General features: G+C 39.7%; 1 protein-coding gene across 6 annotated transcripts; it reads left to right on the forward strand.

Annotated features, from left to right (window-relative positions):
• The first annotated feature begins 2044 nt into the window (after positions 1-2044).
• Positions 2045-109505, forward strand: MEGF10 (multiple EGF like domains 10). 6 transcript variants are annotated; one of them, XM_049796460.1, is made up of 26 exons: positions 2045-2094; positions 4390-4616; positions 28112-28243; positions 31052-31153; positions 32498-32598; positions 42370-42462; positions 56957-57203; positions 57822-57942; positions 59821-59957; positions 63414-63626; positions 69692-69866; positions 70726-70846; positions 73191-73354; positions 75787-75889; positions 85629-85775; positions 88013-88147; positions 88519-88647; positions 96794-96922; positions 98623-98751; positions 101171-101299; positions 101830-102066; positions 103403-103530; positions 103695-103818; positions 105782-105826; positions 107354-107560; positions 108529-109505. In XM_049796460.1, exons 3-26 carry the CDS (start codon positions 28128-28130, stop codon positions 108687-108689), a joined length of 3393 nt encoding a protein of 1130 aa, XP_049652417.1. In that variant the 5' UTR covers positions 2045-2094; positions 4390-4616; positions 28112-28127; the 3' UTR covers positions 108690-109505. The 6 variants fall into 6 exon arrangements, with proteins under 6 accessions (XP_049652417.1, XP_049652422.1, XP_049652418.1 ...); XM_049796465.1 differs by lacking the exon at positions 105782-105826; XM_049796461.1 differs by lacking the exon at positions 4390-4616 and having other exon boundaries at positions 2051-2094.
• Positions 109506-115732: the final 6227 nt, after the last annotated feature.

Below are 115732 nucleotides of genomic sequence, written 5' to 3' on the forward strand. Positions count from 1 at the left end.
AATCTTCTAAAATAGTTCCTTATTCTTCTACAACTTCCCTTAAAGAAAATGAGACAGTTCACAGAAGAATGTTGTTCTCGGTGCAAAAGAGGATGAAAAATATAAATATATTCTCTTACTATTTCACATTTTTATGCATACATTACAGATGAACAAATGATTAAAAGAAACAGGGAGGAACTTCTTCAAGTTGTAAGAGACGTCAAAAAGGACTAAAATACAATTGGCATAACTTCATTTGATATGTTAACTGGGGATCTGAGAATGAGAGTGTCTGACACCAAAACTGGAGGATCAGTGACGTGCAACTAAATTACAAACTTACTGCTTTGGAGAAACTGTAGTGTTTTAAAACACTAGTAAGTCTTAAGGCACACACATTGAGAGGGAGAAAAACAGATTGTGCTCGCGTGAAAGGTAATGAAGTTAACCAAATTTAAGCAGCAAGCATACAACCGACGCCAGTGATCTTCAGTTGGCTAGATCAACTCCTTTTACAGACAATTACCATGCGGTTCTGTATTGCCTTAAAAAATCTGGCTGTAATTAGGATACTTAATTTGAATCAGCTTTGAAAATTTTAATTTTTTTTGTTTGGTCTTTACCATCTTAGTGCTATTTAGTGTTTTTTAATCATTTGGTCTTGAGATCAGAGCAAAACTGCCATTAGTTTTGATAGGGTTACCTACAGGGATTAGCAATAGATGTGACAAGAAAATTTGGGTTATTCTCCCCCCTCCCCCCCTCCCCGGTAAATCGAAGATGTTATCTACAGAGAGTACCACAGCTATTACAGCTGTGTAGCTGCCGGACTGTGCTTGAACGAGTTTCTCGGACCCCGAGGCCCGCAGCGACAGCAGGTGTCTCTGCTTTCCAGCACATGCCGCCGCAGCCCAACCCGCCCCACACCCCCCCGCACCGCCCGCCCGCTCGGCCCCATCTCCCCTCCCGCCCTGCCCAAACCGGGCGCTGCTGTCGCACCCCGGCCGGAGCTGTCAGCAGCAATGAAACCTACTGTGAAGAAAAAGAATAGAGTAAAACCTTTCTGTAAAGAAAAAGATGCTTTAATGGCGCAACTTCCTAGTATGTGAAGTGCGAAGAGCAAAATTCCGTCTACAGGCGAAATAATATTTAGCAGTTATGCAAGGCAGATTTCCCTTTGCAAAAGCTAATTTGGTAGATTAGCTACTGTCCTCATTATTTATGATCGCTTTGCATGTTCGAAACATGCTAACATTTGTTTACCGTGCAGAGGCTGTGTTACAAGGGCGGGGGGAAGGGACGGACGACACTCGACACCTGCCAGTCTCTTTTGGGCGCTCCTTTGTATAAAGACACAAGTAGCGGTTGCTTAGTTTCAGAAAACATTTTCCTTCCCGTGCTCCATGATGCACCAAAGCAGGCTCGCAGGTCTGATTTACCTGAAATATTTGGGGAATACCAAGTATCTCCACTCACATACGCAAAAATGTATAGATGTGGAAAAGTAATGATGCCCTTCCTTTCTCAAGCAGTACCGGAGGGGAGCACATGACGTTTGTTCTTCTGTGGATTTGGGTCTCCTGACGGAGCCTAGGACCAGCTCCCGCACACGGGACCTAAGGAGCTTTGACGATTTTATTTCTCGGTCACCTGCAGGGTAGGTACCCATCCTTCACCGGGCTGAACGACATGACCGCTGAGGCCCCGACGCAGCTTTCAGTTTGCCCGCCAGCGACTGGAGGGAGGCTATTTCGGGGCGAGGGGGGTGAAGGCAGCATCCGCGCCGGGGAGCGCCCAGAGGCCGACACCAGCCCGGAAAGCGTCGAAGGGGTCAAGTGTCTGTCCGTCCGTCCGTCTGTCCGTCCGTCCGTCGCGCCTACATGCCGCGGCTCGGTCGCCACCACCCGCCCCGGCGGCGGGGCCGGGGGCCGGGGGGCGGGGGCCGGGGGCCGGGGGGCGGGCCGGGCCGGGCCGGGCCAGGCCGGGCGGAGGAGGGGCTGCGCCCCGCCGGCCCCGCCGCACACACCGCCCCTCGCTCGGCGCGGCGGCGGCGGCGGCACCGGGCGGCGGCTCCCGACGCCCACTCGGACGGGGAGGGCGCCCGTGGGACAGGTAGGCAGCGACCCGACCCGACCCGACCCGACCCGTCCCGTCCCTCCGCGCCACGCAGGTGCGGCGCCGGGAAGCCGCGGTGCCGGTCGCGGGTGCGGCGGGGCAGGGCGGCGGCATCCCGGGTGGGTCGGCGGCATCGCTCCCGGAGCGGAGCGGGGGTTGCCCTCGGCAAAGGTGTCCCCGGGACAGCGGTGGGACACGCCGGCCAGGCGCCCGCGCGTGTTTCTCTCCGCCTTGTCGCTGGTGGGTGACCGGGCTGGTGGGGCGGCTCCGGGGCTCCGGGAAGGCTCAGCTCGCTCTCCCCAGCTCGCATCGCCTCCCTCTCCCGCGCTAGCGCTCCGGAGCCGGGACGGGTCAGTTCGGGCTCTCCGTAGAGCCGAGGGTTTGCGCGGAAGATCTTTTTTTAAAGCTCACTGTTCGCTTTCACGGAAAGCTTTTGTGGGTCCTAAAGAGCGACTGGCACGAGGGTACATACCGAGATGGAGAGATGTTTGTGTATGCATGCAGATAAGCATGACCTGCACGTGAAAATGCACATCTGTTTAATAACTTGACTTCGTTCCAGCGCACGGCTTTCAGCAGAAGCTGCCTAGAGAAATTCTCGGTTGTGTGGTATCCTGTACAGATTTTCTTTTGGCGACAGTCATAGTAGTGTAAATATTTCCTATTTTGTGTTTCAGCCAAGAAGCAGGCTCAATCTGGAAATGTGGGCACAAATCAATTAGGAGAAATAAGCAGCTGCTTTTCCTAGAATGAGCTGGGAATGCAGGGCTTTTCGGTAATCCTACACATTACTTAAGTGTTGCTGCCAGTCATTGAGTATTTAAATGTAGTCAAAGCAGACATGTATTTCCCAGAATCGTGTACAGCTCTGAAGTTTTTCTCAAGTACTAACTTTTGATTATGGAGTGAGTTTAAAACCTCAGTTTGGAACATGCAGTCAGTACTGATAATGTTGCACGGCATACTTTCTCAGGTTTGTAGTTGAGTTTTGGCAGCGGCAGTTTGGAAAGCAGATTAACATAATGACTCTATTTAGGAAAAATGTTTTTATCCAGCAACTTGGAAGAGAAAAAAAAAAAAAAAAAAAAAATTCCAAGTCTGGAGAGTGATATTATTTGTTTCCCAGCAGATAAACTACAGACCTAAGCTGAAAAGTCTTAGATGCTTTGACTGAGCAGCATGTCAGATGTGAACTGAAACTGAAAGCTGGCTTCAGTCTTCAGTTTTCTTGTCAACATCTCTAAGTGGCATTTGTGCCCAATAACACAATTCCAGGAGGAAAGCATATGTAATTAGGTATGAGTGTTCTTCTTGAATTGCAGGGGAGTGTGCAACTTTCTGAGCTGGAGAGAGAATTTAGGCAAATAACAGCCTGGGTGGCCAAATTATCTGTCTCAGTTGCTACTCAATGGCCCTGCAGATGAAATGGTATTAGGAAGCCTATTTTATTTTCCATCTCAAGGCAAAAAGGCCAGCTGGGCAGGTGTGCTCCAGATTTTTACTAAGCTGGACAAACAATGTAATTCAGGCCCAAGTTCCTACTTGTTTGCTCATATAACTCATGCACCTGCACAGCATCAAAGCATGGGACCTTATATAGTAAAATTTATTTAATTTTTTTCTTACCCAGGCAACTGTAATCACCACGTGGCCTTGTCATACAATCAAATTTAAACATGTATGGCTCCCACAAGAGGTGGATCAGTTGCGTTATGTTAGTATTGATTGTTAATATAGTGTGGAGATGGCATGGCTTTGCATTTGCCTTCTCAAGATGGTGCAGTTTTAAGTCTGGAGCGTTACAAGTCTGTGCTAGAAGATGAGCACTTCACAGGATTTGCAATGAATTTTCTGTGTCTTGCTCACTGATTACAATCCATATCTTGCAAAAAAATTCTCAACTACTGGCTGCTTAGTGACCTGGGTGAAGTAAGCTGGTTGTATCTGTTTAATTCCCCTGGAAATCACTTACCAGAGTTCTCGTTTTGAGTATCAGGTGGTGAAATGGTCCAGAGTCTACACTGTCCTCCATGGGCAGGGCTGTGCATGCCAGTTTCCACTCCCCACAGACAGCCGCAGTAGACAGAAACTGTACTGCCTTTGCCTCAATAGCATGGTGCTTTAGCCCTTTGTATACCATTTTTACCATTTAGCTGCTCTAGGTAAAAAATGCATAGCTAATGCCAACACTTTAAATGTGACTGGAGGTGGGGGGGTTGTGTCCTCAGAGGGTGGGCACCGGGAGGACCTGTCCAGGGTTTACAGTATTAAATGAGCTGTTCTGCCCTGCAGGTGAACAGAAGAGTTTGACCGAGTGAACAGTTCTCAGGTGACTCTCAGAACCACGTTTTCCACAAAAGGATGTATTCTGCTGTATGGGGGCATACACCTAGGGAAGCAAATGCGGTTTAACAGAAGCAGTTAATTCATCTATGCAAAGAACACAGGAACCGTGCACTAACATACTTAAGTTTGATTAACATCTAACAGAATTTGGAGTGGGCTTTTGACTGCAGCTGGTAAGGATCCCTTGAATTTATATTCAGATTACTTGGCAGGAGTTTTGCACCGTGTCCCTACATACCTTTTTCTTGTCTCAGCATTTTCATTTCTCATTAGGGGAAGTAAGTGGCTTTTGAGGAAGGAAAAAAATAAAACAGGTTCTTTGCATATGTGCTACAATTTTAGTAAAAACAAAGATATGTTGATTCTTGCATAGAGAATACTGTAACATGGATGTGATCCAGTATATTAATTTTTTAAATGGAACATGTTGTAGAGCATTAAAAATCCACTATAAGCCTTCCTTTAGATGTGGAGTGGAATGGTGTAGTGGAGTTACAGCCAAAGTTCTTACATCCTCATTCCCATTAGGCAGTGTCTTCCTTGGTGAATGATGCCAGTGGCACCAGATTTCACTATATAGTAGTTATGTTACCAACTCATTGTCACCAATGGAATTTGACGCTGAATTTTAATATTAAGAGATTAGTTTCCCAGTAATGGGTACTCATATTCCCCTTTGAAGATTTGAAACAGATGCTAGAATCAGCATATTGTGAACTTAGGTGAAACTGCATTATTTTTTCATGTATGAGAAAAATCTGTGTCTTGATATTCCAAATGTTTTTCTTATGAAAAGAGTATGTATCACCTAAAGCCATCTGTCAGAAAAATAGGAGTAGTATTCTGGAGAGGGATTGGCTTTACTGGAAGAGCTTTATTGATTGTGTCAGCATTCTTGTTAATTAACCCATTCAAATTGTCTGGTCTTTAATTGATATTTTGCTTGTGTAAGGATTTGTGGTTCATGCCTTTGGATGTACACATTAGGTTTATATTCAAATGTAGACAGCCAGCTCTTCATGTTTTATCTGTGTTTTGTATCTGACGATTGTCAGAGAAATTAGCCCATAGTCAGCAATGAGGTACTAATTCTGAGCCCTTTTGATGTGCAAGACAACAAAAGAATATAGATTGGGAACCAGAAAGCATAATTTTAACTTTGACACTGACTTGCTGTGTGACCTCAGGAAAGAAACTTAATCTTTCTTCTGCTGTGTAAAAGAACACTCTTCTAAGCCTACCAAATTATTTTTGTTGAACACACTGAGATGCAAGTTAACTCTTGCAAAGAAACTTGAATATAAAAACTTCATATTAATGTATCTTCTATTTAAAATAAAAACACCAGAACTAACAGCTGTAGGTTGTGGCTCTAGTGTCCCACCACTCCAGTCACAGGAGCTGTACAACAGCACAAAAACAATAGCAAAAATAATCTTGCCTTTATAATCCAAAATTTAAGACAAAAGACAAAAGGAAATAAGGAAGGACAATGAAATAATGAAAAGAGCTGTCAAGCCACAGTCATATTATTATTAATCAAAAATCATGGAACTTAAAATGTTTAAAGGGATTAATGAGAAATTTTTTCAGGTGAGAGTCTTCAAATAGGAGACAGTGTAGAACTACTTCTCTGAAACACCAGTATATTACCAATGAGGGCTGGTACCATGGCTCTGCCAAAGAAGAGGTCAACATCTTCTTAAGTATCAGAAATGTTGGGCATGGGAAGAGACCATGGAAGGCAAGGGGAGGCTCAGAGGAGTCATGACATTAAGGCAAGGCAGAAGGTGGATTTGTCAGGCTGGGCAAGAGAAGACCAGCAGGGGTTTGTGGTGTGCGTGAAGTTGTCCAGACATGAGATTGGGGGGCCCTGACCCAGCCCAATGGTGTCTCTCACGGACAGTGCTGGTCTGGGAGGGTGTGCTCAAAACAGTGGTGGAGGATGTAGAGATGAAAGGAGGGCTGGTCAAGGCTGCTCAAGAAAGAAAAATGGTCAAGAGAGAGATAATGTGTGTTCAGGGTGACCGACACGTCTATGAGCAGTAGCAGGGTGGAATGCCAAACCAGAGTTTAGCAGAAGATACGTTACTTAGATGGACAGCAAAGGAAGGAAAAATCAACTGGACAGAAAACAATAAGCAAGCTGGTATTTTGTTGTCCCATGCATACCCCCATTTCTTTTGGAAAGAAGCCATTGCTTTGTAAAGTTTTCTGTACATCGCAAGCATTACGCTGTAAGTTTTTGCCACATCACGCTTATCTCCTTCAAGGGTAGATCCTGTAAGCCCTCTTCAAAGTGAGTAGTGCTGTATTCCATGTAACTGTATGAGACAAACAAGTGCAGCACAAAATGATTCAGAGAAACAGTAAGGGCAGAGGATGTCATTCTTACCATACTTTGGTCTTAGCCCTAGGAGAATATTTTTCATCAATGAAAACAAAGACATCTGTGCAGGGTTTCAGTGAGTTTAGCGTGTTCACAGCATCTTTTGAAGTTTCTTCTATAGAGTAATCTTCTCTAATTTTCAGGACTTTTTGGGGGTACTTGGTGAATTTAAAGGATTTATACAGCAAGTAATAACATTGTCACCTGGTAAGTTACTCATATTTGTCTTGTGGACATGATTTTACCTTGCAGACATTTTTCTGAAGTACAGGAGAAAAATATTCAAGGTGGAGATAACTTTGACTTGGGATTTTTCCCATCCCCAATTGTTACTTGGAACGAAATACTCTGCTGTCAGAGGCCTTAGGAAAAGTCATGATGAGATCCTCATCCGTGGTTCGCAGAGGACCTGGCAGTGCCGTGCACCGCCTATTCTCTGCAGTCACGCTGCAGCTCTGCAGCAGTGCCAGCCTAGGGTGTGGGAGATGCCCGAGAGCTCCCCAGCTCCGGCTCTGCCCGTGCGTTGGGGTTTCCCATGGGGAGCCAGCACGTGCTGGAGGAAGCTATACGCCGCAGTCTCGTTTTGACACACAGATGTGACCGTAATAATTCATATCTAAAGATCAGGGCTACAGAGTGCATCTGCCTGGCATTGTAGATGCAGGCGGGAACAGCGAGATTGTTAGCTGCTGGAACAAAGGGGAGGAATTTGCAGCTGTGATGCTGTGCTTGTCTTCTCCTAAAATGGGTTTTAGGGGGATCCCACTACCCTGCTGGAATCCTTCTGACCTCACATACTGCAAAGGTGAACTAAATCAAACTTTTTTCTATGTTTTCACTATTGTTGGCTTCATTCAGACCTTTGGTGCTACGGCAGCCTATTTTTATTAACTATGTTGCTCAACACTTGAGTTTGGTGTTGATTCATGCATAGTGATTTAGATGATGGCTATTTTATGTTACTTGTCCCTTTCTTCATGTGACCCACAGGGAAGTTTCAGAATCAGTTGATTTGGATGGGAGCTTTTGAATCCTGACTTTTAAAGTTTCGGCATTGCTGAACTGATTAACTAAAGAAGAGCGTAAGAGTTTCAATCACAGGGCTCTGCCAAAAAGAGCCCCCAAAGTGAATATTTTGTGTGAAAGCATGCCTTGCGGTTTAAGCCCAGAGTGACAATGATTGTAACACAACGCTGTTCATGTGACAGCCAGACAAAGAGGCCATTATGCACGGCTGGCTGGCATCAGATCCTCCCAAAGCCAGTAGTCAGACTAAGCTTGGTGGCCCTGAAAATGTGAATACAGTGGAAGCTCTTGCATGTTAAAAAAGAAGAAAAAGATGTATGTGAGTGTGGGCGCGTACATGCATGTGTGTGTGCGCCAAGGTCCAGTTAAGTTGTAAGTACAAAATTACATAATTGATTTGTGTATGATTTTTGGAAAGTTGCTGTCAGGAATCAGCAAAAAACATGTAACAGCACTGAGGACAGACATGGTGGGAATAAGACAGAGCGTCAACAGACCAAGTAGATCTTATAGTTCCTTTGCTCCATGCTGCAAGATTGCTTCCTACAGTGTGCTTTTGAGCACGTATAACTGAATTTTAGTTTCCTCTAAAGTGTTTACAAATTTTGAACTGCACTGATCTGCCAACACACACGTGTTATGATCATTGGAACTTCAGCACAAATAAAGCTTATGTGTGGTTGTGGGAAGCATTTGTTTGGTGACTGACAAACCATCTTCAAAGGGTTGAAGCCCACCGGCAAGAATCAGAGCACTTGATACTCCAAATGTCCCTGACAACTTGTAAGCTGCAGCAATCTTGGCCCCAAAGGCAGCATACTTGACTTGCGTCAGCTATTGTAAATCTACTTAAAAAATAGGATACAGCAGCTGGAGTGGAAAGCTCTTCAATTAGAAATGTATTTGCTTAAAAACAACTGTTTCGCCTTTGCTGCCCTGAGGGCTGGATTGTCTTCTCTAGTGCACAGGATTTGGCACCCAGTGATGACCGGAGTCACTGGTGACCACACCTGGCAAAGGCGCTTTGGCCTCATTCCCTAGCTACTGCTGTACATTACTTTTTAAAAATATTTTTCCCTTTTTTATATTTTTTTTCTCCTTTTAATTTTTTTCCTTCCCCCCCCCCCCCCCTTTTTCTTCCTCTCTCCTCTTTCCCTCTCTTATTCTTTTTTCTTGAGGTCCTTCTTAAACTAGTGTTTGCTTTTGAGTGATATTTGCTCCTAAATACTTCACTTAAGGGAAGCACATAATTTATGGAGCGGTCTGCCTGTTTGTTGGTATATTGGTACTGGTTTAAAAACAAAGCACCAGTTAGTTCAATTTCTTTAATTCCACAAAGGTTCAAATATTTTTTTTCATTTTGCTCTGTTAACACTTTCAGAATACAGAAATTAAAAATATAAAATTATTTCATATTCTGCAGTTGTGTTTTATTTATACTGACACATTTTCCTAGTTTGTTTACACTTTACCAGTGAATATTTTCCTTTAGAGAAGCTTTTGAAGTGCAAAGAGGAACAGAAAGCATTTTTTGCAGCTGGTGACAGAGTATTAAATAATTCATCTTTTAATTTATTCAGTTCTCCATCATTATGCTTGTCTTTGGAGGGTTTTTCGTCTATACTTTTGGGAGACACTATCACCAAAATTACTTATGCCTATATAAGAATTTTGTGTCATCAAGAATTAATCTGAAGAGGGTCAGGCTGTATCTTGTGTTTGGGGTAGAAATTATAAATCATGGAGCAATGGTATATTGGTAGCTCTATTTAAATACACCATACAAGTGCCTGAAGAGCTAGTGATTTTGTTACTCTCTCATGCACCAACGAAGGGCCAAGCTCAGTCCTGCTCCATCCAGCATGTGCTGAGAGTCTGCCCCAGGCAGCCAGCCCTTCCCCTCCCCCTGGGCCAGCCTCACCCCCCTCGCTCCAAAAACATAACTCTGAGGAGTTGTTGCAGTCTCTGTATGAACTTGGCAGTTCTGCTCACAAATTCCTTTTTATGCCAAGTTGCTTGTGTTTGAGGATCAAAACTACAGAGCTTAATGGTTTTGTCTGAATTTTACATGTCAGTAAAAATCCCAGCCAATTTTGCCCTGACACTTGGATTTTTTTTTTGTGGTTGTTGCTCGTTCTTTTACCTTAGTGTGCTTGAAGAGTCTCACTGCTCCTCAGAAAAAAACAGGTGTTTGGTTTGGGGAGCAAGGTTGGCATAGTTAGACTCCTGACCAGCTTCTTCCTCCAGTGTTTACCTTACATGTTTGAGTAAATCTTTTTAGTAGAAAGAAATACTGAGAATACAGCCCAGCTGGTGTCAGAGGGAGACTGAGCTGTCAGTCTAAGAAATTCAGTGATGTCTCTGGGTAGGTCAGGTGAGTAAATACTTGTTGAGGGTAAAGCTGGGCTAGACGGGCTGTTTTTTTTTCAAACAGTCCTCAAGAAAAGGATCGCTACTTATTAATTTTTTTTTAAACTGCATTAGAAGGGTGCCAGATTGCATAGAAGTTAGGATTTCCTTTTCTCGTGCAAGCACTATGGAAATTATGCTTGTGATTTCTGTATGTGCTGCCATTAAAGGATGTTTCTAGGCCTCGGCACAGCCTCGTTGACAGCAGTGGATTTTAATTATCCATATAAGAATCTCTTCAATTGTAATGTCACTATGAATGTCCTAAAAGTGTGTGTCATGTGAAACAGCATATTGTTTGTCTCCTGAAGACAGCAAAGCAAACACCCTCCATAAGAATCTCTTTTGTGCATAAGAATCTCTTCAATTGTAATGTCACTATGAATGTCCTAAAAGTGTGTGTCATGTGAAACAGCATATTGTTTGTCTCCTGAAGACAGCAAAGCAAACACCCTCCCCAAATCTGAAATCACATCTCTACATGTGGCCCTTTTACTCAATGAAAGGAAAGTATTACTTCCAAATACTAATGTTTGGATTTGTACCAATGAACTCATGTTGCAGGTGTGCTTTAGTGTTCAAATCGCATCCTCCTGTACCATGTTTGGGTTTGGGACCACAAAAGACAAGAACATTTGAGTATGTATTTTAAAAATTATTGGTAGGGCTTAACACAGAGATGGTGCTGTATGATTCTTGCCTGCTATGTATGGTTTGGTATAGGTGTCGCTCTCTCTCATGATGTAAGCTGTCACGGTCCTGTTCGATGTTGTCAGGTCCTCCCATGCTTTTGGTGTTTTCTGATACGTTGGAAGTGTCCAAATTACTGTATTCAGTGACATTAAAATACAGGAACTTTGAAACTTGTGAAATTTTGGGTTTTTATGATGGAACTAGGAGACTTCCAGGATTCTAAACACCTCAGGAAGATTTCATGGAAAGATGGGAAGGAGATTTGTCAGTTGTGTTCAACAAGTCTTAGTTTATATTCTCTGTAGAGTGGTGTTTACTTTCACAGAAAATCTGGGTAATTGTAGTAGGAATAAACAGGCATTTAAGTGTAAACAGAGTTTTTGTGGATTCCTAAATGCAAGTCCCATTTGCCAATTTGTACCATTGTCCCACTTGCCCCGAATTTTGTGATGCTGCTTCTAGGGCGGTTACTCAGGTGCTTTCTGAGTTCTCATGTGCTTTGTGAGTGAACAAGTGAATATCCACAAACCCTGGGCAGTTCTTCCTCAGAGACTTCCCAGTCTGTTCTCCCAGACAAAGGCCACATTCCTCGAAGCAGCAAAGGTGAAGCAGTTAACTGATTAATACCTGTCCACCTTGGCTGTGTGTTGGTTGGAGAGCATGGAAGAGAGGAAGAATAAAATGCCTGGTGCCATTATTCCCTCAGGGTGGTGTTGCTTTGCCTGTTGGTGGGAGTTTGTGATATACTGCAGCTGAGGAGTGTTTCACAGGCTGCAGTGCATTATCATTATTATTATCATATCATCATAATTATTTTATTTATTTATTTATTTAAATGGAATCTGTTTAACCACATGATTGCTTTTTATGCATAACAATGCTAATTAAGAAATTTATTTTTTTCCTGCCATGACAAAGATCTGGGCACCAGCGGCCAGATGGCGACTGCTGCTGCTTTGCACTGGTGTTGTCTTCCTGGCATGACCCATAGGAAAGAAGAAATACATAACAATCTGGAGTTTCTCAATGTCCTGTTTGTGAAGAAAGGAACTGTAAGTCCAGGAGCAAAAAATCTACCTCCCCGGCCTTGCTGGCTGTTTTGCTTGCCTGCTGAGGTGCAGGAAGGCTGTTTGTCTACTGATTATAACAGCCCTGATAAAAACTGTTTCCTTCCCTTCTTGTGCAGGGGACGGATGTCTTAAACCTTGGCCAGGGCATGGGCTTCGTGTGGGCTTTGTCGCTCCGGCTGTAGCCTGCCTGGGCGCTGAGGCATGAGCTCTGCCTTTCCAGTGGGTTGAGGGGGCATCCCTGTACGGGGATACTCTGCACCATGTACTCAGGTGTTCGACACGGGGACTGCGCCTTCCTCTGGTTTTCAGATTTGACAGCGGTGTTTCTAAAGAAAATTTCACAGTTTGCACAGGCTGCCTGACTCCATTGCTCCATCACCACCAAAATCATAGGCTGCCTCTACACCATCCTCTTTTTGCCTACAAAAACCTCTCTTAACATACTTGTCTCCTTTCCTCCTACTTCATTCTGCTTAGAAAGTGAAAACGTAAAAGTAGAGAAAATCGCTTGGGACCTTTTTTCCGCCCCGGCCGTGGACCATGCGAGAGCTGTGCGTGGGCTCCTCTGGGCGCTGGGTGAGACCCCTCGGGGCAGAGTGCAGGACGGGGGCATTTACCAGCGGCACCGCCGGCTTGTGTGTTTCACTCACAGCTCCGCCTGCTCTGTAATGGAGTTTTAGTGCTGCTTTAATCCATGCCACATGCGGGTGACCCGAGCAAACCCTGTGGGAAGACAGAAGCCCTGTTGTGTGTTTGTGGAGCAGTTGCTCGGAAGCTGATGTACAGCTGTGGCTGGGCTTGTTTGGAAGTGAAGAGTAACTTGATCTTTTAATCTTTTTTTTTCTTTTTTTTTTCTTCCTCACCCGACTGATATTGTAAATAACAACTGTTTCTGAAGGCCAGTGAGATTGAAATACGTATTTTAAATTGAGGGATAGATTTCATGAAGGTTTTAGCTCTGTGCAAAGAATGTGTTTGGTTTTTTTTATAAATTAATTTTAGCTAGTTTAATGTCTTTTAAAATAAAAGACATAAGAGAACAGAGGGCCCCAATTTTCTTACTTGCATTGAGTAAATCAGGACTAACTCAAGTGAAATCAGTGACTTCCAGAGTAACTGAGGTGAGGTGCATGAACACAGATCTCTTGTGCATTGTAGGATCTGTGAACACATGTACACGTCTGTGTTGTCCAGCTATCCCAAACCTGCCTCCACCAAAGTCAGAAAAATTGGCCTCTTTTAATAGATTCTTAAATTTTCTTTTAGAAAAAAGCTGAATTGCCAGCTCTGTAATAGACTCAGCTGAGAATGCACAGCAACATTAATGCTTTTTATGCTTTAGGGTTGTTTCAGATTAAAGGCACTACACATTGCAAATACCAATATGCAGGTATGCCACAGGGCTTCATCACTGCAAGACAGAAGATAGTACTGAATGGAAGTGAGTTTCACTAGTTTCCGGGAAGTTGTTTAAACTCTGAAAGCACAAAAAGTTCTTTTTTTAATTACTGACTAAGAAGGTCAGGTGAGTAGTTGTTGAAAAATCTCTCACAGCAGGAGAGATCCTTCCCTGCTTTAAGTATCCCCACTGCTGTCAGTAGATTTTTCCACCTCCGTAACCCATTTCAGAGAGCTGGGAGACTTGATGTCATCTCTGGAACAATATTGTTCCTCTGCAACTTTAATGCACTTTTAAGATATGTTCCGTTCTTTCTTGCTGAACACTAGTTCATGCCAATTTGCATTATGTATGAATAACAACAGCCAGGATATGCATTCATAGTAAGTGAACCTCAAAGGATGCAGTGATTTGGGGGTCTGGTCTGCACCATTAAAACACAGAAGATTTTCTTCCTGTCTTTGCAGACTGTCAATCTTTCTGTGTGTACCACACCCTTTTACATGTCAAAAATAGATTTTGGAAAATAGATTTTTGTTTTCTTTGGTTTGGTTTGCTGAAGTAGTGCTGTGATGCATGAAGGAAATGCTCTTTCTCATCTAGCGATGAGAGAAAATGTGAAAAAAGTCTGAGGTTGCTGTCTGTCAGTCTTCAGTATTAAGTTTTTTGGAATTATGTAGAAATCCATTGCAGTTACTCCAAAAATGTCTAGTGGCATTCAGAAATATCTCTGGAGGCTGCATCCTAGGGTGTACTTTAAGTGCCCTCTTCCTCTCCTGTGGGAGTCTCTCACTACAATCCAAAAAATTACCATGCTTTCTGTTGTATTGCCTCTCTCCAGGAAAATACCAAAGTTTTAGGACATTGAGGTTTTCTCTTAGGCATATTGGTGTGTTTTTCTTCGTTGCAGTTTACAAAAAGAATACCAATGGGAAAATTAAAGAATGAAAAAGCAGATAGACAAGAGGGCATTATTGGCCCCTTCAGAGGTGACCCAAATCTGTTAAAAATTCTCTCAGTCATGGTATTGTGTGTGGTGATTCCTTTGTAAATGTCTAAGACCCAAAAGTCTGTATTGCATGATTCTGATGCTATATCCACAGTAAGGACTGTAAGCACTATGTGCATGTTATTGCCACTGTGCCAAAATATGGAGCTGGAGGCATGTGTCCTAAGGGTAGGCTGAAAATGGAGGCTAGCAGACCTAAATTTTGTTTTCAGCTCTGCTGTTGATTTTTTTTAATGAAACGAGAGAAAACATTTAGACAGGACTCTACATACTTTCCATATATAGTGTGGTTATTAAAAGGAGCCTTAAGAACAAAAAGCCTTACAGTGTTAGAAAAAGTGTTGTAGGTCTTATAGGGAGTCATGTTGATAAAAATACTGTACGTGAGATTATTACATAACATATACCTGAAAACAAGTGTGCTTAAGTAAGCGAATCCCATCTTTTGCTATATTAAAGAGGCTGAGGGAGATCAGGTATTTGCAAAAGGCTCATGAGAAGAAAGAGACCCCAGAAACAGAACGCCACATGGAAACTTGCTGGAACCTCTTGCAGCATGGAGCAGCCTTGGACTCCTGAGAGCACAACAAAGACCTTCAGATGGTGACAGAGAGCATCTGCCCTGGCTCATCTCACCTGTTGGGGTAGACTCTTTCAAAAAAATGGTCACTTGCTGTCCTGGAGGGAGGGAATTGGGTGTCCCAATCTGCCCTCCAGAGAGAAGAAACTATTCATGGATTAGTTCACTGGGCAGCTGATCGGTTGGGTCAGATGAAACGCCCATCGCTTGCCCCAGGTCTTGGACGACAGCTTTGCTTTAGCTTTCAACACAAGGGCATCCTTCTGCCTTTCAGGAGCGGATGCAATGGATATCGGTACAGTTTTCGTTGCTCTTCTACACATTCCTACCTTTCTTCTCACTCTCTTGAGCAGTGTAGAAAATCGGTAGGGAAGGTCAGATAATCCCTTGCTCCTTACTGGATGAAATGGATGAAAAGAAGTACTTTTAAGCAATATGGCAGCTGGCCTGTCCATCTTCCTTGCTGACAATAGCAACATACATTTCTGTGCTCTTAGTAGAAAGCCTGTGTGAAATTGGAAAGTAGCAGTTAGTCAAGGGAGAGAGTGCCTGCAAGCTCAGCGTTGTTATACTATGTCAGGACTGGTGGATGCTAAGAGCTTGGGTTTTAGAGCCAAAAGAAGATCAGCTGGTAGTAAAAACAAATGTAATAGCAGTTATTGGCCAGCCCAAGCCTGGAGTTTTCACCAGGTGTCGTGACAGTGAATCTGAGTCTTTAGTCATCAGAAGTCAGTCAGCACCACCCCATGTAAGGCCATGGACAGGAGGAAGGATGTGCTTCCTCCCAGTGTCCTGCGATCCCTCGGGGCAGCTCCTCTGATCTCTCCGTTTTACGCGGGCTTTGCTTTCCCCTACTCATTTGCATTGTCTGCTCCCAGGGAGCTGCAGTCAGGTTTGCTATCTGTGCATGGAATGTCCTGCTAAGCTGCCTGGAGCGTCCCTGCTGCAGCCAGCGAGGTTGACCTGGCAGATGCTGGCAGCATTGAGCTGTTGGGCTGCTCTGGATTTCAGGGAGAACAAGCAGTTTTGTGGGTGAGTTCAGGTTTCGTCCCAAATTTCCACGCAGATCAGAAGAGAATGTCCATTCCATTTTCACTCTTCCCAGAAGCTCCCTCACACTGTGATCATCCAGTCCCTCTGCAACTGCTGTGCTGTTTTTCACTGTCCTCTCAGCTGTTTGCTCTCCTGCTAGCAAAATAAAGCAGCAGATACACTACTGAATGTGAACTTTCATCCTGTGCAGTTTCCAAACTCTGGATTGCTTATGTCTCTCATCCGTTAAAGAGAGACAACACATTCAGACATTCAGATGACCACTGCATTTCCTTCTGAAAATAGTGAATGCTTTTAATTTCCCTTTAGAAAAACACCATGCACAATTCGCAATACTTCTTTTTATTTTTAATGAATGACTGAACCAAGGCCAACGTTCCTGTAGTTTTAGCTGAGTGGCAGCAGAAGTTGTAACAGAGATGCTTCTAATACCAGTTGGGCTATATGTTATAAGTCTACTTGCAAAGTTTGCCTTTTTTCTAGCACGGTCTCTGACACATACACTCCAGTCAATCACAGTAAAGTGCCTAATAACAGATGTGGCAATTAAGCTGAAGAATTCTGTCTCTCTCTTTTAATTTTTATTACACAGAATAACAAAGTACCTCATTAAACCCACCATCACAGAGATTTTTTTTTAATTTGGCATACAAATGTCTGCAAAAATTAGATCTCTGAATAGGGTGCCTCGTTACTAAAGGTGCTTTGTCAGACAATGCTATGAATAGACCATTTTTGTAATGACAGATATGTGCTCGTGCTACTGTTGTCCTTTTACAACCCATACTGCAAAGAGGTGCAGGTTTAAAGAAAGCAACATATGTCCTGAAGGATAACATTTTGAGGGATTTAGGGCCTTGTGGTCAAGTTAATAAAAATGTGGTCTTGATTTTTCTGGGTTCAAATTACACAGCCTTCAGCTGGAATTAGCAGCAGACATTTAGGAAGGTTTCAGATAACCAGTAACCAAAATAAATTAACATATTTTAATATGAGAAATTATCTTAAAAAAAGATATTAATTGCAACCAAAAAAATCTCCTTTTGATTGTTAGAGCTTCTAAGGCGTTTGCCTTCATTAGTTTCTTTTAATGATGTACCAGGCACTCTTTGTAAAGGAGAATCTGATTCATCATTAAAAGAAATTAATTTAAGAATTTAATGATTTTAGTTGTCTTAGAAATTATGGTAAGAGAAAACGGAAACTGATATAAATTAGTACTGGAAACTTTGATACGAAATTACTCTTTTAGTATCAAGGTGGTTTTATGCATAAAATACACAGTTGTTTACTCTGCCGTTGTTGGAAAGAACATGTTTTTTTAACTGCCCATCAGGAGTGTTGGGAGCAGTTTTATTTCTTAGAGGTATTATTTATTCACCAAAGCACAGCATCTTGTCTTACAGCTTCAACTATTTATCTAGGAGTATACTGCATCTGTCTGTGTCTGTGTACATTTACCTGGATGTATATATATGCACCAGCATGAATGTGTCTGTGCTTGCATAGACACACACACAAACTCATGAAAGAGTGAAAATGTGCAGACACCACTGGCACTTGGCAAGCTGAATTTCTTCCTAAGAATATATTTTTTTCTCTGCTGACAGATAGGGAAGCGAAGTACTAAAAAAACCTGCAAAAATTATATTAAGTTTGTAATATTTTTAAAAAAGAATGTAATGTTGAGTTTGTCTTAAATGTTCAGCTATTCCTTAACCTGTTGTTCATATTATGTCTGTAGGTATTACAGACCACAGATGGGATAATGAGACCAAATTGTCACCCTGTAATGTCAAGGAGCAGTGCAAATCAAACAAACTAGCAAGTAAAGGTCAGGGAGAAGGCTCATGGATATAAGCATTGTTTCCATAACTGCATATGCTTACAAGCATTATGAAAGGTATAGTTAGAATAAAACATAAGTCTTGCCCCAGTTCTCCTGGGGCAGTAGCAATGATATACAGCTGCCACCAGTATAAATGGACACAGTATGATCACTTGGTGGCATCTTGTTAGGGCCTTCAGCATTAGTAAATTAACTGTGGTGGAGAGAAGCAGGGAGACAGGTGTGAAATGAAATGAGTAGGTGGGAAAATGGGTCTGGTCTTGCACATGTTGGTCTATAGAGCTCCTTCCATTTATTCCAGCTAGTAGCAGCTCCGAAAGATGCACTGAAAGTATGTCCCAATGTTGTTGAGCCAGTTTACTGCGAAAATCACAGTCTTACATGTTGTTCACTCTACAAGATGGCCTGCTCAGGTTATATTGTAGTGTCACTGAAAGCTGTTTGGGGCAGAATTCCCTTTGACTTTAATGGAAATAGGATTTGTCCCTTTAATTGTGGTTCTGTTAAAAACCTGAAATTAACCAGTCTCTTTTGGTTTTGCATTATGGTCTTCCATTTTCCCCTTTGAGGAAAGAATGCAGGAGTACTACATCCATTCTAACCTTTGCAAACACCAAAAGGTGGAAGAAGTGAATGAATGAAGTGTCAAAGGAAACACTTCTGGGTTCCCAATTGTTCTACCAGAATGTTTTGGATTTACTTTGTGGGGGGAGGGTGGGGAGTGTGGGAGGCTTGTGCGATGAATCGTAGACGCTTTGAACTTGACTGCTGGAGGTGAAAAAGAAAAGCTGGTAAGTAATGCATTGAAATGTTCAGAAGCTGTTAAAATGAGGTGCCATCAGAGTTAATTAACTTTTTTTTTAAAAAAAGCAGATAATTTGAAAATTGACGTCTATAACAGAGTACTGTGAATGAGGATTTACAGGAGCAAAATGCTTAGTCTAAATCATGAAAACAGGAGCTAACTGGAGTGACAACTTTATTTTCTGTAGAGCATTACATGCAAAATGCCATTTCCTGGTATGATTTACAAAGGTAAGTGTACTGAAGCAGTATTACCAACAAATTTGTTCACAAATTGTAACAACTGGTTAGCATATAGAAGATATGAACAAATGAGGGTGTTCATATGTCTGATTTTCATGATGAAAGGGTCCAGTGAAAGGCTGTGACAAGTGTGGGGAGCTGCAGACTGAAGAATTTTGCCAGTGATAACAGAGGCTGTGTCTGAGAAAGGGAAGAATCTAATGTATGATGGAAATGTATGTGGTAAAAGAGAACATGCATGTAATGGGGAAAGGAAAGAAACAGAGGCAGTCTTTGAAAAGGGCTGAAACAAGAAAGCAGAAGACTTTTAAAGGAAGGGGGGCATATTTGAAATGGATCTTAAATTGCAGAGGAAGCTAAAGGAATAGTCCGAGTCCTGTGATTGTATTCTTTTATACCCCAGCAAAAAACTGGAAGTGACAAAGTGTCTGGAAGGCTGATACTTGAGATAATAGGAAAAGAGGGGTCACAAAACTACAGTTGAGAGAGGGTAAAACCATGAATGAGAATTTCCGCAGCAGTGGAATCAGGGCATTGGTGTATTTAGGAAACCACAGGATTGTCCCAGGCAACTTGTCGGTAACCACAAAGTTTTCACAGTTGCATCCATGAATACAATATCCTTTCTTATGATTCCCATTAGAAAAAAATGAAATATCAGATGTCTGGTGATGCTGTCTGCTTAAGTGACTATGTTAAAAATTCGATACAGATTTCTTACCACGTTATTCTGTAATAAACAGAGCTTTCATACATTGCACTAACATTTAACTTGAGAAGAAACTTTTCCTTAAACACATTCATCCAGCCATTTTTACTCTTAGCCTTGTAGCTTTCACCTCTACTATTAAAACAGCCCTAGCATGAATATACAGGCTGATGGTTCAGTAAGGAACACATTATTTGACTGAAAAAAGGAAAGGGGAAGAGGAGGGAAAGGAAGTCTGTCTGTGTGGATATGACTTTTGTATCAAGCCCTATACCGTGCAGCCTGTCTTAAAATATGTGCTGTTTGCTTTCACTACTGTTAACTGTCAACATCCACCCAGGGAAAGATGCCCAGGGCTGATAGGTGCCATCTGTGTACAGACTGAAAGCTGCCAGTCCCTGCGTCAGTAGCCTCCTCAACGTCACCAGCCACACCCTGGCTTCTGCGTGTCTCTGCATCCCACCACTGTTTTCTTCCAAAACTTGGCCTGTGGCTTCCCTGGGGGCAGCTGGCCAGCCCTGGGGTAATCTGCAGCTGTGGAGAGGGGATGGAAGGGGAGGACGAAGACCTTGAAGGTCTGGCTGGAGGGTGCAGGCAACAAACAGCTGCAATAGCTTGCTCAGAAATGGGCAGTAAGCTGGGAAACGGCAACCTCTGAAGATCTATCTCCACACGCTTAAGAGAAAGAGGTGGTGGTTGGGGGTGGCCTTTCTAAAACCAGGCTTCTGCGTGCCCTTCCCTATGTGTGGAAGGGGGAGCTACTCTTGGTCCTGAATTGTCCCCTGGTGAGAAGCTGCACCTTGCCATTATCCAAAAATAGGACCCTGAGACAGTGCTACCATCAACAGTACAGACACACTCCGTGAAGATTTTCGGTGGTCTGTGATTACAAAATCGGTTTATTATAAATTCTTTTTAGAAACAACTTCCTTTTCTCTGTCGTTCCTCATCTCACATATAGCTTCTCTGTCCATTGCTTACTCTTGTTTCATTATTTGGCTTGGGATGAAAGAGCATTAAGCATCTGGAGGAATTTTCCCTTTTTATTTTTTGGTATGAGAGCCTGAAAAAGCAATAAATTATTGCCCACTAGTGCCCAGACCAGAAATAGATAACAAGTATACTTACCTGGCATAGTTTTATACAGTTCACTCGAAGTGTCTTGTGTAAAAGTATATCGGGGTTTATGTTCTAGTTGCTATTTCACCTTCTGAAAATGTGCCTTTCAGATACTTTGGTTTATGTTCTACTTCAGATACATAAAGACAATTTTCACTGTCCTTACTTGGTAACTCTTCATCTGGGTGGAAAATAACTGGACAGCACATTTAGCCAATCTATTCTTGTTAACAGTTCATCTTGTGGACTTCCTGTGTGAATAATCTTTAAACATACAGTATTATGTGTTGTAGGTAACCTTAGTGATCACAGGTTTACATGTTCAAGATGTGTAATTGTTATCTGCCTGAAAAAAAGAAAATAATCTTTTAATGTGAACAGTGTTCTGATTTAGTGGACAATGACAGCTACAGTGAAGTGACCCCATCCTTGTGATGTTAGGCAGGCTGCCTCTGAGGAAAAATAATGAGACAATCTGCAAAGGATCTGGCATGCTGGTATTTATCTTTACCATCCCTCCTTGCCTTATGCAAACTTGACTTCCACTGAACTTTCTTTTACTCTCCTTTTAATACTGATTTGAGGGAGAAGAGGACTGATAAATGGATATATCATCCCTGCCAGCTTTGTGGCTATGGAAACTCTCACTGTATGGTGAGAGTGTTGCATGGCAGTAAGTGAAGTTGGTGGACCAAAAAGAGTCTTACTTTTTCAAGAGCCCAGAAGATCCTAGGGAAACTCTCATCTGATCTTTTACAGTAAGAACGAATCTTGTAAAGATACTGCTGAGTGACTCGCCTGGAAATACAAAGTCCTCAAGGACCCAGTTTATGCTGGTGATGGAATAGCGCTGTGCTTTTGGGTCTGTACGGCAGCGTGATGCTGGGGCATGCAGCGCTATGGAGGGGCCAGCCACCTGGCACTGTGCCGTGGCACTGGGTGGCATTGCTAGTATAAGGCTAGAAGTTTGCTGAGAGTTAAAGGCTTCTGTTTCCTCTAATGTTCGTAATAAACTTACTTCATTCTGGAAATGGAACTGTCCTTATAATTGCAGTCCAAGAGATTGTTTGACCATTATAAAACAATGTGCAGTGTGACAGCTCCCAATCTCTCCAGGCTTCCACCTCAAAGTTTTTGTGTTTAAGTAGAAGGTGCCTACTCCAAAATACAGTTTAACAGGAGCTTTCTGTTATTTAAGATCAGATTATGTATTACTGCATTTATATTTAGAAGGAATGGTACAGATATGCAGCCTGTGAAATGATAACGTTACTTAAAGGATCGTGGTGCCATAGATTTCAAAACAGGTATTTCCATGATTTATGGGCAAATAAAGCTTGGTTTCCTCCAGACTTGTGGGTTATCAGTGGATTCTCTGGAAATTGATAATTCAAGATTTCCTCACTTCTGTTAACTCCAGTTTAAATGACCAATGGATTTAGAAGGTATTGGGCATGAGACCAGAACACACACACAAACACTGTGATTACATAAACCTCATTTTCCTAGAAATCTCTGATAGTTAAAGAGAGACAGAAAAATAAAAATGATCTAATCTATTAACTGAGGAAAAATGGCAATTCATTAATGATTTCTTTTTCTTAATAACATGGCACTTGAAAAAAAACCAGTGCTATGTCTGTCCCCAGAAAGGAGACTTGTTCCAGCACACTCAGACTCTGATTTGATTATTCTTCAGGTACCAGTTTAAATTGATTATTTTTCCATTTCACACACTTTGTCTTAAACACCTTTGGACTCTTCAAATGTACCAGTTTGTTTCACTTTGAATCTTAGATACTAATTCAAATTTGAGATTTTGTCTGCGGTGTAACTGTTTTTGTGTGACGTAGGGGTACTCACTTTTTCATGCAAGTTCTGCTAGCGTACGAGGAGGAATGCAGCTGCCTTGGCTTGTAGGCCTAAATTGGCATAAATGGCTGGGCTGCCAACCCCAGAGGGACCTTGGGAGTGACAAAGCTTGCAGAAGAATAAACTTGTAAAGAGAAAAACTGGAGAGGCTGTTACTTTTGTGTGCTAGGGTATGAAATAAAGAAATTAATACTGCGTTTTGAGGGAGGGCTTAGTGATTGAGTTAGTACGGTTTATGGCTAGTCATATATTTTGCAAATTCATCCGGCGGAGTCAGTCTGTCTGAGAGTGCATGGCTAAGGCAATACCTGTCAGTTAGCACATGTTCAAATGGGAAGTGAGGTTTAAAAGTAAAGAAGCATGAGCTAAGAGGGTCAGATTTGATTAAGCTGTATCAAGAAGGGCTCTTGTTATCTCTGATCATGGAGGGTGTGAAAAGGTCATGCAGTTTAGGGCACTACTGCGTTATCATTTAGCAAACTGTCATATTAGCTGTCTAGATCCCACACATTTTGTGTCAAGCAGAGTCTCAGCCTTGCCAGATGGGTTGCATGTCGGTCCCTTCTGAGCTCTGCTAACCGGCGATGTTGCCTTTGGAGTGACATATTTGGAGGATTAGAGAAAAGACCAGTCTTTTTATTTACATTTTCTGTGATTGTACTTCTTCAGCCAGTCTAGGGTCTGTGTGGTAATGCTCCTATTCAGATTAATTTGTATTTGGTTTATGAGTGAAGTTTCATGTCACACAGCATCAAACTGATTTACTGATTTCCAAAGGAAAAACGCCTTCTGCTCTTAACCAATTAGTTCTCTAATGTAATCAATAAAAGCAATCAGGTTTTTTTTTTCACAGAAGTTAACATGGGACTAATCATTATTGACAAGATTAGGTCAGGTTCAAATTTTGCTTTGCCTGACATTGGTAGTGTAAGAGATTATTTTATAAACAAATTGTGCCCCTGGCAGAGGAGCTGAACCTCAGGAGTGAGGAGGGTATAATGTTACAAAAAATGCTACGTAGGAAGTGAAGGACCAAACAATTCTCCATCGGCAAATCTTTAGAAAAAGTCTTTATCTTGTCTGAAGCTGTGATTTCCAATTGCAGGTAGCAGTCACCAAGTCTCTTATGGGGTGCTGGCTTTGTCATGCTCTGGAAAATGTGAAGGCAGAGGCACCAGCAAGGGACTCTAGTAATGGCTGTGTGTTTTACTGTTCAGGCTGAAAATTTAACTATGATGGACAGAATGAAGATTTTTTTTAAAATGGGATTTGGTGTACATGCAGGTTAATGCAATGTAAGTGTAATTACAAACAGCCCATGGGATTACAGCCCAGAGAACAGTTCAACATACCTGTGCCGTGTCACTGCAGAAAGGCAGAAATGAGTGTTGTAAAACCTTAGAGATACCGTGACAGAGTACGAAAAGCTCCTACTATTCTAAAGTTTGTCTTCTAACTAAATGGCATGTTCCTGCTTCATTTTTTATGTTGCAGTAGTAAAAACGCTTTTGCAACAGTAATGAGAAGGCTACATCAGCAGTTCTCTTGGTCTTGGGTCCATTATGTCGTGTTAGCAACTGTATCATACTATTCTCTGTTGCTCATGCAGTTCTAATCCTGCTTAATTCATCGGCAGCACTCGATTTTGCTGACCAAAAAATGCTTGTTCACAGCCTTGAGCAACCTTCACTTCTTTTATGTTTGGAATTGTGTTACCTTCCCCTGCTCCCCCCCCATTCCATTCTTATTTGTTTATCTCTTGTTATGACAAATCTGAAGGGGAGCTGTGTGCCCTGAGTTTTGCTTGGGGCTCTGCTCCGGGTGGGTGGAGAGATTAATCTGTAATCATGTCTCAACTTTCACTACATAGAGGAGAAGCATTTGTTTGCCTTTTTTAGTTACTTATTCTTTCTCTGAATTTGAGTGCGAACTCTATAGGAAAAAAACCCCAAACCAAAGCAAAACGTGTGCAAAACTGTCAACACAGTTGGTAGTGGCAAAGAAAGTGCCTACAAATATCAGATGATGGGTAGTAATGGTTAACTGTCTGTGTTTATATGGTGCACATACTGGCTTTTTCACCTGCTTACTAGTGAGATGAATGTAGTTTGTGTAGTTGCTCACATTAAAATGTATTTTAGGGGAGTACCTGTAATTTATGGGAGTATTTTTCTGGGATACTTGTACACCTGTTACACCATTTTAAAACGAGCTTGTTAGTGATGGTAATATACCTTGGGATGATCAGGTTAATTTTTTAATATGACTATTATTGATGACTATTAATATCTTACTTTGATATAATAAATGTATAATGAGCTAATTTTCCCTAATTAGATTACAGAAACTTAGGGGAGTAGTCTATGGTAGCTTCATGCGGCTGCATTGCTTTCCTGTTAACATTTTTAAACCATGGGCTTGTATTAAAGTCTGGGGAAACAGAGGAATCTCTGAGCTAAAGAAACCTCGTTTTGCACAGCACCTGCCTTAAAAATCCTGCCCAAATGACAGTAAAGATGCAGCTTTGTCAACTAAAGTTTTTGCCTTTAATATTAGTATAAGAAATGCTAAGGAGCAATAAGATTTTACTGTTCTGTTGAAACATACATGTTCTGTTGTGTACTTCAGTGGAAGAAAAACCTAGCAGTAAAGTGCCATGCACAAGGTTAATTTTGTTGTGTGGCGTCAGGTTGTGAAGTCAGAGACTTCAGCTGCACTGAGAGAGTCATACATGCTGGTTAACAATCCAAATGATTGGAAAATGTATTTTGCTAACTCCCATATTAAGCTTGAAAAATGTCTTCTTCCCCGCCGCCCTCCATATGCAAACATGTTGCTGGGTATTGGAGAGCATTTTGGGAACAACCATTTGCCTCTTTGAAGATCTTTTTCGTGGAGGTCAGTGGTGCTACTCGCAGTAGAAAGCTCAATGCCTGGTAGCAAAATTCCTGTTTATAACTCAGGAATGTAAATTATACAATGTGCTGTAGGAGGTCAGAGGAGCTTTCTGTTTTAGCATGAGTTATTTACTCTCTCATACATCTACTAATCGCTAATTTGCATAGAGAAGGTGTTCTCCAACATGAGCATTTTCAGTACTTAAAGCACAGGTAGTATGTATATGTAGATAGTTAAGATACTGATGTATTATTGGGTGAGATAATTTAAGTAATGTATAATAAGAAAAGTGAATGTCTGAACAGGGTATCTCGGTGCAAACTGTAGACAGCAAGAGTTAAATGAGTCATCTACATTTTTTATTGCTAATATAAACACTTTAGCAATGCTAATCAGTTGTACTGATTTTCTGTTTTGATTTTCCTTAATAATTAAGCAAAAGATCTGGAATGCAATCAAGTTTTACACTAGGGGGTTCATGCAAATGATTTTTTTTGTTGTTGTTTTTAATTTTAAATTTTGTTAAATGTATCCAAAAGGAAAGTTACTGAAGTGGAGCATAAAAGAAAAAAGGAAATAAAGTTTACAGTCTGCATAATCGCAGTGACTATTTTCAATGAGGGAAATCACAACTTTGTTGAAATTATTAGATGAAAGTACAGCTGCTTATACTGCTTTTTAAACAACTGCACATTGACTACTTTGCTATGCAGTGTGCATGCAGAGAAACAGTTACAGACCATGAAATATCTTTCAGCAGTCCTGATTTTTCAAGAGGGATTTAGCAAAATGGGATCATCTCTGTATCCTCAGATAGCTTAAATATAATAGTTTCTTTTTGTGAGCTTTTTTTATGTTGACTTCTGAAGAAGGTATTGTAAAGTAAAACTATGTCATTTCTTTTTTATTTTTTAATGGCACAAAGTGGACTTTTTTCTCTTAAAATAAAGTTATTGGTGTGGTTTGCTTTATTTTGTTCCATAACATTTAAAATAAGAAATTTCTGTTTCTGAATAATTTACTTTGTTAAAAGTATTTGTATTATTTCGAAACAAACATATTTATCAGGAATTATTTTCTTATTATACTACAGATTAGACTCAATGATATCTTCTTTTTTTTTTTTTTTTTTTTGGTGGTGATCTCTGTAGCCATATAGTGTTAAAATTTGTGTGAAAATGAGGATATAAGGTAAAATGTTGACTGAAAGGGAAATATAGTAGCTTAAATCATTACAAGTTACCTATTACCAGCATTCATTCTGGCATTTGTGTATTAATGGCAGGTTGGATTAAGTGTTTCGGTATGAAAATTAAGATAATTTGCTTGAAAACAAAGACAGACTAGTCAAAGTGTTAGGATAATCTTTTAGATTTTTATGTTATTACCATAACTTTTTCTAAGAGCAGAATGTTTATTCTATTTGGGAATCGTACAGCTGGCAGAGGAGGGGGTATTTTTGCAAACTATATTGGGAATTCAACTTTAAAGAGCACTAACAACGCAGGATAACATATGAGGCTGTCTGTTAACAATGTAAAGCAAAGTCATTTAAACCCTTCCCCTGATTAATTAATTTGATTTACATGAGAATTATAGGTTAGTTAGCAAAAGCACCATGCCATTTTTTGCAAGTCCTGAGCTTGCATTGTGCCTTCCAATAATGTTGTTTAGCATCTTGAAGAACTGGTAAGGAGTATTCATGCACATATATAATTTCACTTTTATATTTGCACTAAAAAATAAACACCACCACCCCCTGAGTCCTGCAGAACATCTTTATATAGCTTTTTGTTCCTCTGGCTTGCATCTCTCCATGTGATGCTGTTGCCTGAGCCCTGTAGGAAGGCAGTTTATGGAGGTGCCCAGGTCAAGGCAGTGCCTGGCTGTTAGGGTGCAGCCTTTCCCAGGCAGACCCTGGGCATTGCCCCCCTTGCTGGCCTGGCCCCTGGGTCCTCAGGCATCCTTTGGGAGGCCACGTAATGAAGTCAGTGTGTAATTTGGGGGAGGAGTGTTTTACAAAAGGTGCTGCTTGAGGTGGGGCAGCATCCGGGGTTTTTAAAAGAGGTCAGCATAGGCTGCAGGAGTTGTGGGTGCTCTTGGTGATGAATGGGGTAGCACAAACCCTTCCTGTGAGTAAAAGCGATGTGCAGGATTTCTGATGGTGTGTCATCAGCCGAACCCTTCTACTCTTGCGGTTTTGAGCAAATGCCAGCCTTTCTTTTAAATTGCAGCTCTGTCGTTTGCTGTGGACAAACCATCACTAAAGAGACTGAGCCTGGCTGCCTGCAATTTGATGGAACAGTGGGACCTCTAAAATGTAGTTTGTTCAGCGACTGATGCCCTGCCACTCACGTGAAACTACTCCATTTGGGTTCTTCTTCCAAAATGGGTGTGATATTGCTGCTGCTAGGCAAGCAGTGTGTGTTTCTTGAAGTATCTGTTGTTTTATATTATATATATTGATTGTATATGGGTCAATAGTTTTAGCTCCTTTGTCCTTTCTGTAATACTGTTAATGTATTGTAAATATTTTTTTCTCACAGCCGCCTTTTTGGAAAGATGGTTCTTCATTTGAACTCATTTTTTGGCTTCGCTGTCATACTCCTGTACCATTGGATGGGGACAACTTTATCTTTGAATCTGGAAGATCCCAATGTGTGTAGCCACTGGGAAAGGTAATATTTTCTTCTGGAAAATACATGACATGAATTGTGATTGTAATAATTTTGTTTTGTTTTACTTGGCACATTTAAGATTTTAGTTGAGTCGTGAACTGGAAAAAAAATTTTGCATTACTGCGTGGGCAAGGTAAGTTGGATAAGTAAAAGGTTATTTCACACTGGGCTGAAGTGCAGTCATCTTTGCAGTAGGGGTTAGGATGCAAAAAACAGTACTGTGGCACCAGCAATATTACACAACCATCTGGGTACAAGAAGTGAATAAAAATATCTTTTTTTCAATTTAAGTGAAAAGAAGCTTTTACATAAGCAAAGTACAATTAACCCTATTGGAGTTTGGCCAAACTTTGTTATGCTGATTGTTTCCTATTCAACATTCACAGAAACTGAAAAAAACGATTTGTTGTTAATTTTTTCTATGAGGTTCAGAAATTTATAAGATACAGAAAGAAATTAATCAATTTAGTTGGTTCGTTTGTTCACCCAGTTTCACGTTAATTACAAGGAGAATGCCACAATGGGTAGGAGAGGTTGAGCCACAAGCATTTGTTGTACTTTTCCTGCATAAAGGTTACAGTAGTGAAACAAAGCCTTATGGTATATTATTATTATTATTATTATTATTATTACTATTATTATTATGCCCATGGGTGATTAGGTAGTCCCTGAGACAGTCTAACTGTTCACTTGAGGACATCAGTATTTCCTGCATTTAAGATAAACTGCATTTTATGTTTAATTACTGGGACTGCTGCTAAGCCACTGTACACTTATTTGTGATTGTAATGGCTGAATCTTTAAAATAAAATTGAAACTTTTATTCACTTTTTTATAAACTCTCTCTCCAAAAAAAATCATCACCTAAGGACCTTCCCCAGGAATTTATCTGAGCTTCATGTGAAGCATTTGGAGTCTCTGCCCCTACCATTGTGTACAATTTGGCTTATACAACAATGTGTATATGAAGTAGTTTCCATAGCAAGTACCTATTTACAGTGTTCAGGCACATGTTTGTGATGTTACTGGATAATGCCCTATATTGTGTATGCTTTGTTTACTGTTTTTATAGATAAAAGTAGTTTTGAGGGAAGCTATAATGTAGCAAAAGCAAAATGGGAACAAACCCCCGAATATAACTATTTACATTGCATAAGGTATTTTAAAACAAACTAATCAAAGGCTGCAGAAAGAAAAACATATCTAGCAAGCATGCCCATTCTGTTGCATGAACTTTTTTCCTTCTTCTGCTGAGTCTTAGAAATGGGGAGCAACTCCAAGTAAACTTAACGAAACATTCACACTGTTGCTCAGAGCCAGGCAACAAAGGTACATTAAGTGTGAATGAGTAAAACCCTAGATACAAGCTCTTTACTGCTGCTGTCACTAGCAGTGCTATATGCTTTAATTAAATCTACCGAGCCAGTAATAAAACGGTCTTTACAAATGAACAGTGATCACAGCAAGAAGGAGTAGAGCCTGCCCTGCCTCAAACAAAGAGCACAGAGCCTCAGGCAACATTTTGTCGGACTAGGTCAGACAGCTGGATGGATTAAGGTTGCTTGCCTTCATATGGACATAGGAAAAACAGAGTAAGTTCTAGGCAGTTAAAATAAGTGGGTCTGGATGTGTTTTCCCTCAGTGTAGGTGATGACAGTAGGAAGAGGAGATTGTGGCTGTTACCCTGCAATTGGTGCTGAGAGGTCAAAGGGGGTGTGAGTGAAAGTGAGTGAAAGCTGGATGGGCTACATACTTAGTGTTTTGGCTGGTCCTGGGAATTAGTCCTACTGCAGGAACTTGCCATGCATTCCTGTATTTTCTACCCCCCTTGCGCAATCAACGACTGACTTACTGCCAGCACAGTCTGCTGAAGAGTTTTCTAGGATGGTTCAATGTCTTTCCCTTCTGCAGCAGGGCTCTGTTCCTCTTGCCCCGCTGACAGCTCTGGAGGCTCTGGACTTCAGAGCGTAGATTTATTTCTAGGATACTGCACTTATAATTTGGCAGAAAATAATTATAGGACTTCAGCATAGTATTTATGGGAAAAAAAAAAAGGTTCTCTGTTAAAAATTAGCCAGTAAACAAAACAGGTTATGGACTTTAATATTTTATATTTTTTTATGGCTGAATAAACTGTTTGATGGCATAACTGTTAGATAATTTTTCAGCAATTATTACATAGGTGTATTTCTGTGCTAACACCCACTTAGTATCCAAATACATTGCAGACCTTTCCACTACCAAAAAAGGTGTTTTCCTGTGGATACAGCTACAGTTTTTAACAGAAATTTCTCAGAAAATCTAGTGAGATTTTTCTGTTTTGTATGGTAACAGAAAAAACCTTGTTTTCTGGTGCTTAGCTAATTTTCCAGCTATCCAGGGATGTTAGTAAAAGTTATGGCCACAGGAGAACACGTACTACACACTACTTCAATTTGCTGCTCATTTGAGACACAGGTGTTCTGTTTTGTTTTTTTAAATTTAGGGTTACATTACTTTTCTTTATATGTCTAGTAGTACTATTTCATCAAATATATTACACAGTAGAGACTTGATGGCTCTCCGCATATATATTTTTCTTTGCTTGATGGAAGAAAAACCTTTCAATTGATATATTCTGTTTTATAAAGTTAGCTGATTCATGTTTTACTTAAACTTGAACTTTCTGTGAGTTTTTGTTGCACATGAATGTTTTGTTATATTTATTCCTTTCTATACCAGGACTCTGTAAAAGACTTACTTAAATCAGACTGTACTATAAAAGACTTGCTCAATAACCTGTGTGCTTTCTCTCTCTCTCTCTCCCAGTTATTCAGTTACAGTGCAAGAGTCATATCCACATCCTTTTGATCAAATTTACTACACCAGTTGTACTGACATCCTAAACTGGTTTAAGTGCACACGACACAGGTGATGTATAATTGTTAATATTGTTAGACTGCTGATATTGTAGATTTGTGAAGATTTTGTGTCTGTCAAAATCAAGCGTGATATGTAGGTTATTGTAGCTATAGTGACTTCTGTGTCTAACTGCTATGGTGTGTGTCAACTGGAAAATGCTTGTCCAAGCAATGCCATGTATGTTTTATTAGTAGGTCAGGGTGTATCATCCCATGAAATGCTAACAGAAAATGAACAGGTTGGGAAAAAGCATGCAATGTACAAAATTGTATTCCTCAGATTCTGTGAGGTGTAGTTCTTCAGAAATGTCATGACAGATCCCTTGCTACTTGCAACCTTATGTTCTGGGGAAAGTGTATGCTACTTGAAAGGAAAAAAAAAAAAAGATTTGTTAAATGAAAATCCTTGTGCTTGCAGAAAGTAAGCAAGGGGTGAATGAATAAAAACTGGTGATGGCTGTAAGAAGCGTTTTCCTCAGAGGAATATGCCCATAAGCATGAACCCCAGGGAAAGTCTCCCTGGGGCACAGCAGCTGGAGGAGATGGATCAGTACGGATAGTACATAAAAAGCAGATTCTGAGTTCAAAGAGACATTACACTTTGTTTACCTAGAACACCATTTATATACGAGCTGTTCTTTGCTGGCAGTCCAGACTGTCTTGGGTGTTGTGGGGATGTGTTTACTGCTTGGTGGAGTGGTCAGCTCCAGGAGAGCTGGGGGAACAGTTTTACAGACGTGGTGAGGAGTAGAGAGGAGAGAGAGTGGTGGGAGAGCCCAGTTCTGATAAATACTACTTGCTTGTGTCAGAAGGAAGCTGTATTTTCTGTAGTTCTTGCTGGATTTATGTGCTGATTTCTCCGCTTGCTGCTCGCCACTGCCGTGCAGGGCTGCGTTTGGCAGAGTGGCAGGAGGTCTGAGCTCTCCCTTGAGCTTTCCTGCCTCTTGCCTTAACCAGAACTTCTCTTTTCATGACATCTCTGCCCCTAGAAAACTGACTCACCCTTGGGAGGGTGATCACTGATAGCTGTAATGACCCAGCAAGCTGATTTGTATTGTCAGGATTTAGCCTCCATAGGGGATGCTAATGGCAAAGGCAGCGATGCTCTGGTTTGCATATTAGTTAAGTAGCCAAAATGCTTAAGTTTTTTTCCTTCTGCCCAGCCACCCACAGGCATAAGGCTTGTTGGGGAACCACTAGGAGTCTTGAACTCAGCAACAGATAAATCAAGGTCTCTTTGAGCTTTTTTTCTCTCCTCTTACTGATACCTGATTTTTTAAAATGTGTAAGAATATATATTGTTTTGTTTCTGAACCATGAATTGTATGTTACAACCATTCATTCTTTTCTTTAGGATCAGTTACCGTACTGCCTACAGACATGGTGAAAAAACAATGTACAGGCGTAAATCCCAGTGCTGCCCTGGATTTTATGAAAGCAGGGAGATGTGTGTCCGTAAGTTTAGCTTCTTTTTGCTTTGAAGTTCCATATGTTTGTCACAATGCTGGTTTAGACACCCCTTTGATGGGCAACTTGTGGAAGCTGAGTTAAGGAGGCTTAACTATTCATCAGTGGTGCATGTGCAGCTCTCGTTGAAGTCAATTGGTGTTGTGCATATGCAAATGACAAGATAATTGGATCTCAGATGTCTAAGTAACCAACCTTGATGTGATTCTAACTAATGGTCGTATGGAAAATGCACAACACAAGTGTCAGTGCATTTCCCAACACAGTAAATAAATTCAAGAAGGGAAATAGAAGGTTCTTCTCCTTAGCATGGGCCCCAGTTGATCCCCATGCTTAGCCTCTCTTGCAGATACAGAGATCTGTAACAACTGTTTGAAGGCCACACTGCCTTCTCTTGTGGCCCGTGCCCCTGCCTCCACATCTTCCTAAGTCTAAAGAGGGAAAAGCTGTGTCCAGAGCCTCGTGGTGGCCTTGGCTCAGCAATCTTTCTCTCTCTTGTTCGGCCTTGTGCAGACCTAGGAAGGTCTGATTCTTAAGATGGTGTTCCTTCAAGAGCATAGTAGAAAGGCAGAATAAAAATAGTGGAGGTGTTAATCCAGAGCCCTGGAAGCAGGTGGTTAGGAGTTTAACACAGGGTTGTTCAGAGTCATACAGCTGGTTGGGTAGCTAGATGGTCCTGTCGGCAGGACTGACAGCAGGGAACTTGTAAGCGTATCCTTGCGACTGTGAAGGATGGCGTATCCTTGGAGATGGGCAAATGTGTAGGGCTAAAAATGAAAATAATTCAATAGTTTTTCAAATTATTTGTCCCTGTGAAGGCACTTGAGCAGCACGGGCTACAATGTTAAGTTTTCCAGAAATCAGGGAACCGAATCTCTTCATCTTTTCATCTCCTTGAAAAACTGGACTCATCAGGGGCACTCTTTTGTCTGTAACTTAATTTGTGATGCTGACCTGTGCGTATACTTTTATTAATTTTAGGAAACAGAAAGGGCATGTGTTATAGTGGAAAACAGCTATATCTATTCCTTGGTTTTTCTTCAGCTCCTCTAATAATGAGACTTAAAAAACCTGCAGAACCTTAATGAACAATGTCAGAAGGACTGAGGCAGTATAGTTGACTTTTTTTCTGGAAATGTGGGGCCCTGTAAGAGCAGACTGGCGGGGCCTGGAGCCTCTGGCCTGCTGGGACTGCCCTTGGGCTTGCCGCCCAGTTTCTGAACAGGCAACCAATTGGCAAGCCTTGCCAAGAGAAAAAAGTGAAAGGCCCAACTTACTGGGAAGGCCACAGTGTGTGAGCTGTTTTGGCAGCTGCTTTGGGTCCTCTTGCGTGAAGCTCTGCGTCATGTCCCCGAGTCAAACCCTGAGTCTGCTGGTCTGCACCGGGAGCCCGCCGGCATGCTCCCACCGCCCTGGAGCAGGACCTGGACCTAGGCACGTGCAAAAAGCTGGCTCATGTAACAGCACGTTTTCAGGCTAACCCTGCTTTACCTGGCATTTTTTTCTCAGCTGAGAATGAGAAAAATGGAGATACTTTAATTGTTTTATTGTCTGCCTGACAGCTGTAATGGCAGTGGTGAAACATAGCACTAAAGATATGGAGAAGGCTGTCCAGGAAAAAGTTCTGTGAAATAATGTAGAAGGGATTTGTCACTGCCACTGGATTTCGCAACCCAGTTTAGGAATCGGCAGTGCAGTGGATAAGTCTTTGGTCTTTACCGATAAACAAGAGTCTGAAGATCAATATCAGTATGTACATTAAATTTAATTATTCAATAAAAATGCAAAGTAGGTTCTTAATTTGTGCCTTTATGTTTGTTGTGAGGTGCAGGCTGGAAGTGACTGACAGGATTTATTTGTATCCCTGGAAGATCATGACCTGCGAATGTCGTAACACATCACATTATCCTCATTTGAATTTTTGTTTTAAGGCACTTCCTGGAATTTGAAAATGCAGCAGTAAGATCTTTGATTTAAAGTGATTTCTGCACAGGGAAAAGCAAGGTCAAAATGATATTTTTAAAAACCAACTTTTTAAAAAAATGGATCTATCTGAGATCAGGTTGGCAATTTTTTTAACCTTTTTGTTTTTAACATGTATGTATTAGACTTATATGAACCAATTTCTAACTATATTTGGTTATTATATAGCATATATGAATGCTGTATATGAATTATACAGCACATATAAATGCTGTATAATTAAACAAATTAAAGATGATTTTTTTTATTGGGTAGTATACTTTTTGAAGTATATAACAGTTTGACTGATCACGACAAGTGTGATGATGAGTCTCTCATGTGACTACAGCTTTTACATAGCTATAGTATATGTAGTAAATTCATTCTACATTAACATAGTAATACTGAAAACCTAGTAAATTCAGATCACATTGGATGTAGTAATTTTTTACTGTTATTACATAAAAAGATGCCAGATGCTGATATTCAGGGAATATCTGCTCTGACTTTTGAAGAAATTTTGGAATGCCTCAGACTTCAAATTATGTAAAAATAAAGATCCTTCAGTGGAACTAACTTTGCATTTATTTGCTTCTGTAATGGTTGACCTTTGAAGGCATTGAGATACCTTCAGTCCTCTTGATCTTCAACTAGAGCTGAGGATTCAGGGGAAAGGAGGAGCTCAGTTGTTAATAGAAGGTGGCAAATATTTCATGCTTTCCATTGTTTCAACCAGCTTCCTTCGCAGTGAACTTGTATATACTAGAGTAGATGATGCCTGCATACACTGTGATAATACTAGTTGTCCAGTTTAACTTGGAAAACAAGTGTGATGCTGTCAGTTGAGATCAAATGGTAAGAGATAGTGATGTGGGGAGGACTCTTCTCCTATGTCATCATAGGAGATATATCACTGCCAGAAAGCCAACACAAAATCTGCAAGAAAATGGCGACCACATTGAAAAACGCACATGCACCTCCCCCCTTTTTTATATGCAAACATAGAAGAGAATCAAAGCCATTTGAAGTGCTGCGGATATCTTCTTTTATTCTATTCTTGCTCCACAATGTGCACAGGATTTCCATTAGGGTAATTTTATTTCCCATGCAGTGTGTATTATTTTTTACTTAGTGGAGGATGTAGGATGCTTCTAAAAGGCTAAAGTATTTGTGGTGCTGTTGATGTTTCTTTGTTTGTTTGTTCCTTTATTTGACTTTGCAATTTAGATAGCTTAATTAGAAAATTCTACTGGTAGATGATTTTTATATGACTCACCACTTCAGCGCACACAGTGATGAATCAAAATCTTGTGACTTCCTTTTTAAAATAATAATTAGGAATCTACAGTGTGAATACTCACCAGTCCCTGTTCCCTTAGAGGTAGTACTTACCAGTGGTAATGCCACTTCACTGCCTATAATGGGAAGAGAATTATTTATTGCTGCATAAAGAATTGCAAGAATGTGCCAGCCTCGTGTTGCTGAAGTCTGTAAATTTTGTATTCGCAAAGGAAGAGAATGACCAATAGCCAGCGAAAAGCACTGGCTGAAATTTAAGTGGGGGTTTTATGAGTCTTTTGGAGTCCAGTCTGAACAGATTAATTTGAGTTCATTTTAGGATATAAGATTTCTGTGGAATTGTGACTCTAAGTTCCATACTTCTTCCTGAAAACTTTCAATAGGTGAAACTTGTGTTTTCACTTTTTGATGAAAATTCCTTTTGTGTTTTGTCCTTGGATTCAGTGTATATGTGTATATAGTTATATATATGTGTGAAATATATATATATATATGGAAAATATACAACCAGGCCTTTTTTATCACACATATGGAAATTTTTGTTTATTCTTCTCTAAATTAAATGTAACTGTTGTACTCTAAACTGTTCAAACTCTGATACAGAATTTTAGCATCCTCTTTGTTTGACTAATGCCATTGATAAGAAGACAGTCACACTAGAAGTAGATATCCGTTAAGAGTTTTATGGAAAAGACCACCCCACTACAGCCACCATAAGCTTAAAAAAATGTCTGTTAAGCAACTCAGATACCTGTCTTTCCAACGTTTCGGAGTTTGTTGAAACGATTCTGCATTTACATCACTATTAGTAATTGACAAAGAGGCATCAGAAGTCAGTCTCCATCTGCAGCCCTTAGAAGCTTTTCAGGGAACCTCTTGGGGAAGTTTTACTTGATGTTAATAAATATTATAATAGACACTTTTTTTTGGTGTAACTTTTGGCCAGTATAGATATATTCTCTTGCAGATTGTGTTTATTATGGCAAGCAGTGTTCAGTCATGCTGAATAGAAAAATTATCCTGTGTTTTATTAGTTGTGCCATTTGGATTTGTCTTCAGGCGGGTAAAAAAAATTATATTTTAATTTTAATTCAACATTATGTGGGGTCAGTACTTGGACTTTTATAAGCATGCATATATCTGTTAGAACTTCCAGTATTATCCTGGTGTGCTCTCCTCATATAAGTGCTGTTTATAAAGGAATAATATGAATAATGTGCAAATTTCTGACTTCTGTCTTCCCTATTGCCAGTATCTCTGCAGAAGAATAGGCTAACTGGAGCTCAGGTGATTATTTATTTTTGCTCTTAAAAATTACAGTGCATATTATTAATGTTTAGATCTGATGGACTTCCTGAAGTGATCTGAATGCAGTTTATATGCAGATACAAAGATAGAATCATTCTGTTAAGTTCTATAAAGGAACTTACTCCTGGCCTTAGAAAGTCCACACCAGGTTGAGAGATTAACTTAATCTCTTATTTGTTCCAAATAATTTACTGTCACTTATCTCCTAATATCACTGGCAATCCCTAGAAGATTTGGCATATGGATGCTAGGCTAAGCTACAGACTGAGAAGTTTTTACAAAAAGTGCAGTCTTCTGCGGGTTTGGTTTTTGTTGCTGGTGGTGGGTTTTTTACATTTACAAAGTCCATTCAATTTTTAGCATGTTTCTGAAATTAAAGAATTCAAAGACTAAGATGTTTTCTGGTGGATTTCTTGTAGATTGACACACATGCAGAAGGGAGAATGATCCTAGTAGCATTTTGGTACCTTGGACATTGACTTCATATACAGTTTCTGACAGTGTAGCATTTCTAAGAACATCAAAGGAGAAATGTGCCTGTTGAATTTCCTCAAGACCTGAAATATAAAATAAACCATCTATCTTAATGCATAACTGGATATCACTCCTTTTAATAGCAACTGGTCATCAAGCCTAGGAAAAAAGGATTAATCAAAGGATATGTTCAGGTAACCAAATCAGGATAGAGTGGTATTAGTAGAAATGCTAACCATGAAGCACAGTCAGGCATGTAGTATGACTTCTTTTGTCGGAAGTAGTTTATCTGAAAGAAATAATATGGAGATCTACTTAGAATCCAAAAGCAGGCCCAGTTCAGATATTGCTCTAGTCTTCCTAATACAAATTCTCTGTAAAGTTGATAGGAATTTTACTTCATAGATTTCAGGTATGAAATCTCTTGAAATCAAGTATGATTTCACATATTTGCTCATCTGATGATGTGCTTAATTTGTTTAAAAGGTGGAAGTCTAATTGTGGAACCATAGTTCATTCTCCTGGTCATTTATTAATGTGCATAATTACAGCCAAAATATGTCAAGCTTTGCTTATGTTAATTTATTTATGTCTGGCTTTTCAAAAATGAAGAAGCAACAGATCCTAAAATGCATGCATAAAATTTCATTGAAGATAAAAATATCTTTTTTCAAATTTCGCTACTGGAAATTCTTCTGTATCTTCTTTTAACATCAGATAATGCAATGCACAGCTGTCTAAATGTTGTGTGTGGCGACTTATAATGAAATAACTTCATGTCACTTTCTTAATCACAGTGGGCAGATTCATAAAATGCCATTCGGAAGTTTCAAGTCTTACAATGTTCTACTCTTCATATATACTCTAGTTTGGAAGTGGAATTCATATGAGGCACAGGAGTTACTCGACTCAGCAGTAATACTTTAAGTAGGTATAGCAACGGAAGAGCAATCTGCATTTGCACTGCAGGGGTTATGCCAGAGCCCATCAGCATACAAGTAGGCATTTGAGTTGCAATCTTCTCTTGAGCTGGAGCACCATCTCCCTTTCTTCATTGATATCAGTGCAAGACACATGATCAGTGTTGGAAAGTGGTAGCTTGACCCAAAATTTTATTATACGTTCTACACCTCTACATGACTGGCTTAATCCCCCGGGTATGAAGCTGTGGTGCTGAGGCGCGTCTGTGAGCATGTTGGCCAAGCCCTTGCCTCACATCACTTTCAGCTTGCTGTAATAATGGGTGTCAATGGCCTGGGTGGATTACAGATGTCTTTTCACATTGATTCACTTTGCTGAGCTTCCTCAGCAGGGCATGTTCATGTTACAGGAGTACCAGTGCCTGCAACTGAGGTGGGAACAAAGCTCAAGCAGCCTGGTGGGCTTGCGTCCAGGGGACGGGGCAGGTCCTCCTGTGGTGTGGAAAGGGCTGTTGCAGGGAATTGCACACACAGCAGCAGATGTTCTATAGATACTTGAAGCCAGCTGATACTCTGTAGTAGAAAGCAAATCTACCTTTTGTTTTTTAAGAAAATGAAAGAATATGATCTGCTGAAATAGACCTGTAAGTTGGACAAGGCAAGATTTTAGGGAAGATTTTGAAGGAAACAGTAAGACACAGAAGAAAAAGGGAAATAAGGTGTAAAAGGAAATAGGAAAGAGTAAGCTCAGATTGCATTTCATATGATAATTGATTTTTCCCTTAAAAAAGAAGAAGATATGACTTGTGCAATTTACTGCTGCCACTGAATTTTTGGTGCTTCTTTACGCTGCTCAGTATCAAAAAGACTTAATGTTAAGTTTTCCACCTGCTTTTGCACATAAGTATTTTCTTATATCATGTCCACCAATTCCATAAAAAACCAAGAGAAAACAGTTTCTCAGTCCCTGATGTCATTCATGTCTTTTCAGCTTGTTCTAGTGCTTTTCATGTTGTCCTCACCTTACACTTTTTTGTAGGTCATGTAGTAAATTTTGGTTCTCTTATCCACATGATCAGTGCAAAATTTTTTTTACAGATGTTGTCTCTTAGGGATGTTAACTAGGATTCAGTTGCCAGGAGTCAGTTAGCCCATCAGGTGCCTAGAGAATAATTTCTTTTGGTTACAAAATAGGTTTTTATGTATATCTAGAGTGTAGAAAGAAATCATTCTGTGACCAGATATATTTTGGGGCACTAAGAAACTTAAAAAAAAAAAAAAAAAAAGGAAATACTGGATATCTTTAATTCTTTTGTATATCTTGAACATTTTTTTGAAACATCCTTGGCTTTAGTTTATTTTCTTCAAACTAAAAAATTACATGTATCCCTTCTTTGAGAAAGAAGTTTGTGTATTTGTATGGCATATATATATATAATTTTAATTGATCTTCATTGAATTTATTTGGAAGCAGCAACATTTCTGTTACATGACTTCCTTCAGTGGTCCTTATCTCATATTTCTTTTTCATTAGAGTCAGCAGAGTTCTGGCTGTCAAACGCCCTGACATTGTTACCTATAGATAACTTCTATAGAGACTTAGTAGTGGTAGCCCATTTTGAAGAGTTGTGTTCGATTTATGTCCTACTACTGGAAAACTGAAACATCACTTCAGTGGCTGAAGAGAAGCTGCTGTTGATTTATGCTATTGTGGTTAAGAAAAGAATACAGCTCTAATTTGTGAGATGACTGCACTGTAAACACTCCGACCCAAAGTTTCTTCTGTTGTACATTTGTTCTAAGACAAGTCTGTTTTATTATTGGAAGTAATTGATGATTATTTGCACAGCACCATAGTGTGTGCTGTTACACAGGGGTTGTAGGAAGGACCTATGTGCTCAGCATGTTGTGAGGGGCAGCGCAAGGGGATGTTCAAGGAGCTTCTTCTGCACCTCTCGCTGCATGCAGTTTCTTACAACATTTTCAGTTCTGTAATTTTTTGCATCTGTCTCACAGAGTGTGCGATCAAATGTCACTTTATTGTATTTAGCCCTAGTGCTTGGGAATTTGGGTTGAGTTTGTTGGTATTCACTAAATTATTCATACATGTGCACGTGCAGAGACGTGTATGTGTACAGCTACCATCTGTTGTCCTGTGGCTTACTGGTAAGATTTTTCACACATTTCGTTTAGGGACAGCTTCAGTGCCCAAGGTAGCACATACTAGGCAAGAATCTTCAAAGGTACAAGTAATTCATATCTAGCTATAAGACTAATGGAAAATTGTGATGTATTATTTAAAGCCATTCTATTCATAATAAATAAATAGAGAACAATGAAATAGCTTTGAATTAGTATCTTGTATCATCTAAAATTTAAAAATTCATATTCTCCCTGTTGATTTCTAATGAAGATCATTTTAATGCACATCTGAAAAGTAGCTTATTAGAAATAAATTTGAGAATGAAAATTAAAGGCTGTAAAAATATGCAGTTAATGGCTGGGATCCCAGATAACCAAAGATTTTAGCAATAGATATGATCGATCTCTGTGTGGCTTTCCCTTTTCTTGGCCACACAAAATATAAAGATGACCAATGTGCTTCATCGTGTTTAATTAGGAAAAAGACAGGGCATTTTTCAAGTATTTTTCCTAATTATTGTAGAGCATTTTAAATCCATTCAGAACTGAGATGATTCACCTGTAGTCCCATTAAACTTTTTGTAAACACCAACTTTGTCTTTTTCCCATCAGTCACCTTGTATTCATTGGTATACTGATCAGATTCCTGTCATAGTTTCTCTGGAAATGTTGGTACAAAGAAAATTCTCATCCTGTGCACATTTTTTAAGTTCTGTTGTTGTTCAAACCAGAAGGAAAGTATTACAGCATATATATATTTTGGAAAGTTAAGGGTATTTCGTGATGAATATGATGCCAGCAAACTGTTGCTGGTTGCAGATTCTTCCTCTTCAGTGTATTGTATTCTAAGTCAGTTACATTGAGGTGCTTGGTATTGAAGCCATTTCAAATTTTTCTTAAAAGTTTCAAATAAAAGCTCTATTTCAAAGTAAGCCCTGACTGTAGAAACACATGCTTGCAAATCATAAAATTAAAAAAAATAAAAATAAAAATTCAAGCAGCTCTGCTTAGCACTTAGAATAAAGGTTGCAGTGAATCATAGGGTTTACTTTTCGTGCCTTACCTTAATCATCATCACTGTTTTGTTGTGCTTCATTTGAACTGTGCAACCATTCAGAAGAATCAATATTAATGTAATGTGTTGCAAATCATATTTTATCCATGTTGTTGCAAGATAACCCCCTTTTTTATGTGTGCAAAGTTCCCCTCTTTTTCTTGGTGTGAGAGTTTGCTCCAGAGACTCCAGAATGGTTGAGGTCTGAAGGGACCTGTGGAAGTCATTTTGTCCAACTTCACTGCTCAGGCAGGGCCACGTAGAGCCTTTTGCCCAGGACCTTGTCAGATGGGTTTCCAATGTATATCATACTATGACTCTTTTTTCATTAAATGTGGATGATTTTCTCGTTGTTAAATGCAAAAGTATTTGAGTAGCACCAACGTGGTTTTAGTTGGAGCCTTCAAACTTAGGAGAAATAGAAGAGAGTGAAGCAAGTTTATTTGAAGAGATGCCATCAAACATTAATACATTAATGTTTATTTTGCTTTTAAAAGATATTTGAGACATGGAAGATCTGGATTAGGAATAAGTTTAGAATATTTTTCCTAGTGCTAGGAGTTCTTCTTTAATTCTTTTATTTATTTCCTTCTCTGACAGCTCATTGTGCTGATAAATGTGTCCACGGTCGTTGTATTGCTCCGAACACCTGTCAGTGTGAGCCTGGCTGGGGAGGACCCAACTGCTCCAGTGGTGAGTTTTCACCTGCTTCTGCCTGTCTCATGCTCTTTCCGTGGTCTTGTCCTCTCTTTTGGGCAGATTATTATCGATTCTGTGCTTGGACTCCTGCCTTCTGGTCAGGGGACTGTTCTGAGTTATCAGGTTACTCTGCGTGACCTGATTTTTCTTCATTTACTTGCAAACAATGTTGTCCTTTAGCAGTGCTAAATGTCGTGAGCTATTTTGTGCTCAGAAACATGCAGATGATACAGAGCTTGGTATCTGGAGTAGACTAGATAAAATTCTATTTTAACTATAAGAAAATATTTAATTTTTTATTTTCCTAATTTGTAAAGAATGATGGTGCCAGGCAATGTCTAAAAGCTATGAGCAAAGCCTTCCTTACACCCCTATCCTCCTTTTTCACTCTGCCACTAACTTGTCTTTTTTTCCATTCACTGTGTTCCCCTCTTCCATTTTTAGTTGCTCCCTGTCTGCTTACTCTGCTCCCATTTTACTCTCACTTACTAGTCATACTTCCCCAACTTCCTTCTCCTTCCCCTCTGCCATGAGAGTGTGTGCAGGAGATGAGGGGAGCAAGAGCGGAGTATCGAGGACACATACAGCAGGAGACAGGGGCAGGTTGGCACCTTTCCTGCTTGGCATGTGGGTGCAGTCACATGCAACCCAGTGAGCAGGTGGTCACGCTTAATAAAGAAATTACAGAGATCAAGGCCATCACACGCTTGATGCAAGAACATAGCAAAATGTCAAAAACACAGAGTGAAGAAGTAAAATAGTATCAGTTCATGACCTTTTTAGTCACTACTGTCTTCTAGACTCTGAGTGTAAAACCAAGCACTGCAAGCTGCAGTAAGGCAGTAAGGTCTGGACAGAGGGCCGAAACTCCTCAGTGGCAGGACTGATGTGTTTGTGTGCTATCCCTTCCTCTGTCAAAGGTAATCGTTTGTGCAGAACATGAATTGTTATTTTTCCTTCCCTTTGCCTGAAATAGAGCTTCTCAAAGTAATTCTTGATATTTTTTTTTTTAAATTTGTTATAATTTGCTATTTATTCCATCTTTCTGTTCCCCTTTTTAAGGTCTTTGGAAATATAATGTTTGGGCTAACATTACAACCATATACTTTCTTACATTCAAGTTCAAAGTGGGTCACTGCTAGTGACTGTTCACTTGAAAGGAACATATTTCAGTCAACAGCAACAACAAATATTTATAATTTAAATTTCACAGATCATATAAAGTTCTAATTCATAAATCAGAGCTTGATGTCTTGCAAAGGTATTATGCTGCTAGTTTACTTAGTATGGGATTCCTATAAAAATAACAACTGTGAAAAACCTAGGTCATCAGCAGGACAAAAATAATATGGTATTTTCACCCTCATTCCTTAACAGAGTTAGGGAAATGTTCTTTTTTTGCAAACAAGGTGCTGTAATGACTCTTCATCTGGAACTGATCTGTTGTTTAGGCAGTGTATTTTGTAAAATTTGAGAGAGAGAGAGAGTGAACAAAATCAATTAATAATAAATTACATGAGGAAGAACTTAACCATTTAAAAATTATTACATTTGTTGTGTAGTCTTTGTATATACTTACGTGTGATTTTTTTTTCATAAACAGCTCTAAAGAAACACCAAGTTTTTCATAAGGCATAAAACTGAGTTAGCCATGCAATGTTACTGTAATACTGATCTTAATCTAGTGTGCTGAATTGTCAAAAGTTGTCAAAAAATGTGATCCTTCTTTCTGAAAGCCTTATGTATCAAGCTCTTCTGTAACTAATCAAAGGTGCAGAAGAAATGTGTATCACTAGACACATAGAATGGGGAGATACTGTTATTTATTGAGATTTCCGAGTTCAAAACTTGCTGAAAGGGCACTTCAGATGAGAAAGGAGCGTCTAAATCTGTCTTTGGAAATAATCCTTCCTCTCACAGGATTTTCTAGATTCCATTTCCCTTACCTGTCTGGTATAATTCATTTTGAATACATGTGCAGCTCTTTTCCTCTGCTTCTTCCTCAGTTGGTTGCCTTTGATTGCTTGTCACAGCAGCCTCAATAGCAAAAATACTTTCCGGTGTGCGTACACAACAGGCTAAAGCTGAAAGAACCTTTGTTCATGTACCTTTGAACAGTGTGATCTCTGGAGAGATTGGTGATCCTCTAAAGGCTTCTGCGTGACATTAGAGCTAACTGGAACTGCTGAAATTTGTTTCGGATTGCTAATGTAGTCCTAGAAGAAGAGGGGTAGGCTGAGGAAGAGGATATTTTTGTCCATATGCTACAGGGATGTTTGTTTTGGAATTTATCCCCTTCTGTGTGGACAGACTTGAAAAGGTGTTGCTTTCACCAGATTGTCTTTCTGAGTTTCAGTGGTGCTGTTTGTTGCTAGCTGTGCATGATTTCGTTATCCGTGTGTCTGAGGGCTACAGCACAGATCAAATAGAACTGAAGAGCAGTGGATAGTGTTGGAGAGACAGTAAGTAGTTTTGGCTCTCTGGCACTGAGTTTTATTGTTGCTTGCCCTGCGTAGGAGATTTTCATATTTTGCCTTTCACTGTATTTTCTGCATGATCCCCAATGACTAGTTTTAGTAACAAAAGGTATAATGGGATAAAATAAAGAGGTGCTTTTTCTCAATAATAATAATAATAATAATAATAATGTTGATATGGCAAGTTATTCATTCAAGAAAAATACATGCAAACTGCCATACTATAATAATGTCTATCATGTAAACATTTTAACTCTGTAACTGTTTAACTGAATAATGGAGAAGGAACAATGATTACAAGGCAGGCCAGTATTTTTGAAAGGCAGACACTCAGGGGTTTAATAGTTACTGATGACCCAATAAAATACTGTGACAGAAAGGGAGACATTATTCTCAAAGTGCGAGATACCAGGCATGGTTCCAGATTTAGTAATCTGTTCATCTTCATGAATAAAAATAATGTCAGAAGCAACTGTTCTACCTAATCACTAAACTTCTTTAAAACTGCAGAACTAAACTTTTTCTTCCCAACTTTTTCAATCCTTTCTGTATTGATTATTCTCCTTACAAAGGAACTTAATCTGTAAGTATCTGAGAACAGAGTTAGTCCTATTGCAGTATCTGTCCATCTGCCAACCCCCAGCTTGATTTTATCTGTAGTTTCTCAGTTGTATTTGTCCAGTGCATTTAAAATAAATTTTCAAACTGTATGCCACAGCTTCTATGTGACAGTGGCTTTCTGGGTGGTAGTTGCAGACAAGTGCTTCCTAAATGCTGTAATATTCTCTCAAAAAATGACAGTGATTGCATGGACTAAATTCGTGCATTATGAAGTAGAAGCTGAATCAGCAAGCTTCCTCCCCTATCTTTGCATACTGCTGTGTGTTATGGCCTAATGACCTTTCTGGGGACTAAACTTTGGGGGAGACTCCCATTTTCTTTTGTAGCAACCATTACTTCCTTTTTGTGATGAGTCTTATCCAATTCCTAATAGCCTAGGTCAGTGGCTGCTTTCAGTTTAGGGAGAAGAGGGATAAAGATTTGACTGAACTACTGAGGCTGTCCTCTTTCAGTGCTCAGTTCTAGCCCAGCCTATAACTCTCCTCTACATCACATCCTCTGCCTTTCTGAAACCTTACATCCCGCCTGAGAGAAAAATAGGATTGGATGTATTCTTCTGTGAGTAAAACCTGAGTGGTGGTCTCAGAATTTGGCTAATTAAATAATATGTCCTTGGGGAACCTTTCCCATGTGAGACATATTTTTTTCTTCAGACCTTTTCTTTTTAGTTATAGGAAATATACTGTATTAGGCAGTGTTTGCTTGCAGTGAATTTCAGTGGGAGTTGATGAAGGAGTTGATGATAATATACATATATCTGAGAAGAAATGCTACTTGGATTGAGAGATCACTCATTTGCAGAACACTTCTATTCTAGCAGGGGAGATGACAGTCATGCGAAACAAGTTATTCTAATAAAGATTTATTGACCTAACACAGTAGTCAGGTCAATGACAAATGAGTGGACAGAAGTCATGTTGAACCTATCCCTTGGAGCGAGAGAATCAGCACAACCAGTGTGCTGTCAGCACCCCTTTGAAGAAGTGTTTGTGAGCTTCAGGAGTATAAGTTGATTGGTTCTGGGCTGGGGACAAAGACAGAATTTAGAAATAAAGGAGACAGTGGTAAAGATAGGTATGTTTGTAAATTAAAAATGTAAACAAATAGTTTTTATTGAGAAAACAAACAAGCCAACACAACCTTTCCCTCCCAAACTGGATTATTGTTTCTATAAAATTTTTATCTGATGTGTCAGATTGGATTGTTACATGGTATAAGAGCATTTTTGACTACAGGTTGTATATAAAGCCAGTCTTCTGTAAAAGTTGCTACACATAGTGATAGTTGGCTGTCTAGATGTGTAGAGATGATCAAACCAGGTTTTACATTTGTAGATTATGTTTTCTGCCTGTTTTCCACTTACACTCTTGCAGGAGTATTTGCTATAATACGTAATATACGGACCTCATTGTCAGTTTTGAATGTGCGTGCAAGGTGGATACACATGCAGCCTAACATGGACCCCCACTAAGCAATCAGGACATTCACTTTGTTTTTCTTCTCATGCCTAGTAGTCCACAAATAATTCCTTCAAAATCAATAGGACACTTTCTGAATAAGCTGGAGCAGAGGCAAAAGGCCAAAATCAATATTGCACTGACTTGTCTGCAAAGGTTATAGCCTTCATGATCCCCCCAGCTGGCCTGGGTAGTGAAGCAAAAAGGGAATGACATGTTTTTGGTTTATGACAAGTATGTTAGGATTGTTTGTGGAAATGTGAATAGGCATTTTCTATTTTTATTGTATTTAAGTAATCTGAGATTTGTTTGGATTTTAATTTCTAAATTGATTCCACTGGTGATGAATAGAGCTTCACTGGGGCTATAGTCTGAGGGCATGGGGGTAGAACAAGTGGCCCTAAGGTGTAATTTGCCTCCAGGGTTTTATAAAGAATGAGAAGAGGACCGGCTTTTTCCTTAATACATTAAGCTGAGCGTTTAAAGCTGGCATCTGAGAGAAACATCTTCTTACCTTTAAATGCACTTACTAGGGAAAATTTTAAGGTACAGTAGCTCTGCCACTGTCAGATTTCCTTTACTGTCATGGGTGCTTGTAAAGTTTGCAAATTCTGTGAGAATCTCACTGTTTTCTTCATGGGACTTGGCAGATGCAGAATATGGCAGAAACAGGATCCCTTGGCATAGCTTGTGTGAGACACTCACGTGAGTTACAAGCACTGCCAGTTTCTCAGTGGAGCTTATAATTTCCATTAACCCTGCAGAGGTGGGTGAGTATGTGACTGTTTTCCACAGACACACTTGCACCCCAAGTCTGGTGCGGGTACCAGGGAAGGGGCCTGGGAGTATCTTGTACACTCTGACGGCACAGCTTGTGAATCTTGAATTGAGCTTCTTTGACCAAGGCTGTGCTTTCCTTTTTGTTTATCAAAAGCATTTTGACTAACAGAGTTTGCAAGATATGCTTAGAGAGCTAGCTCATCCTTAAGTTTTCCAAGCCATTCAACAGGCTGTAGAAATAGGTTCTGGTTTTAACCACATGCTCGCATCAGAAAGGCTTGGTTCTCACAACTGAGAAACTGCTGAACACACAGGTGAAACTACAGAGTATCCTGACAGAGAGCTATTTGCTTTTATGGAAAATGTAGAGAAATAGCTCATTTAAGTAATGCAGAACTGTGCCCTGCCCCGGCTCCCAAATGGCTACACGCACAAATGTGTCCTGTTAGCAAAAGTGACAGCAGGTCATAAAAAATCTTAAATTTAACCATTTCTTATTACATGTGTCTTCCCCATAGTCTTTACTACCCCTAATTCTTCTGTAATTATTACTTCTGTAATTCCCCTAACTGACTTGTCCTCAATTTTGCCAGCTGAACTCTTTATTTTCTCTTCTGACAAGGCTGAATATCTTTGGGTTGAGAAGCTAACCCACCAGCAAGTTAGATCAGGTGCACATAAGGAAAACAAGTATTAATGGAAGTTGCCATCACCTTCGTTGTTGGCAGAGTCACTACACTGTCACTATGGTAGATGGTATCAGAATTCCCAGGGCTACATAGCAACTGAGCTTTTCTAGAGTTCAGTACAATGATGTATTTAAAGTTATATTATTCTTATGTTTAATAGAATGCTGTAAAGTATTTTGGGTTTGATGTTCTAGGGGAATTAACAGATGTTGTGGACATGCTTCAGTATTTTGCTGAATTACAGTTCCAATCCTTAAGCAAAAGCAGAAACAAAAACATATATTCTACAAAACTGAGTTAGTAAATTTACTTATGTTGAGATTTACTGAAGGAAGGCATTGTAGTAAATGGTGATGGTTTTACTGATTTGTAAACATCTTTGGGATCAGAGATGCTTTTCATTTCTGCTTTTCACCATTTTGTAAACTCAGTATATTTGTGGTGTTTACCTAAGTTGATTCCTTGAATAATATCTGTCTAAATTTTTTGTTTCTAGTAACAGTGCAGAAGTACTTTTAGTATTGTTTTAATTTCAGTCTGCCATATATATTGGTGCACTTACATATTGTCAGTGGCTCTCTTAGCAGGTTTTCAAGGATGTGAAGTACAACATTTGTTGCTAATTTAAAAATTAAGTTGACCTTCAAGTCATTGCAAAAAAAGGAAAAAAGCTAATTTATGGTCCTACAAGGAGATTTGTGCAAAATCAGGATCATGGACAACAGTCCATTCTATACAGTGCAGTCAGATTCTTATAATTTTGTAACTTTTCGTATGGTAGTGATTATTTTTAACAGGTTTTATCTCAGTAGCAAGATAAAATTAACACCAAGAGACATCTGTGTGTGTTTTCCTTAGCAATTATCCAACCTTGTGTTCTGATGTCCAAAGCACTTTAAAAGAGTCTTCTGAAATTTATGGCATGTGAAAGGCATATAGTTCCAGTCTTTTACAGGACCTGAAAAACACATTTTCATTGTTCTTCCACTTCATGGATCAAAAGGCTTTTACAAAGAAAAAAATAATCCCTAAATTCAATTAAAGCTTATCATTTTGAATAAAAATCCTTTCTTATACACAAAACAAAAAGTAAGAATGAAAAATGTGCCACAGGGTAAAAAAAGCCTGCAGTATAACAAATGAAATCAGATAGAAGCAGAAGACTCAAAGAAAATCCAGATTTAATAGAAAGTGTGTTCTGAAAAAAACCACTACTATTCATTTCTGTGTCTGGGATGTAGGTAAAATAGGTCTTTTACTAAAAGGCATTGGTATTTTATAATTATTATGAGTGATTCTTTAAAGGAAAAAGATTTCTTTTCTGATATGTATGTGCATATATTTTCATAACATCTTGAGGTGACTAGAACAGAGCATAAAAAAAATATGGAAATAATATAATGTTTTTATTAAATAAGACTTTGAATGTTTTCTAAAGGATGTTTTTATTCTACTTTCCAGAATAGCTCGCTTTGTTTTCTGGCTTTTTTGACTCATCTCTGAAATTTCTGTTTGCCATGTTTCACATTTACTGTCTTGCAATCCAGGCTGACAAACAGGTTGATGTCACTAGGGACTTAATGCACCTTGTAGAATTTTGAGTATTTTGAGTATTTATAGCTTTCAGAGTCAGTAGGAATTTGCTTTTATTTGCTTTAAATTCCAGTTGGGAGAATTATTAGCTGTTTCCCATCCTGCAGGAATATCCTAAGGGAAACAAATGGTTTAGATCCACAGCTAAACCAAATCATAATAGCAGAGAGTAGTTTCAAGAATACAGTCTGAACTTTCCGATAAGGATGGTGTGGATTTAGATTAGTGACAACATTCATATTTCTGTCATGGTTTTTGCTTAGTGAATCAATGAATGTTGTTCTGAACACAAACACACTCAGAAATGAAGATCATTAAGAGTAGCATCTACATGGCTACGACTTTTCATGTTCTTATCAGCTAAGAGTAATTGAAGATCCGTAAAGTATTATCCAAGTTTAGTCTTGCATAGACCAAAGGTACATGATGCCTTAATGTAATTTATGAGCTATTTGACTGTTGTTATGATATGTGAAACACCTTCTTTCCAGTCAAGAAGGAGATCAATCCAGTTTTCTGACAAAATTTTAATCTGGAGTGTGGTGCTTGGGAGCCTTCATATTGTAATTAAGGCACTCTCTGGGCAAAACAGTAAACACATTTTCAGGTATGCAAAATACAAGGCTATGTAACACATGAATTAGAATTAAATTTCCCTTCTATTAACACTTGAAAGTTTGATGGGCATCCACTGTTGATGGAGAAAAGGGAGGACTTATTCTGGGTGTGTTTCCTTACTGAGGTCATCAGAAAAAAAGTTGAGGCAAGTGGCTCCTCTTACCTATGAATTTAAATGCTGCCTTCATAAAAAGCTATTCTGTTTTGTTGTGAAATTCTTACTGTGATTCATCAGATTCCACTTACTGCCAGTTAGATATCTAAAGTATTAGTTCCACTAATGTATATTTATGTTAAGACAAGCAAGTTTCTTGCTTCTGGAACAGAAGGAAGAGTCATTCTTCCAAATGCTAAACTCTGGACAGTCTTAGGGCAATTTATGATAACAAGATTGTCAGTGGGCTGCACCTTTGGATAAATCAAAGTTTTCTTAATATTGGCCTATTTTACTTACACTGGCTATGCTTGGCTGTTCGTGGTGGTTATTCTCTAATAATGAAGTCATTTGTGGGTCCTCCTAGAAATGTTACCGTTTTCTTATTTATATCCTCTGCTCCAAAACACTGGAATAGTGTTTATATATGGCATTTTACAGTTGGTCTACTTTTAGTTGCAGATGATGGTCATTCATGCTCCTTGGTGGACCTCATGGCTGTCCCTGCTGGGGATTTGTGGACTGGGCAAGTAAAAATATAGAGCAGAAAGTTGCCTCTGCCCCAGAGAACCTGTGGCTGAAGGAAAAGAAAAGAGATAACACAAAGCTGGAAACATGTAGGAGATGAGGAAGGAAGCAAACACTGACAAATGTCTGGCAGGTAGTGGTTTTGGCACACTTGCCACATCAACTACATGCAGACTTCACAGGAAGGAGGAATTATAAGGTAGGGACATGGAGGAGGACATCATGGCAGTTTTATGGCTTGGGGTATGGAGAGCTGTGCCAAGTTGTAGAGGCAACTTGAGGAGAAACAAGGAAGACAATAGTCTGAAAATGCAACAAAGGGGCTAAGGTCACGGGTGATGTAAATGTGGGGGTTGATACTTGGATACTGGATGACAAATGATAGATGAGGGACAGGCCATAAAGGCCATGAAAGTAAGGACAAGCCAAGAGAGATCTGAGAGTCAAAGGAAGGATGCAAAGGAAGGGACAAAGAATTAGACTTGTGCTTGATGTGACAACCTAGAAAGGAAGAAAGGTCAGTCGAAGATGATGTTGAAGTTATAGGCAGCTTCAGTTTGTTTTACATGCTGGAGCAAGGAAAATCAACTTTCACTTGCTAAAGGCTGTGGCTCCTTGAACCTATCTGAAGAAATTATGTTGGAGTTTTGAGGAGACAGAGAAATAAGAATTCTGCATATTTGCCACTGCTCGCTTATTTTAAATTTGTACTTAACAATATTGCATTCCAAGTGAGGGAGCGTTCACTCCATTTCTGCTGTCTGTAGTAGGGAATTTTGTTTTCAGTTGTTTTAAAAGACCATAAAAATACATAAGCCAAATGCTACAGTAAGAATCTCCTCTGTTTTGGTGACAATGGTACTTATTTCCAAACCACACAGCAGTGTGCGTTGCAGAAAGATGTGTAAGCCAGAATAAAATCTCATTCTGTTGTCTTGGTGCTACATATAAGACAGCTACAAAAAATGATAGCAAGAAAAGTAAATTTTATTTTTGCTATGATTCTTCACTTTCAACTCCCATTAGCAAAGAAGAAAGACAAAAAGAGAAGAAAAGATCTTAAAAAAAGCATTGCAATAAACATTGTCTGGCTTGAATATCATGTTAAAAGGAAACTGGCATACTTAAAAGGTCAGGGTTTCTAAGGAGGTGTTTCTTCTGAAATGTTCTTTGATTTGATTTGATAGCCTAATTTTATTCTTATTATAGGCCATTCTTTAGAGAAGTACAGAATTGTAGGTGATCAAGGTGGGTTTGTCAGGAATAAGCTTGGACTCATTTGCACTTTTCTTTTTGCTGTCTGTTAATGAAACCAGTGAAAAAAGCAGAAAAAACCCTTACAAGTTTGTGACTACATTTAGTTAAAAATGTCTTTGTTTATAAGGAGCAATAAAGGAGTTACCAAATTTTTCAGATGTGCTTCAGATTATTCTAAAAATTCATACCTTGCACTATAAAATATCAGGGCTCCCTCCATCCTAATTTGCAAATCACCAGCCGCTCACAGAAACCATGTGCATAAAAACACATCTAGCCCAGCATAATAACAATGTACATTAAAGTTATTCTACTAGGAAATGCAGAATTTTAAATCTTCAAAGATGGTACAAAAGGCCCCCAAATGATAGCAATTTGCATCACAGATTTCAATTTATTCTTGAAGGTGATTTTTTTACTGTTGAATCCTTGAGCTTTTCTATGTTTCTACAGTCACTGTTTGGCACTCAGTTTCAGAAAGCATTTCTTTATGATGGTAGACCTGTATTTTCTTAGAGTTTCATACCATACTTGCTCATTTTAAATGAGGGTTTATACAATGCAGTGCCTTTATTCCCAAAGGCAAACTTTTGCTTTGACTGAGTAACCTTTTGAGAAAAAAGTTCTCTGTCCTGTATTTGTAGCATTGTGTGATATGCACAGCATATACTGCAGTGCCAAAAAAGATGTTCCCAGATGAACAGAATGTATAAAAAGAAAAATTACAAGATGCAGCATTAATACCATGGTGTTTATTAAACATTTACTTTGATTTTTTTTTTTTCCCCCCTGCTATAGCATAAGATGAAGGCAGAAAGGACCCTGTGAGTCTACTGTGAACGCTGATAAGGAGCAGTACAGCTAGATGGTTCTTCTGTTTTAAACAGAGTATGTTTATCTGTTTTAAACAGAATATGTCTGAGGGTGAACATAAGATATGTGAAAAGGGGAAGGAGAATGACTTCTGTAAGAAAGGTGCTGTACATAAAATAGGCCCAGCATTAGGCCGGTTCTGTATGATCAATACAGAAAATTAACCCTAGTTCACTAATTGGGTTTTGCATTTCTGCAGGATTCAGGCCGTTTCCAGAAGTTATTGGGGCCGAGATACCTCATCCTTGTGAACGATTCTGAACCAGAATGCACCATTCTAAACATGGGGCTCTTGTCTTTATACTTTGCTCCCCTTTCACATACACCCTGCGCTGAGACAGCTGATTTACAGCTCCAAATCTGTTCAGAAACCAGTAGCTGATGCTTCTGCGTGTGTGTGCATGTAGTGTTTGCATATGCGTGTGTGCCTGTGACCTTGGCGCAGTCAGGACAGTCAGAGCAGCTATTCTGATTAAACTCCAGCTGACAGTCTGTAACCTGACGATAGTCATTAACTCAAAGACTATCCCATTCCACCAGATTAGCAGCTGTGTGACTTCCAGCCTAGCTTTCTTAGTGTCTGAATACTAGGAAGCAGCAGAAATGGAAGCAACAGAAATATTCTGTTGTAATAGTCAGTAAATTTAGCCTGCAAAACTTATTAAAAATAAACCAAACTCACCACAGGAAACATTTCTACCCTTTGACCTCTTATTTTTTAATAGTAAACTCAGCATTATTTCTGACAAATCACTTTAATTTCCTGTAGGGAATATGATTGATTATTGGTCAGGGGACACAGAGGTAAAATACATCATTTGTCCATCTCGTTCAAAATTATTATTTATTCCCATTAATCTTGCAAATTTCTCCACAATTCTGCCCATAACTCACAGATAGATGCTAGGCTTGTGATAGACGTTATGTAAAGGACTATTGCGTAGTCATACTATGGTGGGGCCACTGCTGTCCTGGTGGAATGCTTCACCATTGTGCTGTAGTGAAAAATTGCATGGTCAATATTTGTTACCCACACGGCTGTTGCCAGGAGACTGGTCGTGACACTGGAAATCCTATTAGCAGCCATATGATGCTTTTTATTTTAATGATTTCTTGCAAACATAATGAGATGATCATGCCAGGAAACTAATAAATTATTATGTACTGTGTGGTACCTGCTCTTACAGTAAAATTATTGAGAAAGGTTCAGGTTCACAGACACAGCACGTTCACCTTGGACATCAGTATATCTCCAGGAGACAGCAGGTTGCATCCCAGAGAGGCAGACTGGGAATGGGATTGTAGAAGGAGAAGAGGGAGTACAAGGCCTCTGCTGCTTCACAGGCGAAGCGGTTTCTAGCAAGGTCGTCTTGGTGCCTGGGTGTTGGATGCAATGGCAGATGCGTAGTGGTAGATGTTTCTGGTCTATGTGGCTCTTAGACTCATTACACTGGGTCTTCAAGCAGCTACATGAATGTTGTTGCACTGCACCCAATATCCCATCTATTGTTGAAAGAACACAAGCTCGCACTTATCAACCAAGTGTAAGTCTTCTCTTGCCTATTGCATCTATATCTCGAGTGTGTTCAGGCCATGTTTATCTTTGACTGAGCTCTGCACTGGAACAGTCATGATCTGGTGATCATTCTGAATTATTCTGTTTATTAGACATGCCAGGACAGGGGTTCTTTTTGTTTGTTTGTTTCTTTGTTTGTTTAGTTTTGGTTTGGTTGGGTTTTTTATTTATTTATTCCATAAGGAATGGCTGAAATTGAAATTGTCTATTTTGTCTGGGAGCAGGAGGAAGACTGTTATCTGAAGCCAGAATAATGTGTTAAGCAAAAAAAATACGTAGGGGTGCCTGCTCAATCATGACAGAACGTATGACTGCCTCAGATGTCTCACCACCCATACATATATTTTTTTTATATATATATATATCCCAAAATAGCTAGTTTCCTGACAACAATTTGAGAACTGGTTAAGTATGAGGATTACACTTTCTGTTCCATGCAGACGTGTTGAAAATAAACATATAGCAGTTCTGAATGAATGTGAGTTAGCATGGGGAAAGGCAACCTGGGAGATGCTGTGTGCTGGAGACAGTAGTATAGTCCAGAACAAAACCCACACATCTTCAAAGAGAGAGGACAATAATAAGATTGACAGTTGTTCTGTCAGTTTGGCAGTATTGCTGGGTGTTTATAACACGTACAATACTTTCTGTTGCTTAGCATTTTATTGTGTGTAGGTGCTCACAATATCTCCATTATGGATGCATGTTCTAGTGACCTCTCCTGGAAAAAAAAATAATCTTAAGGAGTAGATTCTTTACAAGACCCTAATCCCTTTTTATTTGTGTAGCCTGAGTGAACAGCTCCTATAGCTGAATAATTCATACCCTGAGGAGGGTTCTTGAATTACTTTGCATTAGTCTAGGAAAGTGTGCCTGTTCTCTGCCTGGCTTTTTTGCCCCAGGAGAAGACTGGGAGAACAATGGTTGTCAGTCTCCAAGAGGAGAGCCCAGGCTTCCAGTTGCTGCAACTGAGGCTTTCCCGTTGTACTGCTGTTATCAACAGAACATAAAAATAAAATCAGATCATTTGACCATATGATTAGCACATTCCTGTTGAACTCTAGGTGACCTTAACCTTCTGGGTCTTTACAGAACTCCTGTGTTTCTCTCTTAAGAAAAATTTCTTCCTTAACAGCAAGGTTTTTCTTTTGATGCTGAAATAACCTCTGAGTGGTTTGCTTATAGGGTTTTAATGGGCTGTATTGGGGCAGACAAGAAAAGATGCATTTGAATGATTGTGAAGACACATTGGATAACCAAATTTGTAACATCCAGATGAACTTTAACCATGTAATCATTAATTTCTATTGCTTGGAGAAACACTTCTTGTGTTTTCTTTTGCTCTATCAGTATATTGCAAGATTGAAAAGGAAGTATTTGCAATTATGTAAACAAGTAGGAACTTGTGGATTTGGAAAAAAGTCATAATCTTATGTTGAGTAAGCTTTGCAACTTCCTTGTGGGATTAAGACAGTTGTTTATGGGTTTAGACCACATTTTTTTACTTTTTTAAGTTAGCAAGGTTTCTTTGGGGAAATGGAAGCTCACTGCAACCATAACTGTTATTTGATGGTGGAGAGTCATAATGAAGAGTTTTGACAATGAAGAGACTAGAACTTGCATTTACTTCATAGCTTCATGTTTTAAGTGTTTGCTTTTATGCCTAAGAAATTAATTTGTGTACATAAATTAAGTTCCGCCTGACTGCCAAGATCCTTGAGGACCAAGAACAACTGAGGAGGTACTACATAACTATTTCCATTTTATAACTTTTTTTTTTTTTTTACAGTTGACTCATAGTATCTTCAGTGCTGTAACATGAGCTATTATAAAACTGCTGTAAATTTTTCCTTCTAACCCTTCAGCATGTGACAGTGACCACTGGGGACCTCACTGCAGCAGCCGCTGCCAGTGCAAAAACGGAGCCTTGTGCAACCCCATTACAGGAGCCTGCCACTGTGCGTCGGGTTTCAAAGGTTGGCGCTGCGAGGAACGCTGCGATCAAGGGACGTATGGAAATGATTGCCATCAAAAATGCCAGTGTCAAAATGGAGCCACCTGCGATCACGTGACGGGAGAGTGCAGGTGTCCTCCTGGATACACTGGTGCCTTGTAAGCAGTGGCTGTATTATTTACGGGGGAGAGGTACAAGTTTTAAATAGTGCTAACAAGAGAAATTAAGTTTAGATTAACTTTTAACACTATGGTGTTGGTCTGGCTGCTGTGTAACGAAGAGAAGCAGGGCTGGCTAAGAAGCAGCTGGGCAAACCGTATTGCAGTGCATGTTCAGATGTTTGGCTGAGAAGAAACCCTCTTGGTCTGTCCTGCTAAGTAAAAGCCACAAAAAGTAGCATCAGGAGCTTCTTCCTGGCCACCATGAAAATGGTTTGGCTACAAGTTTGGAAAACCGCGTTGAAACATGGAGTTACTTGGCTTTGTCATTCCAGAACAGATTTTGAGCTTTGTCAGTGACCACAAATGAGCATCAACCCGTGTAGGAAGAAATATCTTTAAGAAGAAATATATCCTAGATTACCCAGTCCATTTCATTAGATTTGTTGCATGGATGCTTTGCAATACTCAGTGTGCGTTTCTTTATGTTGGACTGCTTTCTGTTTCATACTTTTGGCTGGAAAAGTTAATGATAGCATTAAAAATGAAGAGGTGGCTGGAGACAGGAGTGTGTGCCAAAGTAACCGTTGTCTCTGTTGTTTACCACCACCTCCCCAGCTGTGAGGACCTCTGTCCCCCTGGGAAGCATGGGCCGCAGTGCGAGGAGAGATGCCCGTGCCAGAACGGAGGTGTCTGTCACCATGTCACCGGGGAATGTGCCTGCCCACCAGGATGGATGGTAAAAACACTTTCTGAAACCAACACAAGCCCATAAAACTTCCATATTTGTAGATTTTGGGCAGTGTCAGAAAAGGTTAGCAAATGAGGATAGCAAATGCAGTCTGCCTGTAGCCAAGAGTAATGAGAAACGTATTTTAGCATAAGGGATGGAATAAAATACTTACAAAACCATCTGTTACTGAAAATCCTCCAGTTCTGTGCTGCCTTTTTAACTATATCGGATTCTGGGACGCAAAATACATGAATTGTACTATGACAAGGCAACATCCTTTGGATCTTGTCCGGAAGTCATTCATTTCTAGATATAATTTGATATTATAGGGAAGTGACACCCTTATATATTTTAGCAGTGGATTTTGTGCCTGTTTTTGTATGTACAGTATGCATGGCAAAACCCCCAAACCGTTAGATACTGTGTTAAATGTTGGTGATGGAAATGGGACATCAGAACTTTGACATTGTCTTTAGACTTTCTACCCTTTTGTCAGTGGGTAGGGAAAGAAGAATTGACCTCGGAGCTGCAAGTACCCTCCCCTACTACCAGGCTGCCAACTCTGAGTTGGCAAATAATGGAGTTGGAAGGTGATCAAAAGGTTGGAAGGTGACCAAAGCCCAAATAATTTCTTTAAATACATTTGTAGATAATATTTATCGATAGTATTTATTAATAATGTTTTCTATTTAAATGTCGACTTTGGGTGAAAATCCACATTTACTGAACTTTTAATTATCTCATGATAATTGAGATATTATATTGAGGTAACCTGTGGCAGAGATCAATTTTTCACCAACTAAAGAACATAGCTATAAATGATCATCTTTGTGTGTTTGAATAGCACCACTCACTTGGCTACTTAATGTGGGTTATGGCCATTTTTACTTTTTATTTCACCTCATGTTAGAAGAACAAAATTATGGGTCATAGAATGCAAATGTTTGCATAAATTCTTGACTCCCTTTATCTGCTTAAATACAGCTAATGAAAAATGAGATAACATATGAAGCAGTGATGGAAATTTTATACTAGTGTGTGTCTGAATTAATAAATTACTCTTTAGCCTTTTGACTAATTTTCCATACCAAGTAGTTATCTAAGCGTAACTTTTTGTTAGTTTTAGTTCTTTCAATTCTGTGAAACACAATTTTGTCAGCTTAACCTTCTTTACTTTTCATGTAAGGAAGGTTTAAAGCAGCCAGGTATGAATTCTGCAGTATCTTACATTAGCTAAAATACTTGCATGTCTTTTGTCTGATGAAATGCCTGTAAATACGTTTCTCTTGAAATGGCTTCTTAAAATTCTTAAGAACTGATGGTCCCTTCACTACACAGGTGTAATTAATTCCAAGGATGTAAATAGCAGTGCAGAAATTCCAAACCCATTGAAGGGAAGCAGACATCCTACCTAGGCTTTTAAGTTATGCTGCTTTCAATGAAATTACAAACAGCTTTTCATTTCATCAAAAAAACCCCACCAACTTATCATAAAGTAGTATAATTGGGGCACTACAGCAATTGCTGATTTCTACACCACTACTCACTGGAAAGCATTTCCGGATGTCTTGATATATACTACTCCTGATAAATAAATTGGGAAGAGCTTGACATCAATTAGTCTTAAACACCTAAGTGTTTTCACTGTTGCTTAGAGATAGTGTTTTTCATTAGCTTGCCTTCCAAAATGGAAATCCTAGAAGATTAGTCCTCCAGTGCTGAAACATACCCCACATTTAAAGCTGGAGAAGAGTCTGGCATTTCCGGCACTAGACAAGTGACACAAGATCTCCTTGATCTTCCTTCATTACAAAGCTTTATTCCTTGTCCATTTAAGCTGTAATCCCAAATCTAATACTACGATTTTTTTTTCTGCACATGCAGGGTATGGTCTGTGGTCAGCCTTGTCCTGAGGGCCGTTATGGGAAAAACTGTTCCCAGGAGTGCCAGTGCCACAATGGAGGGACCTGTGACTCAGTGACAGGCCAATGCCATTGCAGCCCAGGTTACACTGGAGAACGGTAAGGAAAACTTCCTTTTGCCAGACTGCTGAACCTGCAAGGGGTCTGCTATAACAAAGAAAGTTAAGAAGCTGGTAGAAAGCAGAACGAAAATACATGTGATATGATTAAGAGAGTCTTATGAAATGTCTGCCATGTCACTTAGCTGACGCTGCGTCACAAGTTAAAAGTGCCTATGTGATTACCCTTTTGTGAGGAAGTGCTAGGTTTCAGGATTTTCCTGCTGTGGCCCATGCTCTGGCAGTGTCTTCTGGGTCTTCACTTGAGTGGCTTGCGGAATGACGCAGTTTGGGTTATGGTGAATGGGTGAGGAGGGAAACTCTTGGTTTTGTGCAGATGTTTGGTAGCCATAGTAGCAAGAGAGTCTCAGTTGGTTCCTCTTCAAAGCAAGCAAGCTGGAGAGTTGTCTCCTAAAGTATTTCATTCAAATGAAGAAGTGAAGCTTTTTTATTTTCCAACTTGATTGCTAAAAATCGTCTTTGGTAGATTGGAAAAATAATATAGCAAGACATCATTTTTGAAGGCAGTGGAAAGTGATGAAAGAAGCATTCTGCATGTATTTTAAACAGCATACAACTCGTTTGCTGAGGTCAGCAGCAGCTTAATCACTGGGGTAAGTCCAGGGAATCTCTGCCAACAATAGTAAGTATTATAACCATATGCACTTCCCACGCGAGTGTTCACAGGACATGGGGGGAGCTGTGCCAGACATAAGGAGAAAAAACCTCATAAAGACAAGAAAAAATTAGTCCAGAGCCATTTGGATGCCAAAATTAAATTTGTGTCTGTGAAGAAACAGTGCAGAAAGTGGTAGATGCATTTAAAGAGGCACAGACAAGTCAGCAGGGAAATCAAAGGAATCCATATGAGAGTCTACACACTGCACTACACTGGTCTTTTTAAAAGCAGTTAAATTTTTTGTCTTGGAATTCAAATCTGACTTCAATCTGAAATGCCTTACAGGCTGCAGCGTTTTGATCACTTTTTTGCAAGTCTGAGCTCCCTCTTTTCCTGCAAAATGAGCTGTATTTGCAATTCTTTTGTTTTTCAAGAAACTGCAAGGGCAGGAATGGATCGGAAACAATGTTGTAGACCTGGTTCTTATTTCATGTCAGTGGATTGTGGAGGGAGGGAAGTGTGACAAGAAATGTGTGGGCATTGGCTGAGCTAGCACGTACATACCAGCAGCAAAAAGGATGTTTTTTAAAGTGCTAAGCTATTCTCCACTTCTTGTGTATAGCTTCAACAGTATTTATCTTAGATTTCGGTGTGGTGGTGACTCCTGGAACTTGGTCATACAGCAAGGGAAAGTGGACTCCTAGAGCATGTAACAGTTTCTGGGTGATGTGAGTTAACACAAGAGAATGTAGTTCAAACTACTTTTATAATTCTTCTGCCTAATACTTTTTGATTGATAGCTGTCCTCACCACAAAGTGGAAAAGGGTATTTCAGAAGCTGATGAAGATGCAATTAAAAAAAAAATAAAAAATTTGCAAGGTTAAATTTCCTCTAATTTGGCTGGAATTCCTGATTGTCATTTGGAGAAAATTCATTCTCAGCTTTATTTGTTTAAATTTATTAGGAAACATTTAAACAGGGTTATTAGCTGTATTACTATGCTATGCCTTTGAAGGAAAGGGGGTTTTAATGCTGGCTTCAGTCAGGGCAGAGTTACAAATACCTTGAAACTTCTGGATAACACTATCAGATTGAGGCAAATACTGCAGAAGCATGAAATGAACATGTGTATCCATTTTACCTCAGTCAGAGGGCTCTGCTAAATTCTGTTACATTTTGCAGTGCCTCGTATCACGTGTCTTTGAAATTTTCCCATAATAAACCACCAATCATACAGTAAAAATACAAAAAAAAAGCAAATTGTATATGAAAAATGGAAAGAGACCACCAAGGAAATACTTTCATAGGACTGGGGAAATGAGAAAGTTGTAAGCTGATAAAACCATTAATAATGTGCCATTTTATCAAGTAATACTTTTGTACAATCTGTAGCTTGCTAAAACTTGCAGGTACCCAAATTGCAGAAGATGTTATGTACCTGATACTACCTGTTGAGTTCGCAGCACACCTCAAGACTTAAATGTCAGCATGTTCTGGCCTTAAAGCTTTGGGATTTAGCTGTTTTGTCTTTTTGTCTATGTCAGCATAATTCAGAGTTTATAGGATTCTTGTATTGAAAAATAGGGGGATTTTCCCTGACACATAAGCTATGAAATGATGTCATCCTTGGCTCTGAGGCATGAACCGGCTGAGGTGAGAGGTCTGCTCTCACACATGTAGTCAAATGTTTTAAGTGCACTTAGTGCTGGAGCCTTTAGTAATGCTGTAGCAGTACTGGCATTCCAAATTTTAACAGTTCAGTTATAAAACACAGAGAAGTTAAAGCTGAAAACATCAAACTCGTATTGTATCTCTTAAATACATTGCCAAATGAAATTGCTATCCAGAAACTCAGTAGATGAGTTGCAAGTTTTAGAAGCAGGATACTGAAAATTGTCTTTTAGTAGTCAGGCTGGACAGCTAAACATACAGTCTGATCTTTAGGTTAAATAATGCCTTTCATATGTAAAACATCAAGGAAATAAGACTGTTAGCTAAAGTAGCTATCTTCTAAAAGCTTTGTGAATGAAAGAGGAAGTCTGGTGAAGAAGTGTCTTTAATAGGATATATTTTCCTTAAGGAGCAACAAAAATCATAGCTACTCTCCCATATGGGTTAAACTCAAGTCTTTACTAATTTTCAGTTTCATCTGTTAGAAAAATCAGATGAAAAGAAGGGGTTTGGGTTCCTGAAGATTTTCCAATGTCATCCTATGAATTTTTGAAGGGCAAAATCAACAAAAAAAATAGGTTTAGAATGAAATTCTGTAAAGAAGGGTATTTTGGAAACATCATGTGTTTGGAAACACAATTAGAAAATATTCTTATTAGAGACTGCTGAGTGTGATTGATTGCCAGGGAACTTCCTGGCCTGAGTGTCTGCAGGGAAGCGGTTTTCTGCTGGCTATTCACACTATTGTTAGGTGGGGAATCTAGATCACTTTGAAAAATTAGAGATGGATGGCTTTTGAAAGAAAATATTTGAAAATTTATTCCTTCATACTTCAGGTCTGATTTAAGAGGGTTTGGTTTTGCTCTGGTCCTGAATGCAAAGGGCAGTGGTCTGTTTGTGCACATTGTCTCCTTTGTTGGAGAGAAGGAAGACTTTTTTCTGAGGAATTTGCAGAGCCAATGTTTTTAAGCCTGTCTAGCTGAGCAGCAAAAGAAACCAGAGAGACAGGCACTTCTGAATATGAAGTTATATAAATTCCTGCTCTACTTAAGAGGTGTTTTACACCAGTATAAGAGATTCTTCATAAACCATATTTTCCTTAAATCTCTAAAAGCTGTAGTTTATGGGAAATAAAACTATTTTTTGTTTGTTCATTGTTCTCACAGATGCCAAGATGAGTGTCCAGTGGGGACTTATGGAGTGCAGTGTGCTGAGACCTGCAAGTGTATGAATGGTGGGAAATGTTATCATATTAGTGGTGCCTGTCTCTGTGAACCAGGATACACCGGAGAGCACTGTGAAACAAGGCTTTGTCCTGAGGGAATTTATGGTCTCAAGTGTGATAAAAAGTGTCCCTGCCACATGCCAAATACCTGGAGGTAGGCTTTACACCCTTTAGCCTGTTTTCTTTTCCTATATAGAATATAGAAATCTGAATATAATCTGAAAATAAGTATTTCCTGATTTTTCTAATACTTTCGTACAAACTGAAGCAGCTAAAGACTTGTAAGAGTATTTGGTATTTAAGCATACGAAGAAAGAAAATATCAGCCCAAAAGAGCTTCTGAATTTTAGTGCTTGCAACTGTATTTGATCTTAATATTCACTGCTGTATTTGGTCTCTGACCCATGAAATAACTTTTAAGACAAAGTGTGACCTTTGTCTATATTTACTACATGAATAAATCATTATCTTTTTCACCATACAAAGTCAGTATACATCACATATCCTTTGCATATTCTGGTGTACTGTAGATGAGAAATAACTGAATTGGAATCAGTTGAAATGGATGTATAGTCTCACAAGTCGGGTATGAGAGGAGAACCCAATTCTCTCTCTGTGTATACATATATGAGAATTGGTGTAGGTGACTATTTTAATACAAAATTTCCAAAGCCTTACCAGTTGTAAATCTAGGTTTCAAAAAATACATTTTTTTTGTCATTTAAATTATTTTTCTAGAAAATTTTCTAGATTTTTTTTTTTTTCCTAGAAAAAATCTATTTCTCTAGAAAGCAGGTAAAATCTGATCCCTGGAAATCAAATGAAAATATTTTTCCAATTGGCTTACCTTTTACCATCTCTCCTTATTCAGGCAGTACTGAGTCCTATTTTTTGAGTTTTCTATGTCCTTGTGGATTTTGCAGTGTTCCAGCATATTGTTATGAAAATTTAAAAACTAGCTATTTGGAGACAAACTTTCAGCCATGAGAGAGGAATGTCAGATGTCAGTTGAGGCAAGCCAACATATTTATGGAATAATTCTGGACAGCTTTGTCTTGTTAAAAACCACAGTTCTTCTGATTAAATACTTTGGTCATTGTCCATTCACTTACACATTCACTTACACTTAATTGCATTACTAATCACAGTACCTTAGATAAGGTTTTTGAGCATAATCTAACTTTTTGATATTGAAAATAGCTGTGAAAGAAATTTGCAGAAACTATTGACTGTTGCATAGAATGCTGCAGTATGTTGTATATAAGATGCACTTTTCCTCATAGATAAAACAAAAGCCTTTAGTTAGAATTTAGCAGTGATGTTAAAAGCACTCAAGCATATACATGGAAATACCTATTCTGTTAGGCCTCTGTGAAAAATTACTTTGTGGATTGTCTGAGTTGTTCAACATGCCTTTCATTGACAAACCATGTGACAGCAAACTGAATTCTTTTCCCTTTCCATTCATATACTTTTACAGTTATGTGCTTGCACTTCTGTTTTTCTCATTTACTTGAAATGTCTTTTGAAAAAATACAGCGTTTTTGACATAAAATCAAGCAATTCATTCTTTGGGCAGTGCATTCAAGAATAAATGGCACTATAATGCTGGCCCATCTAACTCTCAAATTATGCTAGTAGACCAAATACTATTGTATTATGAATTACAGTTAGCTGCTTTCCTGAAAATTTGTCTGAAGACTGTTGTAGCAGCCTTATTTGACAGGAATGCATTACACTGTATAGTATTTCTGATATTACAGGGATTACTTCTGATTCATGTTCAACACAGCTGTTCCTTCATTTATATCACTGGAAGACAACTTGTGGTCAAATCAGATCACAAATGTTCACATGTAAACACCAGCATATAGCTGGCCTCTTTTTTTTGAACATTTTCCCTTCTGTATGACAAATCAAAAGGCACTTAACAGTCCTGTAGGTGCAGGAGCATATTTGCAAGGGCATAATGATCTGTGAGGAAAACAAAGATTTTCTTGACTTCACAAGTGGTTTTTTCATATATAGGTTCCTTCCCCCTTGGTCAGGAAGTGATTAAGACCACCACATAACAGAAATCAAAGGCCATCTGTGTAACGGTATAGAAGACAAAGCTCCCTGCAGAGACTTAACGCTTTTGAGAATCTTTTGAGAAGCCAGTTGTGTCTGGCTGTCTTCATCTCTCAGTAAATACCAATCAGCCAGGAGACAACTTTTTAAGCACATCAGAGAATACCCTCATCCCTTACTTGCCTACCACAAGTACTATTTGGGCTCGCAGTAGCCAGAGGATATTATAGCACCAACCCATTTAGCAGCAATGTAACAACCAATAATCCCAGGGCACGAGAAAGGGGGTACAATTCCTTCTTGAAATACACTTTGTGTGTCTGTAGGACTAGGATTCTGTTAGGACTTCTACGGGCCTTGATATCCTAAAAGCTTTTTTCATCTCTGTGTGACCAGTACTTTAGATATCCTACCTAAAAGCTTTTTTCATCTGTGTGTGACCAGTACTTTAGATATGCTCGAAGAGGAGCTGTTGGTAGGCTTAGAGCCCTAGGTCATTACTTACATTCTTATTATTCATAGATACGGAAATGAACTAGAGGTTAGTTAAAAAAATACTTAGCACCGAAAAATACTGCTGTAAAATATGTGTACATAAGTTGCAGTATTCAAGTATGTGTCTAGCAATTTTCTTCAAATAAAGGTACAAAACCATTATGATACACTGTATTTCAAAAACATATACATATTTCTGTTACTGTTTGATGATTGAGGAAATTGCATCAAAACAGCTTTGGCAATAATTTGTAATTTGCATTGTGGGTAGACTAAGCCACAGGGATTTTGCTGCTGCTGTTGGTTGATGGCAGCTCCTGGGGATGAAAGGCAAGCCCGTCTTTGTTCTTGGTTGTATCAGCAGCCTTTATTAGATGCTTCGTAAAGGGTTAGTCATAGATATACTTAAGAGATTTTATTCTTTCTAAAGGGTCCAGAGGACAGCAGCAGGAAACAGCCCTCTTGTGCCATGGTTATTCTCTGTTGCATTTTTTGATAGATATATGAAAGGATTTGAGCAAGAGTGCAAATCAGAAACAGACCTCTGTTCTCTGTGACTGGGTGACACTGTTGATTTTTCCATTTTTACTTAACAGTCAAGAAAAAAAATAGAGTGAGTGCTAGGTGGCTGAGACTAAGACCACATAAAACACACTTCCTCAGTGGGGTACAACAGCAGCGCTGTAAGCTGGTATGAGCAGACCCATGTGTCCCTGCCACTTACATCCACAGTTTGTGGGGCTTACAGAAACTTGTCATTCTGAAGATCTGGTTTGCAGGAATAAGTGAAAAAGATCTCAGTCTGCCTTCATCAATGTTGTCACCTCGTTTTGTACAGGAATGTTCTTCTAGCCTAAACCACTTTTAGACTGGGTTTTGTCATGCCTTTACCCAGGTGACACCTGATGATCGTTCAGAAAATGTAAAAAAAAGGCAGTCTGTAGCTGCGTATTTACCTAGAAGGTTTACAAAGGATATTTGTTACACCTGTGTTACAGCATATGCACTGGTTTCAGGTTGATCTCCAAGCTAAATTTGAGATGTACCTGTTTTTTTTTCTTGTAAGCTTTTCCTGGTGATCTTCCACCACTGCTTCACACCTGTAGGTAAGATCAACTGAGGTCATTCTGTGCGACCATCTAATTTGGTTCAGGCAGGAATTAGGTTTTATTCATGACATGAGCTCTAATGGGATTTCTTTTGTCTCAGCCTTTTTCTGAGATACCTATATAGGGTCAAATGGAATTTTATAGTGTCATACATGCTTAGTTCATATAGCCTGAGTGTGTTTTTAAAGTCAAGATTAGGGCATCTTGCAATTTTGCATTTTTCTAATGGACTTGTATGTATATGTACAAGAGCTTTTCATGGAAATTTTATATTGCATAGGGTGCTACAGAATTTAGTTGGGTATTGTAATAGTGAAACACCTATATATGAAAATCATATGAAAATCATTAAGTTCATCTAAGTCCTTCAAATATAAAGTATCAACTACCCAGAAGTATTTTTTTTTGTCTCTGTACAGAGTAAGGTTGTATTTCCAGAAAGTGTGAACAAAAGACCAGGAATAAAAGCAGATGTACTGGCGGTTATCTTTCGATATCTCTTTATTTGCCTATCTTAATATATAAATCTTATTGCCAATTAAGCTAACTGCATGAGAACCCATCAAAAAGCTTCAGAAGTGCTCCAGCTTCCTACATCTAATTACAAATTATGAAATACTAATTTTGGTGTCAATCAATATATGTGCAAGTATGCCTTAGTAACACTCACTGGGGGGCACAGAATATCAATGCCTCTGCTTCATACCCATGCATGCTCATGCGTGTGGTCTCCCCCTCTCCTGAAAGGAAAAAGACCCAACAAGAAACAATGCTGGGATTTATATCTTAAAATGACAGAACTACTAATTTTATGTTGTAAATATATTCTAATTCATATCCTAATGACTATTCAGTTGTGGATTGAAAAATCTTTTCATATACCCTGCCCTGATAGGAAACATGGGAATTGGATCCAAAATGCCACTGGGTGCCTACAGGAAGTTAATAGGGAACAAATCTGGTTATCTTGCTGCATTATGTATTTTCATGATTTTGCATGTATTTTATATAAGAATAGTTCCATTTCAACTTAGTTCATGGCAGGTATACTTATAACTGAACAAAACCCCAGAACTGTTGACAATGAACACCATGAGTTTTGAAGGATTTCTGCATATATCATTTAGTTGAAAAGACCTTTCCTCTCACTTTGTGTAAACCAGCTTAACTGTCCAAGAGATTTTATCTTCAAGAGCCCCAAATCCTTACGATGTCACAGTCTATGCAATAATATATGGAGAGCAGAATGCATGATGACATTCAAACCATTATAATTCATACTTTCCTTGATCAGCAATAAGCTGTCAGTTGGTTGTGTCTGGCAATAAGAAACTCTTAGTTTGACAAGAGTAGTCCTCCAGTGCCGGAGCAGTTGCAACTAATATTGCATTCCCCTGTTATGTTGCAACTTTTTCAAAGAATGTTGTTGTTACTTAAGTTACAGCACCTAAAAGTGCAGAAGGTACTTTTTCAAACTTTCAAATGGTCAGAAGAATACTCAGTTTCAAACACATTCCCACACATGGAGTCAGCAATTCTTGCAAAATCAAGCTCCTGTCATGGGCCATTTAATGTGTCTGGACGAAGGTACTTTTTTTTTTCCAGCACACTTAAAGGAACTTCACTTCAATCAGTGGCAGACAAATATGTTTAAACAGTCTTCCCATTGTAAATGTATTGGATTTGGATATAAAGGCTTTCCTTTGGTGAGAATTAAGCAAGTGCTTTGTCTGCCAGAGTGCCACAGAGTACCCCATTGTGTCCACTTTTCCAGCACATACATTTCTGCACAGCTGATGATGTCCATTTGTTATGAGGCAACAGCTGTCTGACTGGTCCTTCAATGAAACTGCTGTTCCAGGTAGGGACAGCTGGTCAGCCACCAGGTATGGCCAACATATACTTTCCAAAAGGTCACTGCTCTGATGGTGTATCTGACTTCTGCCCAGTGCAAATTATTTTGTATCATTCCCGGAAAGATGCCAGTTGTTCTCTTTTCAACCAACTATTTAAAGAAAAGAGCATGCTTGCTACTCATTGGGCACTGTGTTATTATTTTGTGTTGGATGCAATGCTATTTTACTGAAGCATCACATTTCTCAGACAACATGCTGCTGAGTTTGGGCAGTGTTATGAAAATGATCCTATTATACTTGGAGTGGAAACCTAACAATACATTTTGGGGAATTTTATGGTTTCATCACCTTAATATTTGTAACCATGGATATCTATTTTATGGTAAAAACTATGTTTCAGATAGGTTACTTTTCAACTAGCTATAGAAAAATTATACCCCTTCTTTTCTTTCCATGTCCTCCCAAAATGTCTATATGTTGTATGGTTACATTTCTTAACTGGCATGCATGTATACATACATATACAGAACCCTTTGCTTTGTGGTTTGGGGAGTAAAACCATTTCTATGCACAGCATGCAAGATCCTTTATGCAACCTATCTATAACAGCATTTTGTTCTCTGGAAAAAAAAATATATCAATGTCATGTTTAGTCCTGAATTATTTATCCTCTCATCCCCTCCCGGCAGCTGTCACCCTATGTCTGGGGAATGCTCCTGCAAGCCCGGCTGGTCTGGGCTCTACTGCAATGAGACGTGTTCCCCGGGATTCTATGGCGAGTCATGTCAGCAGATCTGCAGCTGCCAAAATGGTGCTGACTGCGATAGTGTGACTGGAAAATGCACCTGTGCCCCTGGATTTAAGGTAAATAAGTCTCACAGTCCATTTTCGACTCCACTGCCTTTAGTTAAGTGCCAAATTCTTCAAGATGCCAGAGTGTCCTTTCTCCATCGCAGTAAAAGAGAGGTAAGGATATTTAGGTACCACTGGGTGTGTTACAAGATAAGACCCTGAAAAGGCAAAATTTGTGATTGGTTCTCAGTACTTAAATTAAGCCAGTTTAAGAAAGGAAAGTTAGTTGCTTTATAAGACATAGATAAGAATGAGGGTGTGCTGTTGAGGTGTAAACAAAGGGAGGAACAACAGGTTTCAGTCATTATCTTGATGCACCAACTCCTCATGCTCCATCCAGAGAAACTCTGGACAAAGACATTTGTTTTTACAGTTCAGGACAGATTATTCTGCAGCTTTTACACATGTTTGCTGTTACCTGTGCATTGGATGCAAATCTAACACAGAAAACGTTTAACAGTATGACTGTTGTTCTAGGAATAATAACTGTGAAAACTTCATCCAAATTAATTCTTTAAAATATTTTACATATCCACATTATTTTCTATTAAACTGCTGTCTTACCATGTTTTGGTTTCATAAAGGGCTTCTTTATTACTGAAAATACTGTCCATTGATCTAACCAAGAGCTGTTAGCTATGTGACCTGAGCTCTCACAGCAACTCATGGGAAACTAATGCTTATTGTAGACTTAAAAACCATGAAGGACTCCCTCTCCCTTAAATTCGGGATAACTTAATGACAGTGTAGGACAGCCATGGGCTGTATGTTTTCTGGCTTTTGTAGCACCTGAGTCAGTCCAGGTCATTTATTAGTAGTATTGTCTGAACCTCCTCAAATATTTTTTAGACTCTGTTTTTGTGTAATTCAGGGTGCTGCTTGTGGTACTCCTTGTCTTTTGGGGACATATGGCGTAAACTGTTCGTCTGTATGCAACTGCAAAAACGAAGCCATCTGTTCACCGGTAGATGGTTCTTGTGCCTGCAAAGCAGGTAAGTGTCTCTATAGACTAATTTTCTTTTTCTGTAATCATAAAGTGAAATTGAGTTTTTGAAGTAGAGAAGAAGAAAGAAACTTAATAAAAAGCAGACCACATTGAAGGCCATATCACTAGATACTTCATGCTTCTGCTGCTCTGGGAGGTGAAAACTAGGAAAACATCAGCTCAGAGAAGAGTGCATGTACCTCGTGTTCATGCTTCCTTGATGCAGTTCTCAGTGGGCTGGATACTGTTGCTGGGTGAATTATGAGTGTTTACTCTGAGATGGACCACCACTTGTGTCTGGTGGCAGTGCTATGGTCTACTAGAAGGACTACTGTATACCATTTATCTGATGTCAGCCACCCTAGTCAAAATACATAGCCTTGTTTCCCCTCAGCCTGGGTGAGCACACCTCTGGCTGCCACCCTCGCCCCTCTCAGCATCACAGAGGCACAGGCTTCTTCCTGCCAGATTAGCACTGATGTTGATACCTACTGGCAATTTTTTCTATTCGAATACTCTTTTCCTGAGAAATTCTCTGACAAAACCTTGCCTAAACCCCTTCCCAGCCTATGCCCTCTACTGTTCCCTGCTTCCACAGGAAACTTTCTGAATCTCCCAGTATTAGTGTGAGTGGACTCACGCTCCTTGACCCCTCTGCCTGGCTCTCTCTTCCAACAGTAATTTTGATGGTCTACGTACCTCCACCAGAAGCTGTATGTGCCTGTCCACCTCTCCATCTCCCAGTAGCACATGCCTTTGGCTGGAACAAAGATACCTGAGACATCCTACAGTGCTGGTTCTGCAGAGATCTTTTCCCATATAACAGCCTACAGGTCCACATGGTGTTCCTGTTCATTGCAGAATATGCTACTCTTGCAGTACACCTATTCTCTTTTTCACTTCTTCTGTGAGGAAGGATTTAAAGTCCAGCATCCCTCAGTTGTGATGCTGGGTTGCTGAGAAGAGAGGGACTGTTGAATGCTCCCAAGCAAATCGTGTACCCAGTCCATGTTGTAGACCCTGCTGTCTAAAATTGTTTTTCTAAAAATAGATGATGGTTGAGACAGGGGAAATGTTAGAGTTGCCTAGAAAAATAGCCACTAAACTTGTCAGGGACTGATACAATTAAATCAGTCGTGTAGCAAATGTGGAGAGTTTCCAACTTCTACTCTCACTGGAGACAGTAGAGCTGATTTAATTCTCTTAAAGTAGCGGAGTAGCTACTGCTAAATAGCAGGTTGTAAGGAGAAAAACTATTCCTTGAGCCATGTATTATCCTATCTTCTTGTGCATTGTGCAGTTTTAATCATACTATGATGAAAAAGCACAGCAAATGGTGAGGTTAAACTAAACCCAGATACTTGTCATGTAAATGAAGGAAATTTATACATCCTGGAAAGTCACTTGAGACAAAGTGTCTCAATTTTCCAGCTAGAATAGTATAACATTTTTTCCTGAAGTGACCCCTGAATTCAAAGTTATCAATCCAGGGCACGAGGCAGCTTCATTTCTATACATGTGTTTTGCATAGTCTATTGATTAAGCTTGGTGCAGAATTATTTTTCCCTTTGCCTACTGTAAACAAGGTACAAAATTAGAAACTTGGCTTGTGTCATTGCTGATGATAATGTATGACTGGCTCACGCCTTTTCTCTTGTATCCAATAGGTGATCACATTTTTAAAAATCCATTTACATTTCTGTCTATCCAGTGCACGGTCTACGAATCATTGCTATCAGGCATAATCAGTTGTGAATGCTGCATTTTAGAACCATTTTCCCTTACATTATTTTTTGTATTTGGAGACAAGCACAAAAATAATCTAAAAGGTCTTCTGCGTATCCTTGGAGGAATCTGATTTATACACTACTTTTATGTTTTTACTATTTTTTCTGTCTAAGATTTCTGTTAAAACCGTATTGCAGAACTATCTGTATTGAACACTGGTGGAAGAATTATGAAAGCAGCAGCTTAAGTCTAGGGAAAATATTCCTTATTTCTTATATTTAGGCTATACCTTAAAACTTTCAGTATAGTTTAGTGCTTCTCAGTGAAATTTCAAGGTGTCTCTGTTTTCATTTCCGATTTCCCATCAATTGCTTTTGTATGTTGGCATGGCACCCATCTGCAAATGTGTGCTGTGCACAGATGTTACAAGGTGCCCTTGAGCACCTTTGTTCAAACCCCAACAAGTCCTCAGCTGAAACTGCTGATACTAGCCTGTAGTTAATGTTAGCCCAGTATTGTGCATCTCTGAGAGCTGCCACATGGTAGGCAGAGGGAAACATGTCCTCAGAGAGGAATGGGGGAAAACCTGGTTAATTTGTCACTTTAATTCTTATACTTGGCAGGTTGGCATGGTGTAGATTGCTCAATAAATTGTCCCAGCGGTACCTGGGGACTTGGCTGTAACTTAACTTGCCAGTGTCTTAACGGAGGGGCTTGCAATGCTCTGGATGGAACCTGTACCTGTGCCCCAGGCTGGAGAGGAGAAAAATGCGAACTCCCTTGCCAGGTAGTTTAATAATTTCACTGATTTTTGCACTGTAGGATAATACTGGGCAGGAGGACATTCCTGACATTCTTCTGACTTCATGGGGATAAGTCCCTAAGGAACACTGCACCTGATAGCCCATATATGACTGGGTTCAAGATCAGGAACATGCACCAACAATTCTTCTGGAAGAACTCTGCTGTGCAGCACACCAAGGAACACAAAAAATGACTACACAAAATGAAGATGCACAGATGAACACTTTTTCTGCTTTCATACTTTAAAGTTGGACCTCAAACTTTTCACCAGCTCCTTTAGAATTTCTCGGAAAACACAGATATATTACAATATAATGGTGAAGGAATCACCTGAACCGAACATAAACCTTGTAGATTCCCCTCCCATATCACATTGAAGCTTCTGTCAGTTTGGACTAGCTCTACTGAGCAATAACATGATAGGAATAGCTGAACTACAAAGTAAGACTGGAAACCATGCCTCTGTTTTGAATGAAAATTTGTTCTGTTGAACTGCTCTTGGAATACTCAGAAGTGATTTTTGGGGGGGGTGTTTTTGCTTTTAAGATGAGGCATAGCATACACTGATATAGTGAGTAAAGTGGCAAACAAATTCTAAAATTTTCTGGAAAGCTGATTAGAGTACCATCTGTGCATGTTTATGCAGTGTTTCCAACAATGCATCTCCATCAGAAGACTAATTTTTCTTTTTTTCTAAAGCAGCTTTATTTATCACTTAGTGTCTGATTCTGAAGGATGATGAGCTCTCCCAAGCTCCATTAGCTCTTCCAAAACTGACTTATTAAAAAAGATAGGTATTGCTTCATGGCATTTGCTTCACTGTTCCAAATACAGCAAAATAATGCTTAAAAGCATTTCTATATCAGATAATTTAGCATGCCCATGCTCATTGTCTTGCTCTTGCTCTCTCTGTGTCAAATGATGTCCACAAGCATTTGCATATTTAAAATGCATGTTCTGCCTCAAAATTCCAGAGCAGGAGAATAAACAGAAAACTAATTCAAATGTGTCCAGTGTTGTCTGATTTTTTTTCTTGTTTGAGCAGGGAGTTTATTTAAATCAATCTATTTCAATTTGTTTCAATAACTTCAGAAAATTAATATCACTGCCCAGGTTGTTGCTCAATATTTGACTGAAGTTTGGACTCCAGTCCAAAAGGACCATTTTTCAACAACATATTTGAGGACTTCCTTTCTTTCCAAATCTAATTATATGTAAAGGAAATGCTTAATCTTTTCTTTTTTTCCATATAAAAATGTATTGTTGAAATGAGCAAAAGGCTTCTTATACACAAGTAATGTAAGATTTTGTTCTACTTTAGACTTGAAAGACTGGGTATTGAATAACTAAATCCTGTGGAACTCAGTAGAAATGTAGGCATGAACATCAAAGAACAGCAGATGAATTTTCATATAGGTTTTATTCTGATTTTTAGTGTGACTGAGAACAATTTTTAGCCTCAAATTTAAATGATTGGGTTTTAAATCTGACATGGCTTTTTCCTTTTTTGCCTTTGGTGTGGGTAACCCCACAGCCAAAACCTGACCTTTTTGCATGTTTTTTAATTGGGTTTGTAAAGATTTTGTACCTTTTAGTTCCACAGATTGATTTTTGTATGGAATTACCCCCAAATGTATGTGTCACCTTCTACGGAAGAAGCAGAAAAGGCAAATTCAAATGTTTAGAAGTAGCTCCATGAAAATCAGCTGTGTCCTTTTGGCACAGCTGAATACACCAAGAGGAATGTTCAACTTGTAACTTTATTTTCTCTTGTTGGTTCAAAAAACGTTGCATAGTGAAATAATAATTTTGTTTTGTGTACTGTCTCATAGCCAAAGAGCTTCTCTTTTTAACATAGTATATGCTGTAGTGCAGAGGGAAGGATTTTTAATCAAGAGAATAAACTTCACACTGAAGATATATTTTAATATAATGTTTTACTATTCTTTTTTAGAAATTGTGGCTCTGTGTGGTATCCTTTTTGACCAATACATAAAGACCTCAGGATCTGAGACAGAAAGGAGACTGAATTGCTTTCCGACCAAGGGACTCGCAGTTTCCTGCAGTAGGAACTCAGCTGTAAGGGAAATTAGAGGGACAGTACAAGAAGGCCTTCACTGCAGCCTCTGATAGCATAGGTTACTGTGTTCTGAAACACCGTCTCCAGCTCCATTAGTGTGGGATTTTTCAAGGGAATGTAATTAATTCTTTATCATCCCCTCTTAAATGAAAGACTGAAAAAGTAGGACCCTAAAATGTTCCAAAAGACAGAAGCTTTTTATATTAAGAAAGCAGATTACGGATTCAGGAGAGATCTATGGTTGCTTTTTGAGGCAGGACTGACCAGAACTTGTTCTCTTCTAACTACCAGTTGTCGTCATCTCTGGGTTGTTTTTTTTTTTTTTGTTGCCACAGGACGGCACGTATGGTATGGATTGCGCTGAACGCTGTGACTGCAGCCACGCAGATGGTTGTCATCCCACCACGGGTTACTGTCGCTGTCTGCCAGGATGGTCAGGTACAAAAGAGACTGTTGTGAAGGTCAATGAGAGTTTCCACTATGGTGGGACTTGGTCTTGCCTTTTGATTTTGTGGGTAGAGGAGGAGTATGTGGGGTTGGAAGGAGAAAGGGGCCAATTCTGTGGCTGCTGTGTCCCTTCTGTGATTCACAGGTGTGGAAACTTTGTTGAGCATGGGATCTGCAGAAAACTGGGAATAGAAGGGGAAATCTTAAAACTTGGGTGCCTCCTCAGTATGATTCCTTATGAAACTGGTGAATAGCTGTAAATATTCAAGGCTGTGCTGGCAGCTTTGATAGGTAAAGCATTGCATCCAGGAACTCAAAAAGCTTTGCTCAGGTAGCCAAAAAGAGGATAAATTGTGCAGAAGCTGTGCTGCCATTTCTCAAACTTTTGAGAAAATTACGTTTCTCTTCACATACTTAGTTCTGTGTGAGAATTGTTGCATTTTTTTTTCAGAGTTTCTCCAGCATTTCCATGGTTTCAAGAACTATATATTTAATTATTCATCAAAATTTGTGTTTGGCACTGTTGTTGTACTCTCTCATTTGTGGAAAGCAAGATTTTTTGAAAATATGACAAAACTATGCAGAAGGGCAAGCTATCATGAAATGTTCCCTTTTTCTCTAGGAAGTAGTTTTAGCTCTCACATAGATTTTTAAGTTCCAACTGTTGGGAAAACTTGGGAAGACTCTTCCATCTTCAGTAAGGATTAATTGACACTACAAGTTTGCCCCTCTTGGAGTGTTCTGGGCTTTGTGTCTCACTGTGATACTGTAGTGTTGCGAGGGTCAGGTTTCATGTTACCTGTCTGTATGGACTCCTTCCATTTAATAATGGGAAGTCAGCACGAAAAACACACCTTAAATGAACAAAGCATGTTTCAGCTGTGAAATGGAGATTTTTTTTTGTGATTTCAGGTAGAACCTACTATTATTTATTATCCACTCATTTATAAGTTAGTATTTTTCCTAACTGACTGCCAGGTTCATGATATAATTGTTTTCTTTTTTCTTTGGTGCTTTCAGACATAGTAGATGGAGGTGAGCAGACAGTCTGCAGCAAGTAATTTATTTGACAAGCTTAGCAAATCATTGTGCTCACAAAAGTTTGTGTAGCACTTATGACTTCCTCAAATAGAGTCTTTACTGAGTTTTTCCCAAAACTTTGATTTTTATATGCCTTTTTTTTTGTAGCTCTGTAGATGGTGCACAGGCATTCTGTTCAAAGTACCTAACACTCTGTGTCTACAATTCAGGTTGACTAATTGCAGTTGATTACAGCTTACCTGGTGTTTTTTCTACTTTCTCTTCTGATAAACATGACTTTTATTATTATTAGGGCGGGGCTAGGAAGTAGAAATCTGTAGTGTATACAGAACCCATTTATTATTTGTGCAATTTGTCTGTATATTAAGCTTCTGCCAAGTTCTTTGAGAAGGCCCGTCTCACTGTTGTGTCTTCCCATTGTCACCCTTTTTGGTGTGAAAGAGAAAGGCTTCCAGAGCCAGCACTCACCTAACTGAGCCAGGAGTTTGTTGGTTTTATTTTCTTGCCACAAACTGCAGTGTGACTTACCATCAGCCACTCAGATACCTCTGGGAAATGACTACCACAAGAGTGCAAAAATAATTAAAGTTATTTGAGCAAATTATGAAAAAATACTATTAGCCTTATGCCATCTATTGCTGTTTTGTGAGACACTACTTTGTGTTTATTTTGTTATGACATTAATGGCCTTTGATGACTGTTCTTACTTTCAGGTAGTTTCAAGTAATTTTGTCTGTGTGTTTGGACACACTTTCTCAAACTTATATTTGGATCTGCTCAAAATATGATTTCTTAAATTAATAAATGTATTAAATAAAGAATACCCACATTAAAAACATATGAACAGTTGCTGATCTTGAGCAACCATGGTGTAGGCAGTTAGAGCCATTCACAAGTTCCAGATGTACTCAAAATACATATTGTGAGTTTTCTAAAACTGAGACAAATCATCAGAGACCAAAAGTATGTTAATGAATGAAGCCAGATTAAAATAGATAGTTTTGAAAGGCCATACTAAAAATCCAGCAACTTTTTGTAACAGGTTATAAATATTACCTAGCCAGTGTGGTATAACTGACCTGGGATGTGACAAAGGTTTCAAGCATAGCACAAACCTTGACTGTGCTTGAACCAAGGTATTGAAAAGGAAACAATATTTTTGCTTAAGTGAAATCTTATTTTGTCTTCATATTTAGAAGGAAAAAGATTTCACTAGAAGGAGACTTCATGTGCAATTATAGATAAAACTGAGTATCCATGCATGGATGATGTTAATGTCATTTACACAACAGCGTGTGTAACAAACTAGTTTCAACATGTTGGTGATGTCTAGACACACAATTTGACATAAACGGCATAGTTTGCTTTATACCCAGTGTCTGGAAAAATCCTCCTCCCACACTTCACATGTCAGAGCAATACCCATGAGGAATCTGGTCTTTGTGTAGATACTTATATTTAGAATGATTAAAAAAAGGAGATAATACTTTAGAAACAGGTTCTCAAATAGCTGTACTGTAATGTTACATTGCAGAAATAGCATTAGATTGTAGGATTAAGAAGGGAGGTTGTATACATATTTATATGTATAATAGGTGGAGAAGCAGACGGAGGATTTGTGAAAATATGGGAAAGTACTAAAATGCAACAAATTATGTTAGAATAGCTTAGATTTTTCCCGTTACATTTGTTAAAGTAACCATCAGACTTACTAGGTTTTGGTAGTTAGTGTTACCTACCGAAAAAACCAAAGAGAAAGAGAAACTGAGTTTTGGATCAGTCTAATACTTATCTAACCCAAATGAAAGATTCAGTTGTTTAAAAAACATTGGGTAGGTAGTGTTAAAAAATAAGTACATTTGAAGAAGCTTAAAAAGATGAGCTTGTGAGTCTTTTTTCTTTTTCAACAAGAATAAATTGATGAATCCAAGGTGAACTTTCCCAAATGTTTTGATGGCACCAAAATTATATAAAGTTTCTGAAAAGATATTTTAAATTCAATGTTTTTCTCAGCCCTGTGAACAGAGCAGTTGTCTACGCTTTCCCCAGGGAATTTCATCAGAGGGAATAGTTTATATAACTTTGCAGAAATAAATGAAGGGTGGAAGAATTTTCCCTTGCTGGGTAACACAGTTGTACCATAACGCTGGGGAACAGGAAACATGCTGCATGTTGAGGGGGGATCACTGGCCCAATGGGTGCTGGGGGAGCTCTGAGCTGCTGAAGGGGGCACAACTGCTATTCTCGTGTATGAAAGGGCAACCTAGCTAACATGCTACCCTTTAGTTTAGTCTTAAGATAGAGCTGCAGCTGAGCACTGGGTCAACAACAAGATGCTATATGGTTTAGGTTTTTTTAAGTAGTTTTTTATTTATTTTTGAACATGCCCAATGTATTATCTTTTGCTCCTTACATCCTAGTTATCAACGAAAGTGTCAGTTCAGTTATTGACTATCGCATTGTTGTGAGCTGTTATAAAAGTCAAGAAATAATTAAGATTGGTTTTAATTAGGTTCTGTTTTAATTTAGGGTTTCTGTTTTTAATTTAGGTTCTGTTGCCTAGGACAACACTTACATTTTTCATCCTAAACAAAAGTGACTTTGTTTATAGGACTCCTGTTAGAAATTGTGCCCTCCCTGTAGTTTACACCAAGTGCTCCCTGTACAGCAGCTTAATTCTGCTTAGAAAAGCAAGAGTTAAGGGTGATGTTATTGTCCTGGTAATCTGACCATTCCATCATGTTCCAGGAGCCACATGACAGGATGGCACAAATGAGAAACATTTGCCCACACAGAGGATAATGTCTGCCCAAACACTCTTCCCTTGACATTTTCACTGTATCTTATAAATAACTTTTCTTCCTTCAGAGGGAGCGTAATAGCTAGACAATGGAGAAGAGAAAGAACCATTAAAATAAAAAGTGGAAGAAAGACACAGAAAATTTACATCCCCAATAGGTAATGATAATTAATTCTCCTAATAATTTATACCAAAACTTTAAGCTAATTTCCATTAATAAGCCACCTCTACCAATTCTCTCAATGACCACAATCCAGCAAGCACCACCGTAACTGTTAATTTCATCCCTTAATCTTATCTGTTCTGCAAGCAGCTGTCAAAATACAGTTTTTCCAAATTGCCTAAAAGATTAGAGAATTCATATTCTCGCAAACTGAGATTTCGCATTAAAGCATTGTAAAAAGGGCAAGGGTTATTCTCCAGACAGTTTATTTATTACTGTATTACAGTGATGTGGATGTTACTGGTAACACATTACTATTGTGCTTTCTTGGGTGCAGTTCTGCCGGACCTTTCTGTTTGTGAAGAAATGTCATGTCATACTGATACGACATTTGTTATTTTTAAAATCAATTTAAAGGTTGTGCAGTGCCAAGGATCGTGAAATACCACTAGTCTGCTAGCTGCACCAAAACAATAGCATTGGTTTATGGAAAAGACAGATGCAGTAATATCAGCCTACATTTTACCAGCATGCATAGTATTCATCCATATGCGACAGCAGATAGGGAGCTGGTGACTTTTTGCTGTGCCGGACACCTGCTGACACTAGTCAGATTGCCCATCACCAGATGTATTGTTTCTGTGAGGAAGTGCTGTGTCTTTCCATGTGCTCCTGACGTTATTTCTAAGAGGCACATTTGTTGCTGGATTATAACAGGGAGGACTGTCATCTGACACCCTCCCCACTGGTGCAAATAACCAGGTCCCCTGGGAAGCATGAACTAGAACTCTCCCTTGCTCCTCAGCTTTTAATGAGTGCATATTTTTCCCCCCTCCTACATAGAAGAACAATACTTTTATAAAAGAGCACTGTCATGGGTCTCCCTTACCTTAAGGCTGAGAAATGAGCTGCTGCTGGAACAGCATGTGTGATGCTGGTGCCCCATTGCACCCAAGCCAAGAACCTCTTGCAAGAAACATGGGTCTCCCTCAACTTTGGCTGATTTCCCCTGGGCTCCTGAAGCACAAAGTCCCACTGTGATGAATAGCCAGTGTGCTGCAAAGTGAAACTGTATGTGGGCACTGTGTCATGATAAACAGCATGTTTACTTTCCAAAATTAGGGAGATGAATCCTTCAATAAGATGTCTGGCCTACCCTATGTCTGGACTTCACTTTGTCTTTATCTCTATTTCCTATGGATTGTGGTGGGTCTTTATGTGGAAGAAATATGACTCTTTTAGAAGAACTTTAAATCAGTAGATTAAATGCATTCATTTTCTACCTATCAAGAAGGTAAGAAAAGGAGAAATACTATTTTCTTATGACAAAAAAAAAATGAAAAGAAGAGCATCATTGGAGTGGATAACAGTATGTAGCAACAGTATGGCCTTCAGAAAGATACTGGGAATATCTCAGAAGTGATTCTTCCACTAAAATTTGCAGATACTGATGTTTGCCTTCAAACTCTGGTACAGCACTGGTTTTGTTGACAAGCTTTTGTAGCTGGCTTCCTACTAAAACTTGCAGGCGCAAATTCTCCTGCTGCTGCAGTGAAGAAGCAGCAGCCTGAACTTCTAGAGAAAAATCTTTGATCCTTTCATTACCTCCTTAACTTGAGACACTTTTATTTAGTCTTCTGGCTATCTTCACCTAGGGAGCAAGGTACTTCTCTTCCCTTAAAGACAGTGAGAGTACTTCTAAATAGTGCCTATGAAGTTTTTCACCACTTCCCTGTGCTGTTTCCCCCCTTTCTTTGGGCTGCTCATCCAGCATTTGATAGAGAAGTAGGGAAGCAATTCTCACCATCAGAAGTCTCAGCTTCCTTGAACAGAAGTGATCTAGTGTTTTTTTCTCTTAAATATGAAGGGTGAGATCTTGGACCATAATGGATATGTATCATTAGCTTTAATGACATCAAGATTTCCCCAAGTTTTGAGGGCTTCATCATTTTCTTGTTTAGGCTGTTGTATATGCAGTTTAGCTCTGACATATGGGAAGTACACCAATATACAAATAGGTTTTAATTCTGAGTGACTATACTGGAAAGTTCCATGTGTTGTGAAGATAAATTGTGTAGCAAGTACATGTTCTTTATGAAAAAAATTATTTTTAATGTTTAGATGACTTTGTATCAGACTAATGGAAACATAATAAGTTGGAAAATAGCACTTAGTCCAATAATAAATTTTCCTGGGAAGATTGTCAGAAATAATTGATAGATTTTTTTTCCCCTTCGAGTGCTAAAAGAAATTAGCTCTCCGTGGTTCTGACTCGGATGGATCATTGAGTCTCAACTTAAAAATATAGCATAGGGAGTATGTAAACACTCTGCTAGCATGGGTGGAAACACTGGTATCCCTAAAGAAGTATTTACTTCATTCATGCAATTACGAATGCTGGGGGAATGCTGATTTAGATGTGAGGCCCCCAGCATAAAGCACTGGGCATTAAATGCATGAGCATTTCTTCAGAGCAGCTTAGCTGAAGTTTATCATGACCATTCAGCTATTGCCTAGCAACTCGTGAAGGCCATCAAAGAGCTCTTTGTCCCTAGCTCTGGCAAAAACATCTCCTCACAGATATCCTTATCGGTATTAAAATCAACATGAAAACTTATCAGAAACAACTTTATTGCATAAGAGATTAATACTCACTTGAAATTGTGGCAATCATAAGCCAGTACACTGTTGATACCATTGTTGTAAAAGCTGAGTCTAATCTTGCTTTGTAAATTCTAGTAAAAATGTTTCTTTTTCCTCACTAATTTCTAGCTTTTCTATAAAAGCATAGCTTGCTTTGCTGAAATTTCATACAAAGCATCAGAGTCTGGAAAATTCTTATTTTTCAATCCTTTTAATATTTCTAACCTATTCCTTCTCAGAAATACATGTATTTGATTTATACAGCTGTAAGATGTGAAAAACAGTTTCTCATTTTTAAGTGACTTGCGATCTTATCTAAATAACAGTGAATGAGCGAGATTTAAAACTTTTTATAAGCAGAGATGCAATATATCACAAAATGAATTTGTATTCTGCTTTACTGCATTCATTGTTGACACACACAGGAGTGAAATTGATTTTGCTTATGATCAATGGTGAATATAATAAAATTCCTTTTATAGTAAATCAGAAGTACTATTCAGCACTTTTACAGTATATTATATTGTCATAATTGTTATTCAGTGATATTTAGGATACACTGTTTCTTTGCTAAGTAGAGGGATATCATTCTTCACCTGACTACCTCCTCATAGGGGGTGAAAGTGGGAAAGGAAAGGTCATTTTTTCAGTTTCTGTAATGCGTAATTTTCCCTGTTATGTACTGGGGGAACTTTTTCCTTTTTCATTTTTAATGGTAGTTGTTGGCACTTTAAAGTATTGTGGCTTTATGCAGCATGGGGCCCATTATCTTTTCTATCCCAGTGTGCCCAGTATCACCCTTTGACACTATGCTGTCATAAAGCATCCTCTGTGCACAGATCAAGACGATATAATTGCTCCTGGTGTTATTGTATGTCACTGGTCTGCATAATCTCTGATAATGCACTATGGTAACTCTTGGCAACCACTGACTTGTTAATAGTGACCATTGTATACTGAACACCACTGAAACCCATCAAGACTCTGTGAAATATGTCTTTTCTTTAGCAGGGTTCACCGAGTGAAGCTATGTATGATATGACAGATAACACTCACATGAACAGAATGCCAGACTTAATTCTGAAATGCTCTGCATGTGTCTGCTTGTGCTTTGACAGACTTACAAACCCGAGTTTGCAAATTTGGGAACCTCAAGCAGAGCAATCTTATGCATCTGAAATAAGTGGTCTTGTTTCTAAAAAAATGCTGTGATCTCATCCTGCTCATGTGCATCAGCATCTCTCAAAATCAAACCACTCTCTTTTATCTATTTATCCACAAATCAGGAGTTAATGAAAAAGTTCACCCAGGCTACTGAGAAGCAAGTCTACACTGCCTCTCAAATGTAGATGAAGATAGAAGAATGACATTGCCTATGCAGGCAAAAATGGAAAAGTAATGATATAAGAAACCTTTCATTTTCTTTACAATAAATCTGTTTTAGGTCAGTATTAACTAATGATCATTGTACAGTTAGGGCTTTTAGGTGGCCCGTGTACTGTCTGCTGCTGATTAGCCTCTGGATTCTAAAAGGCACGTGTTTTCTCTCTTGCTGGTGTTGGTGCAGTCCATTGAGCCACATATTTGATTATTCCATCTGTTGATTGTCTTGCAGAGAAACAAATAATTTGAGAGTATGGAGCTTCACCTTTCCGCTATTTAGAGAGTTAGTCTTTGGATATAGGCAGCTTTACATGGCACATGCTGTGGGGGTTGAGGAATCACCTCTGAGTCTGTTCTATAAGTAAACAGTGTAATTATTCTTCAGTTTTTTTATGAACAATAGGTTTTGCTCTTCAAAGTTAAAAGATCTTTTTCTTGTCACATGTGAAACTGTTTTGCTTTTTTAGGACTCTGGCAGGCAGTGAACCTGTGGCATATTTTGCTGGAAATACTTACAAAGCAAGACATGCTTGTGGTTGGATTCAATCCACTTTTTCCCTTAGCGAAGGGCTTCATTCAGTAGAGGCGCTACAATAATACTTAATTGTTAATGCGAAGTACTGTAGACACAATATGGTCTGAGTTCCACAGTGGTGCCTGCTGGCATTTAACATTCAGCGTGCTTTTAAAAAGCAGATAGTGGAAGAAACAAACAGGAAAGTTATATTTAATATTGCTACGTTGCAAAGACAAAAACTATCCCATGATTGGATTATTATAATTAAAGGTTTGTATTATGATTTATGTATAGGGGTTCAGGTTGTGGCCATTTTATAATCAATTTTATGCCAAAAATAGTTAGACAAAGCACTGACTGACCAGCATCCTTTACACTGTTGCAGCTAAGCATTTTGGAATGCTCACATGGTGTGTTTGGAAACCCTTTGTGTGTGCTACATTTTTCCATTTGGTATGAGGCTGAGCACTAATCAGCTCACCACTAATTAGAAATCATTCTATGTCCTGCACCCCATTATTACACAAAATTATGTCAGACCTTAAGAATTTTTACATTCAGAAGGAAAAGTTTCTGCAATACCTTTTGTCATGCATCTCCCTAACATAAAATGTGAAAATAAGCTTTTACTGTTTTGAAACAGGCATTATGGAGGAAGCAAAAGCAATTCTTTTGCTGCAGTTGCATTACTTTCTACTTTTGATTCTTTTTATTGATATTAGTGGTGAAAGTGAGAGGAATAAAAGAACTTTTAAAATTTTTATATGTATAAAGGTCTTGGAAAATTATGGAACTCTTTATACTATTGAGAGGTTTGCATTCATCTTTGTAGATCTTAAAGTATTGGTGGGCAGAAAGCCTGGAGGTAGCATCCCATGGAGCTCTTATATTGCATGTAAAACTGCAGAAGTGCTTTCCTGTTACACAACTCAGGATCAGCCCTTATGTACATCTCATTGAAACTGGAATACGAAAGAAATTCACTGTTCTGGGGGAAGGCAGGAGCAGAGATACAAATTTACCTTGTTCTTGTTCTATTTTCCTGATGTTAGTGATATGTATTCATAAATGGGTTTTGTAAGCTGTGTTTTAAAAATGAGTCCTCAGAGGACCAAAGTTTTAAACTAACTACACATAAGAGTTCTTTACAAAGGCTGACAGTTTCATTTATTTATGGTTGCAGGCATTCATTGTGACAGTGTGTGTGCTGAGGGACAGTGGGGTCCAAATTGCTCGTTGTCTTGTTACTGCAAAAATGGAGCATCCTGCTCTCCGGATGATGGAATCTGTGAGTGTGCACCAGGATATAGAGGCACCACTTGTCAGAGAAGTAAGGACAAATAAATGCTTTAAAATCTCTGTTTCTCTCTCCCTTACTTGGAGTACATGTCATATAATACTATAATGCTTTGTTAATTATAGTATGAAGTACTATGAAACAGTCCCTGATTGGACATTTTGTCAAAATGTGTGAATATACATGAATAAGTGTTATCTGAAATTAACAAATATTTCCAACTAGTAGCACTCTTCTTGTTATGGTACAATTTTATTCACTGTCTGTGCCATGATGTCATTATACACATGACTTTCTAAGAAACAAATTTAGTAGGGGATTCCATTCTAAAGGCAAGCATTTCCAAATGTGATTGAATGATGAACATTAATTTTGTAATAGGTATTTTGGTAGGTAAATAAAACATGCATGAGTTTCAGAAGCTAGAAACCTTAGCTTCCTATTGAATTTGGTAGGTATCATTGGCTTAGTTATTGCTTTTTTTAACACTTAGTTTGAAGCAGCAAAGAATCGCCAGTGGGATCAGGTCTCACAGTAAGCAGAAGGTATGATAGGTACCCATCATTGCATTTGAAAAATTTGTCTCTGTAAAATTTAGATGTTACAAGATGAGAGATACAGATGAACTGAGGCAAATCATACCAGAAACAGAGAGGCAAAAATAAAATGATGTGCAAAATATCTACCCTCCCGAGAAGATTTGTCACAGTCTGCCAGAAGTCTAGCTGTTTTCAGTTTGAATTGTTGGAACTGTGAGGAAAAGGTGTTCAGAGAAGAGAAATGTGAGTCCTCTGCACTTGGGAGGGTAGCCCTGTTTTCAGAGGAGGTCTCCCAGAAACAGGGTCAAGAAGCAGGTGGGGTAAGGCCAAGCAGAGATGCTACTAGGTCCTCCAAGAAGCTTAAAAGGCAGGAGATGTCATGAAATGATTACTAGAAGGTAGAAGGAGAACCAGAGGATGATGCAGTCCTAACAGTCCAGGAATGGCAAGATTTCAAGCTGAAGAATGTGTTTGCCTGTGGCACTACTAAATCCCACATTAGTGTGGCATTAATATTCCTTAAGCATGTCTAACTAAGTGCAGTAATTATTCTCACTATCTAATCTCTAAAGGCCTTGCAGTTAATCAGTTAATCCAAAGGCAGGCTTAAGTGTAACACTACATGTAAAAATGTTCCTTGTGTTTTGGAACTGTGCCTATAACCTGGACAAGAGGCTTCCAATCCAGTGGCTCTCAGAGCCCCTCTCTGATGCACAGTCTGGAGGCTGGGAAGACAAAGGTCATATGAATAATTTGGATTCCAGTCAGAAGTGCCTTTTCGGTAAACAGGAAGACCTTTTGGCACTGTTTCACTTGGAAAAGTTAATCTCTCTAGAGAGATCTGGCCACATAACTTGTATCAAGTGTGTAATTAGAAGACTGAATCTTGAATGAAATTAAAATATTGAAAAGATTCCAAGTTAGTTTTTGTCAGTGCTAATTGCCTCTGTGCAACAGGTATTTCTTTTGATGTATTACCTAATATTTTAATTTATCAGGAATAAATGCCAAAAAGGGTTAGAGCAACAAAGGAGATTTTATGCAACAGTCTTTTTTTTTATTCCCCTTTTTTTTTTTTTTTTTTTTTTAAATAAACTAGTGACTTTAGCATAAGAATCAAGTGGATGACTCTGTAATCCTGGTCTCAGGTTCTCTAAAAGTTAGGTGATGCATAGCTGTCTGTACTGTGTAATGAGTACAGTGAGTACCTAAATTAAAGGATGACTGGAAAATATTTGTATGTTTTTTCTCAGTGAAAGAACGGCTATTTGTATTCCAAGTTAGGAAACACATAAGAAGACAAGGTCTAAGATGACCCTACTCATCTACAAATAAAACTATCCACTGTATTTTTTTAAATTACTTTTCTTCAAATATGCTTTAAAAGATGTTCATGTTGTAGAGGACATAAAATGTATAGCCAAATATGTATAATATGTAAAGCATATATGTATTTCAAACATAACCCAAGTACAGTGTGGCCTGACAAGTAATAGAATGTCAACTAAGTCATTACTAACTGGAATATAGTAAACCCTTGAGGAAGATGAGCAAATCTCCTTTCATGAGTGTAAAGCATTGAATTCTATGAATAATAACAGCTACCATTGCAACTCTTGTGTATTTAGGAAGCAGAGCTAATTCAAAGTCAGGAACAAGTGCACTGAAGAGTAGTTCATGGCTATATGGAAAGTGCAGGAAGCAATGACTGTTTGTTCTTTCTGATTCCAGTTTGTTCCCCTGGGTTTTATGGCCACCGTTGCAGCCAGACATGCCCCCAGTGTGTACACAGCAGTGGTCCCTGCCACCATATTACTGGCTTATGTGACTGCTTACCTGGATTTACAGGAGCCCTCTGTAATGAAGGTACAGGTTGTAATAAAGACTCTATGGGATGCAGAGACCAAGCACTGTAATAATTTTCATTCCATCTCTTGGAAACTATAAAACAAAAAATCATTTCTGTTGTAGTATGTGCAGTTTATAAATTAGGAATCTTAAGCAGGTTTAAGCTGTTTGAACGTTTGATCTTGAAGTATGAAACCCACTGTATTCTTATTTGTATTATTTGTATAATGAGTATGTATAATGGGCTTACCAGAATTTATGCCTTACTTTAACATTATACTAAGCAATACATTTCTTGATCCAAATATTAGTTGCTTTCTCTTGAAATAAAGAAAATACAATCTTGTTCTGATTATTAAGGAGCTCTAATTCTAACAACTTTTTCTCAGTGTGTCCTAGTGGCAGATTTGGCAAGAACTGCATTGGAATATGCACCTGCACCAATAATGGAACATGTAATCCTATTGATAGATCCTGTCAGTGTTACCCTGGCTGGATTGGTAGTGACTGCTCTCAGCGTAAGTATCAGCTTTTCTTCCTTTATTTTTAAAACAATGAATCAAGGTTTGGCTATTTAAATTCTCTACTTTTTGGTAAAGAAACACTCTCTAAGTCAGAATTGAGGACTTCACGGTATGTAAAGAAGAGATCCTAAACTTTTCTGCATTTCATTGGCACTCTCAGAAACACATTTATACTATGATTTTTCTAATAAGTGGGCTGGAGCATATGACAAGACGGAACAATTTTCAGTCTTCCACTGCCCAAAGAGTTGTAGAGAAGTGGGATCAGACTTGTTTCAGAAATGCACCATTAAAAGACAAGAGGCAATGCTCACAGGTTGCAACAAGGGTGACTTTTACTAGATAGAAGAAAAAACATCCTTACGGTGAGAGTGGTCAAGCACAGCAACTGTCCAGGGAGGCTCTGAAGTCTCCAGTCTGGAAGAGGTTGTGAAATTATCATCACTGAAGATCCTTTGAGCAGGATGTTGGACTAGTTGATGTTAGAGCATCTAAATCTTCCAACAGGAAAAAGTCTGTGACTTGAATCTTGCATTGCAGAGAGGGTTCTTGACCTGTTGTTTACTCATCTGTAATTATTTAGTCTTATCACAGAAATGTTGTGAACATCCCAGGGCTTGTATAGTCAGGATAGTCTTATGAATAACAGAGGTATTATTTTGCAAATAAGAAGCTGAGGCACTGAAATACAGGGTGTTTTTTTCTTATTACTGTTGCATAGAAAGCTACTAGAAAGGCTCAGAACAGAGCCAAGATTTTCTCAGATACAAGTTAGTGCTCTGGCTGCAAGACCATCCTTGCTCTTGTTAAACATTTGAGCATTTTGTTAAGAAATTTTTCACTATGACTAGTTTTAAGTGTTTTTAACTTTTTGATGGATTTTTCTCTTTCTTTCTTTTATAAATGTCTCACAGATACAATTTTTTAGTGTCTTTCTACCTCACTCAATAAGTATTGTCTTGGTATGGTAAACTCAGTGCAGACTTTGTTGCTGACTTAAAAAGCAGAAGGGCTAGGCCCTAATTTTATTATGTTTCATCGAGTTACTTTATTAAATAATTAGGCATTCTCCAGATGCCTTGCTGGGTTTATGCAAATTACTGGTGATAGGAAAGAAATATCTGAAGCAAAACTCACGAGGAGCATATCCAATTCCATAAGGTACCAAAATCACAGAATGGTTTGGGTTGGAACGGACCTAAAAGATCATCTAGTTCCATGCCCCCTGCCATGTGCAGGGACACCTTCCACTGGACCAGGTTGCTCAAAGCCCCATCCAACCTGGCCCTGAACACTTCCAGGGATGGGGCATCCACAGCCTCTCTGGGCAACCTGTTCCAGTGCCTCACCACCCTCACAGTCAAGAACTTCTTCCTTACATCTAACCAAATCTACCCTCTTTCAGTTTAAAGTCATTACCTCTTGTCCTATCACTATACGCTCTTGTAAAAAGTCCCCCTCCAGCTTTCTTGTAGGCTCCCTTTAAGGACTGGAATGCTGCTGTAAGGTGTCCCTGGAGCCTTCTCTACTCCAGGCTGAACAACTCCAACTCAGTCTGTCTGCATAGATGTGCTCCAGCCCTCTGGTCACCTTCATGGCCCTCCTCTGGACTCGTTCCAACAGGTCCATGTCCTTCTTGGGGGCCCCAGAGCTGAACGCAGTACTCCAGGTGGGGTCTCACGAGAGTAGAGCAGAGGGGGAGAGTCACCTCCCTCAGCCTGCTGGTCACACTTCTTTTGATGCAGCCCAGGATACAGTTGGCTTTCTGGGCTGCAGGTGCACGTTGCCGGGTCACGTGGATCTTCTCATCAACCAACACCCCCAAGTCCTTTTCCGTAGGGCTGCTTTCAATCCACTCATTGCCCAGCCTGTATTTGTGCTTGGGATTGTCCCAACCCATGTGCAAGGCCTTGCACTTGGCCTTGATGAACTTCATGAAGTTCTCACGGGCCCACCTCTCAAGCCTGTTAAGGTCTCTCTGGATGGCACGCCTTCCCTCCAGTGTGTTGACCGCACCACACAGCTTGGTGTTGTTGACAAACTTGCTGAGGGTGCACTCAACCCCGCTGTCCATGTTGCCGACAGAGACGTTAAACAGTGCTGGTCCCAATACCAACCCCTGAGGAGCACGCCTCAGTCTGGACATCCAGCCGTTGACAGCAATGCTTTGAGTGCGACCATCCAGCCAATTCTTATGCACTGAGTGGTCCATCCGTCAAATCCATGTCTCTCCAATTTAGAGACAAGGGTGTTGTGCAGGACAGTGTCAAATGCTTTGCACAGGTCGGGGTAGATGACATCTGTTGCTCTTCCATTACCCACTAACACTGTAACCCCATTGTAGAAGGCCACCAAATTTGTCAGGCATGATTTGGCCTTAGTGAAGCCTTGTTGGCTGTCACCAGTCACCTCCTTATTTTCCTTGTGCCTTAGCATAGTTTCCAGGAGGACCTGCTCCATGATCTTGCCTGGTACAGAGGTGAGACTGACCAGTCTGTAGGTCCCTGGGTCTTCCTTTTTTCCTTATTTTAAGAATGGGGGTTATGTTTCCCCTTTTCCAGTCAGTGGCAACTTCCCTGGACTGCCATGACTTCTCAAATATGATGGATAGTGGCTTAGACACTTCATCTGCCCATTCCCTCAGGACTCACAGATGGACCTCATCAGGTCCTATGGACTTGTGTAACTTCAGGTTCCTTAGATAGTCTCAAACCTGATCTCCTATGGTGGGCGGTTCTTCATTCTCCCAGTGCCTGCCTTTGCCTTCTATGAACTGGGCGGTGTGGCTGGAGCGCTTGCAGGTGAAGACTGAGGCAAAAAACTGTTTGAGTACCTCAGCCTTCTCCATGTCCAGGGCAACTAGGTCTCCCATTTCCTTCCAGAGAGGACCCACATTTTCCCTGGTCTTCCTTTTATCACTGATGTACCTATAGAAGCTTTTCTTGTTGCCCTTGACATCCCTGGTCAGATTTAATTCTATCAGGACTTTAGCTTTCCTAACCTGATCCCTGGCTGCTCAGACAATTTCTCTGTTTATTCCTCCCAGGTTACCTGTCCTTGTTTCCACCCTCTGTGGGCTCCCTTTTTGTGTTTGAGTTTGTCCAGGAGCTCCTCGTTCATCCACGCAGGCCTCCTGGCATTCTTGCCTGACTTCCTCTCTGTTGGGATGCATCACTCCTGAGCTTGGAGGAGCTGATCCTTGAATATTAATCATCTTTCTGGGGCCTCTCTTCCCTCCAGGGCTTTATCCCATGGTACTCTACCAAGCAGATCACTGAAGAGGCCAAAATCTGGTCTCCTGAAGTCCAGGGTGGTGAGCTTGCTGTGTGCTCTCTTCACTGCCCTAAGGATCTTGAACTCCAGCATTTCATGGTCACTACAGCCAAGGCTGCTCTTGAGCTTCACATTCCCACCAGCCCCTCCTTGTTGGTGAGCACAAGGTCTGGCATAGCACCTCTCTTCATTGGCTCCTCCATTACTTGGAGAAGGAAGTTGTCATCAATGCATTCCAGGATTACTTATGTCCTGCAGTGTTGTCCCTCCAACAGTTATCAGGGTGGTTGAAGTCCCCAGTGAAGACCATGGCTTGTGAACCTGAGGCTGCTTCTATCTGTCTGTAGAGGGCCTCATCTGCTTGGACTTCCTGGTCAGGTGGCCTGTAGAAGATCCGCACTGTAATGTCACCTGTCCCTGCCTTCCCTTTAATCCTGATTTATAAGCTCATAAGGTCTCAGTCAGTTCTTCATCGATCTCCAGGCAGACCTCTGTGCACTCCAGCTGGTCATTGACATAGAGGGCGACACCCCCTCCTTGTGTCCTCTGCCTGTCCTTCCTAAAGAGCAGGTATCCTTTCATTCCAACACTCCAGCCATAGGAGCCACCCCACCATATCTCCATGATGCTGATAAGATCATAGCCCTGCAGGCATGTGCATGTCTCTAAGTCCTCTTGTTTATTCCCCATGCCACGTGTGTTTGCCCAGAGGCATTTAAATTGGGCCCCAGTGAAGCTGACTTACTGGCTGGAGTGGCTGGAATTCCTTTGTGCTGCTCTTCAGGTGCTCTCCTGCTGACGTGGGCATCTATTGCTGACAGTAGCATTAAACTGGTAGGATTGGGATGAATTGGGGTTTCCCTCCCTTAGCAACTTATTTTAAAGCCCTCTTTGCCAGCTTGGCAAGCCTATGACCTAAGAGGCTCTTCCCCTTCTCTGACAGATGCACCCCATCAGCCCCCAGTAGACCAGGTTTCTCAAAGCAAGTCCCATGGTCTAAGTAGCTGAACCTCTGGCTGTGACACCAGTCCCATAACCATTTTCTGATTCACCAGATTTGGCTGGCCCTTTCAAACCCCTTCCCTTTGACGGGGAGGATTGATGAAAAAACTGCCTGTGCTCCGGAGTCCCTTACTGCTGCTCCCAGGCCTCTGTAATCCTTCCTCATATTCCTCACACTGCGAATAATAGTCGGTGGACTGTATGAGGCTTGGTAGTTTCTCGATGACGTCCCCAACACAAGGCCCCACTAAGGAGTGCAAATCTCTAGTGTGTCAGGTAGGCAAATGGGTACCTCTGTACCTCTCAGAAGAGAGTCACCTACTACTATCACCTGTTACCTCTTCATAGTTGCACTGGTTGTTACACAGGGAGAGGATCAGGCTGCCTTACCCAGCTGCAGCATCTCTCCTGATATGACAGGTCTTCCCTCTTTAGTCTGCAGAGTGGTGAAGCAGTTCTGCCAGGGCACCTCAGGCTTCAGGGGAAGTCTCTTCCTCCTGTAGATCCTTGCTGTTGCAAGCTTCCATTCTTCTGCATTATTGGCTCCCCTCCCTTCTGTGTGTGCCAGTAGGGGAGTTTTTGCCTGTTTGGCCATGGGCAGCGGGTGCACTGCAGACTGCGCTTGGAACCCGCTACCTAACCCATTCTCAGCCTCCCTGACATTACGCAGCCTTCTCACTGCCTCCTGCAGCTCAGCCACCCGCTGCAGGAGGTCCTCCACCTGGGCACACCTTTTGCAGGCAGGTCTGCCTGTCCCTGCCCCAGGAGAAAGGTCCAGGCACTGCCTGCTGTCTGCGGTCTGCGCTGCAGCCTCTCCCTTCAACAGCTCCGTCTGGGTGGAGGCACTGGCCACCTCTGGGATGGATGGTGCAGACCCCCTAGCCAGAGCTGCAGCCTTTGCTCTCATGAGTGCCCACAATTCTGCCTTGAGGATCAGGTAGGATGTGTGTCCTTGGCCTGTGCAGATGGTCACAGAACAGTGCCACAGTCCACGCAGTCTGAAACACATGCATGCCAAAATTTCACTCAACCCGTTTTTATGAATAAAAGAAGCTGTACCAGACCCTGACATGTCAAAATTCAAAAGACATTGTGCTGGGGTTTCCAGGGAGGTGCATTTCCTAATAACATGCCTCATTGGTTTATATCATTTACAGTTTGACTGGTTCAGGTTAACTGGCTCTGTACCAGTGAGATGTAACATCTGGTCAATTTGGAAAAAAAACCTTTGCTGGCTAAATTCTGTGAAGTGATTAGCATGCACTACTCAATATGATACCAAAATAAATCTTAGGCCTATTCCTGTAGAAGCCAGTATCAACAAAGGTCCCTGTTTTTATGGTAAAATAAGTAGGTAGTTGGGAGAGTAGCAGAATAGGAGTATTTAGGAGGAGGAGGGACTTAGTCACTGAATCAATAACAGGAAAATGGTGCCAACAATATGAATGGAAGCGTCTATTGAGGCTGTGCTCATGGACCGTAACAGAGGAAGTTTATTTGCTTTGTATAAAGGCCTTTCGTTCACATGGAAAATAATGATTCCATTAATTTCTTTTGGAACTAGCGACCTTTTTGAAACTTCTAACCTTTCGTCTGTATGTGATTTAAATTCCTTCTTAGTTGACCACTAATTTCAAACATACACACACACACACACACACACACACACACAAAATATCATTATAAGGCACAACTGAAGTGGAAACAACAAAAAAACAAACTTAATGTCATGGTTTAAGCCCAGCTGGTAGCAAAGCACCACAAAGCCACTTGCTCACTCCTCCCCCTCTCCCCTGGCCCTTGATGGGATAAGGAGGAGAAAATATAAAGAAAAGCTTGTGGGTCTAGACAAGGACAGGGAGTGATCACTCCCCACTTATGGTCAAGGGCAAAAACCAGACTCAACTTGGGGAAAAAACCAAAATAAATTTAATTTACTACCAATCAAATCAAAACAATGATCATGGCAAGTAAATCCAAATCTTAAAACACCTTCCCTCCACCCCTCCCTCCTTCCTGGCTCAACTCCACTCCCAATTTTCTCTACCTTCTCCCCCCCAGCAGCACGAGGGGACAGGGAATGGGGGTTGGGGTCAGCTCATCACAGGTTGTCTCTGTTGCTCCTGCCACCTCAGGGACAGAACTCCTCACTCGTCCCCTGCTCCAGCATGGGGTCCCTCCCACGGGAGACATTACTTCACAAACTCCTCCGGCGTAGGTCCTTCCCATGGGCCGCAGTCCTTCAGTCACAGGCTGCTTCAGCGCGGGCCTTCCCATGGAGTCACAGCCATCTCCGGGGACATCCCCCTGCTCCGGCCTGGGGTCCTCCCCGGGCTGCAGGTGGGCATCTGCTCCCCCGCTCCCCTCCACGGGCTGGGGGGGACACAGCCTGCCGTCTCACCAGGGGCTGCAGAGGCATCCCCTCCTCCCCTGCTCCTCCTCCCCTCCTTCCTCACTGACCTCGGTGTCTGCAGAGGGGTTCCTCTCACATTCCCAAACCACTACTCACTGCAGGTTCCCCTTCTTAGATCTGTTCTCCCAGAGGAGCTACCACCGTTGCTGATTGGGTCAGCCTGGGCCAGAGTCAGGTCTGACTTAGAGCCGGGGAAGCTTCTGGCAGCTTCTCACAGGAGCCACCCCTGCAGCCCCTCCCCTGCTACCAAAACCCCACCACACAAACCCAAAACACTTAGTACTTTTTTTTGTTTCAATGCAATGTAATATATTTCTTAATGAAGTGAAATTTCAGCAAAGGTAACACTTTGCAAAAATACAGCCCACGCATAGATAAGTCATTATGCAAACATTTAAAGGATACAGGAGGTTTTATTGCTCACACTCGGGTCTCTGGACAATCAAATCAGTACACAACAATAAGAAGTTATCAGCCTTTTTAAACTTACACAGGAATAAAGCTAAGGCTTCCATGTCTGACCTGCTTCTTCTCTCCATTGTACTTCAACAGAACTATTTTAAAATTATGTATCTATTTACTAAAGAAACAAAAACCTCAAGATGTGAATCCTAATCAACAGAAAGGGGCTATTCTTAGAGTACCCTCTGCACTTAGTGGTATTCTGACATGAAGAAAATTGTCTTTTGCTGTCTCTGAATAGTAATCAGCATTTTGGAACAACTTCACTATTCTAATGGCAGCATGTCACATCAATTTCATTCACCATGACATTTTCAAAGCAGTCAGTAAAATTCTATCTCATAACATGTTGACATGATGGTGAGTGAAAAAAATCTCTACTTCACAGATAATTACTTGTTTTTTAGAAATACTATATTGATTAATGGACCCAAGGAAGCAACTGACTTAACTTGATGAAGGTACAGTCCTGATTATATGCCTATATTTAGGCAATTATGTAGAATCTAACAGTGGAAATACAAGAAGTAAGCTTAGTATTGGGTCTAAAGCTAAAGGCTATAAGACGTTTCAACCTTCTCTGTTTATTCTCCTTCACCTCTGAGGCTTAAAAGGTGTATCCCCTTGACTATGCTCAACTGAACTGTTTTCAGATGAAAAAATAAATTAAGAAAGGAAACTTACATGGCTTTTTCTGTGAGAAAGCTGGTATGAGTATCCTAGTTCCTGAGTATTAAGTATGTATCACTGGTTTCTTTCACACATTCAATCTTTTTCAGCACTTTTTAGGTAGAGTAAAATGATTCCTTAGTTAAAAAAAAAAAAACTTTGGCTATTTGATCAGAAGGGAGCAACCCCAAAAATACGTTTAACAGAAAAACAACAAAACCCAAATGAAGCAGTGGTCATATGTGAATGTAAGCAGCTCTATTCATGGGTATCAAGGATCTTTGTCATTTGAGATTAATTAATTGCTCTTGGTTGTTTTAGCTTGCCCACCTTCCCACTGGGGACCAAACTGCATCCACACGTGCAACTGCCACAATGGCGCTTACTGCAGTGCCTATGATGGGGAGTGCAAATGTACCCCAGGATGGACTGGCCTTTACTGTACACAAAGTAAGTGACTTTTGTTATCCATTCTTAGTCTACAAATCAATGACAGAATTTTCCGACAGAATTTTTACACTTCATTCATTGATTTCTTCCCATGCTGCTGAACCTTTTTTGATCCAGAAGATGCAATACATTACCTCCATGGCCGCTGGGAGACCACTGTATAAGCAGTGGCAGAGTGCTGGCCACTACATTCAGGCTTCTCTTTAGCCTTCCTTTGGAAGAAGACAACTTTTGGCTGCAGCCAGGCATCCCTGTGGAAGAGTCTGTCATGTGCACATGCAGAATGAATGACTGACATTCAGATGCTACCACTGCAGATGCGTGGTTATGGGTGCAGTCTACAGCATGGATGGTGTCAGCTCTGCAGGTGTTCCCCACGGGGTGGTATGACAGCACCATCTAATTCCTTCCCTCTCTGAAACACCCCCAAAAAGTACTCTAGCAGCAGGGACCCAACAACCAAGATTGCAAGATAACACAGAGCTGACTGAAGCCATGAGAATAGCTTCTGGCTTAGCTGTGGCTGTGGTCTACTGAGGCACAGTCCCTGTTGTCACTGCAAAGTGGTCATACAGTACATCTTGTATCTGTAATTGCTACCTCCCGAAGGCAATTGCAACAACAGCTGTAGCTCAGCAGCTGTAATTCAAATACTGATATAGAAGCTATTTTATTTGGAACTTAGAAACTTAACTTCACTAGACTGTAATGTTAGAATTTAAAAAAAAAAAAATTTCTTCATGTAATTAATACATTAATACTGATGTTTTTCCCAAGAGATTTTCATTAAAATAAAAATACAAGCTGTGCAGTGACAGAGTGTAGGTATATGGCACCCATTATATGCTGGGTAAGAGTTTATATAAAGTTTGAGAAATAAACATTTGTTAGAGATAGATGTTGATGAAGCTGGCTTCTTATCTTTATCATATTACAGCTTCAATTTGGTTTATCTTCAATACAAGCACCCCCACTGTCTGTAATCTGTGCACAACCATTATCTTAGAATTCTAGAAAAATAAGGCTGCTAACTGAGTTTTGCCTTCAGTGTTTAAATACACATTTTTCATAAAATCAGAACTCTCCTTTTCCAACTGAATAATGTCATAATGGCAGGAAATAACAGATATATTATAGGGCCATATGGATGCAGCTCTGGAAGACATTCACTATACTGGTTCAGCTGTCAGCTATCATGGTTATTTTGCTTCCTGCTGGTGAATAATGATCTCTTTGCAGTGACATGTCTTCTTCATACTGAAGTGGTATCTTTGTGAGGAGCTGAGATACAATATGTTATTATTTTTAATTTTTTATGCTTCGACATCAACTGTGCGGAAAGTGTGTCCAAAGGTTCATTCATCACTGAACAGACTCCCTGCTCTTGTTCACAAACTGCCCTCTTTCTCCTCCTTCAAATATCTTCTTAAACCCATTTCTCTGAAGAGCCCTTCTTGCTGCCTTCTGAACATCTGCTGTCTGCACAGTTTCCCAACCTCATTTTATGTAGCTTTTGCCTAATGTGTATTTTAAACCACTCAAAATAGGGTGGGTCTTGATCTATTGTGTGTACAGAATGCCATGTTGAGTAGCAGGGCTACAGCAATGACTTCTCAACAACATACTTAACCAGAATATTTGCATTTTATTTCTAGAGCGGTTGTTTCATGCCTTTTCCTGTCCCCTTCCTTGTATTGCAGGATGTCCCCTAGGGTTTTACGGGAAGGACTGTGCATTGATATGCCAATGTCAGAACGGAGCCGACTGTGACCACATCAGTGGGCAGTGCACCTGCCGCACAGGGTTCATGGGGAAGCACTGTGAGCAGAGTGAGTAGGGATGGGAATTGTTTATGCCTGGTAGCAAATACGGAACCCTGAGCCAACCCTCTGCTGTTTTGGCCACAGCTGTGATACAACCTCTTGGATTTAGTGGTAATTTTGTTGGAGAAAGAGCTTCAGGAGTTGGACCTAGGCTTTTTCCAAACACATAAAAGCCCACAGAATTAGTTAAGACTGATTACGATGTGATGGCCATTTCTTTCAATTTGTAGCTACATGGAAAAGGCATTTGTACTACATCCTAGTTGCTTTGGACATAATGCTAAAAAAACCCCAACAACTCTGTCATGTAAAAGTAACAAATGAATCCAAGTAATTTTCATTAGCATGAACCACAATGAAAACTAATAGTTAGAAAACTAAAGTAGTACCACATCAATCCTAGTGGATAGAATTAATCTTTGCAGTGTGATTTTACAATACAATTGGATTACAAAAGCATAATAGATGGCATTTTGTTTTCACATATGTGTGATTCTTTACCCAAGAAAATCAAGAATAACACTACTGATGGCAGTGGTGGTAAAACATTGTACAACATTAAAAGACTAATCAGGCTCATAAGCACAGAACTGTTAGTCTGACTTTTGCTAACATTACAGAGTGGTGCTCACATACTTCATGCGTTATATTGCAGTGCAAAGGAATCCATTCAACCTACTATTGTGAAGGTTTAAACCCATCTTTGGCATCAGCATTGTGTACAAAGCGTTGCTTTTGATGTGTGGAGGACACTAAGTATTACCTATAACCAGGACTTATTTAGCTGCATCTGAATCTGAAGGGCTGTGCAGTGGCCAAGATAGCGTGTGTCATACCTGTAACAGAAAGGAGGGGAGGTTACTACCATTCTATAGACACACAATATTCCCTCAGCAGTTGGTCTAGCCCCTAGGAGTTATTTTTTTAAGGCTAATCAACATTTATGGTAGAACCACTATAAATTTAGAAGTGGAATTTTTTTTTCCTAACAAAAATACAGTTGCAGCAAAATCTGAATGGTTTAGGGGAATATATTTACTTCAGTGAAATAATAGGTGGCAGCATGTAATTATTACATATTTAAATTTTCTTATTCCGCTCTGATGATTTCAGTGTTTCATTTCAAAGAGCATTATTGTTTAGGAAAAGATAAACTTTCTAAGATCCTCTCCTGATGTCATGATCAAAAGATAATTTCGAATACTTTGGCAAATCTAACTTTATGTTTTATAGTTTTTATATTTTATCCTATAATTTGGTAATAATGATTTAACAATATTAAACTAAATGTTTCGGTCTTTCTGAATTTGAATGTCAGTTTTAAAAATTGACTTTTTATTCCAGTTCAGATTTCAAAATGCCAGAGTATATTATGACATGATGGGTTTTGCCCAGCCATTGACTTCAATAGTTATAGTCTTGTTTTACTTAATGTAACCAAGAGAAGGAGAGGGTATATAAGCATGAAATTCCACTTGAGTCTGGATTTATCAAGACTGCAAGAACATTTCTCTAAAATCTATTGTGTTACATTATCATGTAAATTATTCTAAATTAGGAATACAGAAAAGATGAGTTAGATATTTTTAAAAGACAAGAAGAAAAACAAATTAATATAATTACAAAACTCCTGAGAGGTTTCAGAAAATTGAGTCTCAGAAGGGGAAGAAATACTACGTTTTCTTAAACCATCAGAACTACAATAATGTAACAAGACACACAGTAACAGAGGTGGCAGTATAAAAGAAATAATTTTTATCAGTGTAGGATAATTCTCTACCATGCTAATTGCCTGATGTAGGAGACACTTTGATCAGTAATTAATTATTGTACTCAAATCACCCTGGGAGAGAAAATATAATTTAAAAGTCTTCCAATTAGCTTATTCTTCATAATCTAGCACTTTTCTTCTGTAGGTAGTTTCTCAGTATATCCATTACAGTATCAAAGTATGCTATAAGCAGCCTAGTACCAGTTTTATTTTTATATAAATGCATGGTGTATATTAGACTTATTCTTACAGCCCATATTTCTTGCTCTTTTACCACATCAGCATATTTGTCATATGACATGACACCAGACAGATGTCTGGCTTCACTCATATGTTTACGTGATTTTTCAAGCACTGGAATCTGAGTAACCTGAGAGACCTGACATTCTGGTGTAGAACTGGCATTTTGTTCACATTTTGCCCATTTCTTCACCGTCTTGTACCCTTTAATCTATTTTTTTTTACACACACACACACACAGGGGCCCACTTAAAATCTCTACCACTAATAACACATTGCCATCTGCTGGCCATGTACAAAAACGTATGGGGTTAGAAACAAATGGTAGCCTGAATGGTGCTGTAGATCCGTAATACCAAAATATTTGAGAAGTACTGACTATGTATAATTTTTGTTTGCACTTATTTTGTGCAGAATGTCCTCAAGGTACATATGGGTATGGATGCCGGCAGATATGTGACTGTCTGAACAACTCAACCTGTGACCACATCACAGGAACATGTTACTGCAGCCCAGGCTGGAAAGGGGCCAGGTGTGATCAAGGTAAAGCCTACATGCAATAAAATTATTGTAATTGTTTTATATAAAACTTGGATTAACCTATTAAATTCCATCTCTGTGTCATTCGTTAAATTAATCTGATAAGGCATATGTGTTTAAATAGCCCACTCTATTAAATTATATATGTTCTGTAGATTTTGTAAGTATTAGATGCCTCAGTGATTGTTTATTGGAGCAAAGTGCTGAACTGTAGATTGTACGAGATGTTTTACAGTGCTGTGCTGTCCAAAGCTGCTGATAGAGCATGTGCTTTACCTGCTCTGTGCTTTTGCCTAAAGAATATTCTTACTTTTTCAACTCCATGAAAATATCTTTTTCTATGAGGAAGATGAATGCTTTTCCTTAAGGCTAGAATTGTCTTCACATTGATTTCTGACCTAGTTCTATTTTTGCATTATTGAATACAGTTAAAGTAGCAGAAAGATTTCAAAGTGAAATATTGTCTTCTGCTCCTAACACATAAGCCTCTGAATTTATGCCATTATATATTTTCATTTCTTCTTCTGTTTCAGCTGGTGTAATTATAGTAGGAAACTTGAACAGTTTAAGCCGTACCAGTACTGCCATCCCTGCTGATTCTTACCAGATAGGGGCTATAGCAGGCATCATCATTCTTGTCCTGGTTGTGCTTTTCCTGCTAGTGCTGTTCATCATTTACAGACATAAGCAGAAAGGAAAAGAAACAAATATGCCTGCAGTGACCTATACCCCTGCTATGAGGGTCATCAATGCAGATTACACCATTTCAGGTAAGTGACATTTAGAACAGGTGGGTTTTTTCTCCATCTCTTGACTTTGTGCATTTTTAGCTGAGCTCTGAAGGGGTTCAGATCTGCCCCTACAGGGCTCGAGTGTGCATGTTTTCACCTTTTCGCATTAGCAAGGGCTGCTGTGAGCAAGAACATACGCAGTTTTGAGAAGGGTGTCTACAATTCTGCCTTGGAAGCCTTCCTGGAAAGAGAGGCAGGGGAGGGTTTCCCTCTTTAGGAAGAGGAACACCGAGACACTGCTCTCAACTGCCTTTTGCTGGAGAGCAGCCCCTGAGACCACGCTGACAGTGGTGCTGCTGAACTGGCACACGAGATCAGTGGGGTGCTATGGTATACTTGTGTGCTTACCTTTCAGCTATCAGAGACAGTTCACCCAAGTTCAGAAGGATGCTGCCCCACCATTTATAGCTGCTTAGTTTGCTCTGCATCATAGTCTTTTAATCTCTGCTTTTGATACTATGAAGGGGGCTTACCCTGGTAAAATGAGTTAATTGTAAGGAGCAAGTGACCTTCAATATACCCTTGCTTTACTGTGTAACATTTTGCACCCTGAAATGTTTTTCTGCATTGAACAGTGGAAGTATGGACATTTCTATTCTTCTGTGCCTATTTTTGAAAGTGTGGCAAAATATGGTTTCTACTGAGACTTTAAATTCAATGCCAAGAGCTTGAATACAGAAAGACTGCTACAGCTGTAGAAAATGAGGATTTCACACTAGCTGTGGCAAGATTCTGTAGAGAGGCAGATAGCAGAGTGGCTTGAGTTTGAAACAAATGAAGGGAAGGAGCAATGCTCCTGAAACAAACCAGGAATTTTCGACCTATGAAAGTGCATGTGAGCTGGGATGCAGTAGGTACATTAAACTTTAGGCAATGCTGTCTTTTGCACACAGCTGTTAAGGAAGGAAGCAGGCAAAGAAGCCTGCAGAAACAGTTGTTGAAGTCAAGAAAGATGTATCAGCAAAGGTGGTGGTGCTCTTGAAGCACCAGAAAATGTTGCTGTGAACTTGACGGTAAAAGTGTCTATAATTAGGATAATGCTATGACTCCAGAGGCAAAAGAGAGCAAGGGACCACAGCAGAAAAAGAAATTAGCAAGTAACATTTGGGAATGCTCTGCTGAAAGTGAGGACATGACTAGTCAGTTACTGCTCTTTATCTCTTAATTTCTTTAAATGAACGCGAGATTTTTCAATTTTTTTTCAAGAAACTCTAAATCAGATTCTGAAATCAGTGCAGCACTGTCAAAAACATATCCTAAGAAAGAAATGCCATGTTATTTTTAGTTGTTCATTTTCCTTTCTTTTTCTTTTCAGAAACCATCCCTCACAGTAATGGTGGAAATGCTAACAGTCACTATTTCTCTAACCCTAGTTATCATACTCTAACTCAATGCACCACCCCACCTCATGTCAACAACATGGACAGACTGACCCTGGCAAAGGTAAAGCATAAAAAACTGGATGCTTACGTGTAGGTTAGCCTTTGGTTTACTTTGTTCTCTAATGTTTCATATTAGGTTTATTTTTGCTTTCCCTGATTATCACCTGGAAATTCAGCAACTTCTCCTCAGTTTCATTTTTTATCACCTACCTTTCTTTGAAATAGGCAAAAAACAATCAGCTGTTTGTGAACCTTAAAAATGTGGAACCTGTAAAACGAGGCACCATCATGGATTACACAGGAACACTGCCTGCAGACTGGAAACATGGTGGCTACCTTAATGAGCTTGGTAAGAAAAAAAAAGAAAAAAGGAGGATGTTATTCCTTGTGTTTGGGGTGGATTAGAAAGCAGAGATGTTTTCCTGGTTCTCCACTCAGGGTAATGCCAGGCTTGTCAGACTGTGTGTGAGGTTCAGGGTTCTGGGTTTGACCTTCCTTAAGGCCTTAAAGATAAAAGAGCGACTCCTTGTGAGGAACGGTTAATCAATCCGATGCCCAGTGCAGACATGATATGCAAAATATCTCATCTTATTTTTATAAAAAGATTTGCTTATTAATTATTTTTATAAAATAATGGTTACAATTGTACAGTAAGGGTCTGCTTTGGCAAAATTACATATTTATATTAAATAAATGAGAGGTTACATATATCCTTTTTTTTTTAATCACCACCAAATGGAATCAATGCTTTAAAAAGTAGTTTCTCATCATCTGAACTGCTTCAGATGTAAATTCTAGAAGCAACTTCCCAGCTAAACCTCCTGTTTGTTAGAAGACAGAGCATTTTCCTTAAGAATAATTCCCGAAAAGTGGTAAGAGTTGCTGTATCTTGCTTTATGCTATCTTTTGCTGTCTTTTCGTCCTTTCCCAATCTCATGCATTCCAAAATGGCTGGATTGCACTGACCATATCTCTGACCAGTGAAAGCCTTAAAAGGGACTTTCAGTGCCAGTATAAATTAGATCATTTAATTACCTTAATTTCTGTCCTTATCAGTATCAGATTCTGGGCATCAGGACAACAGCATGCAGCTTTTTTTTTGTCCTGCTCATCCCCAATCTTGGTCTAGCCACAGTTCAGGCTTAGATCTGGGGTTTTTTTAGAAAAGGTTTTCAGTCATAATGCTAAATGTTCAACTTTACATTTTCTTAGAGCATTTGTAATAGCACTTAAGACTCCTAACAGATACTGGCTGTAGTTAACCCACTGCAGTAGATCTTGAGTAACAGGCTGATTCTAGAGGACTGGGTGAATGCTGATATTATGTCTGTTTTCTAGGAAATCAAATGGAGTTACTTGGGTAGCTCCAGGCTGGTGACCTGGACATTAGTCTTGGTATAAACAACAGAACAGCTGACGTGAGATCTAATAAATATGGATGGGCTGGGAATAAAATTAATTGGTTTAGATATCCTCAAATAACATAATTTCATTCTTGCAAACTATGAATTTTGTTTATAGAGATATTGTATAGATAAAATTATTTTAGGCCTTTTGTAAGGCTTCTAGCATAGTACCACAATACAATCTGATGAAAAAATTAGCACTCCATGATATCAATCAAAGCTATTTGAATGGATTATTTACCAGGTAAGTGCCAGGTCTCTGAAGACAGTTGTCAGGCATTGCTGATTGCTGATGTTTATATTGGAATTTATATTGATAGAAATCTGTTACTAACAGATAATTGCAAAGCTGTGGGCTTAGGCTCTAGGTGTTTAGGCCATTCCTGTAGGTCAAGGGACTGGAACAGATTGACCTTGGACAACACAACGGGATTGATTAACTTTGGAAGCAAAGTACCAAGAATTGGAGTGAACTTTGCATAGTCTGAGATTTTCAGGTCAAGATGGGATGCCTTTCTGGTAGATATGGTTTTCCAGACAAAAAATATGCTTTAATCAAACAGCAGTTATTAGATTCATTCAAGAGTAACTGGGGGAAATGTAATGGCCCGTGACATATATGAGGTCAAACTAGATAATTTAATGGTCCCTTACAACCTCAACCACCTTCCCTGTTCAGGAAGCTACTGTTTGAAAGTGTGCAAGCAAATAGTAAAAATGCTTCTGTAACCCAGTATATGCCATATATGCCCAGTATAGACTGGGCAGTTTCACAGTGCTTATAAGAGAATTATTCTGCTAAGGTAGGAATTAGTACCAAAGCAATTTTTAAAGATTTAGAAGCTGTTATGTAATCACTTTTATTTGATTTTAAAACTACTCTGTTTTTATATCATTTTTTCTCAGGTGCTTTTGGACTTGATAGAGGATATTTGGGAAAGTCCCTGAAAGGTGAGGGGTTTTTCTGATCCATTTAGATGAAATGACAGGGATAATCAGTTTAGTCTTCTAAATTATCTTTGGTTTCTGTGTGAAGAGAATATAAAATAATTTTGGACAAAATTATTCCTAGACACTGAATCAATGCATGAAGTTTGTTTGCGCCTTTTTTTTCTTTTTTTCTTCTTCTTTTTTTTCTTTTAAAAAAACCCAAGCCTTTGTAAGTCTTCCATGTGTCACTTCCATCAAATGTTTCTGTAATGCTTGAGTCATGAAATGGCTGTACTTTAGACAGCAGAAGGGGGATGGCCCTTGAATTCAGCCTAGTGACCCAGGCAAGGATGCATGCTGCCTCTGATGAAAGGCTTTAAAGAGATCCAATTCCTCTTGCAGCTGGCATGGTCAGTATAGGACTGCATGACTACAAGCCTGCAGTGCTTCATCCCATTCACTGCAGGCCTTTGGAAAGGATATCAAAACATGAATTCATAGAGGAATTAAAAGCTTCAGAAATTCATAGTAATGATGATATTTTGAGCTTTTGAATTACACAGTTTTCTCATAAGACTTTATACTGGACTATACTGGTGTGTGCCACTATTTTTGTAATATGACTAATGTGTGCCAAGGGTAACTAGAATGCCTAAATATCCAAACAATGAAAAAAGTGTGGATAAATCCATATGAATAATGACTTAAATATGTAGACAAAAGCAGCTGGTTTGTCACCTTGTGTATAATACAAGACAATTAAGCTTAAGGAGTGATTTTTATATCTGGTATTTCCTGGTTTGGAGGATTAGGGGAAGCCAGTTTAAAGTGTCTTAAAGGAATCACAAAGTTATGAGCAGCTATCCACTGGCAGGTTCACCAAGGTCAGTCTCATGCTAGATATTCAGGGTCGGGAACAAGTCTCAGCTCTAAAGCTTAGATAACAGCATATCACAAAAAAACACAGAGAACAAAGTAACACAGACATAATAAAATCTCTTCCCAGCGTAAGAAAATACAACTTCTCTTAAACTACAGTTACGTGTCCTTCAGTTAAATCCTGAAATGACAAGCAACTTGATGTTTCCTTTTCAGTTCTCCTGCGTGCACCTTACAGAAATTTATAAGAAGCTGGTCACTCTTCTAGTGTGGCTGCATACTCAGACTTTGCACCAAAGAGGCCATCCCTAGAAGTCACCTTACCATCTGCCCAGACATTGCTACTGGGAACAGCATTAGATCACTTATTTTAATAGTGTCCTGAGTTCAGCACTTGGGAAGGCAAAAAGTATTCTGAAGTGCCTGTTAAAAACTGATTCTGCATGTTATCTGTATTTAATGCTAGCTACTGTTTTAACCAGAATTGAAGGTGCTCAAACTTTGCAACAGGAATTTGCTGATGACAAGATCAAGCCCATAAAAGAGCTTTCCATTTAAATATTCATGTATGAGTGACTTTTTAGAACTCAAAATTAAAGAATGCCGTGTTTAGTAGCAATGTCCATAGTATGTAGCATGCTTGAGATTAATATGTTTTTCTTTTTGCAGATCTAGTGAAGAACTCAGAATACAATTTAAGTAATTGTTCATTAAGTAGTTCTGAGAACCCATATGCTACTATAAAAGACCCACCGGCTCTTGTACCAAAAAGTTCAGAATGCGGCTATGTTGAAATGAAGTCACCAGCACGCAGGGACTCCCCATATGCTGAGATTGCTGGGTCTGCTTCAGCAAATAAGAATGTTTATGAAGTTGGTAAGTACAAAATCTGCTTCTAGATGTTGAAGGTTAAGAATAAAGAGCACAGGGCTTTTTTTCTTTGAATCAGTTTAATTAAAACACATGAAAAAAATGCTGATATGTTCAGATTCTATTTTCTGCTATACTAACAATCTCATTCTTTTCAGATAAGTGGTGTTATTCACGGGAACAGAGTGTGAAATACTTTCAGCTCTGTTCTATAGCACAGAGATACCTCTGAATTTCCCTGGTTGAAAGACTTTCTTTAAACAACAGCATAAGATAAGCTTAGCATTTGATTGCAGTATAATTCAACTGGAGATTAGGCTGTTAAGTACTGAATGCAGCTGGAGTATGTGTATGGAAGAGAGAGAAAAGATCTGTTTCCTCCTCTTGATCAGAAAAAACAGCATCTTCACCCACAGATGTAGTATTTCACTCATATGGGCCCTAACTAGTTACTGCATTGCTGCAGTTACTGTAGTTACAGAAAACTTTGGGGTCTTGTGGAATGGTGTTATCCTAATGGTCTCTGGACTGGAATAAAGTGTATGTCACATGTCATAGGATACAATTTTGCTTTTCTGTCCTCAATTAGAGATTCCTCTGAAATCCATCAATATCCCCATTGTGTTTCTAAGGATTTCTATAAAATCTTGACTAAACCCCCCAAATTTATGTTGGTTTTTTTTTAGTTTGTCCACACACAAAGAACAGATGCTGGTCCACTTGCTTCTGTCAGTAAATATACTCACAGCAGGGCCCTGTTGCAAAGCCCACAGGTGTAACTTAGTGTAAAGCCAAAACACCTTAACAGCAATCTTTGTTTCTACACCTGCATTTCAGGACTCAGCATGACAAGGAATCTTTATATTGAAGCAGAAAGGAGAGGATATTTTGTAATGCAAACTGAAATGAAACACAGTGCTTGCCTGCTGTTTGTTGCTTCTAGTGTTGAGTGTATGTGCTGTCTTTTATCACAGAACCTACGGTGAGTGTTGTCCAGGGAGCATTCAGCAGCAGCGGACGTTTCAGCCAGGATCCTTATGATCTTCCAAAAAACAGCCATATTCCATGTCATTATGACTTGCTACCAGTTCGAGATAGCCCCACATCCTCTATGAAGGAGGTCAGCAGTGAATGACTCCAAAAGCTGATGTGTAGCACAGTGGGACTCTCAAGGGGCAAAGTGGCATGGTTGTGCTTCTTCCTCTAGTTCACCATCATATTTGGCTCCTAATCTGTCCAGCAGACAATTGCTGTACATTAAACAGAATCTCAACATGAGGTTTGTATTGTGTATGTAAGTGACAGATGGACAAATGTCACGCTCTGGGGATCCTGATGATTTTTCTCATGGCAGTAAATTTTATAGAAACAGGTATGCAACACATTTATACTGTAATATACTAGCTTAAAAATATTAGTTTGCAGATCAGTTGTGATAACATCCAATTTCAGCGACTTTAAATATAGACTTCATGTTTGTTGTGTTTCAGAGTAGAAATACTCCCAGGACAGTGCAATTTACCAAATACCATTTTATACAGGTGATCTGATTCACTAGTTGTGTAGAAGAAAACTGCCTTGCCAAATTTTACCTTCCATTCTGACCTTTAGTCAAGACATATTAAGAAACAAGATCTGATGGGGATAAATAAGCACAATGCTGCAGTTGTTTCGGAAATCCATCATCAGGCTTTTTTGTCCATTACTGGTGATGGGCATACCTTGCTTGAGTAGTTTTGGAGATAAAAGCATTGCATACATCAATATTATATGATGCCTCAAGATCTCTTGGTACTCCAGACCCAGTACCAGTCTCCAACAAATCTTTTGCTACTGTTCAACTCTGTATGTTGCAGTTCTGACCACTATTTCTGCCATACACAACTAATAATCCATAACATATCAGTAATTACTTCATAAAATACGTAAATTTAATCAGTTGGTTTTTTTTTTTTTTGTCACCATGGACTGATTATGTAAGGAGTGGACAAAGGCGATGACTGCTGTAAATCTTAACTGCAAGGAAAGGTTTACATTTTATAAACAGGTAGTAATAATGACTGTAATATAGGATAAAAATAGTAAAGTGTTCTGATTTTTTTTTCTTAGAAATAATGAAGCAATCTCTGTGCATACTTGCTAAAAAGGCACCTTTTCTTTTTTATAGTTGATGTAGGGAAATACATGCTTAAGCTGGTCTTTTGCATTGCTAATAATGTGACACATGTACCCCCCATTCTTCATTAACTTGTGTCTCCATTTTTACGCTGTGTGTCTGTTTCTAGTGATCTAGCTTGTAACTGCGAAAATATTCTACTGTGTATCCATTTCTTTTGCATTTTTGCCACCTGGCCTTTATTTTGTCTGGTTAAAGAGACCTCTGGGCACAGGGGAGAGGTTAAAGTAAGAATTCATGTCATACTGATGTCTATCAGAGGTGGTTAGCTCATACGTAATAGTTTAACGTAATGAATTAACTGGGAAAAAAATCAAGGTGTTTTTGTCGAGGATAGTAACAAGAATGCAGAAGAAAAGTAAAAAACAGTCCTTCTTTAAAGGTTAGCTTGTTCTGTTGACTATATGGATGGAGACCATCTTTCCAAAAGGCTCATTTCTCTCCCTCCAAAACAGTCTGTTATGAACTGTGCAATTTGGTGGAAATTAAATTTGCCAAGGTATCCATCCACTGAAGCAAAATTGTCCCCCAAACACATCAGCCTAAAAATAAAATGGTTGCTATAGACCGGACATTCTCCTTCAGTAGAAAGTTACCTTTAGAAACCTAAAAATTACATGGCAGTATTCCTTCCAGCTGCTGCTGCTGTCAGTGATGCTACCTGCTAACATGCTTGTAACATAATCCCAGCAGGCTTTTCCACCCTGCCCTGGCAGTAACTCTGTAGCTTCTTTTGCATAGCTTGTTCTAGGGGTTGGCATATCCCCAATTGATGGGGAAAGGATACAGTGTTTGCATCATATGGCATACAATAGGAAGCACTAGTCCTCTCTTCTTTCTGTGTTGGGGTCACATTTTGGCACATGAGACCTGTCATATATGATAACGATGTGAAGGGCAGTTGATAGTTCAAGAGTTTGGTGTACGTGCCCTCTGGCTTAGCACAGGGAGTGCCGCAACAGATTTTTATCTTTACATCTGGACTGCAATACAGTCTGAGACAAAGAATAATCACTGTTGTGACAGCATTGATATATTCCTAAGAAAATCACAACCAGTTGCCTTTGGAACACTAAATGCAACAGAGCATCTGCTGGAAGAAAAACTGAAAAAAACTTTTGGAAAACTTTTTTAAAAGGAACCCCAGAGCTGAAATGGAAATAGAATTTGCTTTTATTTGTTGTCACTGAAGTGGTGACAAATGATAGATCTGCATCCAAAGACATCATTGTAGATGTGCCCAAGCCTGAGAATGTATATCCCTGTACAAAGTGCTCTGTAACATTCTTGTTTGTTGCTGGCCATGAGCACTGGCTGTTTTGCAATTCCCTCGGCATTTCTTGTATATCCTTGGAATAAATAATTTGATTATCTTTACATTTTGCAAGTACAAAAATTAACTACAAGATTTCAAAAGCCAGTTACCATTTAATCCCTCCATAAGACAAAATATTGATTGTGTTTGTGTACATATGGATAACATTTAGAGCTACTGATAAATTCATATGTTTGTACTGTGTGAAACAGACTTTAAAATAAAACTTTTCTTCTCTGAAGCCATGAATAGCAAATGCTGTATTTAGCAACTGTGAGCTGACAAAAATTTATTTTCTTATTCTGTAAAATTTGGAGACCACTAGATAAGTTAACCTTCATAATATAACCAGTTCTTTTTTATATGAAAAAATGAAGAGCTGAATAAATGCTATTTGTTTGAAAATTTCCAGTATGTCACATATCCTCAAGTGATATATTCAGACAAATATTCATGAAAACAGATGAGTTTCTGATAACTTTGCTTCTTCTGTATATTCTAAATATACAGATTACCAAAATCTGTCTTTCTATACATGGGTGAAACTCCTGCTGTGTAGTTAGCATAAGCAAAGTCTACAGATATCTGAGACAGATTTGAAATACGTATAGGTCAAGTAAATAACTTGTGAATTTACTTCAGTGAATGATCATTGGTAGACACTCAGAAAACAGACTACCTGCAGGGGTAATACATTCTTGTTAAATGATAGCTGTATATCATTCCAGAGGAAAAAAAGCAGATGGGACTTGCATTAGCAATCCTGCTGTCTCCTGTACAGCTAGGGTGGCTTGCTCTGAAGTACACTCTGCTGTCAGTTTGAGAGACTCCCAACTCAATCCTCATGACTGTCACATAGCCCTTTTTGTAGATCCCAGTATGCTCTTTAAAGAACTTAAATATTTCTGAACATGCTTACTATATTGTGGTGGGAACTTAATGAGTAAGTTGATATAATAATTTTAGCAAACACCATCTATTCAAGGAACTGGCTTTACCACAGACAGGAATGGAAAGAGATGCCTTGCCTCTATATATTCACATTACAATACTGAGAAACATAGCATTGAAAATGGAGATAACTATCCCCTAGCAATGTTTTATCAGTTTAATACAGTGCAAAATGCTGCACAAAGTTAATAGCTGATTTTAAAGTAGGTAGTGACTATAAACTTTAGGTTTTAGATAATGTAAGCATATTAATTCTGGTAATTTAGAAGCATAATGAACCTCAAGGCTTTTTACTATATCAAAGATTTTTAATCATAACACACTGTTATGCATAAAATTTGTCCTTATCTTGATCTACCCAGAGAACTCCCATTAATTTTAATTGGAGATGTGCATGCAGATTACAAGGGAAAGAAGATTTCATTGTACTCATACTTTCTGCTGAGACAATCTGCAAAGTCAAATTAGAATTGAAGAATAAAACAAAATCAAAAGTGGGGAATGTGTTATTTAATGTATATTGGATTTTCCAAGTACTATGACTACAACTGAATTTTTTATGAGGTATGTGTCCAAATAGTAATCCTTATACTGAAGCTCTAAAGTCCAGACTGAAGAATAGAGAGCTAATTTTGACAAAAATGCTTTAAAGATTGCATATATAGTAGTTTAAATGACTGAAAACAAATGGGTGCATGCTTATTAATTACTGTACAGAAAATCTTGTCATTTGGTACACTCATACTAGTGCTAGAGCACTGAACCTAACTCTTCTATCTTCAGTTTTCTAGCCCACAAGACTTCACTTTCATATGATTGAACTGCAATATATTTTTAAAGAAAACCTATCAAGTATGCCTGGCTTTTTTTCTTAGCTGTGACAAAAAAGTGGTTTGTTGTGAAAATATATCTATTTTCCAAAGATGACTGATGTTCATCATGCTGCCCTTCACTACCATTCATTTCATTTCACATACCTGTAGGTTAATGTAATAAAGTTTCTAATGAAAGATGGGAAATGCTTTGAAATTTTTTCCTTTGTTTTTCATTTCCTTAGGATAGATCTTGAAATAGCATGGGAAATATAAAAAAATGTTATCCTTGCCCATGCTGGACCACCAAGTAATGTATGTTATTTTCCCTCTTAGAGAAAGCAAGTAGTTCATGCCTTGTGGAAAATCAAGGCTGATTAACTGCTAAACTTTGGTGATTACTGTCTGGTCCTGCAGGAATTAATACTATAAACGGGGCAATTCTTTCAAGCCTCTCTTGAACGCCTAAAGCTTTAACCCTTAGACAGATGTGGAGCTGAGTTACCAAAACTGAGGCATTGCCCCTTTTTTGTAGGGCAATAGCCTTCGATTAACCATTAAAAAGCCAGTAACCAAAGTACAAACGCAGCATAAAAGGGGTTAACATACTGTAATTTCTCTTTGTAACTCTGACCCCCTAAGATGAACCCAAAACACTGGCAACAGATACATGGTGTGGGAAGTTGTTCTTTACTATCACAGTTTGATCCAGGATGATAGATTTGCCATTAAGAACCCATCATAGAATCATAGAAACATAGCATGATTCGGTGGGAAGGAGAGAAAGACAGAAGACCCATGAGGGCGAGCCAAGTGCCGCCCGTGGCCCCCCCGTGGGAGGAAGCAGGGGAGCGCGGAGGGCTGGCCAGCAGTGATGAGGTGTGGGCAGAGCCTGTGGGACTTCGTCCTGCAGCCTCCCGGGGAGGCACGAGGTGTTATCCAGTGCACCCTCTTGCCGTATGTGCCTGGAGACGTCTGCCCTGGCCAGAGCGACCTGACGGGGCCCTGGGAAGACGTGGCTGAGGCCTCGGTGACTGGCGTGAGACACTGATGCCGAGCACGCGATGAGAGATGGGGGGATGGAGCGGGCAGCGGTGTCGTGGTAACCCCAGACGTGGGGCGAGCGCCGTGGGTGAGGATGGCCTGTCGTGACATCCCCCAGTGATGGACAGTGATGTCCCTGAGCGATGGGTTCTGGTGTCACCAAGGGATGGACTGTGATATTCTGTCATGGTTTAACCCCAGCCAGTAACTAACCACCACGCAGCTGCTCACTCATTCCCTGCCCCAGTGGGACTGGGGAGAGAATTGGGAAAAAAAAAATAAAACTTGTGGGTTGAAATAAGAAATTTAATAGGACAGAAAGGAAGAAAATAATAATAATAATAATAATAATAATAATAAATGACAAGAGTAATAAAAGAATTGGAATATACAAAACAAGGAATGCACAATGCAATTGCTCACCACTTGCTGACCGATGCTGTTAGCTTCCGAGCAGTGATCCACCCCTCACCCTGGCCAACTCACCCCAGTTTATATACTAGGCATTATGATAATGGTATGGAATATTCCTTTGGCCAGTTGTCCCAGCTGTGTGCCCTCCCAACTTCTTGTGCCCCTGCAGCCTTCTTGCTGGCTGGGCATGAGAAGCTGAAAAAACCTTGAATTAGTACAAACAGTTAGCAAGAACTGAAAACATCACCATGTTATCAGTATTATGCTCATGCTGAATCCAAAACATAACACCATACCAGCTACTAGAGTCAAAATTAATTCTAGGTCAGCCAAAACCAGAAAACAACCCCAGGTGCCGCATTGTGACCAGGCGTCCTTCACTGCTTACATTCAGACACCCAATCTCAGCAAGGTCCAGCCCACACTCCAGCTGAGCAAGTTCGCGAGGTTTGGAGTCTTGAGGGAAGCTACCACTAGTGCTGCTGCGGTGGTCGAGAAGCTGCTCGTTGAAGCTCTCCATGTCCAGCCCCAGAGCCACCGAAGGATTCTCCCCGGCCCTGCCGGGTTCAGGCAGCCAGGGCACCCAGGAGGCACACTCGCAACAGCAGAGGTGAGCTGGGAGGGGGAACTTCTGTCTGGGTTGGGGAGCTGGGAGGGTTTCCTTCTTGAGGGACCTGGGTATTTCTTCCACCCCTTCCCGGGCCAGCTAGTGACCCTGCCCTCTCTTCCTTCTCTAGTGTGACACCGGCTGTTGCAGTGCCGGTGACAAGAAGTGGCTTGACATCCCCAGCTTCCCCCAGCCCACTGCAACATGTGGGAGGCATGGCTGCGGAGCCAGCCAACCGCTGTCCGATATGCCTGGACAGCTGCGAGGGGGCCAGCTACGTGATGCCGTGCCTCCACCAATTCTGCTATGCATGCATCCTGCGGTGGGCTGAGAGCAAGCCCGAGTGCCCCCTCTGCAAGGGGAGGATCATCTCCATCATGCAGTCAGTGGAGGCAGATGATGACTTTGAGGAGCATATTATCACCCGATTTGCAGCACCATCAGTCATCAGCCACCAGGCAGGAGGAGCTCTCGGCCATCCAGCGGCCCACAGCCGTGCAGCAACACAAGAGGCTGTGGAGATCCAGGTGCCCAGGGCTCCTCTGGGCGGCCTCCAGCCCAACACCTGGGCGTCCCTTTTCCGGGACCACCCAGCTCTCCTCCAGCCCCTTCTGACCTGGGTGCGTCAGGAGCTGAGGTGGATCTTTGGGAACTGGTGTTCACGAGCAGCCACAGTGGAGGGCCTCATCATACCCCTGCTCGTCCTCTTTGGGCTGGATGAAAACCAGCTGGTCCAGCTGCTGAGGGCCACCCTCCAAAACAGCGCGGCACCATTTGTGCATGAGCTCATTCATGTTGCTGTGCAACAGTGCAGTGGGGAGGCCCGCCGTCTGCTGGGCCTGGAGGACGGCCGTGCTGT

Source organism: Accipiter gentilis, chromosome Z (genome assembly GCF_929443795.1).
Source record: "Accipiter gentilis chromosome Z, bAccGen1.1, whole genome shotgun sequence".
NCBI classification, from domain to species: Eukaryota; Metazoa; Chordata; class Aves; order Accipitriformes; family Accipitridae; genus Astur; species Astur gentilis.

Bases quoted from the DNA above. Each gene is read 5' to 3' on its own strand.
- MEGF10 (XM_049796460.1), top strand. From the start codon at position 28,128: ATGGTTCTTCATTTGAACTCATTTTTTGGCTTCGCTGTCATACTCCTG. The intron at 88,148-88,518 runs GTACAGGTTGTA...ACTTTTTCTCAG, and splicing joins AGGAGCCCTCTGTAATGAAG to TGTGTCCTAGTGGCAGATTT. The intron at 103,819-105,781 runs GTAAGAAAAAAA...ATTTTTTCTCAG, and splicing joins TGGCTACCTTAATGAGCTTG to GTGCTTTTGGACTTGATAGA.